Here is a 144,179-nt window from a genome sequence, read left to right on the forward strand (position 1 = left end):
AACATCGCGTCCGGAGCTGACTAGTAAAAAAGCTACAAAATAAAATAGAAATAAAAGACAAGACGTTTGTATTCTAAGTTAAAAAGCCAACACACTACAACATTTTTAAATGTTTCAAATAAAGGATCTCATATCTATGGGTCTATCTTGATAAGATTAGATTATACCCTGACATTACGCCAATAATATCAGTTTATATATTTTTTTCTGCTCAGTAGCGATCGTGTCTTTCTCTTCCACTTGATTTGTGTATAGCATATTTAAGGTAGCAATTCAAATTCAATATAAAGCACTTATGCTCATCTACTGGAACTGTGAATAAATTGAATAAAACAGCAAAATAACAACAATAACATTAAACAAAAAAGAGATTACCTTAGATAAAGTTTGATTAATATGTACATACAGTACGGGTAAAAGTCTGGACCCATTACTATTTTTAATGTTTTTGAAAGAAGTTTCCTATTATGCTCTGCAAGCCTGCATTTATTTGATCAAAAATACAGAAAAAAACAGGAATATTCAGAAAGGATGTGTTAAATAAATAAAAAGTGATAGTGAAGACTTTTTTAAAACAACTTTTTAATAATCAAAAATCCTGAAAAAAGTATCACAGGTTATAAAATAAATATTAAGCACCATTTCTAACATTTGATAATAAATCAGAATATTATAAAGTTTTCTGAAGGATCACGTGACACTAAATTCAGCTTTGCATCACAGAAATATAAAGTATAGTAAAATAGAAAACCATTATTTAAAATTTTAATAATATTTTACTATATTATTTTTCTGTATTTTTGATCAAATAAATCCAGGCTTGATGAGCATAAGAGACTTCTTTCAAAAACATTAAAAATAGTAATGTGTCCAAACTTATGCACTGTGTAAGTAAAAATATACTGCTTTTAAAATTAAATGTTGTATAAATAAAAAGGTTAGGAATCATTTTTGTTTCAAGTGTTTTTTTTTATTGGGGGTGGGGGGGCCTCCAACATGAATTTTGCCTAGGGCCTCCTAATGTCTAGAACCGGCCCTGGCTGCTGTAGACTGTGAGCTCACGACGAGACCGAAGAGAGATCAGGACGAGATACAGACTCACCTCAGACTCATCAGAGTCAAAGAGCTTTACTGACAGGGTTAAAGAACGGCTTTAAATGGCCGAAGCACAGTAACATTAAATATACTGACACACACATTTACACACAAATACACACAGTTAAAAATAAATATCGAGTTCAGTCATGAAACTCTAGATCAGTGGTTCCCCAACAATGTCTCTAATCTGACACAACCATTCCAGGTCTTGGAGTCTCTACTGATGAGCTGATGAGTTGATCAGGGGTTTGATAGGGAGAGTCTCCAGGACCAGGGTTGGATCTAGATCAGGATGATCAGTTCTTTACATGCAGTCTGTAAGCAGTGACATCATTACCTCATGGTAAGCTGATTGGCTTCTGATGATCCTGCAGCCAATGAGATTCCTTGCTCAACGTTTAAATAGTCTGGTTCAGTGTTTGCTGTAGGATAGTTCCTCTGAAATTCAACATCTTAAGATAATTGAACTGTGTTTTATCATTCCACACAAACAATGTATGATAGTCAGTAGCTTTTTATTTTACAGTCCTGTTCCCCATGTACTTACTATTATAGTAATTGAAATAACTGGGTAATAACTAGGTACTAACTAGGGCTGTCACTTTTTATTCGAAAATCGATTGCACAATCGATCAGATCAACCAACAAAAGTTTTGAAAACGAAAATAGGGAATCGATTTTAACCAAATATGTACACCAGCCTTTCTCAAAGTGGGTGCCGCGGCACACTGGGGTGCCCCCTGACTGTGTATATGCAGGGGGGGTATTTTTGGGTATTTTTATTTAAAGGAATTAATTATAAAAGCGATTTAAGGGAATAAAGAAAAAAAAGCGTATTGTATTAGTGAAATAATTGTAACTATTTGCAAATAACATTTTATTTTTAATTATGCATGCATTCTCTCTAAATGAATCAAAGAAATTATAGCATATTTTCAATTCAAAAAGGCTAAATTTAGTAAATAAATAAAAAAAGTTGAGTAATTCGCGTCACCGGATACTGTCGGTAGTTGAACATTTCTATTGTAAAACAGTCAAATATTAAATGTTTTCCACTTACATTTTGCCAGGCATTCGTTCACTTCTTTAATCATTCTGACATTGAAGAGCTAGACCGCTGAACTTTTAGTCATCCTAACACCAAACAGAGCGGTGCGTAATGGAGCGCATCAGAACAGCATCAAGAATATCAAATACATTGCAGTGAATCTTTTATTTGCATCTTAAGTTTATAGGCAATAATAATGACAGGTTTGCGAAAGTGTAGAACTCGGTGAGCTCGCGCAAAACACATCTTCAGGACAGCGACTCATTTAAACGCCTCTGATTGGCCAATGCGTTCAACAGACATGTCAGTGATTGGCTACAATGCTCAACGCTGCCGTACGCCGTGCGTGCGCTACAGTTTCTGTCTCGCATGCGTGCTCGCTCTAGATTCCGGGAGATTTTAACTAATTTGCGCCATAAATAGTGGTCCATCCAGTAGTTAAGAGCCTGAATTGTTTATAGTAATTCTGAAATTTAGTGCACACGAGTGAAAAAAAATACAGCACAGAAGAATGTCTAATTTAGCGTGAGATTTCTTTGTTAAGCGTGAGAGCGTGAGATTGAGGCTGAATGCGTGACTGTCACGCCAGATGCGTGAGAGTTGGCAACCCTGCATTTTACAATAATAAATAAATACATGATTTTCTTCCTTTGACTTTAAAGTGGTACGTGGCCCATCTGCTGAAGTGCCCTCTGTCCAACCTAGCTGGCCCACTACAGATTCCCGAGCCCAGTGAGTATAACATATTTAGCTAACTTTAGGACATGCTGGTGATAACATTTCACTGCAAACAAACATTTCCCGGACAAATAAATCTCTTTCTTTGACTTAAGTGATGGTGGCTCTGCTACGGAGGTGCCTTCTTCTCCATCCAGCTTGCCCACTAGAGAGCCCCAAGCCCAGTCAGTATAAACCCTACATATTTGTAAATTGGGCAAACCCAATTTGATGGAGTAGAAGCTAGTTATTGCAATCACTGCAGACAGTCGTGTCACTAACATATAAATCTGTCCTTTTGAAGCTCTTCTACTCAGGTGCTGTATGCATGAGCCCAATCAAGTGCATCAATTGGAGAGGCCCAAGCTGAAGATTCAGACACCATTTCCAATGAAGGATACACGGAAGGACAGTTTGTCTTAATTAAGTATGAGGGAAAACCATATGTGGGACAAATTGTTGCCATAAGTATGGAGGGGCTGCAGGTGAACTGCATGAAACAACGTGGAGACAAAAATGGTTTTGTCTGGCCAAATAGGCGAGACTGCATTTATTATCAAGATCAGGAAGTTGTTTGTGGCTTATCACAACCTCAGCAAGGCAGTCGGTTTGCTACTCTCTCCAAATTTGACTGGCTTATGTACAATGGAGTCTAGTTGAACTGATTTATTTGTAGATCCACTCAGCTACGCTGTATGTTCACGGTTCATATGATATAAAAAAAATTGTTTTATTGTTAAATATCAAATAAATCAACAACAGTTTTGAATTGAAATGAAATTTGATACACAAACATATGTTCATATGGTTCATACAATATTAAAAAATTTGTTTTAAATATAGTTTGTTTTATCAAATAAATCAATAAAATTTGAATATTGCCTTCCAGCATTTAAGAGTGGTTAAATATTTCCTGCCATATGAGTGATCAGTACTCACCAATAAGTAGGATAATACATGGTTTGCATTGACACATGGCGACATTATCATATGGTGTGACACTATATCATTTGGTGTGACATTCCAAATTGTGAAAATAACATACCTTTATTAATGATAAAACCTGAAAATGTTCATGGAATACATAGAAAATAGTATCAGCAAGAGTCACAAATATTTTTATAATTTTCTAGCAAGGTTTGTCAAAATAAATAGAAAATATGTTGAAAGACCGACGGCATAGGTCTCACATTGAGCAATGTTTTAGAAAATAATACACAAATTTAATTAATTTTCACAAAACTATAATGGATCACAGTTTAGTTATTATAAATGACTTTGATAAAGTGAGTAACTTAAGAAAGGTATAATCCATTTTCAGTTTATATACAATTATTTTCATGTCACACCATATGACGATTGTACGCACTAATACAACAAATTGTCACATAAATTCTGATTCCAATTGAAAAATTTGAAACAACATATGTTTCTATAAAGATGTAACAAAACTCACAAACAAGCAGAAAAAGAAAATAAAGAATTCCGAAAGTGCAGTAGGCGTTGCGAAAGCTAATTTACGCGCCTATAGTTTCAATCGGTTTCAATCACTGCTGCTAGTGTTTTGCAAAGAAAATGGAGGACAACAGCAATCAACCTGTGCAACATGAGAGACGAGTGATAACCCCTAATAACTTGAGGAGTTCGATATGGAAGCACTTCAGGTTTTGGACTGAAGATCAAACTATGAAGAAGGACAAAGTGGCATGCAAACTGTGCGATCGTGAGTTCCCATATCACAGCAGCACTACAACTATGAGGGGGCATATGCAGTTTCATCATCCAGATGAATACAAAGACCTAGACCGGGAAGAGCCACCTGCTAAACAGCCGAGACTGATAAACGTATTTCACCCGTCTGAACCTCTACCTGTTGCACAGAAAGAGGCTATAAACTCGAAGCTCGCAAAGTTCATTTGTAGAGACATGAGGCCAGTTAGCATAGTGGAGGGTGAAGGTTTCATTGATTTTGTTCATGAACAGTGTTGGGGGTAACGAGTTACAAAGTAACGGATTACAGTAACGATATTACTTTTTTGGGTAACGAAATAAAGTAACGCATTACACTAAAAATATCGGTAACTACACTACTTTACTAGACTATAGGAACGCGCTTTCCTGCGTTACCCAAGCCGTGTTTGCCTGAATGTAAAGCTCTGATCTGTTTAAGTGGTGCGCGCGTGCCTGTGTGTGTGTGTGTGTGTGTGTGTGTGCTTGCACCGTTGTCATAGAGATCGATTTGAGTGGCGTAGCTGCTGGTGCGTAGGGGAGCGGGAAATGGAGACGGAGACAGGGGGTTTCGGCCAGTGGCGATATTCACATTTCTTTCAGTTTATTGCTCGAAAGGACAAAAATATTCGCGTGAAATGCACTCTATGCCCAGGCAGCAAGTACTGGCCATCGGTACTACCGGGAGATTCCCAGTGGGCTGACGTGCCTTTTGGGCCGACATCTCATACTTTTTTTCTTTTTCTGTTTTTTTTTTTTTTGTTGTCGCAAGGAATGTGCAGAGAAATAGCGTGAAAAATAGACACAGGCCCTTCAAGCAGACGCTGTAAAATGTGTCAAAGTGTTTTCTGCAGCAGCAGGACCTTCATCAGCTCCAGTGGCTGATGATGAGGATTGTGAGGAGGATCAGGACAGAGATGAGAGAGTGTAGAGCCTGCGGTAAGCAGAACTAACAGTTACTTTCAAAACACTTAGGCCATGTCATGAGTGTAGGATGAGACGTGTTTGTAAACCATGTTTTCCGCCAAAATTAAAGCTCGATGGAGTTTCCGTCAAAATAAAAGATCATGTGCTTATATCTCTTTCAAGTATAGAAATTAGTACAAAACTAATTATGAAAGTTTCCTTTATTTTTCAGTGCATTTGTTTTACAATATATGTCTATTAGTGTGCTATTATTATTATGGCCAAAATGCCAGGGCCGATTTTATTTTTGTCCCAGTCCAGCCCTGATTATGTGTCTACCACCGCGGACATTTGTCCTTTATCCAGTTGTTTGTGGATTTTACAGTGAGGCATATTTCTTTGTGGATATTGTTCTTTCATATGGTTTTACATGCCATTTTGTATAGGCTACATTTATAAACACTATGCGGACAGGCTAAGTGATGATATGATGTTTGTCCGTATCTACAGGGTAAATTAAGAAATGGGAAAGTAAAGTAATAAGTAGTGAAGTTACTTTTCAAATGCAGTAACTAGTAAAGTAATCTCATTACAATTTACAGAAGTAACTAGTAACTAGTAACTAATTACTTTTTTTGAGTAACTACCCCAACACTGTTCATTAACTTGAGCCGAGATACATTATACCTAGCCAAACCACAGTAACTAAGAAAATTGTGAAAATCTATGACACTAGTTTTGAAACCATGCATCAGATTTTGAGTGGCAAAAACGTTGCTCTGACTACCGACGGATGGAGTTCCCTCGCTACAGAGGCATATATCACAGTGACAGCACAAGTCATTTCAGAGACTTGGGAACTGCAAACAAAGCAGCTGAGAGGTGCATCGCGGGCATATTGAGGGATTTCGCAATACAGCCTGATTCAGTTGTTGCATTCACTACCGATAATGCACTTAATTATGTTAATGCAGTGGAGCAGCACCTGGGTGCTGTTAACATACCGTGTCTGGCCCACACAATCAACCTGGCTGTACACAAGGAGTTAGTTGTCAGAGCCATAGACACAACTCTTGCTAGGCTAAGAAAAACTGCCTCTCATTTTCACAGATCCACTACAGACAGCAGCCTCTTGGAGGGTAAGCAGCGCATGCAAGGCCTAAAGCCAGAGAAGCTAATCAATGATTGTGTGACAAGATGGAACTCTACCTATGATATGATTTGTAGGGCATCTGAGCAACAAGCAGCCGTGATATTTGACAAAAAAGAGTCTAATCTAGAACTGACCACAACTGAGTGGCGCCTGGTTGAACAGGTGCGAGAGACACTTAAACCTTTCAAAGTCGCCATCCAAGCGTTGTCCACATGTAAATACCCCACATCCTCAGCTGTACTGCCTTTGCAACATGTTCTTTTGTCTCAAGTTGAAAAAATCAGGTCAGAGTCAGACGAGAGGTCTTGCTTGAGGGAAATGGTCACTAAAATCAAGGCAGATTTGAGCAAACTCTATGACTTTGCTCCGCTTCGCGTCGGGGTCCTGATCAGCCTGTCTGGGTTGTATTCGCTATAACAACCGCCTTGCTCTACATTATCCCTTACATAATAAACGGATCATACACATATAAATACATACATGTTATATTTATAAAAAAGCCAACACAGTAAACCAGTGTCTTGTTGATTCACATTGTTGATGCCATCTGGGCAGTTAGGCTGAGCATCTGCAACATTCTGGCACACTTGTGGTGAGAGTAAGGGCAAGAGACTAATGCAAGATCAAACAGAATTTGGATCTAAAGGCAAAGTGAGACAGCTAGGTGTATAATGTACAGCTAGGTTTTGCCATGTGTGGTTAACAAGTGAAATGTGTACCTGATTATTACTATCTTAGCTGCAAATAGCAGGATGCTCAGATTTGTGTGGATCTGAGTGGCTTTGCTAAAAGAGCGTAAGCCTAGATTTAATAAATTACTTAAGATGGTTCTTATTATTTATCAGAACTTACTGATAGCATACAACAGGGTTGATCTCTGAAGAAATGAAGAAGAGAAAGAAAGAGGAAGAGGAGAACTTTCTGATTAGATTGTGTCTATTAGTGGTGCTCAAGATTATGCCATAGCAATCGTCTAGATTACTTGAGTAGCTGGCTCATAACATTGAAGCAACTGTTGAAAATAAACTAAATCAAGAAGGTGTCACAGTGTCTGGTTTTGTGTATCTCTTGATATGTGTGGGTGTTGCTTGTTTGTTGCTTATGTGGCCGGATAAGTGATTTGGCCAGCCGATTGGTCCTTGTTGAGTGGGGCTTTGATACTCCAATAAGGTGGAAGCAGCCGTAATATTTAAGGACCCGTATTTTGACGGGTGTACGGGTCCTCGTAGGTCTGGGTTCTTCCCTTCCGGGCGTTGTTGTTGTTTCGGTTCTCTGTCCCCTTTAAGGTATGTTGACTCTCTTTCTGGCAGTGTAAATATGCGGATCACTTTAGTAATGTGCTTCATTTATAGTTTATTCATAGCGGGGCTGGTGGTGATGGCATTGTAACAAGTTCCTGGTGGAGTTGCTTTCAGGTACGTGGATCTATACATCTAGAGCTCTATCGCTGGTGTTTGGGGTAATTATTGTGTCACGTTTAGCAGTAAGAACGCGTTGGCTGATGTGGGTGAATGCTGGCCAGTAAACAGAGCCGTAGCACCGGTTGTGAGTAACCATGCAGCGCTGCGTTTGATCGTGATTCTATCCAAACCGTAAGTAACTTCTCCCTTGTTCACATGCGGGGTTCGGGACATTTAGATTGACTTGTGTCTCGTGCTTGTAGGTGAATGGAGAACGTATCATCACGGTCTCTAAGCCATAGTGGAGAAAGCTGCACGGGACGCCGCTGCTGTTTTGCTTCCCGGCAACGTTTCCCTTGTTTAATTTGTTTATTTTTTTCAGTGTGTTTGTGCTGTTGGACTAACGCCTGGTGATTTATATGGCAGGTATTATGGAAGGCTAGTTCTCTAGCTTGGTGTCTGCCTGGCTGCCTACCAGGGTTATGTTGTTTTGTTTATAAGTATAGTTTATTTTCTTTTTGTTTTGTTTTGCCGGGTTGTTTTCTATATTGTTTCTTTTGAATTTTGGTTTTGTCTAACAGTGAGTTTATGTTGTGGTAAATTTTGTCTGGTGTGATTACTTGTGGGCATTTTTCATGTTGTATGTTATAATACAAGTCTGTGAGCGTTTGTTTCTTCCTCATCCCTGGTCCTGTTATTTTTGTGCCACTATTCGCTGATTGTCAGCTCGAGCGGCGGAAGGCACGGTTGGGGGGGCTGGAGTATTATAGTCGCCATATTTGGTAGCTGTATTCGTTTTCTTTTCATTATTTTGTGTACTTTATTTGATTGTTAATGCAAGTCCTTTTTCCTTTCTCTTCAGGAGCCAGTGAAGATTTGGCGTGGAACGGGGAAGGCTAGCTGTTCCATTTGAGTGGTGTGTTACATCGTGTGCTACCCCGTGTGCTGTGTGTCTCTCCTTGGGTACTGACACTTATGGTGTGGGTGTGCTGGGTTGATTTGCGGTGACTTGAGGTGGGTTTGGACGACCTCTGGAACTGCAGCCGGCCTGCCCTGTTCCCGCCAAGCTTGGCTCGGAGGAAGTATTTGTTACGGTGTGAGTCCTGAGAGTTTTATTGGTCCCGATCATTTTACAATAAAGTATTTTTTTGTACTGTCCCTCACGTCTCCTGTTATCTGCCTGCCCAAATGGTAACACTTACCTGTGTGTCTTTCTTGGGAGTTATTTCCCTGGTGCCTCCCCAGGGTGGCGTAGTCGATTAAATTATTAGGGATTAACTGTTCCCTCCACTTGAGTAACCGTCACACTTAGAAGCCAGCTGATCACTTAATCAGTCCACAGCTGCAGCTAGTTAATTCTGTTTGTTAGCTGCCTATATCTAGCGGGAGTGATTATTGCATGTGGTCGGTTCGTTACTCTTGTGTATGCTCTCTTACCCAGCTCCGGTGTTTGAGTTTCCTGATGGAATTGACCTATGGCTAAGCCACGCCCCCAAACGCGATGAGCCAATCACAGTGCGCATAGCTAACCCAATACACTCGGACATTCTGTGCTTCCACGTCCATTGAAATGCATTGCAGTTAGTCAGTTTTCATTCGTTTTTATCTGTTTTTTCTTGTCATTTTAAGTTTAAAATGGTCAAACGGTGTGCATGGAGTACATTCAACTCCAACACTAGGTATCCTGAGAGGCTGGGCGACGGTGTGTATTGTTTACCCTTTCCCAAGCCACATCTCAACCGAGATAATGTCTGCTCTGGATTAATTTGCGATAACTTAGACCACAACACCAGCTAAACGTGGATAAATTAAACAAGGATGTCTACATCTGTTCTAAGGTAAGTCAACAACGTATTTGAACGTTATCTTTAACATCTCTAACGTAACGTAGCCTAACTTAGCTTATAGCTGCGTTGCAGTTTGACAAGAGTACAGTTTGACAAAAGCACAATGTTGTGTTTTACACAAATATAAGTAGGCTAAACACTTTGCAGTTTTAATGATGTCCTGTATGAACAAAATGGAGTATGTTTTTATGTTTCCACTGTTCGATTGCGATCGCGCCCGCGCCTCTCTCTCTCTGACACACACACACACACATTTCAGCATTGCAATCTTGACATCGGCACCCTGTTCATTATGCTGCGTTCACACCAAACGCGAATAGAGCGTCAAATTCGCGCATATCGCGTCTACTTTGACGCTTGAACATTTTGAATCCATTTGCGCGTTTGAAGCGAAATAGCACCAAACTATAACGTTTACACACTGACCTGTAACGTTAAATCTTTGTCTGGAGCTGAAGCTTTTCATCGACCTTCTCAAAATAAAATGATTAATATAACCCTCCAATGCATAGTTAAGGCCCTTTTGGTGACTTAGATGATATATAATCTTTCTGTCTCCAAAAATCACTGTGAAATGTCTCCAACTGTGACAGCTGCCACAGCGCCTGTTACCGAATGTTGTCTGTTTGTCCGACTGAGTGGAGGGGGCGTGGCTTAGCCATAGGTCAATTATTTCCGCGGCTAGGAAGAATGGAATAGGATCGATCTCGTCTGTGTTTCCAGACTTCGGGAGATCGTTGGAGTCCTCCTCTTCCAGTTACCGTTGTCATCCGCTCAAGGACTACTCATATCACTCATCCGCTCCTGTATATCTGCTTCCAGGTCACCCGCCTGCTAATCGTAGTGTTTTGAGTGTTTCCATCAGTTCAACCTGTTTGTCAAACTGCTTGCTTGCAATTGGCTCTACGACTCTCATTGTGACAGAAAGAAAGTATGTCTAGTTACTTTTGCGGTTTTATGGGGAAATAAAACCACACTAGAAACAGAGGGTTAAATGGAAAAAAAAAAATGAATAGCTGACTTCTATTATGATTAAAATTAATAAAAAGACTTAAAGAAGTGATTAAAACAGCAGAATGACCTGGTATTGGGAATAATCAATAGCACTTATGACCAACCTTTAGATTTGCTTTGGACATCATTCTATAGTTGGTCGCAGCTGTTGAGTGTTCAAGACCACACCATGTGTTTGTCCCTCCATATAGTTTAGTCAATGTGCCATTGAAAGTTCCAATAACTATAAAAATTCGTCTCTAGCTAAACAGTTTACATGTAATTAAGTTTAGATTTAATTAACAAAGGAACTGCAAATGTAGCTGAACAGCATTCAGTAAGGAATGCACCAGAAAAGTGCAGGTGAAATTAGATGAGAAAAATGTAAGTTAAGGAAAGGGAAAGTAAGAATTCAGAAACCAGAAATGGGGTTAAAGGAAAATGGTTTAGATCACTTCACACTGCATACACACAAGCTGTAGTTAAAGGCTTTATGTAAATGATGCTAACAACTAACTGTTGACGTTAAGTTATTAGTTAGCTTAGCCTAAGCTGAAGGGCTGCTAGGTTGGTTTAGCTTAGCCACCTAGGCTGGTTTGTTTACAAAATGTCGGAAGGTAACACATGTGCTATCTAGAGTTAGCACTTCCTGTGACAAGTCGTTGTCATGGGAACCAATGCACTTCAGTTTTTCAGTGAGTGAAACACAGTTTTGATCACCAGGTAGCTATGCTTTTTAAATGCACAGATAAAGTTTAGATGAATGACATCAATCTAACTATAATTTGTAAGGCCTTTACACTGTAAAAAGGGGAGCATCACCCAAATCTACATTTATACAACACTGTACTGAGATTTCTTCATCAGAAACAGGTTAAGCAATACTGCAATTGGAATATCTTCAACCAAAGCAGAATAATATTTTTTTTGTCAAAACAGACTTACGTTTTAAAACTGAAATTAGGGTTTCTTCGCTAAAATCATATTAACCTTACACTGATACCATTTGAAAATATGCTTAAATGTGTTAAGACTCTTTCAATTAGAGTAGAGATGTCAATTCAAACCATAATTTATCTGCATTTAAACAAGCCAGCAACTAGTGACCTTAATGCGGTATCGCACGTTGTGTCTTATTCTGACTGGAATGATCAAATACACACTTTTAGATTGACAGTGGTTCAAGCTCATAACCTTTGTTTAATCATGCCCAAATTAATTCTCCACCAATTAAATGTAGCAAATTAGGTCTATGAGTACTCACTTTAGAGTACTGTTTCAGGTTCTAATTAATTCCTGCAGAATTATTTAATAATTCTTTATTAATTACTAATAAGTTCCCTATATTTTCAGTTTCCTTCAGTCGTTGCCTCAAATACATGAATTTACTCAATGGCATTCTATGCTGAGGAATACAGACACACACAGTACTGTATATAACAGATAAAAACTAATCTGAGGTTAATTATGCCCAAGGCTCTTGAGTGGGGTTCCTTTCTGAAGTTACAGAACTACAGAACACACTCACAGAACCACACAGGCAAAAACCTCTTTAACATTTATATGTATTTGTTAAAATTGTATTTTCGTAAAATACTACTTCTATTACAGTTTTTCTTGATTGCTTAAACACTATAACCAGGCTTTTGAACTAAAAATTTAAAACCATAACGCCATTTATCAAAAAGCACATCTGTTTCCCTAAACTATAAACACTGTTCCCCTGTTTTGACACATAAGTCAGATTTGTTGAACTGTCACTGCAAAACTCTACACACAAGCAACATAACTGTTTTGGAGATGTTGTTTTGAATGTATTGCACCAGTGTGTTAGACTATGCTGTAGTGTGTGTGTTTGTGAGGGCTTGTGTGTGATGTCTGAGGGCAAAGTTTGGTTTTTCAGCAAGAGTGAATGGTTTTGAGTGTAGAGCTTCATTTTAACCTGAAAATAGGATGTTTGGGGAATTGGGTGAGACGTTGTGGATTTGTGTTTACAGTTTTGAGAATACGAGACATAGTTTCAAGAAATGTGTTTAAGCAATCGAGAAAAAACTGTAATAACATCAGTAAATAAGGAAGGGCACAACTCAATGTAGTTTTTATGACTGTTCATTAGTTACTTCTTAGTTATTTTTCTTGAACCTTAATTAGTAGATAATTAATGGTAGTTCTACCAGAAAGACTCGGGAGAATAAATACTGTAACAATTAACATTTATTAACAGCCCAACAAGCAATCAAGTTCTTTGGCGTAGCCCCCGTCCGTAGCTCGCAATCCGAGGGTCCGGATCTGCATATCCTGCCTGAAGACGAAGGCAGGGGCGCAGCCGACCCCCTGCGAGGTACAGTATAAGGGACCATCCTGGTGGTGTTGGGGAGGATGGAGGGAAATACTCATCCTGGTGGTGGTGGGGAGGATGGAGGGAAATACTCATCCTGGTGGTGTTGGGGAGGATGGAGGGAAATACTCATCCTGGTGGTGGTGGGGAGGATGGAGGGAAATACTCATCCTGGTGGTGGTGGGGAGGATGGAGGGAAATACTCATCTTGGTGGTGTTGGGGAGGATGGAGGGAAATACTCATCCTGGTGGTGGTGGGGAGGATGGAGGTGAATTGAAGCGTCAGCATCTGCAAACTCAGACGTGTGCAAGTACCAGTCTTTTATACCATAAGAATAGGAATATGATTGGACAGATGAGAAGGTAATAAGTGACGTAACAATTTAGTCTTCCCGGCAGAACTTATGCTAGAGCTTCATTTCTTCAGGAGGAATGACAGAATTCATTAGTTATTGATTAACTAACTGATACTTAACACAATCATAAAATTCTATTACATACTGATTAGTTAACACATCTTCCTTAGTAGTTAACAGTAGTGAAGAAGTAGTTAATGAAGAATAACCCATTAGTCCTTTAGTAATTCCTTATTAGTTATGAAGTAATAAACAGTATTCTGAAGTGTAACCACATTTTCAACACATTTTAGTCCAGTTTAGTAAGAGATACATATAGATTATATGTTTACTTAGTACATCATAATAAATGAATAAAGTGTGTGAAAGGTTTGATATTGTGTAGTTTGTGATCCTCCATCAGCAGCTGCAGTTTCTCTCAGCTGTATCAGTGCAGTCACTGTGACGTCTGACTGACAGAGGTTTTTGTACGACTCTTTATCACTGTGTGAACACACGTTTACTGTTGATATAGTGAAAACTCTGACAGTAATAATCTCCTGTATCTTCAGTCTGGACTCCACTGATGGTCAGAGTAAAATCACTGCCATAGTCAGATCCACTGCCACTGAATCTAGATGGAGTTCCAGACTGAAGGCGTCTTATGTAATAAATCAGGAGTTTAGGAGCTTCTCCAGGTTTCTGCTGATACCAAGACACACAGTCATTACAGCCAGAAATCGGCTGACTGGTTTTACAGCCGATCGTAACAGTTTCTCCTTGTTTGACGGGTTTTATTGCTGGATTCTGAGTCACTGTCACTTGTCCCCAGATCTCTGAAATTAGACAGTTTAGTCATTAATATGATTGTAAATGAGATGTGATTGTTTATTTTGCAAAATTTTTATACAAGATATTTACCCTGAATGCAGAGACTCAGAGTCCAGATGAAGATGTTGATTGTGTTCATTGCTGTAGTTTAGTCTTGTGTGATGATGAAGAGTGTGTTCTGCTCTCAGTCATGAAGTGTTAAACTCACAGCACTATAAACACTCTCAGAGCACTGAAGCATGTGCTGACAATGCAAAGAAGTGGGCAGGATTTACAACAGCTTGTGCTGATAACAAACTCATAAACTCTACATAGAAGATTTTACTTTCAGAATAATGTTATTGAACCATTTAGTGATTAATTGCACATATTTATTAATTGTGAAATATTTGTGTTTATGTTTGTCAGGCTGATAAGACACTAGGTTTTGTCTGGAGAATCATGAATGTAGATCATTTTAAACATATGTCATACGCAGCAGTTTCTCTGAGTTCAGTTCTGTGCTACACCTTTAAAAGCATGTTAACAATGAGAAATCAAGAACTAAATAAATCAGTTTTACTATATTTAGAGTCATAATAAAAAAAGTCCATTATGGTCTTTGGAATCAATCATGTTGACATGTTGCTCTCTGGGAAATATTTTCATGATGTCTATTTTTCCCCATTTTCCAGATGCATGAAGTTCATCAGGACTCATAATCAGGTCATTATATATTAAACAATGTGCATCTGAAATGTTCAGAATTATTGATTCATTTATTTGAAGCTGCAGGTTTTTCTGTGAATCATGATGATTGATCTGCATATGAAGAACAGAAGCATCATTATGAGAAACTCCACAACATCATCCATGATCAAAGAGGTCAAAGGTCACCTCAGAGGTCACAGCTCATCAAATATATTTCTTTAAACAGTGTTATATCAGAAAGCATTTAGTCAAATCTGAATGAGTGAGTGTTGAGAAGAGCTGAGGATCTTCTAATATCAGTGTGTTGAAGTGTTGTTTCTCTCTCTCTGCTGGAGTGTGTGTTCACTCGAGTGGAATAGAGGTTTTTGTACGAGCGTTTCATTAGATTGTATCACTGTGGTGGACTTTCGGTGGAGGAACTAAACTGGTGATCGGTAAGTCTGTCTATTTAATCACCTAATAAAAAAATACAATTTATATTTCAGAAAGTGTTTTACAGTTGAAACAAGAACAACATTTATTAACAATAATGATTATTAGATATTGTGGTAAAACTTTACTTAAAGCCTTTATGTATAATGCATTATATATTTTCATAAATAATTGCAACCAAAGTTAAAATGTATTATAATACTTAAAAATTCCTTGTTACATCTGAAATTGTTTTTTTTATCATGAGTTTTAAAGTATTTTAATTTCTTAAGGCGTAACAATGAAGAGATAATATTAAAATGTGTTAAAACCTTAAGATCATACATGCATTATAATGTGTAAAACAATATATAATAATGTATTAAAAATACTTTTATAATGCAATATGTATAAAGGCTTTAATTAAAGTGTTACTGATATTTTTGTATAATTATTTAATCTAAAACAATGATGTTATTATAGGAAGAGCATTATTCCTTTCAACAACAATATATATATATATATAAATGAAATAAAATTCCAAACATATTTCCACACTGTGTCTCACTATGAGTTTAATCAGTTTATTACAGGTTTGTTTTTCCTTCATTTATTTCTACACTGAGTTCATATTTAGTTCATCTTTTATTGTAGAAATCATACATGGAAAAAAGAGATTTGACATCAGAATGTAAATGTTGCTCCTTTCTGTAGTTCAGTCAATGATACTGAATCTCTTTTGCTCATGTTGTGCTTATAATTCAGTGTTTTGTTCATTCTGTGTGATTCAATTGTGTTTTAACTCTGTTTGAAATTGAGTTACATTTTCAGTTCAGGTGAATATCTCAAAATTTAAGATATTTATGTTCAGAGTGAATAATTGCTGGAATTAAAGCAGTCAGATCGGCCTGATAATAGATAATATGTGTTATAACTGCTGTTACACTTATTGATTAGAACATACATGCATTTTAATGTATATAGCAGTGCATAATTAATGCATTAAACATACTTTTATAATGATTTAATCTAAAACTAGAGCAGCATTACTCCTATGCTGTGAATGTGCAGTGCAGTGTGTGTGTGTGTGTGTGAATGTGTTGTGTTTGTCTCCTGCAGCTGGTCCCACAGTGAAGCCCTCAGTGTCTCTGCTGCCGCCCTCTTCTCTGCAGATCTCTGGAGACTCAGCCGCACTGCTCTGCCTGCTCAGCTCTTACTCTCCACAGGGGGCGCTGGTGAGCTGGACACTGGACGGGTCAGAGGTCACCGAGGGGGTTCTGACCAGCGCAGAGAGCCAGCAGGACGGCCGCTACAGCCGCAGTAGCGTCCTGACCCTCAGCAAAGCACGCTGGGAAGAGGGAGAGCTGTACGTCTGCAGAGTAACACATGATGGAGCTCCTCATGAGGTCTCGTTCCACAAGAGCTCTGAGTGCTGATGTTTCTCTCCTGAAGATGAGCCGTATCTGAGTGTCCTGTGTCAGGCAGGATTCACATGAGTCTAGTGCTGCAGCTGGAGTGATTTACAACTCAATACTGAAACTGAGTGTGTGTGTGTGTGTGTGTGTGTGTGTGATCTTTCAATCTGCTGTGTTTGCTGCAACATTCAATAAAGCTTCTCAACAAGTTCACTTTGTGTCTGACAACATCATTCAACTAACAGATGAAGATGCAGGTGCTTTTCAGAAGGTTGATGTAGCAGTAAATGTCAAATAAAGCTCTTGGGGTTTGAACATGGTCTCTGGAGACAGAGCTGCTCTATTCTGAGAGGATCACAATCACTCCACCCTGACAATGCAAATGGGCTTTTCAGTCTCACTCTTTGATTGGTTACATGATCTGGACTGGAACACTTTCACTTCTGCTTTAGTGAAGCAGCGCAGACAAACTGATCATTACATTTCTTTATGTAATTAATTTATATATTAAAATGGCATCATAAATCATATAAAAACATGATCACAAATCAAGAATGTAAAAGTTTCTGAGGCTCAAATGGAAAGCATCACGTCCAGACAGCAGAAGTGACTGAATGCAGTCTGTTCAGTTTGATTGACAGGATCATATATCACACCTAAAACATGATGATCATATTGAAACATATATACTATAACAAACTAATGATCCGACCTATTTCAGTTCAAAGAACTCCCACCCCCATTCCATCATAATCACTTTTGGGCTGAGACTCATTGCTGAAGTCAAGGGCTGCGTCAACTTTGCATTTAAGGAACACAAATTGTAGTAAAAATAGCTAATGTGAGGACCTGGGCTTTTCATTCAAGACTCTATGGAAATATCTAGAACTGTACAATATCTGTTACCCACACTATGAGGACATTGTTAAACACACACACACTCTAAACTGAAACATACAATATCAGGACGTCATCTGAAACACAGTTCAATCTTTCACAGCCTAAAGCAAAATGAGGACATGACGACTGAACACACACAGAGTCAGCGTTCCTGTCTTCTAAGTTATACTGTTGTAGTAAAAGAAAGCTAAAATCTCCACAGTAATGGACAGGGATCTACTTCCCTAGAAGTTAAACCATGTAAACTGATAAGCAGAAGCTTACATGGGCAATAAATGAGTTTGAAGTAGATAAAAACATTGAATTTTGTGAAAATTAAGATACATTTTAATGTTTTGAGGGGTAGTTAGATCTATCAAATGCTAGGGGTATTTGCAGTTGTAAGTATCAAACACCAGATAAATATCGTTTTGCAGCTCCTCTCTCAGCAGCTCTGCTAAAAACATCTAATTAATCTAATTAATGTTCACGAACCTTTCTTCTGATTTGCCGATTGGAAAGACGCATGAGCAGGGCAGCCACAGGTAAAAGCTGTAGTGTGTGTGCAGTGACTGAAGGAGGAGCTCAGCCGTTTGTGGCGTCACAAAATGCAGGAAGTCAAAACGGCTCGTTTTCAGCCACACCTTCTAAATCTGATCTAAATGCAGGCAGTGTGCGTTTGTCTGACGATCCACAGTGTTGACACTTAGACCGTAAGTACATAGCGCCTAGACCTTCGTTATGATCATAAAAGCCAGGAAATTTCGATTTTGACAATATGTGACCTTTAAGTTATTCACGCCTGCCGGTTGTGTACAGACATTGCAAAGTATTGCAAAGAGCTAGCGACCTACTTCCACATTCAACTAACGCTTGATGTCACCATTACAAATAACAACAGTCGCCATTTTCTTGTGTCCCAATGGAATGACCAAACCAAACAGTTCAATGCTGTTTCTATTTATTTTATTTCTATGATTTTAATCCTAGCTCTCCATTTAGTGTGTGCACTTGTAAAACTAGTGATATAGCCTAGCCTACACAATCCTGGCACAGTAGCCTATAACAGTTAGGACCTACCATTTATTTTAGGAGGAGAGGTGTAGAGCATACAGTGTTGCTTTGGGAGGAGAGGGAGAGATGTAATTTGATTCTCTTTGGAACTGAAATATCAACAACCTTCAAGTTGCAACCTCTTCAATCAGCATCAATATCAGGCGTATCACATAATTCACTATTTTGTACATATGCCCAGAGGAGAGTTAGGGGGCAGGATACATATTATCATCAAGTAGGCCTATACTAAATAATGTAGTCAACATTGGTTCTACATCATTGTTGGCAAAATGATCATGATAGCCTATATATTTCAGCCATATCTGGTTTAGTCTTGTGTAGATTTAGGCTACTTTTGTCATTATAAATTAGTTTTATTTTGACCTTATAGGCTGTATTGTAATATGCTATAATGTTAACAGTGAAATATATGTATCTCAAAGTATCAATAGTTCCCATAAAAGTCATCCGGGGTCCCCCGAACCCCCCCTAGTATTTGGCACAAAAATATACGTTGTGCAGAGTGTTACAAAAACATTATTTCTATAACATAAATTAGCCTAGCCTTTTAAGAGTAGTTTAAATTGTTACTCCAAAGACTTAAGAGAAATGTTTCTCAGATGGTTAATCTGAAAAACATTGACATCTAAATGTATTTACAATTATATTTAAAAATATATATTTGCTTTCCATCTGATGCTAAATTAAGTGGAGATTATTAATTTGTCTATAACATGTAGAATAGATATGATGCAAATGATTGACAACAGGTTCCTAGGTACGTATCAAATATGCACAAACTGGCATTGGGGGAAAACATACGCTATCTCGTCTGCAGTCTGAATGGAAGCGGTGTGATGTGAATTTGCGACAATCAGCATTAAGTGGATATAACTTGGGGTGAACATTTCTGTTTGATGAAAATTATTAATCATTTCAAAGGTTGGACCTCCCTCAGTCGATGATGGTGGATTTCATGATGGAAACTCAACAAGCCCAAATGACTAGGTAATAAATACCAATAGACAACAATAATGAAATAGTAAAACACAAATCATATTAAGAAACTCAAATGTTACTTTTAATTTTATGTTTTTATCAATATGTTTAAATGCTGTGTTATGCACAATGTGATGGTACTAGGAGAACAATACTCTAGCTATTATTAAATGTTTAACTTATTGATGGAATGAGATGCTTTTCTCTCCATTTTCCTTTCGATCTCTAATGACACGACTGATGAATCTTCGGATGCTACGGACTATGATGATGCCAACTATGTTCCAGATTCAAGTGGCAACTCCTCTGACACAAGTTCTAATAGTAGAGATCTAAAAATCATAGACACTCATCTTCCCCACAAAGTGTTAAAGGAATTATCATTGGGGATCGCTACAGCCCACAGTTCGGATAGTACCAACAGTTCCAAGGAGCAGAGAAGTTTTAGTTCCTCAAAGATGAGCGGCGGCCATTGTAGTTCAGTGATAAGTTGCAGTGACAGTTCATCAGAGAAGACATCGCACAGCTCCATAAATGTCACTTCGTTGCCAAACACAGCAAAAAAACGAAGCAAGTACAACAAGAAACAATATTGTCTTTATTGTAATAAGGCCATTTCTAAATTAGCAAGACACCTCGAATCCGCTCACAGTACACAGCCTGATGTTGCAAAGGCTTTCGGTTTTAAGAAAATATCTCGCGAAAGAAAAGATTTGTTACGCTCTCTTAAGAAGAGGGGTAACTTTAACCATAATGCCACTGTGGCAAGCAGTGGTGATGGAGAAATGGTTGCTTGTCGAAGACCCACTAGAGTCAGACAATCTAATGACTTCAGTCACTACAAGTTTTGTCAAGGACTCTATGCAAGAGATAGTCTATGGAGACATGTCAGAAACTGCCCTCAGAAGTCTGTTGAGGTGGAGACTAGAGTTGGGTGAAAACGGATCCACACTGACCTACCAAAAGCTGATACAGTTCATGAAGCTGTTTGGAAGATTGCTTGTGAAATGAACCAGGATGACATTTCTTTAGTTGTAACTTAAAGCTGCCGTCGGCAACTTTTTTTTGATCATATTCAGTGAAATCGACACTATAATCCGACAGAACAACATAAATAAATTGGTTTTAGAAAAAAACCCGAGCTTCTAACTCCACCTGGAGCGTGTTATTTGTTTTGCAAAAATCCACCGCTCCCGTCTCATCGGGTCCAATCAACGCAGGGGGGTGTGAGATCTGACTGTCAATCACAGTTCGTGCACACGCCACAGATCCCCTCTCCCTCACGCAGACGCGCACATTACAATATCACATGCACACGACACGCCTGAAGTTCGCCTGAAGATTGTAGGAAGCGTGATGGCGGAGAGAAAATCTACTAACAAGCTTCCAATTCCTCTGTTATTGCTATCTATGGATAGATTAGCCAGGGCAGCCTACCTCCGAGTCCATGGTGTTGATCGATGCTGAAGAGCCGCGCGCGTTCACAGAAAATCAGGTACACACGCACTGACGATGGGCGGGTGCTCGTTGGTAGTGGGGGAGGGGCATGAGAGTTGTAAACATTCAAAATTTTGGCTAAGTCCACTCAATCTGCCAGACTTGCCGACTGCAGCTTTAAGGAGTGAAAGAGACATCCTTAGTCTTGGCGAGTCAATTTACAATGGCAGGAAACCAAATGAGAAAAGAAATGATTACATACGTCAAAAAAGGAGAGAGATGGCAAGACTCTTGATAACTGCAAGAGCTACAACACCTTTGAAGAGCACTGAAGACCTTGTTATGCCCAGTAATTTCCCCCACGTGATACAAGCAGTGAGATCTGTTGCTGGTTATGACTTGGATAGCAATTCATATAAAATCCCATCATTGGCTTTAAAATTGGGTCACAGTTTGGCTAAGGTTGCAGGCATTGTGCAATGCAATGCCATCAATGCAAATCGCAATGCCGTCGCAGAGTCTGTCAAGCAATTCGCCACTCTGTATGAGAAAAGATGAATCCATTTCAGGAGCTGCACTGGGTACACTTCAACAAGCCAAATGGAATAAACCACATGTTTTGCCCTTTACACAGGATGTGTACCTGCTGCACAAGTTTCTTGCTACTGAGCGTGCTAAGTGCATGAAGGACCTTGAGGAAGAACCCAACATCAAAAGCTTTGGGAATCTTGCACAAGTGACTTTGGTGGTACTATTTAACAGAAGAAGGCAAGGGGAAGTTTAAAAAATGGAACTCCAGGCTTTCACATCCAGAAATCGTACAGAGTTGAATCCTGACATTATGATGGGCCTTACTGAGTTTGAGAGGAAGGTTGTAAAAAAGTACTTTAACAGAGTTGAGATTCGAGGTAAAAGGTCACGAATGGTGCCCGTGCTTCTCACACCTGACATGATCACTGCAATGGACCTCCTCATTAAAAACAGGAATGAGTGTCAAGTCCACACAGAGAATGTGTACTTGTTTGCACGCCCATGTGTGCTTTCCCATTACAGAGGCTCTGACTGATTCCGCAAGTATTCAAAACAATGTGGTGCAAAAAACCCAAAGTCACTCACCTCAACAAGATTGAGGAAACAAGTTGCCACTTTGTCAACAGTACTAAACTTAAAAGAAAATTAAATGGATCAATTTGCTACCTTTCTAGGACATGATATATGGCTCCACAGGGAATTCTAAATGTTAATTCTAAACATTGCTGACCTACATCAACATGAAGGTATGAATGTCAAGTCAAGTTAAGTCAAGTATATTTGTATAGCGCTTTTCACAATACAGATTGTATCAAAGCAGCTTCACAGTATTAAATTAAAATAATACAACAAGGTTTGTTTCTAGTGGAATTTATTGATTGATAAAATTAAATTAAATATCCCCAAAATATCCCCAACTGAGCAAGCCAAAGGCAACAGTGGCAAGTGACCTAATGGTGACCTGAAACTCCATCAGGTGACCTAATGGAGAAAAAAAAAAACCTTGCGAGAACCCAGGCTCAGTCGGGGGCAAGTTCTCCTCTGGTGTTTATGAACTAGAGGCCGGATTGTAGTTTGAACTGTAAGATTAAAAATATTATATGAATGCCTGGCTGAAGAGATGCGTCTTTAATCTAGTTTTAAACTGGGAGAGCGAGTCTGAGCAACGAACAGTATCAGGAAGACTATTTCAGAGTTTTGGAGCTAAATGTGAAAATGCTCTCCCTCCTTTAGTGGATCTGGATATCCTAGGTATGACCAAAAGCCTCGAATTTAGTGATCTTAAAGAGCGCGATGGATTATAGGGCGATAGAAGATCCGTTAAATAGACTGGAGCTAAGCCGTTTAGGGCTTTATAGGTCAGTAGCAATACCTTGTAATTAATACAGAACTTTATAGGTAGCCAATGTAGTGATGATAAAATCGGTGTTATATGATCATATTTTCTTGATCTAGTAAGAACTCTAGCGGCTGCATTTTGGACTAACTGTAGCTTGTTTATTGAGGTTGCAGGAAAACCAGCTAATAAAGCATTACAGTAATCTAGTCTCGAGGTCATGAATGCATGAACTAACTTTTTTGCGTCAGAAACTGATAGCATATTACGTAGCTTAGCAAAGTTTCTAAGGTGGAAAAAGGCTGTTTTTGTAACATATGAAATATGATTTTCAAAAGACAGGTTGCAATCGAGTATAACACCCAGGTATTTTACTGTAGAAGATAAAGTAACAGGACATCCTACTATGTTAAAGTTGTATTGTGAGAGGTTTTGTGGGCGGTTTTTTGAACCGATGATTAGTACCTCTGTCTTGTCTGGATTTAATAAAAGAAAATTACGCATCATCCAGTCTTTTATATCTTTAACACACTCTGTCAATTTGGATAATTTAGCGTTTTCATCCGGCCATGATGAAATATAGATTTGAGTGTCATCAGCATAACAATGGAAACTAATTCCATGTTTCCTTATAATATTTCCAAGTGGCATCATATATATTGAGAATAACAGAGGGCCTAACACAGATCCCTGCGGCACTCCATAGTTTACTGAAGTTATGATTTTTCTCCATTTAAATAGACAAAATGGTAGCGGTCAGATAGGTATGATTTGAACCAGCTTAATGCTTGTCCTTGAACACCAGTATAATTTTGTAGTCGACCTAAGAGTATTGTGTGATCTATAGTATCGAACGCAGCACTTAGATCAAGTAAAACTAGTATTGAGATACAGCCTTGGTCAGAAGCTAAAAGTAAATCATTTGTGATTTTAACGAGCGCAGTTTCAGTGCTATGATGCGGCCTGAATCCAGACTGAAACTTTTCATAGATATCATTTCCTTGCAAGAAAGAGCCCAGTTGAGCGGACACAACTTTTTCTAATATTTTAGACATAAATGGAAGATTTGAAATGGGTCTATAATTTGCTAGGTTATTATGATCTAATTGTGGTTTCTTAATAAATGTGGTTTTATAACTGCCAATTTAAATGTTCTTGGAACATGACCTAAAGATAATGTGCATGAATGTGCCGCATAATCAAGGATTTTTGATTATGCGGCAACAATCACAAAAAAACTCCGCATTTTTCTGGAAGGACTGATTATAGTAAATTAAACCAAAAACTGATGAGGGTGTTGTTTCTATCAAACAAAACTTATGTTTGTTGGAGTAAACCAGGGTTTGTGTAAAATGTAAAACAGCCTTTATAACCTGAGACTTAAAAACGACCTATTTCATCATATTATATATATATTATATATATATATATATATATATATATATATATATATATATATATATATATATATATATATATATATATATCATGAATTTGAATAGACTGCAAATGCAAAGAATGATTAAAAAATTTAATTTTTGCAGGTATTCATAAATCTACCTATGTCTTTCTCATGAGACACACCCAATTCAAGTCTTGCAATCTGTACTAATGAGCTGATAAGTTGAATCAGGTGTGTTATGTGAGGGAGACTTGTGCAGTGGTGAGGGGTCACCAGGACAGGGTTGAGAAACACGGAAGCACAGAAAGTAACATGTTAAAGAAAAGCAGTGGTATGTATTTAGTTTAACTTTTTATGTAACATAACCAATGTAAATAATGTAACATTTTACATTGTAGTGTATAACATAACAATATGTGAACAGGAAGGAAACAAACTTTAAATACTAATAGTGGAAAAGTAGAATAAAACATTTGACTAAACTTTAACACAGGAAAAATATAACAACATATTTATAATGCATTACATTAAAACAGGTATGTGTGTATATGTGTGATATATGTGTCATGTATATTGTGGTGGAGTGTTTAACTTTCCACAAACATCTGTGTGATGTCTTCTAGAGCGGGTTCATTGTCAACGGTCATAGTAAGGACTCTTCGGGTTTCAGTCGTTTTTTTTTATCTTTTGTGGTGTTGGACACTTGTTGTTAGCAGGACGTTTTTGTGGAGTTGTGGGTCAGGAGGAAATGCAGGTGGGTCAGAGGTTGAAGGTTGGTCGTTCCAGGATGTTGTTGACTTGTTAGATTGGTCACTGGTTGTAGTGGACTGGGTTACGTTAGGTTGGTCACTGGTTGTAGTTGACTGGGTTACGTTAGGTTGGTCACTGGCTGTTGCAGGTTGGCTTTGTGGCAATGTAGGGGTTGATTTGGAGGAGAGGTCTTGTTTGGTTTCCGTGAGGTCTGTAATATGTTTTTCAGCAGTATATGTAACTGTCAGAGGCCCGGCAGTCAGTAAATATTCTTAACCCTCTGGAGTCTGAGGGGTTTTTGGGGTCCTTGAGATGTTCTGACATGCCCTGACATTTGTGCTTTTTTCAGTTGCTTATAAACATATTAATGGCAAAGGTGTAAATTCACTCTATTTAGCACAAACAGGGCTACCATAATATGTGAACAACTTGCATGTACATGTTTGTATTTTTGATAGAATAATGTTTATGCATGGTTTTTTAAAAAACAAAAAACTAAAGTTTCTGAAATAAGGCCATAAAACACATTCTAAATATATGTAAATAAGACTTTTGACTAATGGATGTCGTTGCCTAGTATTTTTTCTTCAAAATTATGTGAAAATCGTCCTGCCTAATCATTCCCATAACACAATACATTGATTTAAATCTTGTAAAACACTTTTTGTTTGGAAAGGCCATATGCGGGTGGGCGTGATTCACACCTATGGAGTCAATGGGGCCGCATAATGAGGCTGCATAGGTAATGAGCCTTTCATTCAGGTGTGTGAATGAGCCACAAGAATGCAAGGACAATATATAACTGGTTTGTTGTTTTTTCCACAAATTTTGCTTGAAAATTGTACAATATCCAAGGTAAACATTTCTAGTAATTGTGCAGTTAATTGTTCTCATACTGTATTTTCAGATTTGGAATATATTCTCTTCCCAAATGTGTCACTAATAAAGCATAATAAAATTATTTAAAGATAAGGCTTATAATGAGCTTTTAAGATTTTGTTTACATCTATCCTTATATATATATATATATATAATTTTTTTTTTTAAGGTTATACAATTACAACAACATTTATAATTGTAACAATATTTCCAGTGTAATCTTTCTTTGTATTCGCGATTCATATTAAAACAGTATTTTTGCCAGCTGTAGTAACTCCACAACAGCACGCATCTTTGCGTTCATTCATTCATAGTAACGCGATTCATATTAAAACAGTATTTTTGCCAGCTGTAGTAGCTCCACAACAGCACGCATCTTTGCGTTCATTCATTCATAGTAACGCGATTCATATTTAAACAGTATTTTTGCCAGCTGTAGTAGCTCCACAACAGCACGCATCTTTGCGTTCATTCATTCCGATTAGAACAAAGCAAACAGAACTGACCTAATTCCTCAGCGGGATCCGTTTGCTCCTCGAAATGATACTTCCAGAACTTCTGAGGTAAATTTTTGCAGGATTATTATCAAGACAGTATTATTCCTCACAGCATCGTAAAGTACATAAGTCTGAAAGTGAACTCGCGGTGTGTGTTATCAGCTGATGGGCGTTTTACAGGTTTGTTTGGATCGGCTCACATTTGCGTTTGAATAGCGCGTGCTCTCCGTGGGCGGAGCACATTAAAACTTAATTAGCTGAGATGAGAACGACTGACATCTCTCTCTTTGCATACATATTACATAAACTGTGAATATTTGTTTTTTATAAAAATTACTTCGTTTAAAAGATGAGAATTCAAGCTTCATGCCGGTATGTCTGAATGCCTGTTTGACTGAGTATTCACTGAGTTATGGTTCATTTTCGGACGCGTTTCAGAATGGACTACACTGACAGAGAGGAGGCAGAACTCGCTTCGTGTTTATTTTTCTTTATTTGGCAAAAAGCACAACACTTTGTTTTTATTGTGAGTATACACAAAAATAATACACATTTAACAGAATCGATTGATGTATGAAACTCCAATGGAAAATCAAAGTCAACCGAGTATTTTTGAGTTTCTTTTACACTGCTAAAAAAAAAGCGAGCTGGTATCGCCGGCGATACCGTCGACCTCTGGGGGTTAACATATGAAAGGTCTTCACACCTAACAGTCGTCAGTCCCCTCACACCCAGCAGTGTTTCAGCTGTATATGTCCGTGAAATTTCACGGATTCCTGTATATGTCCGCATATGTGAGGTTTCCGGGTTTATCTGGAAATATACTGTTCCATGTTACTCTGATCCGCTTTTTCCCACATACATCCGGCAAACATCAAATTACACAGGAGTTTACCATGCCCGTATTTTGCCGGATTTGAGTCTTTTCATGCAGTGAATGGTTAAGTTGTGATGAAGTGTTGGGTTGGCCGGTACCACGAGTAGCTCTGTCTTCACAAGGTTTAGTTGAAGGTGATGGTCCTTCATCCAGCCAGAAATGTCTGTCAGGCAGGCTGAGATGCGAGCAGCTACCGTCGGATCATCTGGCTGGAATGAGAGGTAGAGTTGTGTGTCATCAGCGTAGCAGTGATAGGAAAAGCCATGTTTCTGAATCACAGATCCTAATGATGTCATGTTGATGGAGAAGAGAAGTGGTCCAAGCACTGAGCCCTGAGGCACTCCAGTAGCTAGATGCTGGGTATTAGACACCACACCCCTCCACGATACCCTAAAGGACCTACCTGAGAGGTAAGACTTGAACCATTGGAGTGCGGTTACCGATACTGGAGATACCGGTCTGTAATTCTCCAGATGTGCTGGATTTAGAGTGGGTTTCTTAAGCAGTGGGGTTACACGAGCCTGCTTAAATGCTTTGGGAAAGGTACCAGTGTGAAGAGAGGTGTTTATGATGTGTGTGAGTGCGGGTACAACTGAGGATGAAATGGCTTGAAGTAGGTTAGTGGGAATAGGATCAAGCGGACAGGTGGTAGGGCGATTGGAATGGAGGAGTTTGGAGACTTCTGCCTCTGAAAGTAGAGAGAAGGAGGGAAGGAAGTGTGTGTTAGCTGGTAAAACATGTGTGTCAGTTTGTGGATTGGTAAATTGGCCGCTGATGGTGGTTGTTTTATTTATAAAGAATGTAGCAAAATCGTCAGCTGTTAGGGTTGATGAAGGAGGAAGAGGAGGAGGAGGGTTGAGAAGAGAGGAGAATGTTTTGAAAAGCATGCGAGAGTCTGAAGAATTGTTAATTTTGTTGTGAAAGTAAGTCATTTTAGCAGTAGAGATATTAGCAGAGAAGGAAGAGAGGAGGGATTGATAAAGATCAAGGTCAGTAGGATCTTTCAATTTGCACCACTTCCTCTCTGCACCCTTGAGTTTAGAGCGATGTTCACAGAGAACATCAGATAACCGGGGGCAGAGGGTGTGGCGCGGGCTGGCCAGGAGGAAAGGGGGCAGAAGTTGTCCAAGCAGGATGTTAAAGTATCAGTTGCACTGTTAGTATCTAGTGTTGAAAGCTGATCAGGTGGAGGAAGTGTGGATAAGACCAGAGAGGATAGGTGAGAGGGTGAGAGTGAGCGTAGGTTTCACCAAAAGGTGACCTGTGGAGGAGTGTGTGTTGCGTTCTGAGGCAGGTTGATGTTAAAAGTGAGGAGGAAGTGATCTGAGGTGTGCAGTGGAGTGACCAGTGTATGGTTGGTGGAGTAAATATGGTGTGTAAATAAGGTCCAATTTATTACCTGATTTGTGAGTAGCCGCAGTAGATACTTGCTTGAGGTCGAATGAGGCGAGCAGAGTGTGGAAATCAGCAGCCTGAGGTTTTTCTAGGTGGATGTTGAAGTCTCCAAGAACTATGAGAGGAGTACCATCCTCAGGGAAGGATGAGAGTAGCACATCAAGCTCCTCCAAGAAACTGCCGAGCTGCCCTGGGGGACGATAAACAACTACAAAATTGATTTTAATAGGATAAGTGATGGTTATTAAATGTGATTGAAATGAACTGTTGTCACACAGAGGTGGTAAATGATCAAATTTCCAATCATTTGAGATGAGCAGACCAGTACCACCACCCCTACCAGTCAGGTGAGGGGTGTGTGAGAAAGTGAATTTAGTGGAGAGGGCAGCCGGTGTGGCAGTGTCCTCTGGTCTGATCCAGGTCTCAGTCAGGGCCAGTAGGCTGAGACCCGAATGACTAGAAATAGATGTAATGAAATCAGCTTTGTTTACAGCGGACTGGCAATTCCAGAGACCAATAGGAAAAGAGAATATAGTACTAGAAAACACTGGAAAAGTATGCAGGTTGTTAGGATTGTACTGCCTCCGACGTGTGACATTTGATTTACGTATGTTAGTAATAGTAGGGATTTGAAAACACATAGTGTAAGAGGGGTCACAAACAGAAAGAGGGGTCACAAACAGAAAGATCGGATGAAAAGTTGTATAGAAGAGAAAGGAAAAACAAGAAAATCAATACTCAAGTGCCTTGTCGGTGTCCTTGCTCGGTGGAGTCGCACAGGTAGAGTCGTTTGTCTTTACACTCTTCAGTCTTCACACGAAGACCGCGACCGCGATGTGCCGCGGTGCACAAACCTATTTTATACACGCCTAATACCTCGTTATTGAATACAGCAGTAAAAACACAGTAAATAAAACAAAGTTTCCTAGCAACAAAGACTAGGATTGATAGCCTTTTACAAGTACAAACAAGTAAAAGTGAACATCGTTAATTTTAAGTATCCACAATAAACACGCACATTAACCCGATCACTTGTTTAGCGTTCATGTAAACACTACATTCAGATTCATCAGTTGGAATGAATTCAGTCCGAATGAAACACAAGTTGTTCATGTAAATGCATCTGCAGAGTTTCTGTCCAGCTCTTAACACTGAATGAGCTCTTGGATGGTTAGATACATCATGATGGGCTAATGTAGAAAATAAATAACTTAAGGTCATTAAAAATATATTCTAGGATGACTATATTCTAATCCTGCTTTTTTGTCATTAAGGGAAATCATCTCTCAGTTACAGATTTGACTGGTAAATGATAAAGAATGATATTTAGACATGGTAATTTATGACTGGATGTAACTTTTGATACTTTGCAGTAAAAGTGTCTCTCCTATTGACTTCGTCCCATCAGTGTGGCTGTCATGAAAACAATAGTGAAGATCACTGACTTTATTAAACACTTACACATTAAAAACAACTGGTGTTTCTGCTTCACTCCGCATCGCTCTCATACTGTGATCTGAAACACTGACAATAAAACATCCCAGTGCCATATATCAGAAAGCATTTAGTCAAATCTGAATGAGTGAGTGTTGAGAAGAGCTGAGGATCTTCTAATATCAGTGTGTTGAAGTGTTGTTTCTCTCTCTCTGCTGGAGTGTGTGTTCACTCGAGTGGAATAGAGGTTTTTGTACGAGCGTTTCATTAGATTGTATCACTGTGGTGGACTTTCGGTGGTGGAACTAAACTGGTGATCGGTAAGTCTGTCTATTTAATCACCTAATAAAAAAATACAATTTAGATTTCAGAAAGTGTTTTACAGTGGAAACAAGAACAACATTTATTAATAATAATGATTATTATCATTATAAAGGTATCAATAGCGTATGTTATAATGTCATGTATGTTTTCATAAATAATTGTAACCAAAGTTAAAATGTTTTATAATATTTGCTAATGGTTGTTTGTCATGAGTTTTGGTGTATTATAATTTTTTGAAGGTACAGTAGATCATGCCTTATATATTTTCATAAATAATTCTAAGCAAAATTAAAATGTTTAATAATATTTACAAATTCCTTTGTTACATCTATAATTGGTTGTTTGTCATGAGTTTTGGTGTATTATAATTTTTTGAAGGTGTAACAATGAATAATATTATAATGTGTTATAACTGCAGTTATAATTAGTATTCAGTAAGTCTGTCTATTTAATTCTTATAATATTCCTAAACATACAATTTATGTATGTTTTGATAATTATTAATACATATTGTGTTGAAACTTTACTTAAAACCTTTAATGCATTATAAAGTGTTTCATAATGTATGTTATAATGCCTTAAATCTTATCATAAATAACTGTAACCAAATCTAAAATGCATAATTCATTAAAAATGACTTTTATAATGCAATATGTATGAAAGCTTTAAATAAAGTGTTACTGATATTGTTTTTTGTTGTTTTAATTATTGTTAATTATTGTTTTAATCTAAAACGTGTGTGTGTGTGTGTGTGTGTGTGTGTGTGTGTGTGTGTGTGTGTGTGTGTGTGTGTGTGTGTGAATGTGTTGTGTTTGTCTCCTGCAGCTGGTCCCACAGTGAAGCCCTCAGTGTCTCTGCTGCCGCCCTCTTCTCTGCAGATCTCTGGAGACTCAGCCGCACTGCTCTGCCTGCTCAGCTCTTACTCTCCACAGGGGGCGCTGGTGAGCTGGACACTGGACGGGTCAGAGGTCACCGAGGGGGTTCTGACCAGCGCAGAGAGCCAGCAGGACGGCCGCTACAGCCGCAGTAGCGTCCTGACCCTCAGCAAAGCACGCTGGGAAGAGGGAGAGCTGTACGTCTGCAGAGTAACACATGATGGAGCTCCTCATGAGGTCTCGTTCCACAAGAGCTCTGAGTGCTGATGTTTCTCTCCTGAAGATGAGCCGTATCTGAGTGTCCTGTGTCAGGCAGGATTCACATGAGTCTAGTGCTGCAGCTGGAGTGATTTACAACTCAATACTGAAACTGAGTGTGTGTGTGTGTGTGTGTGTGTGTGTGTGTGTGTGTGTGTGTGTGTGTGTGTGTGTGTGTGTGTGTGTGTGTGTGTGTGTGATCTTTCATCTGCTGTGTTTGCTGCAACATTCAATAAAGCTTCTCAACAAGTTCACTTTGTGTCTGACAACATCATTCAACTAACAGATGAAGATGCAGGTGCTTTTCAGAAGGTTGATGTAGCAGTAAATGTCAAATAAAGCTCTTGGGGTTTGAACATGGTCTCTGGAGACAGAGCTGCTCTATTCTGAGAGGATCACAATCACTCCACCCTGACAATGCAAATGGGCTTTTCAGTCTCACTCTCTGATTGGTTACATGATCTGGACTGGAACACTTTCACTTCTGCTTTAGTGAAGCAGCGCAGACAAACTGATCATTTATAGGACATTAAAAAGTTTAGAATATAAAAATCTAAAAAAAAAACAAGAATCAGCCGTTCTGGCACTAATTGTTACATAATTATTACATTTATAGACAATGGTGTAAATATATATGAAAATGTTATGAAAATCATAACTAATACATGATCACAAATGAAGAATCAGTGTGTTGTTAATAAATGTTAATATTATAGTGTATTTGTTCATTGTTCATATACATGTTTATATTAAAGTGTATTTGTTAATTTTATAATAAAAACCCTTGGTTGAATGTGTGTTTCACTGCCAGTTTCTGCCCAGCCGACTCTCAGCCAGATCTGTCTTACAGTGCCTGGGCCAGACCTGGGCCATATCAGTCAATAAGAGTCGCTTTACAGGGTGTGGGCCACATCTGGGCCAGAGGAAGCTCTGTGTGTCCATGTTCAGTGTGTTGGGCCAGTTTTGGGCCGGGGACCCAGCCAGAAGTGGAGGTGGGCCAGGCAAAGTTTGCTCTCTGGCCTGCTGTTATCAACTCAAGAGTGAACCAGAATCATGTTGCTCTAGTGATGGGAGAAACAAAGCTTTTAGAAACCATTGAACCGATTGATTTGCATAATGATTCACTGTATTGAAGCTCTGGAAACGCCACACGCTGGTCAGAACAGCGGAAACTCAGCATAAAAACACCTTTTACACACCAAATGCAAATGTTTTATTTAAAGTCTAATCTATTCAATGCAATTACCAAATCATCTAATACCAGTAAATATGAAATGTCTTTATAATATGTGTTAGTTTATTAAATTGAAGGGCTTGTTTTGTTTGTTTTATGGAGAGCTTGGTAATCAGACCAATTAGACAATTTTAACTACAACTCCTTTTTTATTATAAAACTGTGTCAATAAACATTAATATTTAAAATACTGATCTGAGATCAGGTAAAATGAAATAGACAGTGGATCATGGGTTCACAGAGATCATCGCCCCCTAGTGACGAACCAGTGACATTTGGAAACAGTGATGACATGAAGCCAGTGCTGCCAGATTTGGGCAGTTTTGAGTTTGATTGTTCTGGTAAAAATTGGTTTGGCGGTTTTCAAACACCTACATTTTATAGACTAATTGGTTAATAAACAAAACTCAAGTGTGCATGTAGTCCATAAACTCAGTCATCATGATGTGTAAATACACCGGCCCACTGCAGATCTGATTCAGCCAATCAGAGATCAGCAATCAGACGTGATCATTCATGACTGACGGGTTTTTAGTAAGATCATTTGTAGCTGTATATTCGAGTGATCAGTGTGTCAAAGTGGCATAAATATACAGTTGTATCTACAGTAAAGAGTGTGAGAGTGACCCAACTCTCTAAACGTGGATTACACCTGGTGGGTCTCGAAGGCTCTTTATGAATATAACTGTAACTCTGAGAGCACAGTTGAATGCCTTCATTGAAATGGAGTATGGGACTATGACTCCTGTCCATCATCATGTGCACACTGGCCTGATCAGGACATCTGCAACTTCTAAACCGTCCAGACTGTGCTCTACTCGTCCCGACCGCTGCTGGAAGAGGCTTCAATCATTCATCAGTTTTAGCTGTGCTAATTTCTGTTATGATCTACAATGTGCACTTCAAGAAAGACGTACTCGTTCTGTTTAAAGTTAAAGCGCAACACAAAGCTAAGCTCATTATTATTATTGTAGTTATTTTTCTGAACACGAATGACACTTTTTCAGCTTTTAATGTGTGTGTGGCTTTTAAAGTCTGTTCATTTCTAGAAATGAAGTTCAGCCGCAGGGGAACCGCCTAACTCATCTGCAAACTCGACCGGGAGAAACAAGCGTCTTTTAGAGGAAATGTTCTCTTTTATAGAGATATTATCTTGCTAGAGAATATTCTCCTTTGGAAATAAAGGAAGTGTTGAAGTGCCCAGAGAAACTCTCTTGCTGACAGATAGGGAACTCAGTAATATTAGAGATCTGTCCTCTAGTGGTGAAGGATGGAAGTGCAGTTAAAGTGATTGACTTTCCTACAGTTCGATTACATTGTAGTGGCAAGTTTTACAGGAACAAGCTCCACATTATAGTCCGGTTTAGTAAGAGATACAGACCCTTTCCAAAAAATTTGAATATCATGGAAAAGTTTATTTATTTCCATAATTCCATTCAAAACGTTAAACTTCCATAGATTATAGATTCAGGGCCCACAACTTAAACGATTTCAAGTATTTAGTTGTTTATTTGTACATAATTTGGGCTTCCAGCTCATAAAACCCACGAAAACAGGATTTCAAAAAATTAGAATATTACATGAAATCACTCAGTAATTACACAGTGATACCATGGTCATTGAACCAGGTTTTGGTTCTTTTGGCAGTGTGGGCAGGTGCAAATCCTGCAGTCCCGAGAATTTTAAGTTTCTTTCGCTTCTCCCCCCCACCTACAGAATGGCAGCCTATGGGCACTGGAACAATCCTTCCAAAAAACGCATTAAATTTTCGTTTACAAAGACGTGAAACTCACCGAGTGGTCAGGGGTGTTCACTGATATGCTCACACAAAAATCGCTGCAAAAGACACTTTCCAACAGGTTGTATCGTAGTTTTTGTCAAACACAAAAAAAAAAAAAAAACTTGGACAAAAACTACGATAAAACCTGTTGGAAAGTGTCTTTTGCAGCGATTTTTGTGTGACCTGGCTATCTGACCTGTGCTGGCGACGACATGGGTGTCCTGAAAACCTTCCCACCTCTACTGTGAAGATGTCATTAAGGCTCAACACTGCCCTGCGTCTGCTGCCGGTGAGCGCCTGTTTAGCACTGCTGGCCTCATGTTCAGTCCAAAAACAGCTAGAATAAATTCCAAGAGCTTTGAGAACCAACTTTTGTTGAAGTTGAATACAAACACTGCCCTCCTCTGAGACTGAGAGGTCCATCAACTCAAAGTCAGCTCTGAATATCTGATTTTACTTTTCTTTTATTTGTCCGTTGTACTGTAAAGTCCTTTTAGAAAAAAATTGTGTTCTGTCTTTTTTGAACACTTGAGTTTAACTGAGACTGACTTGTTTGATCCGTGTTTTGTGCTGCCATGTTTAACCCTTTCATGCATGAATTATGATAACCTCAGTCAGGATTTTTTTCCTATGTGTTTTTATTGCTCTTAGGGCATGAAAAACAAGAATTGATTTTTATTTTATTTTTTTACAAATTTTTCAAAGAGATCTTTATATGTCCACTTGAGTGGACAGCATGCGGTTATGGTTTAAACTTAAGATATACTATATTAAATATAAGACAATAATCAGACAGATAAAGTATGTGAATTTAACAAAGTACTAATCAATGCAATTATATCAAATAATGTGAAAACTATAAAATATATACAAAAAATATAAATGCAAAATATTGCAATGGCTTCATACAACTTCATACAAGTTGCACTTCGCGTATCTTTGATATCAGAGCATGAGGATGTGATGTCATCAGAATTTTCTACAGTCTGTCAAAGTACAACTGTGGAAACCACTCAGATGCTCCCTCCAGTGCACCAGAGTATGGAGATTTACCCTTATTAGCTGATAATTCTGATTATGTTCAAGATGGACATGCACATTTCTATCATAGCCCTCCTCTGAGAAAACCTAGCGATACGTTTTTTCAATCTCATCTGAAATGATCAGTTTTGGGGGTAACGCATTACAAGTAACATGCATAACGCATTCAGATTACTTTTTTGATGTTACAAGTAAAGTAATGTGTTACAAGTAACATGCATTACCTAATCAGATTACTTTTTGATATAACAAGTAATTATTAACTACAAGTAATGTGCATTACCTAATCAGATTACTTTTTGATATAACAAGTAATTAACTACAAGTAATGTGCATTACCTAATCAGATTACTTTTTGATGTTATTAGTAAAAAAACGCATTACAATAACATGCATTATAAAATCAGATTACTTTTTGATCTAACAAGTAAAGTAATGCATTACAAGTGTCATACATAATGTAATCACATGACTTTTTTCGATGTCAATGAAAATTACATTCTAATAATACAAATACATTTATTTACAGTAGAAAAAGTCAATGCATATTAAGTTTTTAAGTTTTAAATTTCAAAAACAATATTCACATTATAATTATGAATTGTAGCTGAAATATAGCCATTTCATGCATGACGTCCACTACAGTGGACGTGATTAATCAGAGTTTTCTCTCAATCTAAAATCAAAACTTGGAAAATTTTACTGTGATGTGACTCATTAGATATTGCTTGATGCTGCAGTATTTTTTTTACCTACAAGAGTCTCCTAGGATAGATGCGCGGATGGGCTATTATTTCATCCGCAACCGCATCACAAAACTCATCATCCGTCCGCCATCCATCCGCACCAACGTTTTTGACCAATTTTCAAAACCGCACCCGCCCGCCATCCGCTGATTGCTGTATACATAATATTTTTCATTTGATTGGTTCAACCGCCCGCCACCCGCCCGAATTGAATTAAAATATTATTTTTCGTCACGTCATCCGCCCGATCCACGGTTTATCCGCGGAGTCCGCGGCTGTAACCGCCAACCGCGCATCTCTATCTCCTAGGATAGAAGGAATGGGTGGATATTCTGGAGCAACTTGGCATGTCTGACTGACCCTTGGCCATCTTGGTTTGGAGGGGGAAAGAAATCGAAACACAAAGGCTTGCCACTTGGTTGCAATTTATAGGATGATGCACCAGGGTTCAATGAAGAGGCTGATGTGCAACTATGCCATCAAAACCCGTGCAAATTTAAGAAAATGCTTTTTTAATAGCTGTCCACTGTAGTGACCACTATGCGTGAAAGGGTTAAGAAGCTGTTGTGTTGATCTTGATTTAATGAAATATTGAGGTGTTCAATTTAATTTCTCTTTCAGGAAATAAAACCTCATAAATAAACTGTTTCTTGTTTTTCACTGACATAACTCTTGGTGTTGAGGACTAAAGTGCATCTTTGAGCCTACGTTCATTATGAGTAAAATACTCAAGTACTTTTAAAATCTGATACATTAAGACTTTTACTCGAGTTGTATTGGAATTGGTGACTTGTAACTTGTAATGGAGTAATTTGTACTGTAAGGTATCTGTACTTTTACTCAAGTATGGTTTTTAGGTGCTCTTTACACCTCTGGATTTGGGCATACTGCACTTAATAGTACATTGAAGACAATAGGGAAACATGAGACAGGAAAGTGTGAAAATTGTACTCAAATGAAAACTGTAGAGTATGTTATATTAATAGGTCCTACTTATAGTAATGAAAGAAAAATGTTAATTTACAACCTCAAGAAAATTAAGATGAATTTAGAGCTAACAAAGATCCTACAAAATAAATCATATGAAGATAGTGTTAGATTTCTTATACAATGTCTGAAAAATACAGAATTAAGTAAAAGAATATATATATGTATATAAAAAGGAATAGTATAATGGGTGATGCCATCTTGACCCACACTCCTAACTAGCAGGTGGCGGTAATGCACCTAAAATGTGTATGGCAACTGCCATAAACAAGCAAGAAGAAGAAGAAGACGACGACCACACTTGTCTGGTCTCGTCGTTACTACCTAACGCTAGCTTGACCTGCAGTACCTGTTCTACCTGAGATCTTCTGTCGTCCGTCTCATCTCCTGCTGCATTCCTCTGTGTCTGGTTCTCCAGATTCCTGTTCTCGTTCCACATCTGCAACAGAAAAATCCGTCAAGCTCGGTTATCTGCGAACTCTCAGTCTGCTGTGATCCTCACCAGTGATTCTCTCCTGCTTCTTCTCCGGCAGGGATGGCTCCATACCACAGTTCTGGCTTCGGTACGGTACCACAATCTAATACTGTAGTACCGATATTAAAATAATACCACACAGGTCTGAATATTGGTGCGGGTATTACACATAATTTTACTCGTTCCCGCAGGTTTCGCGTTTATAAAGCGAGAAATTACCGCAAATGTTTAGTAGCAAATTAATCAACACAGATTATCACTTCACATCAGTCATTTGAAAACTTTCTTGTGAGAAGTAATTTCAGTGATAGCCTACAGCGTTTCTCCTCTCTATCTCTCAAAATGAGAGAAACGGGTTATTACTTATAATTTAGGAAATCAGAAGATCACTATGTTCGACGATGGAGGTGGAGGGTAATTGTGTAAAAATCGAGGTAAAAATATCCAAAAAATGAGCTACACGCATCAAAAGAATGAGAAGAAATAAGGGCGATGATGTCATTAAAAAAATGTCAAGTTATAGTGCTGCAGAGATATCAACCTTAATTAGCATTAGCATTACTAGCCACGGCCCGACAGGTGTCGTAATACCAGTTTCGGTCATGGGAGGCGGTATACGGGCAACATAACCACCAGCCAACCTGCAATACACGAATAACTCGCACGGCTTGTGGGTGTACTTGAACCTGATGTCAATCGTGTGGAAAGTTCAGCCCACTACTACATTTCAGTTCAAGGAAGAGAGCGGAAGGATGGCTGAAGCCCTTGGCTAGAGACCCCTACCACCACCACCACCCGCTGCAGGGAAAAAAATGCGCTCTGAAGCACAAATAAAATCAGATAAGAAAAGGAGCCGAACCCGAGTAAACATTGGCACTGCTTTCCATCGCTGGAGACAACTGATGGACATGAAAGAAATGAGGTTCGACTCCGAACTTGCAACATTTCTTTTGGATTGGTAAGTAAGATGCTGTTAGTATTTCGCTAGAAGTTTGTTTTATATGTTTGTGTAGTTTTTTCGGGAAGTTATAACATAGAAATGTATCGAAGGCTGTTCGATAAACGTGCTAATGTTAGCGATGGCTAACCGTAGCTGCGTTTGATAATTAGCTCTAACTTACCCACAGATCCGATCCGGTTTTCACCTGTTATCTACCAGAGCCCGTCTCTACCAAGCTGATGCTAAAATGTAACATTACCTAAGAAGCTTGAAATGTCTTCGATGATAATGAACCCCAAATGGACGCACGCAGGGTCCGAAACTAACACCCGCCAAGCGCCATATGCGGGTAGATTTTCTGTTTGGCGAGTAAATCTCAAAAGGCTATCCGCCACACTGGCGGGTGAACATTCATACCAAAATATGAAATTTTAAGCGCGCACGCGCTCTTCTGCCTCTAAGAACGAGCAGAGAAAGAGAGAGAGAGAGAGAGAGAGCGCCCCGGCCGCGCGCGCACTCACTCACTATATTCAGAGCGAATATGAACATATTCACTGGTAAAGGTGAAGGGGAGTAGCTTGAAGATGTCATGTTTCAAAATCACTTGACATCACCCAACGTTCCTCTGGAGGCAAAACATCCTCTATTAGGCTTCGGCTATGGCTCTAGGGTCGTTGTGAAGGAAGGGGCGGAGCATAGAGACTATGCCATTTCTCGTTTGTTACTCTAGAGTAGACCAATTCACTTTCTGGAGGTATACTGCCCCCATCTGGTATGGAATGTGGAGTATGACTTGATTTTTTTGCCAGACATAACACATGGCACCTTTAAGGTAAGTATATCGAATTTGTATTAATGTTTGCTTAACTGCACAGGCCTTTCCCTTTTTAAAGGTAATCACAATAAAATAAAATAAACAAATAAAAGTAAATTACATCAACACAATGAAAAGAAATAAAAGAACAAATCACTGAGCAAATCACTGTCAGTTTCACACTACAAATACATTTACCATGTTCCCAACAGTAGAATGACAAAAATCTGTTCAGACTCAACCACAACTTTGTAATATCACTCACGCGTCGAGGATCAATCACTGATATCAGTTCCTTCCCATTAGTTTTCCCAGTTCTCAGTCACGTATGGAAAAACACAGTCTCTGTGCAGGAATAATTTTACCTTGAGCAAGAAAAAAAATGAAATCAAGATTCTCTCTTGGTCCTGTAGGATGAATCTTCTTCTTTCTCTTCCAGTGTCCGGTTCGGTTGGCTCGTCATCAACGAAAATGACCCTGACCTGTTTAAAAGACCAGAAATGCACCACCGCATTTAGTCAACAATAGCCGCGTTTCCACTGTCGGCCAGGGCCGGGCCGTGCTAGTGCGTGCCAGGGCCAGTCGCGTTTCCACTGTCACTTCCAGGGCTTGATCGGGGCTTACTCGGGGCTAACGGCCAGGATTTCTGGCCTGTCGAATACCTTGGGCCAAAGCGGGCCAGCTCGGGCTAGAGGAGAGGTTACGAACAGAGGCGGAGTTTACCTGAGTCGGGAGACGGCAGCGCCGGATGATTCTGTCAGCATTAAAGACTTTTAAAATAATTTAACTCGCGTTCATGTTTCAATGCCTTCTGTTTGTGATGCAAAAGACTATGTGCGCTAACCATTACCATAGTAAACATAGTAACGTTAAACGCTTGAAGATACGCATAGTAAAAAAACATAGGCTAGTGAACGCTTGAAGAAATCAGACCAATCATAAAGGCTATCACAGTCATGTTTTTATTTTATCTGTCAGTAGCCTAGCCAACGTCTCGTCTCTTTATAGCCTACCGGACTATCATAAAATAAAGCAACTTTTTTTTTCGGGAGCTTCCTCTGTTTCTCTGACTGAAAATAACTGTATGGGAGTCGAGAGTGCTAAAGCTCCTCAGGTCGTATTTTTGGTGGCTAATTTGGATAGAAATTATTATTCTTTCTAAATGTGATGTAAATATGTCCTGTAACTACCAGATAAACAGAAACAGACGCGACTGAAGAAGTAAGTGTGTCCTCTTTCTTTTGTGAAATAGACCTAACGGTAATTTATTTCTGAGTGACTAATGTGCAATTTTGACATAAATTAATCATTATGATCAATGTATCACTTTTTATTGTAAACCTGTGGTAAAACATTGATGCTCGGGTTTTAAGCGCTGTGGAGATTCTGGCCCGACAGTGGAAACGCAGGCCCGGTGCTATTAGCCCGGCACGGCCCGTTTAAAGCCCTGGCTCGCATTGGCCCGACAGTGGAAACGCGGCTATTGGCATCACATTAGGTAAGAATCTCAACATACCAGTAAATGAACATTTAAACATACAAATTAACATATCAAGTAATCATTTCAATGTTTTACAATATTAAATTGCTAATAAACATATCTATTTTCAGGCATGCGCACGCCACATCGCGTGAAGCAGTTTGACCCCAAGTGAGAACAACTGAACTCACTCAGCGCTATGAAATTGTACAATAACTTCAAAAAATACAACATAAATCATATATTTGGACATAACAAATGAAATGAACTTCAGTTTTTCTCACAAAAGTAGTGTTGTTTTTCTTATATAAACATTAAATTCAGCATGCATACATAAATTAACTCAGCACATCCAGATATTCACTTTCCAGCAACACAACGATATAATTAATCCATCGATCGTCACAGGAGTAAAATGACTATAGAATCCACTCAATATCTTCCTCTTTTGACTAATTTGAAGAGAGTTAAAGACTATTTTCAAAGTTTTATTCAGTTATTTCGATTTTCTTGATCACTAAACTAAACGAATTTCTCTCTGCCTTCTCCATTCTCCGTCTTGCGCAATCTCCTCAGTCAGCAAGTGGGCGGAGCCTATCAACAGAATTCTGATTGGCTGAACCAATAACTCTTTTAAGTATTACAAATATTTTTTTTCTACACAATTATATATGAAAAGTATTTGTTAACATCACCAATCTTTAATTATTTACTTTTTGTGAACCTCATTAATTTATATTAATATATGTTATAATCAGTGTTCGAATTGTGTCAAAGCTCTTGTGGGCTCTGGGGGCTCTTGGGGCTCTGGGTTATTTAAAATAAAAGTTCTTCTTTTGTCAAAATTACATTTCCAGCCTAAACAGTGACTTTACTCCCATCAAACTTAAATTGTCAATGTTTCATTACATCGCTGTTGGAAAACACTCTTATCAGAATATTTTTTTTAGTTTTATAAAGGGCATTTCTTTCCCTAATTTTTACTCTCTATACTCTTTCCCTACTCTCAGGGAACTGAGGTTACGTTAGTAACCGAGTACGTTATTTCTTATTTTATTTTTTTGATATTGAAAATTGTTTTAATCAGGGCATTTGTCCGGTTGGGCAAGTACAATTCTCTTTCACTTGTCCCTTAAAAAACACACGCACGTGTCCCGGACAAGCGTTAATGTTGAAATTCTACACAGATCAGTAAATTACCAAACAATCATAAAAGAAAGAAATATTATCTTACCGTCATCGTGAGGTGAAAATGAGGATCCACTCTGCCAGACTCTCGTGAAAGTGCGTATCTACTGTATAGCACAAAATTTATTTCTCGTACCATTTATTCGCCAAAAATAGTTTTTGATATGATACGCACTTTATGGCGTGTTATACGCACATACTCCACACCCCTAATCCTACCCAAGGGGTTTGCAGTGCGTAGCCTATCATTTACACGCAAAAAAACCCAAACTATTTTTGGCGTATAAATGGCACGATAAATAAAATGTATCTGTTTATAAATTCAACAGTCTGTAAATTCCTTCAGAAAACAGCGTGTGGCGCACTTGAGCGTCTTTTCAGACGCAAATCTAATTTGAATTACTTTCTAATGGGAGCGACAGCGCAATACTTTGATTTAAAAATATATATATACAGGGGCGGATTAAGGTGGTCAGGGGCCCCTAGGCTGCTTTTTGTGTGAGGCCCCCCCTAAAAATTTATGTAGTGCCATACATGGTCAACACGCAACTACGGTGAACTGTCATACACACATTGAGAGAGCCAACACTACAGTGTTTCCTTTACATTCCTTCAAGTGGTGGCCAATTCACATCTACCCAATCACCTGCTTTTTTTAAATTTATTTTTTATGTTTCTTATGGGCCAATTAGAGTCTTTTTTGCAGGCACGGCATTATGGGTGGGCCTGACGGGCCTAGGCCCACCCACTTTTCAACAGGCCCACCCAAAACTTTTCTTAAAAAATAAAATAAATAAAAAAACTTTTAATATATTCTAATTTTGTCACGAATTATACAAAATCGTCAATAAGCTCATAATTTGTGCTAAAATAGTCTAAATGTTTAGTTTTAAGAACAATTTTAAAAAGCTGGTTATGTCTATTTTGATGTTTCTGCGCAAGTTCAGCAGACAGTGAGGTTCGGGTTTGTTCCGATCAGAGCTCGTGAGCGGAGAGCGCATTTCTGAATATTCCGCTCCGCTCGCTCATTCAGCAGAGTCGCTAGCTCAACCCAGAATGGCATGAGCCTGGTTCGAAAATATGTGGAATAAGGGCTGCCTCCGACTAAAGTTTTTTCTAGTCGACTAGTAGTTGTTCATTTAAGCCATTCGTGGACAAATCGACCCTTTATATTAATTTAATTACAGGCTATATGAGCGTTTACATATGAGCCGCATTCAAGCGCACGACCGCACGCATAAAGCTTGCCACAAAGAACCGGTAAAAGTAATGATTATGAATGTGTCTAAAATAGCAAGGAGACATTCAATTATTTATTTAATAATATACTGGTGTTTTCTGTGTCGCTGCAAAGATGAAATTGACGATGCGGACTCGCCATGAACGCCAGAGAGAAATGCACATTTCAGATGACATATTCAGAGAGTAGCCTATTTCTTTTGGTTTTGAATATTTTCGTTTGAAAGTAGACATTTCAAGCTTTCTATAATAGATAGCCTATATTTCTCAAATCTGTGAGGCACAAGATGAGTTTCGGTGCCCTCCAGTTCACGTGCAATGCAAGTGATCGTGTTGGCGCCTTATTACATTGTCTTTGCTTCTTATTTAGTAAATACAGGCAATTGGTTGATAAAACATTGATCAAAATTAAGATACAATTTATACAAAACGAAAATCTTTTAAAAAGAGACTTTCTACAAAACAAGACTCAATGAAGTGGTCAAAATCATGTCTCCAGACATTGCGCATCTCATGATGTATCATATCTTTCTCATGCTGCATGCTCACTTTCATAATCAACATTGATTAAATTAAAAAACATAATGACGTCACATATTTTCCAACCCAGCCCTGTTGCAACCGCCGTTGTTTAGGTAACGCGCACGTACAGTCTCGGAGTCATCGCTGCAACCAGGAGATGAAGAGAGCTGAGATCCACATCACCTAGCACATCTTCGTCTCTGCCACCCCAGGATACTAGCGCGGCTAGTACAGCTAGCGTGACCAGCGCCTCTGCCTCTCAGCGCCTCTGCCTCGTGAGTGGATGATAGCCCTGAAGACGCCTAGCAATGGTATAGCCTACCTTTAGTGGTAGTATACCTTTAGTTAAGATATACCTTATAAGTCTTCGTAGCGCGCTAAGAGACAGCGTTATCGGGAAACGCAGCCCAGGTATGATGCGTAATGGAGATTCCAAAGCGCTCTTCTTTGGTCAGAACCACGGAGAGCGATCGCGGATAGGTCAGTCCTATGCACCGAAACTTTTTACAATGCAACAAAATATTTAAAGAGCATCAAGCTATTAAAATCTATATTATGTATACGCACAGATAATATAACAGTATAGGCCTATTAGTCAGTAATTTTTATTAGGTTAAACAGTGATTGGATAAGGTTTTTAATTTAACGTTTTTAATTTAAGGCCCACCCACAATTGGTCTGGCCCATCCAAAACTGGAATCCTGGCGCCATGCCTTTGCGCTTAAGTAAATTTAAAATAAAATAAAAATTGTCTGGCCAATCCGAGGCCCCTGCACACTTGGGGCCCCTAGGCTGCAGCCTAGGCAAGCCTGTGCATTAATCCGCGCCAGTATATATATATATTACCTAATAAATTATATTTCTATTATTTTAGTTTTAATGAAAAACCATGGGACCCCCTGAGGTAATTTTTTTGGGCCTTATGGGGGGTCCCCTGATGCTTACCCCCCCAGCCCCCCCTCAATTCGAACACTGGTTATAATCCTAAATTAGTCTGGGTTACATGATCAAATTAAAAGGACATCGTGCCTTCACTATAAATGAGCTGTGTGCTGCAATACAACACTTTCGCTTGCGTTTCGGGACAGCTGACGGATATCACTTGCCCACATAATTTTAAACCTTGCCAATTTGAACATCCAAGGGATTTAATATTATGTAATAGTACGTTGGAGCTGTTTTAGAGACGCTTTTGTTTGCTCTCATGCAGCAACGCACACACAAGCCGTCTGTAAAGAGCTTGCGCATTCAACACTGAGTATGTTTTCCTCAAACGGTCAAATACACACACAATTATGTCAAAATGTCCGTCTTGTTGAGTATTCACATAAACGCAGTCGGTTATGTCTTGCGTGAATGTAAATGGTGTAGTGTGCGTCATTGCATGTAGTGTATATCGGATCTGTGACAGCAGCCTAACACATGCTCCTGTCTGTCACTACATCATTTTTCTAACTTTAATTGTAAGGATTTTCCCGTTTAATGTATTAACAGTGAAGACTATCCAGTGTTTTTACATTTGATTACTTTTATTCTGTTAGACCTGCCTAAACTTAAGTGGAAATATTATGAGATATAGACATCTTTGGTTCTAGCGTGTAAAACGCACGCTGTAACATTGTGTAATTTAAACGATATGATCATATGTATGTGCGTTGATCAGTGTTAGAAGAAAATAAATGTCTAAATCAGATCGTTTGAATGATGAACTCACCTGTCGATCTCTTAATGTCTTGTACAAGTCCGGATGGGCAAGTGACAGATGCTTGGCAAGGTTTAATGGTTCTGTATCAGTTTTATAAGCAAAGTATTTCCAGATTTTACTTCTACTGCCCTGTGTATTAAATAGTTTTGGGCATGTTGAGTGAGATTAAACTGCCTTATACATTTTGTTCTATGTTGTCACATTTGCCGGGTTCGGGTCAGTTTGGGAAGCACACTTCAGAACAGCAGCATAAGTACCGAAATGAGCAAAATCATGACATTGTACCGTTTCAAATAATATATATAAATACTGCTATTTTCCCAGTACCGGTACACAGAGCAACCCAATACTTCATTTATTTTTCTAGATTGCCTTTAACCCCTTTTAATCCTTTAAATGTTTCATTCCTTTAAATAAAAAGACCAATAGTCTAACCCAAAAACTGCATTATGAAAACTGCATTACTAGTGTTTCAGTTCTACCTGCAGACAATATGAAATAGTGATCCTCTGTTCTGACGTACGACCCAGAAGCGCTGCGCTGTTACACTCGTGAACTCACTCAGAGAAACACAGAAGAAAATGAAGAGTTGACTAAAGTTATTTTTGTTGTTTTTTGCGCACAAAAAGTATTCTCATCGCTTGATAAACTTAAGGTTGAGCCACTGTAGTCATTTGGACTATTTTAACGATGTCTTTACTAACTTTCTGGGCAGATGCAATTACCTTGAAGCCTATGGAGGAGTGATCCAGCTCTCAGATTTAATAAAAAATATCTTGATTTGTGTTCCGAAGATGAACGAAAGTCTTACGGGGTTGAACAACATGAGGGAGAGTGATTACTGACAGAATTTCCATTTTTGAGTGAACTAAGAGTGCTAAGCTGATTTTTTTTTTTTTTTTGCCATTTAGTGACAAATGTGCATTTAACCCCATTGCATGACTATTCTTCTGCTTGGCTTGACTTGTTTGCATGTAAATGGTTGTAGGTCTACAGTATGTGGGTCACATCAATAAAAAAAAATAAAAAAGGGTCGCTCTTAAAAAAAGTTTGAAACCCACTGGTGTAATGACGTATGACGTGCTGAACGAGCTGTTCTTCCTGTTGAATAAAGTCTCATATAAATGAGTGTCCCGTCATCCTAAAATCCTCCTTTCACTGCGTCACCCAGGTGAAAAGGAAATATATTTAAATTATACTATACTAAGTGCATATTAAATGTATTATTGTGAAAGAACTTCAAGAATATTAAGTGTATTTCAAGTTATGCTTAAGATCAATTTTAAGCTATACACAATATATTTTAATATATTAAATTGTGAATTTAGTGCAATTTAAGTGTATTTCTGTACAGTTCATTTAAAATATACTTTCATATTTTTTAAACTACATTTAGAATATATTTGAAGCTTCATTTTAATGTGCTTCAAGAACATTTCAATAGCATTTAAGTTCATTAAAAATACATTAACATTACACTACTAGCTTATTATAAAGCTGTTTTTTTTAAGTATTCAAAATGGTATTAAAAGTGCAAAAATAATTAATACAAATGTTACACACTTTGAAATAAAAAACAGTTTAATATACTATATTGTTGTGTACATTGCAAAATACATAATTCGTTACATTTATATAGCGCTTTTCTAGGCACTCAAAGCGCTTTACATAGAAGGGGGAATCTCCTCAACCACCACCAATGTGCAGCATCCACTTGGATGATGCGACGGCAGCCATATTGCGCCAGAACGCCCACCACACACCAGCTTACTGGTGGAGAGGAGACAGTGATGAAGCCAATCAGTATATGGGGATGATTAGGAGGCCATGATGGACAGAGGCCAAGGGGCAAATTTGGCCAGGATGCCGGGGTTACACCCCTACTCTTTTCGAAGGACATCCTGGGATTTTTAATGACCACAGAGAGTCAGGACCTCGGTTTAACGTCTCATCCGAAGGACGGTGCTCTTTTGGCAGTATAGTGTCCCCGTCACTACACTGGGGCGTTAGGACCCACACAGACCACAGGGTGAGCGCCCCCTGCTGGCCTCACTAACACCTCTTCCAGCAGCAACCTGGTTTTTCTCAGGAGGTCTCCCATCCAGGTACTAACCAGGCTCAGCCCTGCTTAGCTTCAGTGGGCAACCAGTCTTGGGCTACAGGGTGATATGGCTGCTGGGTACATACCTAGAGTACGTTAAACAAGAACAGCAGCATGTATAATCTTTTGAACAAAATACATGATTGTGAACAACATGAACAAATACATGAAATACATCATTATAATACATGAAAGATCAGTGAAATTCTATGGCAGAGCTATATTTATACATTTCTGTAGAACATTTCTGCTATACTTGTATTACTGAAATGTACACTATGAATATTACATCACTAAATAAATAAGCATCACAAAAGTTACGGAAAAGCAATGTGCAGAAGTGAATAATGCATGATTTACAAACTCAGGCCTACAAACGGAGAAACAGAAGAGTTTGAATATGAGTTAGACTGAACATGAGATTAGAAGAAGCTCAACACAACTTACAGTGAGCAGAGTTCAATCAGAAACTCACTGATATTAGCCTGACTTCGTCATACTCATATTCTAGGCAGAATGAGTCTGATCTGCTCCGTAGGGCTTTGATTATGAGGCGTGTCTTAACCGAACCAGGGAAAAAAAAACTCTGCACTCAATTGGATAGACCTACAACCAATCAGAGCAACGCAGTAAGTGACGTATGTTGAGCGAGGCATAGTTGTCAACAGAGCTCAACTGCACACACGCAGGAAGAAGTTGTAAAGTAATGAGTAAAGTAATAATAAAGCACTCCATGAGTGCCACCAAAGGAGAAACCACAATGACCACAGGGTTTTCACTGCGTCCCATCTTCTTAGCGACCATCGGAGTCAGCTGATAAATTAAACCTTTGCCGAATCCCGTAGGAAGGACGGCAAACACATCTTTCCGATCGACAAATGCCTTGATTGTGGTTCTCTGTTCGTCTTTTAAAATTAATGCGCTGTCGATTTCTTTTATAACAGACGCGATAGCGGAATCTAAACATCTCAATTCTCCTGCTGCAGTCGTCTTTGTTGAAAACCAATTCAACCCAAGCGCTCTTTGGTGACGTGGGTGATTACGTAACCGCAGATCATCTGTCCATCATCGATTAAAGCCCGCCCTGGCAATTTGATTGGCTCGGCCTTCTGGGAGCCGAGCATAATTACTCCTCAACGGATCGAGTCCAGACCGAACTTCCCGACCAAAAAATGTTGTGGGCGGGGTTCAGGCTGGCACCCAGGCTACACTGATATAGTTATTTGCAGCAATAAAGCAACCTGTGAGTGTGAGTATTAGAGGGTATGTTGTATATGTTGTATATGTTGTATATTGATAATTGTGGTTTATTTAAACCTAGGGTATTTCCTATGAACGTGTCTATTGTGTTCACGGTAACATGTTCATCATCTAACATGTATTTTTGACAAGGACTGGGACAAAAAAAAATCGTCCCTTGCATTTTGGCCCAGACCGGCCCACTACATATGATCATAAACACCAACCATCTTTGCACACCCTTGAATATATATACCAACTCCTATTCTAGTAGGAACGAGCGAGGTTTAACAGATGAAATAACAAAACATTTCAAATCATTTATTAAAACAGTTGAACTATAACAAATGGGGTTTTCAGTCTCACTCTTTGATTGGTTACATGATCTGGACTGGAACACTTTCACTTCTGCTTTAATGAAGCAGCGCAGACAAACTGATCATTTCAGTTTTTTATGAGATAATTAATTAATATATTAAAATGGCATCATAAATCATATAAAAACATGATCACAAATTAAGAATGTAAAAGTTTCTGAGGCTCAAATGGAAAGCATCACGTCCAGACAGCAGAAGTGACTGAATGCAGTCTCTTCAATTTGATTGACAGGATCATATATTACACCTAAAACATGATGATCATATTGAAACACTGACTCATTCTCTTCATAAACACAAGATTGATGTTGATTGTAATGATATAGTGTTATTAGTGTTTGAAAATACAATCATAAATCTTTATTCAAACCTGAACTAAACACTAGGGTTGGATCTAGATCAGGATGATCAGTCCTTTACATGCAGTCTGTAAGCAATGACATCATTACCGCATGGCACAAGCTGATTGGCTTCTGATGATCCTGCAGCCAATGAGATTCCTAGCTCAACATTTAAATATTCTGGTTCAGTGTTTGCTGTAGGATAGTTCCTCTGAAATTCAACATCTTAAGATAATTGAACTGTGTTTTATCATTCCACACTATACAATGTTTGATAGTCAGTGGCTTTTTATTTTACAGCCCTGTTCCCCATGTTCTTACTATGTACTTATTATAGGCAGGCTGCATGCAAAATTATTATTAATAAAAAAAAATACCAGTAATAATAATAAAAACAAGCTTAAAATCACATTTTAAAGGGTTTATTGCATGAAAAACCTCCCCTTATGACGACATAGGTCACCTCCCCTTTCTCTTCTTTGCCCGCAAAGAGAATTTGGCTGCCCATGAGAAAATGAGATGCAATGGGAACTTTCCTGAAAAGTTGTGTTTTAAAACATTTAAAACGTTTTAGACTGTGAGTGGGTTTCGCTGTAGACTGTATGAGGCACAAGCTATTGCTCAAAAGAAGTTGGGTAAGTCTAAAACAAAAATGAAACAACTTTTTGATGGTAAGGTTAAGTTGAGGAGTTCCCTTACAAGGGATAAGGCACCAATGCTGGGATTATCTAGTTCGGACCTATCTATCTCAGCCTTCACCTGCCAGATCCAGTGCCTTATCTCAGGGAGAAGCACACGCTGCGGTTTCTTCTCCCCGGGATGAGGCACCAATGCTGCGATTATCCAGTTCTGAGGAATTGGGTGTCGTCAGCATTGATGCAGGGGATTATGAGAGTTCGCCGTTTTATACCTCTGTTGATGAGGAGCTTATGGAGGTTGTGACTCGAGCTGTTGCCTAATTAAATATTGACTGGCCAGCCGAGGAACAAGATCAATATAAGAAGAAAAGTTTACTAGATGAAAGATATTTACCATCTAGGTCACAGCCTCCTCGCCAGGGTTTGCCGTTTTCCCGATCTCCACACTGAAGTGTCGAAATTGTGGAATAAACCGGTTTCATATCGTGTTTTTGATCCTCAAACATGTAATTACAGCAATGTTATGGGTATTAGAGATTATGGTTATATGACGACGCCTCGGGCTGAAGAGACGCTCGCAAGCTATCTCTCTCCCGAGTCAGCGTCGTCATTAAAAGCCCCGGCGTTACCCACCAAGCCATTAAAAGCCACTTCAGCGCTGGTGGGTAAAGCGTATTCGGCAGCGGGTCGGAATCAATAGCCCGATCTATGGCAGCCACGGTGGCCACGGAACGTCATTTATGGTTACATCTAGCTGATCTAAAGGATAGAGACAGGTCTGTTCTTTTGGACACTCCGCTTTCGCCTTCGGGTCTATTCGGCGACGCTCTAAAAACGGTCGTCAATAGATTTCAGAAGGCGAAGAAACAATCAGTGGCGTTCCAAAAGTTTCTTCCTCTGCAATCTAATGGACATCTACGAGCTCCTCGCAGCACAGAGTGCAACAAAAACAAAGCGTCGCCACTCGGGCTCCTCCACAAGATCTGTCAAGACTGAGGACTATCATCTATGGAGTGAACTATGTGCCATAATTAAACAACAAATCCAGCATTTTGCAAACAAACTCAATATACTTCGCAAAGGAAAACTCGACTCGTAAACAAACTCGATCTGCTTTGCAAAGTGTGGCACACCAATGTTGGAGAAAGGAGCCCAGGAGCAAGCTGGGAAAAATCTTCAATTATGAATACTTCCACCTGTTCACCCTTCAAACATGGAACCACTCACAGCTCTAGCCAATAATGGCCCATGGAGGTCACTATAAATCTGGGATCTGTCCTTCACTTAGAAAAGAGATGGTCCTGGGTGCAGGGAGGCCTAGAGTGAGACTGGCTGAAGAGAAAGAAAATACACAGTTAACCTTGTAACCTCTGCTTTACCAAATTTGCCTTTCATTTTTTTCCTGTCTTCCCCCTTCAAGGAGGCCTAGAGTTCAAGCAGTCGGTAGGAACACCGCTGTCACGAGTACCGCAGACCGGGAAGAACCTAAGTTCCAATTTGGATCCCTTTTGGCCATCCTATATATTTTTTGTTAAATAAATGACAGTTTATGTTAACGCTGCCCCCGTCTCTCTTGTGGTTGTGTTTTGTGGCAGCTGAAACCTCTCCTTGCTTTTGGGCGTGTCACAAAAGGAAAACGTACTCGGTTACTAACGTAACCTCGGTTCTCTCTAGAAGAGGGAACGAGTACTGCGTTTTTTGTAAAAACGCTACGGGAAAAGTCTCTTTTCACGAAATACTGAAGCAAAAAATTATCCTTAATTTTCCATATATGTAAAGCGCGTTGCAGCAGTACACAGCTATGGCGAGACAGCTTGCTCGCTCATTGGCTGTTCTGCGGCAACTGCATAAGCCTATCGAGCGAGGCCTGAAGTGACGTCAGGCCAATGAGGGCGCTTCGCGCCCTCCTTGCCACTTCCCGCCGAGACGGGTGTGGCTAACCTCTATAAAAGGAGCTCGAAAAGGCTGATTCACTTGATTTTCATCGCCGAAGCGAACCAGAGTGAACCGTATGCACGGCAGAGAACGCAGTTCTCGTTCCCTCTTCTAGAGAGAACCGAGGTTACGTTCTCTTACGAGAGTCCTCTCGTACTGCGTTTTTTGTAAAAACGCTACGGGAACCCCTTGTAAAACGCTGTGCGTGCTGGGATAAAACACCGATCACTGGAAGCTAACCCAGGTATACAGTGCATAATCACCAGATAGACTCACAGAGAGTCTGGGAATAAGGGGGGGGGGGGACCTTAATTCCCTATATTGTAGCGTCCGCAGACGCAAAACATGACCTCACAGAGAGAGTCTAGAGACAAAAGGGGAATCCCTCCGTCCTTATATGGCCGTGTCAGCAGACGCGAATATGACATCACATAGACAGGGTGGGGAACCTGAACTAATGTGGGAAATGTGGGCCTTACACAATTCTGCCCATAAAACAGTTGGTAGCACGCTGCGCATGCGATTTCAGTGTTCTAGTTAGACAGCTGATTCGACTACACCGATAGTAGCTTAGCCTGCAAGGCGGGAACCTCTAGGTTGTAAAACCTAATAAATGTAGACGGCGAGGCCCAGCCAGCCGCCATACATATGTCCTGTAAGGAAATCCCGCTAGACCAAGCCCACGAAGAGGCGACGCCTCTCGTGGAGTGCGCTCTAACGCCCAACGGGCACTGGAGGCCCTTGACAGTGTAAGCCAGCGCTATGGCGTCAACTATCCATCTGGATAGGCTCTGTTTCGAAACAGCCATTCCCTTGGAACGTCCACTGAACGAGACAAAGAGCTGCTCAGTCTGTCTGAAGACAGCAGAGCGGGACACGTAAGCTCTTAAAGCCCTAATGGGGCAAAGAAAACTTGAGTCCCCTTCCTCACTTGATCCCGGCAGGGCAGACAGGGAGATAACCTGAGCCCGAAACGGCGTGTTGAGGGATTTTGGCACATAACCATGTGAGGGAGTTTGGCACAGAAAACCGACCACTTTGAGGCATAAAACCGCCTAGTCGTCGGTGCTCTAGCCTGAGTGATGGTACTCATCACTCCCTCTGCGAGATCAACGGATATCCGTTGAGCGCCCACACATGAAGGGACCACAACTCCGGGTGTGGGTGCCAAATCGAGCCCCCGGCCTGCGAGAGGAGATCTTTCCTCAATGGCACTGGCCATGGAGCGATGTCTGCTAACTGCATCAGGACTGGAAACCATGCTTGGTTCTTCCAGAGCGGTGCTACAAGCAGTACTGAGCATTTTGTTTCCCTGACCCGCTCTAACACCTGAGGCAGGAGGGAGACGGGGGGAAAAGCGTATAGCGGGCAGCGCGGCCACATCCGGGACAGCGCGCTATCGTTCTTGGAAAAGAACACGGGGCAATGAGCGTTTTCGCGGGACGCGAATAGGTCCACTTCCGCTCTGCCGAATCTCTCCCACAACAGCCGGACTGTTTGTGGGTGTAGAGACCATTCGCCCAGGGCAATGTTGTTCCTGGACAGTCTGTCTGGGCCCAAATTCTGGAGCCCAGGCACATGCACTGCTCTCAGCGAGCGCAAATTGTGCTGAGCCCATGTTAGGAGGCGTTTCGCCAGCCTGTACAGGGATCTGGATCTGAGACCGCCCTGGCGATTTATGTAGGACACCACGGCCGTGTTGTCCGAACGGACTACGACGTGTTGATCCTTGATTTGGGGACAAAAACGCGTCAGCGCGTTGTGCACTGCCAGCATTTCCAGGCAGTTGATATGTTGGAGCTTTTCTCGTTCTGACCACAGGCCGAAGAACGGTCTGCCCTCGAGCAGCGCTCCCCATCCCGAGGTGGATGCGTCTGTCGACACCATCCTCACTCCCGAGGAAGTCCCCAGGCTTACACCTGATCGGTACCAGTCGTCCGCCATCCAAGGTATCAGGGCTGTCACACAGCTCTGATTGACCTTGAGACGTAACCGGCCGGACACCCATGCTCCGCGCGGTACTCGCGCTCTCAACCAGAACTGCAGAGGACGCATGCGGAGCAAGCCCAGCTGAAGAACTGGCGATGCTGAGGCCATGAGACCCAGCATCCTTTGAAACTTCCTGAGCGGGGTAGTCGCGCCGCAGCGGAAGGATCTCGCCGCGCGCTGAATGTGCAGCACGCGCTGTGGCGACAGCCGCGCTGTCATAGACTGTGAGTCCAGAATGGTACCCAGAAACGAAATCGCTTGACTGGGGTTCAGCGAACTCTTTGTCCAATTGACCGTGATACCAAGATTCTCGAGGTGATCGAGTAAAATGGTTCTGTGCTCCACGAGCAGTGATCGTGATTGAGCTAGGATCAGCCAGTCGTCCAAATAGTTCAGCACTCGCATGCCTCTGAGTCTGAGAGGGGCGAGCGCTGCGTCCATGCACTTCGTAAATGTACGAGGTGCCAGGGACAAGCCGAACGGCAGGACTGTATACTGGTATGTCTGACCCTCGAAGGCGAATCTCAAGTATTGCCTGTGATGTGACGCTATCTGTATTTGAAAATACACATCCTTCAGATCTATCGACATAAACCAGTCTCCTAGGCGAATATGCGCGAGGATTTTCCTGGTCGTGAGCATTTTGAAACTGCGTTTCACTAATGCTCTGTTCAGCCGTCTTAGATCCAGTATGGGTCTGATACCACCGTCCTTTTTGGGGACAAGAAAGTATCTGCTGTATAGCCCCCCTTCGCTTTGAGCTTGGGATACATGCTCTATCGCCCCTTTGCTCATCAGTTTTGATATTTCGGCGCGAAGTAGGTGTGCTACTTCTAAAGTCACCGTAGTTTCGACGCGCGCTGTGAAGCGGGGAGGGCGTCGACAAAACTGTAGCATGAAGTCTCTGTTTATAATGTCTAGCACCCAGTCCGAAACCCCTGGAAGCGCTGCCCATGCCTCTGCATGGCTGGCTAAGGGTTGGATGCGAAGCACGCTCTGTTTGCCGTGCAACAGAGGTGCTTCGGGGCGCAATAACATAGGCGTTACGCCTGTGACATTCAAGGCGGGGAGCACGCTTATTACAGCGGGCAGAACGCTCGTCCTCGACCCTACTACAGTGCTTAACTGAGTGAGGGAGGGCTGAGAAAGTCTCGTGGGACTCATGCTGTCTGCGAGTAAATGTGGGTGGGAAACGGGCACATTCACTGCTTTGGACGCGCTGCCTGCCTGAGCAGAGCGAGCGCGCACAGGTCCCGTTTTTACAGAGAGCCTGTGATCTGTGAGACATAGTGTTCGTGGGCACTGGGAAGTGGGCACTTTTACTATGTTGGAAGCGCAATCGACCTGAGTCGATTTTATGTGCGCGAGCCCTAGGGGGAAGCGCGCTGATCACAGTGGACAGAATGCCTGCGCTCGACCCCGCTGCGGTGTTTAACCGAGCAAAGGAGGGCTGGGCGAGTCCCGTAGGACATATAATGGCCGTGAGTAAGTGTGGGCGCGGGAGAGCGGGCACAGTTACTGCAATGAGTGCACTATCTGCCTGAGCAGAGTGAATGCGCACAGGTTTCGTCTTTACAGAAACCACAAGGCATGCAGAACATAGTGTTTGTGGGCACTAGGCAGTGGGCACGTTCACTATGTTGTGTGTGCGTGATCGACCCGAGTCGAATATATGAGCGCGGGCCCTGTGTGAAGGGCTGTGCTAGTGTGTAGGGATGGGCACTAGGCAGTGGGCATCTTCTCTACACATATAGCATCATTGGCCGTGGCCGGGACTACGGTAGAAGTCCGGCCATGTACCACGTGCTCGTGGGCTGCAAAAAACACGTCTGCAGTTGCCTCTCGGGGAACAAACAGAGTGATTTGCATTCGGCGGCATAAATATTTTCTGCCGGCAGACCTGGGATTCGAACTCGGATCCCCTGCGCGAAAACCTAAGAATCTACCACTGGACCATAGTGAAGATACATAGACAAAGTCAGCGCGAGAATTATCCACACTGGCGTTTGCTTGCAGGCATGCAAAAAACACGTCTGCAGTTGCCTCTCGGGGAACAATCAGAGTGATTTGCATTCGGCGGCATAAATATTTTCTGCCGGTAGACCCGGGATTCGAACTCGGATCCCCCGCGCGAAAGCCTAAGAATCTACCACTGGACCACAGTGAAGATACATAGACAAAGTCAGCGCGAGTATTATCCACACTGGCGTTTGCTTGCAGGCATGTACCACGTGCTCGTGGGCAGCAAAAAACACGTCTGCAGTTGCCTCTCGGGGAACAAACAGAGTGATTTGCATTTTCAGATGCCTGCAAAATGCCAGAATGTGAGAAGAGTGGATATCACCCAGCTTCAGCGGGGCTGAAAACACTCCATTCTCCTTTCGCCAGTGACGCATGGGAACCGTAGAAACGGTGTTCGGTTGCAGGCAAGCGGGTACTACGCGCTCGCTGGCTGCAAAATGCATATCTACAGTCGCCTTCAGGGGACTGACAGAGCGAAGCATTGGCGGCATAAATATATATGCCGCTAGACCGGGATTCGAACTCTGGTCTCCCATGTGGAAAACCTATAATTCCACCACTGAGCGACAGGGGGATACAGGCTTTTGAAAGTGGAGTCAAAATGTATTCTTCGGCGTTTGCTGGCAGGCAAGCGTGTTATAACAGACTCACTTGCTGCAATAATATTTCCAGTCGCCGAACAGGGAACTGAGAAATGTGAGAGAAAAGAGGTCAGACCGACCAACGGTGGGACTAAGAACACTCTTTTCTCCTTCGCCGGTGAATGACGCGTGCAGAGGTAGCTTTTCTTGTAACGTAAAGAAAAACTAATCCCGCCCTCCGCTTCCAGGAAGGGCAGCCTCGGAAGGATGCCCGGCGAGTCCTCAGAGTCACCGTAGGCAATTGGCTCGGAGTGAAGGCGTTTCGCCGTCAGCGAGCGCGAGCGCTGCATGAGAAGGCATCTTGAAAAAGACGCAGCTCTTTTAGGGGTGAGTGTTGCAAAGCGAACACACACACACACACATACACAAGAACAAGAATGTAAAGGATATGGCGTCGGAAAGCGCAGCAGGTACGGCGGTAGAAGGCGGCGTTGGCCAGCGGCTTCGAGGGCTCGTCCCGCTGAAGTGCTTGCATCAGACGACGCGTGCTTCCTCGTGATCCAGCGATGCGTGAGCTTCGCTGAAGAGATGAAAAATCAAGTGAATCAGCCTTTTCGAGCTCCTTTTATAGAGGTTAGCCACACCCGTCTCGGCGGGAAGTGGCAAGGAGGGCGTGAAGCGCCCTCATTGGCCTGACGTCACTTCAGGCCAAGCTCGATAGGCTTATGCAGTTGCCGCAGAACAGCCAATGAGCGAGCAAGCTGTCTCGCCATAGCTGACTACTGCTGCAACGCGCTTTACATTTATGGAAAATTAAGGATAATTTTTTGCTTCAGTATTTCGTGAAAAGAGACTTTTCCCGTACCGTTTTTACAAAAAACGCAGTACGAGAGGACTCTCGTAAGAGAACTTGACTCGCAAACAAACTCGATCTGCTTTGCAAAGGAAAACTCGACTCGCAATCAAATAGAAAGCAATGTGCAAGTACAAAGGTCAGTTTGAGTGAAAATGCAGTGGAGAAACAAATATGTATTGTGTTTTACTAATATAAATAAATGAGCCAAGATAATACTTAACAAATAAATACAAACCATCCTACAAATTGCATGTAACCTTTGAACAAATATCAAATATAGTGCATACAAATGCATATCTGTCTGTTATGATTGTGTGACACTTGGCTCTTTATGAGATCTCTCCGCTCGATTTTCTCACAAATGCCTCCAGGCAGATTTTCTCACAAATGTAGTTGAACAACTTCCTCTTCTAGAACAGTAGATGGCGCTAAACTAGGGGATTAATTTAGCGCTAGTCTCCCGGGAGAAGCACTGATTTGAAACTTACATTTGCCTACAGCTGAGGAAAATGACCGGTGAACGGGTGTGTTTCTGTCTTAATTTATCTACAATTAACCTTCTTGAGGTTTTCTTTTGCAAAATGTTTATTACATATCTTGACAGATTAGCACTTAGTAGCAATTCACTCTCTCTATGATATGGGAATAAACTGAAAGCTCTGCCATCATATGTTGCTTTTTGTAAATTTTTTCTACATTGGACGCATCACAGACAATGTTGTCTCCTGCCGGACGAAGAGAAAAACCTTCTAGTCTGACACATCCAGCCTTGACAACACTGTCCCCTTGCTCTTCCTCGTCCTCTTCCTCCTCTCCCTCTCAGGTTGTTTCCATATATTGTTCATATCATCAGTGCACCTGTGTCAGATGTAGACTCTGAACTGGCTCATATTATTATTATATATATTATATCCTTCGGATGAGACGTAAAACTGAGGTCCTGACTCTCTGTGGTCATTAAAAATCCCATGGCATTTCTCGTAAAGAGTAGGGGTGTAACCCCGGTGTCCTGGCCACATTCCACACATTGGCCCTTACCAATCATGGCCTCCTAATAATCCCCTTACATTGAATTGGCTCTATCACTCTCTCTCCTCTCTCCACCTATATCCGGTGTGTGGTGAGCGCACTGGCGCCGTTGTTCTGTGGCTGCCGTCGCATCATCCAAGTGGATGCTACACACTGGTGGTGGTTGAGGAGAGACCCCTGATATGATTGTAAAGCGCTTTGGGTGTACAGTAGTACATATGAAAGCGCTATATAAATGCCTCATTCTATTCTATTCTATTCTATATTATACAGTTGGTTTGATCACATCATTACAAATCTGTGTGAACAATTTTGAAACGTTTGAATTGCAAAAACAGTGCAGGAGATTTGCAAACCGTGTCTAACTGCCTGAACTTGTTTACAGTTTTGCAGAAATAGTGATTTATTCAACATTTTTTTTTAGGCTATTGATAATTTGGTTCAGAGAATGGAGTTTAGTGTTTTAGATATTCAGAAAAACTGTAAAAGGCTTATTCAAGTAGGCTACAGTACAGCAGGATGCAGTTCATATTTTAGTGTTGGTTTAGCTGTACACTATCTATATGTATTGCCTTTAAAAATGTTGTGTGTAAAAATGTCATTCAATTAAATAAGGATAATTATTTTTGTTTGGAGTGTATTTACATCAAGGTGGAAAATGAATTATATCAAACTTATGCAATTTTACCCAGCTGCAGAAATCAGGTTATATCTACTGACAGTTATGCTTCAGTAAAAGCTTGTTTTTCAGGTTGGTTGAATTCAGTTAATCAGTAATCTTACATTAATTATTTCATTTCTACAAAACCAGTTATTGTAGATTTTACCACATGTAATTTTAGATTTATTTATTTTTTCGCGTTGCCGGTTCAGGGCCTTCCATAGAAAGGTGTGCAAAACTCAGTAATAACCTCTGTGAAAGGTTTGATATTGTGTAGTTTGTGATCCTCCATCAGCAGCTGCAGTTTCTCTCAGCTGTATCAGTGCAGTCACTGTGACGTCTGACTGACAGAGGTTTTTGTACGACTCTTTATCACTGTGTGAACACCCATTTACTGTTTGGATAGTGTACACTCTGACAGTAATAATCTCCTGTATCTTCAGTCTGGACTCCACTGATGGTCAGAGTAAAATCACTGCCAGATCCACTGCCACTGAATCTAGATGGAGTTCCAGTATAACGGGTTGTTGCTGCATATATGAGGAGTTTAGGAGCTTCTCCAGGTTTCTGTGAGTACCAGTGTAAGTAATATTGCCAACCACTCCACGCATACACATCACTGCTGGTTTTACAGTTTATTCTGACTTCTTCTCCTGGTTGAACTGCTGTTATTGATGGACTCTGAGTTACAGTGATCTGTCCTCTACACTCTGAAAGAAAACACAAACACAAATGATTAATATATATTTAACATTTTAAGAGAACTAATAATCATTGTAAAATCTGTATTACACAAACCTTGAATAAACAGAGCAATATCCAGATGAAGATGTTGATTGTGTTCATTGCTGTAGTTTAGTCTTGTGTGATGATGAAGAGTGTGTTGTGTTCTGCTCTCAGTCATGAAGTGTTAAACTCACAGCACTATAAACACTCTCAGAGCACTGAAGCATGTGCTGACAATGCAAAGTGACTCTCTCTATTTAAATCATTATCCTGAAGACTGTAGATCAGTCACAAACACATTATCAAACAACTTCCTCATGTTGAGAAATGCTAAGCTATTATACACACATTTCACGAGTCTATTGACAGAATCATACATATTATTGATTCAGTCATTATTAATATTTACATTGCACTTATTTAACAACTGACAAGGAAACTATTGATTTGAAGACATTCACATTCATTCCCTCTGCAAACATTTTGATGGCACATGATAAAAAATTATTCCACATCATTTCTTGGCTCATTTGGGGACATTTTAAAGTCAGAGAGCAATAAAAAAAAAATAATATCACACATCGTTTTCAAAAATGTGAAGAAATCATTAAGTAAACAGGGAAAAACACTTGAAACACATTGATATATTTGATTTGATACAGGCATAGGTTTGTATCATGTCGTGTCATGAACTTGATGTAATGAGATTTCACTTTTTGCACATCACTTTGGGTGTTCCTGTGTGCCCAGAACCCTGAATCTTCCCTTCGTCATTATTTGCCGTTGTGAGGTATTGTCCAAGACATCCTGGAAAAGTACTCCTTATTGCACAACGTTGCAACAAAAAGAAAAACTGAATTTCTGAAAATGCAAAATAAAAAAAACTTCATAAATCCTGCCAAAAGGTTTCTCTACACCTTCATACACACACATATTTGTTATGTACAGTTCATGTCATTTTCTATAAGACTATTAAAGCAAATAATCTTTCCTTCTTCTCACAGCATGTGCTCCTGTGACCATGTGTCAGAAAAGGACTGTGCTTGATAGCGACTCCCAAACCTTATTGGCCTGTTCTTTGATACTCTTTTACCCCTTCTAACTGGTTGCAATCATTTAAAGAAACATGTACTGAACATGATGTACTGAGGGTTTAAGAAAACTTTATATAAAATATATATTTAATGAAACATGTTGAACTCTAAAACTGGTAGAAATTCAAAGCCATAAATCTAAACAAGTTGTTTCCCAAATGTGAGGTTGATATCTCAAAAATCTGCTTTCAGTGAGAGTTAGTTCGGGCACAGTCCTGGATTTGTGATTTGCAGTAGAGTTTTTCTCTCTTAAATATTACAAGCACACACACTCTTACACACTTATTACACACATACAAACCTCACTCTGACATTCATACCAACACACCCACGCAATTATCGCTGCATAATTTATCCAATTGGAGGGAAAAATTTCAGCAAGGGAAATGTTTGGAATAACATGTAGGACTGTGTGCGGCACAGCTTGCCCTTTATATTGTACAACAGACCAATTAAATTAGGCAGAATAACTTTTTATATGGTTGGTTGATTGTGTTTCATTTTGATAATGAGCAGTCTGCGATATGAAGCAACGCCAGAACTGATACTATGTTGTGTGAGAGCGCGATGCGCGAGCGCCATCTCTTGGATTTGTTCCACTGCTGGGAAATAACTTAATACTGTTATTTATAGTCATACAGATAATATGACATCATTCGAAACAGTAAAATGTATTTTTGTATTTGTGTACATTCAAAATGACTGCAAAATATCATGCCACTGAAAAATAAATAAAACAACATGATTGCTTTAGCGCGTCTCGGTCTCTTTAGATCTTTCTGGCGCTCACCAAAAATGAACCAAAATACAGAGAATAGCCTTCTTGGCGCGACTACTTTTGAAAGTCAACATTTAGATTATTTAACGTTAAATGCATTATATGTGCCTGAGTCACTTTGGAATAAATCACAGCGTGTTTCATGATAAAACGTGACAGTCCGGAAAATAGGCTATAGGTTATAGCAAATTCAGACCAACTGCTGGTCTACACAGAGAAAAAGCCCTTTCTAGGCTCTTCTGTTGTGCCGAGCCATTCGTTAGTCTAGTTGTTTGATGAGAAAATTAAATGTAGCCTATAGTTGCAATACACGCGTTAAGTTTTGTAAGCTCCGTGCAACTGCTACAGCGGACTATTATTACTAGAATATTAGAAATCTAATACTCAAGCTGTTTTCTCATTTTTCTACTCTAAATATTAAAGGGCACCTATTATGCCCCTTTTTACAAGATGTAATATTGGTTTTGGGTGTCCCCAGAATGTATTTGTGAAGTTTCAGCACAAAATACCCCACAGATAATTTATTATAATCATTTGAAAATGTCATTTTTGGGGCCTGTTTTAAAAAGAGCTGTTTTGGTGTGTACCACCTTAAAGGGCACCTATTACGGCATTTAAAATGATCCTAATATTGTTTTGGGAGTCCCCAACAACAGTTTTACATGCATGCAATGACAAAAAACACTTGTTGTCTTATAATATGCATTTATTTTTACCTGATTTGCTCACCGACTCCCAAATGATTCATTCAACGACTCATTTATCCAAACCCCTCCTTTGCGTGATGCTAATCTGCGGTGATTGGTCAGATGACCCAGTCAGTTGTGATTACTCTGATGCAAGCATTGTATATTTCGACAATCTCTGCACAATTACATTGTGTTATAATGATGATGTTTCACCGCTTTGTAGTAAAAAATTCAAAATCAGAAGGAATTTGAGTTGATTTATGTTAGTGATCATAGCCCAAAGTTCGTTGGTAAACACCCAATCAGTTATTGTTTGCGTATTAATATGTTAAGCCCAACGCATAAACATATTAATAAAGCAATGCAGTACTAAGTTACAAGGTATTGCTCTATTCTTTATGACAACTCCAATAACAACGACAAAAATTTCACATATTTCTAAAAAATTGACATTGGAGACCTAGAAGCTGCGCTGAGCGTAACTTACACAACACAAACAAATACTTTTTGAGCATGCTACAGAACACATAAAAGCAACAATTATTAATAATACGTACAGGTTGTGATTCGGAGGAGGAAGCTGATCCAAATAAACTTGGTACTGAACCTTCCTTCAGTAGCAACCGGTTCGCGAATCCACGCTTGAAAGCATTTATGTTCGTAAAGCAATCGTCATTAAAATGAAGCGAACACAGCACAAGGTTCGGGCTATACTTGTGTGGTATAGTTGTAAATATAAACTCTAGCCACTGATTCTTCACATGCTCGTCCCTGGGCAGTGAAAAAAAGGTCGCTTTTGATTTGCACTTCAGAACACAGCGTCTTGTTGTCGACATGTTTTCAAGTTTTCCCTGGTGTCTGCGTGCGCAATGAGTGGGCGCAGCCAATTTGATATTTTTCGTTTTGACGTCACAACGAAAAGGAAAATGACTCATTGGAAAAACGATTCATTAAATTGACTCAGAGTCAATGAGAGACAATAACTTTTTTTACGGTGAACTTTCATATATAAAACTTTGCAGGATGTTTTTGTTCACTTAGATCTATGTTACACACTACATGAAAGGTCATTTTCAAAATTCCATAATAGGTGCCCTTTAAATGTAAATGAGCTGCATATCCCCGCCCTGTTTTTGGATGAGGGCGTAACCTATGGCAATAAACAGTCGGTAGAAGCAGAATGGCTGAGAGTGAGAGACCCGCTGTTCTGTATGGCATTCAGCCCTACATGTATGAACCAGAATCAGACCCAGATGATGAAGAGACTCCGGCAGAAGAAACACGAATGAGAATGGACCAGGACGTCTCGGAATGGTTATTTGATACATTTATGTACTTATAGAGTTTTAATCGCATCCCCTTTGCAATTATGGATGTGCAACACACACACACACACACACACACACACACAAACTGTGATAACGTTTGCACACTTTTTTTAAACTACAGTACACACACACAAATACTGTGATATAACGTTTGCTAAGTACAAACAAAATTATATTTATGCGAGGGGTGCTGTTGCGTCATGTTGGCCTTTGTATAAACATAGCAATTTTGATGTCTTGTCTTTACAGAAAACATACACAGTTTTTAATACAATATCTTTAAAAAAATTATATTATAAACGTGTGGTTACACACTATACAAACAAGGTTTAAATTATATACACAGACATCCTACGACGACGACAATAAATAGCTTTAGACGCATTTGTTGTTGAACTGGCTGACATCGACTGAAATGACTATTTGCTCAAAAATCATAAAACACACTTACTTCTTCTGGAGGTGACGTTGGATTGCGAACAGTAGGCAACGATCCACACTTGAGGATTAACTTTGAAGCAAGACCTGCTTTGAATTGACCCTCATTCACAAAACAGTCATTCAGAAAATGATTCGCGCAAACATAAACGTATTTAGGAAGTTTAAATGGCGCCTTTTCTTCATAAATAAAATCCATCCGCTGTGTTTTCAGTGGCTCTGATGTCGGAAGTAAGTGAAGACTACTATGTCCATTCTTACATCCCACAACAGAACACCTACATTTCTTAGGAGACATTACCGGCTGTCGTTGAAACAATGGCGGATGGTGTACAGATCACCGAGGGCGGGGTAACCACAGTGTCAATCAAACCACGTCGGTGGGGCTTGTGCAATTCTACGTCACATTGCATAGAATCTTAGAACAGCTCATTCTGAGACACTGCTTATGATTTATTGAGATTGTAAAAAAAACACTGGGTGGATTTTTATCATTCTAGGGTGATTTTGCTCACACACTGCCAACACACAGTTATGTTCAAACACCATGTAAAAGTGAATTTTGCATAATAGGTGCCCTTTAAATAAAAAAAAAATGACTGAACGAAAGATACACGGATTCTCTTGAACCACCACCGCGTTTGTGGCAGAAAACTACTGCAGTGCAGCCAAAATGCTCTGTTCGACTTTTCTGAGATCCTTTACTCTTCCCTGTGGATGACCTGTGACCTACTTTCTGTAAGATCTGAATTTTCTGTGGTTTGAATTTTAGAAAACTGAATTTGAAGTTCTGAATTTTTTCTTCATCTTGAAAACTTGAATCTGCATTTTTTTTAAACTGAATATTTGCAGTCTAAGAATAAAAAAAAAATAGCTGTTTGAAAAAAACGTCTAAAAATTTCAGCCATGAAAACATTTCAATTCGTTAAATTTCAAATGTTCAATATTCGCTTAAAGAAATCAAATTCAGAACTATTTAAAATACCACATAAAATTAAATTTTGTTAGATTAGATTTTGTTAGATTAGATTTTGTTAGATTTTGTTTATTTAGTAAATAATTCAAATTTACACAATTCAAATTCAAATCATTTTGTCATATTAAATGCTCCATATTTTTCCATTATTTATTTCCTGAACTGTGTGAAACGGCCATTAGGAATCATGCGGCGCAGGATTAAATTTTAAAGTATAAAGACGGTAGCAGTCTGAACTCTGGTGTACTTTGGATGGAGCGGGCGGTCTGACTGACAATAGCCCACTCCCGACATCTTTTGACAGCGCATCCGCACTTCATTCTGACCACCTGTAGGCTACACCTTTGAGGAGCTGTTTGGTACTGAAACCATTGTCAGTCAACAACATTCTTTTTTTGCAAGGATGTTTGAAATAGTTTGGCAGAAAATAGTAGGGCTGGGTATTGACACAAATTTCACAATTCGATTCGATTTCGATTCACAAGCTTGCAATTCGATTCCATTTCGATTACGATTCGATTCGATTCAATATCGATTATTTTGGATATCAGGTACAATACATTGCAAATTTTCTCAAGGTAAACAAATCTCTTCACTATTATTGTAAACTATGGGAGTCAGTTGTAGCCTATAGGCTTCATTAGCCTACTCTGATATTGAAGGTAAAAAATAACTGATTTGATTTGTATACAAACACTTAAAATACACTTATTTATTTTTATAATAATAAAGTTATATGAAATTATATACAAATTTAAATGGTGGTTATCATAAAAAAACTTTCCAGATTTATTCAAACATGCATTAAATATTGAAGAACATTAAAAAATATAATGAATATGTAATATGGTGCATATATGGTACAAAATGCTCCTCTCTAGAGTTAATTTTTCTAGCTGACTAACGAGTTTATGGTCACTGGATATGTTTTTTTCTGAGGTAAATGTGACGTTACATGACATTGTTTACTAACGTCTTTCCACGGTTGAAACACTGATTGAGCGATTCCATGTGACGATACGGACTTCGATAAGTTGTACTCTACCTTTTAACACACTTTCAGACGCTCATTCATGTTTATCTCGCGCTGTAACGGATATTATTAAGGCGGAAGAGAAGGTCATGTGCACTCCGCGCTGCTGCTTCTCTTGAGCTGAGCCAGAGCGATCTCACGCCACAGCGCCAAAACGGTATTTATGTTTTTGAATTTCATAAGAACATGGACGTAATTTGAAATCTGAGACTTTGTTTCATATTAATAATAACAAAGCACAAAGATTATTGCGATTTATTGAATGGGGTGTACGCAACAATGTTCCATTCATTCATCACTGAAAACAGGATGACTAATCGATTCTTGGGATTTAAGAATCGATATTGTTTCGTAAAAATGAGAATCGATTAAAATCGAGAAATCGATATTTTTTACCCAGCCCTAGAAAATAGCCTACTTCATTTGTCAGTAGGGCAATATGGTTTTCGTTTATGTTGTTTAGAAATTTGTCCTATTTAATTTATGTTATTTATATTTCATTAATTTTTTCTGTGACATTTTTTCTCCGCTGACAGTACAATGTTAAAATAATATTTATGTTGACACGAACACAATTTTTGTATAGCATTTATAATTGTTATAGGCTACTTAATCTCTCTCTTTCCGTTAGAGACATTTGAATGTGTCATATTCCATCATATTCCACGATTATAGGCCTACTGCGGGCCCAAACAGACAAAGAAACACCAGAACAACCATTTTTGTAGCAATTTGTAATGTCTTCTTTCGTCTTTCGTCTTTTCTTTTCTTTTCGGAAATAAAGACAATGTTGCTTGACAAAAGATTGGATAGTCTATACTAGGCTAATTCAAAAGAGGGGGTATTGGACGAATAAGACATGTGTGGCAACAGCAGCTTAAGGACCTATGAAAACCACCTTCCCCTTTTATATCTCTGAAAGCTCTCTTCTTTCATTCAGACCCCTTGGGACCCTGGTTCCCAGTCTCTCTATCCAAATAAACTCCTTGAATAATCTCTGGTTCAAGGTCCACTTCGGGTTATGCTCGAGACCCCTTATCATCAATTTCCGCATCCCATGTCGTTGGAAATGCTCCACCAGTGAACGCCTGCTTGTGTTCATGGACCCTTTTCGAATGATATACCTGTGTTGGTATAAACGAGTCTTAATTGAATTCTTGGTCTGACCGACATACTGCTTGCCACACCGACCACACTGGATCGCATAAATACAATTCTTTGCTTCCAGCGGAATATTCGGGAGAAAGAACGCCCTGGGCTCGCCCCAAGCTTTAATGGTTCGAGGTCTCTTTCTTTTCAACGGTCTCGGTTTCTCCCTGTGTTTGCGAAGCCTGCTATGGACTAGCAAATCTCGCAAATTCGTATTCCTCTTGTAGGCTGCCAGGAGCTTAATATCCTGACCCTCCGGGGTGTGTGCCAACGTCTCCGCAAAGCTGCCCCTGATCTCCCTGGTGAGCCTGGCAGCCTCAGGAGTGAACGAAAATATAGCCGGGACCAAGACCCTATCTTCCCTCGAAGGCCCGACCCTTGGATTTGTCTGCAACCGGCAATGCTCTTTATAAATTGCTCTGAGCCGTGACCTAGAATAGCCTCTTGCTCGAAGGGCCCGGAACAGTGTGCACTTGGCTTCCTGAAAGCTTTCCTCCCGTGAACAAATTCTCCTGAACCTCAGGAGCTGAGATAACACTATACCTCTAAACGTGTGTCTCGGATGGTAGCTCCGATTGTGCAAAAGAGCGTGAGTGTCTATTTCTTTAAAGAACATTTTGAAATCCAACTGTCCCGTAGAAAGAAACTCAGGCCCCTTGTACACTATCGTATCAAGGAACTCTATGGCCTGCTCATTTATGACCGCTTTCACCTTAATAGAAGCATGATGCGCATTTAACACCCCTAAAAAGGTCTCGAACTCCTGTCGACTACGGTCCCACACTCCCCAGACATCGTCTAGGAACCTAAAGTAGGACAAAGGGACCTCCTTGCATTTGGGAAAGACCGTCTCCTCCCATTGAGCCATGGATATATTTGCGTAAGCCGGCGCAAACCTTTTTCCAATGGCCGTCCCTTTAATCTGTAGATAGAAGTCACCTTCGAACTCAAAATCATTGCTAGTCAGACTTAACTCCAAAAGTTCCAAAATCGCCTCATCCGGTCGAGAGGCATCGGGAAACCTGGCAAAACAATCTCGTACTGCTCTCAGTCCCAAAGGGGTCTCAATATTGGTATACAGACTTTCCACGTCTAGTGAAAACAAAAACGCGTCCGGCGGCACTCTCAGACTCTTGACCTTCTCCAAAAAGTCATACGTATCCCTGATATAGCTAAAGTGCTTAGTAGATAAGGGATTAAGATAGAAATCGATGAACTCAGCCACTCTATGACTCTCACTCCCAATATCCGAGACAATCGGACGACCCGGAGGCATGAAAGGATTGGACCATTTATCCCGAGGCTTGTGGACTTCAGGAAGTAAATAAAACCGCCTGGGCCTAGGCCTCACCTCCCCCAACAAATAACTCGCCTGTCGCTTACAGATAAAACCCGATCTCAGCAAGGTATTCACCACTCCTTCAATGCGGGGTATCGACTCCATGAAAATGGGAGCCTCTAACTTGGAATAAAAGGACTCGTCCGTTAATTGTCTAAGCCCTTCCTGTACATAGCGTGCCCTGTCCATAATTACCACCGCACTTCACTTGTCTGCGGGTTTAATCACAATGTCACTTCTGCGGGTTAAATCCTCCAATGCTTTGATCTCCTCCGAGAGCAGGTTAGGTACCGGAGCCTGTGCTCCCGATAAAGCCACCTGGACACCTTCCAAGTTCCTCTCGAAAAAGTCCCAAACCTCCCCAGGAAGCCTCTAGGGCGGAGGCACCCACCCGAGCTCTCGCAAAACGGAAGACCCTGGGCCTCACTATCGGCGTTCGGACCGAAATAAACCGCCCTTTTTACCTTATCATGAAACTGACCCAACTCCGCCAGCAACGGGCCTCTGTCAACCTTTTTAACTAAATGAGAAGGGATAAATGATAAACCCCTATCCAGTAAACTAACCTGTGCCGGTGTGAAATGAAAACACTGAGACAAGTTTATGACAGAGCCCATTCTTTTATTGATCTCGTCAACAACATCGTCGTCGAGGGGACCCTGATCGAAAGGCCCCTTCAGAAGTTTAAATGGCTGAGCCAGTGTTGTACCATGGCTCGGCCTGTATCCGCCGTCCAATGAATCTTATCCAGCTCCACTTGGAAACGACCACCCGGCAAGAGGGGAATGCAACACTCGGCCCTAAAAATTACGTCGTTCAGGGCCCGCAAATTCCTCACCTGCTGCTCCGGAAAGGTGGGATCTTAGTTAACCAGCGGAATGTGTAGCACCGCAATTGGAAAAGTTGCGGCCGCCGCCTCCTTCAGCCTCTCGACGCACTTTCTCAGAGCCTGGACGTTGCTCTGACTCCGATCGTTTAGGCCAAAAGACAACACCACATGCCTGACCCCATCCGACACTGGGGTCTTGTATTTAACCCCCTGAGGTCGACGGTATCGCCGGCGATACCAGCTCGCTTTTTTTTTATCAGTGTAAAAGAAACTCATGAATACTCTGTTGACTTTGATTTTCCATAGGAGTTCCATACATCAATCGATTCTGTTAAATGTGTATTATTTTTATGTATACTCACAATAAAAACATAGTGTTGTGCTTTTCGTCAAATAAAGAAAAATAAACAAGAAGCGAGTTCTGCCTTCTCTCTGTCCGTGTAGTCCATTCTGAAACGCGTCCGAAAATGAACCATAACTCAGTGAATACTTCTCACACATACAAGTGATATATGTCTTTATGAAGCTTGAAATCTCTTCTTTTAAATGAAGTAATTTATATAAAAAACAAATATTCTCATCTTGTGAAATCTGTATTAAAAGAGAGCGATTCCAGTCGACCTAATTAGAGCTAATTCAAATGTAATGTGACTCCGCCCACGGAGAGCGCACGCTATTCAAACGCAAATGGCTGAGGTAATCCGCGCAATCCTGTGAACGCCCCCATCAGCTCGAGAAAACCAAAACACAAGTTTATTCAGAACATTACTTGCTTACACCGTCTTGCAGCGCTGTGAGGAATAATGAGGAATACGAGGAATACGAGCTGAGGAATACTAGTAAGTTTTTCCTTCTCGGGTTTCTGTTTATTGACGAATGAACGGCATGCGCTCTGTTTTTTCTCCATTATGGACGCGCAGTAAAGACGCCCTTCAGATGATTCTGGACAGCGAGGAAGAATTCACCTTTTCCTCAGAGGAAGATTGTAATTCAGACGAAGAACGGCAGCATTTTCAAGAGCGAATTGATCCCGCAGAGGATACAAGTTCAGAGTAAGTTGTTTACTGTTATATAATTCCTTTTCTGATAATATAGAACTTTATAATATATTTAATTTCTGAATTTTCAGACTATATTTTCCCTAGTTTTGGCTAGCTTTTGACAACTTACAGGAACGATTGCCTTACAATATCCCTAACATCCGTGGAACTTATATGCTCAAGTGTAAACTTTTTTTTAAATGTGATATTGCTCTTTAAACATATTTGTATATTAAATATATTTCACTCAGTTTTGATTAGCTTATGACACTGATTCATGCTAAAATACTGCATTATGCATAATGTAGATTGTTTGCGAATATCTGCTTATAGGTTATATGTGGTTTAGTGCAACTATAGTATTTCAGCCTCCGGTAAAATATGTGATACTGTCTAAATACATTATATTTTTATATAAATGTTCTGGTTTTGGTTGGCCTATGACAGTATTTATCATGCTGCAGATGTTTTTGAATACAGACTGTGTAATGTTTTAGTGATGTGTCGTTCGCGAACGATCCGTTTATTGCGTGCTTCAATAAATGCGTGCGGTCTATATGGCCCATCAATGGTCCATAACCATCAATTGCTCATCAGTTTACTTTGAATAATGTATGCTAACAGTTTTATTTTAATTTTATTTTTTTAGGAATGTGTCTGCTTCAAGCTCTCCTTCTCCAGCACCCCGCAGAGGGGCACGCAGGTGTCGGTCAGTTCTCAGTGCGATCGAGAATCATACTGAGTAAGTACATATACGTAATATTTTACAGATGAAATGTAGCCTAATTGTGTTTACATCATAATAATATAAAAGTAGCCTATACCTATTCTTGTGTGAAATGACAAAAACCGTTGTCTTTTTTTATCCATGGCCATTAGTGATTGATAATGATAATACAAGTTCTTTTATTGTGTTATCAGCATGCTCATGTGTTTTTTTTTTTGTTTTTGTTTTTTACAGATGTGACAATGAACATGTACAAAGCACCTGTCCCGAAGAGAGCCAAGTCTAACCAGCAGGCAAGCAACAGGCAGTCCACTCTGGCATGGAAAACAGAGACTGATGTTGACATGGTTCCGCAGACTGTGAGCTGGCATCAGATGACAGGGATGCTGCCACAGTTGGTCGCCGCAATTGTGTGCATTGCACAGCAGTGCGCGGTAAAAGACAATTAACACCATGGAAATGCCAGGCATGCAATGTTCACTTATGTCTTCAGTTAAACAGGAACTGTTTTCAGGAGTGGCATAAAGATGTGTGACTGTGTTCAGATGTGTGTGCTCTGCTGACCACCTTCCACTAACCATCAGCCTTCAGAAATCATTCTGATATGATGACTATTTTTTAAAATCAATGTTGGAAACTGTTGTGCTGCTTAATATATATTTTTTATAACCTGTGATAGTTTTTTCAGGATTCTTTATTTTGCTCATTTGATTTACTTGTAGCCCGCATATAAACGGGGCACAGGAATTTACTGTGAGATACCTGCCTTTACTTTTGTTTATCGCTCACAATTGCTCACATTTGATTTGCTTAGAGCAAATTTAGAACATTTAGTTCCTCCACATAGAGGAATTACAATAAAACAGATTGAAAAACAAAACCTTTGAATCTCCTCTTCTTTGTTCAGGCACTTGATGGCCCATTAGTCACTGGAAGAGTGTATGTCACACCCCTGGTCTGAATCTCATTAATATTGATGGGCCATTGGCCCATTAATATTGATGGGCCACCCCTCCCATGCATAAACCTCTTCTGACAAAAAAACTGTTTTAGAAAGTTCAAATCAATGTACTGTTTTATGAGAACGATAAGGCTGGATAATTTTCACATAATTTTGAAGCCAGAACTCAAAGCTACACAATTCATTGGTCAAAAGTCTTATTTACACATATTTAGTATGTGTTTTGTGGTCTTATTTCTGCAACTTTCATTTTTATTTTTTCCAATAACCACGCATAAACATTATTCTCTTAAAAATTCAAACATATACATGCATGTTGATCAGATATTTTGGTAGCCCTGTTTGTGCTATATAGAGTGAATTTACACCTTTGCCATTAATATGTTTATAAATAACTGAAAAAAGCACAAATGTCAGAGCATGTCAGAACACCTCCAGGGCCCAGAAAACAGCTCAGACTCCAGAGGGTTAATAAGACTGAAGGCCTGTGCCAGAGTGGCCCCGGGAAAGCTGTGAACCTCCACAGCTCCATTATTCATCTCCGGGACCCGACTCAGATTAGAGTCTCCGATGATAAGGATAGCTCTTCCCGGGGCCAACCTCCACGAATTATACTTGTCACCGGCTTCTACCTCATGCCTGACGTGGTGGCTTTTCCCTGCCGGTTTTGCAGGAGCTTTCCTAGCCGCTGTACTTTCAAGAACCACTGGCAACTCCCTCGTGACTGCTTCCCCAGTGGTCACTGGCCCTGACTCCTGGGGGACCCCTACTTCTACCTGGCTCCCCCCCAAGAGCCACTCCACGTCCGAATCCAAACTGTCTCCCACCTCCATTGGCTCCTCCGGACCCTGCATCGGAGTCAAAGATGGCAAGACTGGCAAAACTGGTACGACCGGCAAAACTCCCACCGCCCTGCTCCTGCTAGGGCCCAGACCCTTCTTGGCCTTCCCGGGCTTTGGGGGTTCCACCCTAAGGCACACTTGCTCTTGCTCCACCTCCAGACTGTAACCTGGGGAATCTCCCAGGTCTGAAGCCCTCTGTGGAGGATCCCCCTCCCTGGATACAGGACCTGGGGGACCTCGGACCGGCCGGCCTACCCCCGCCGGTTTTGGAGCAGGAACCGGAGCTCCCTGGACCGGTCGAATCTCCACCGCTGTTTTTGGCTTGGGAACGAAAGACCCCTGGGCCGATGGTTTCACCACCGTTGGCTGGGGCCACTTGATTGCCGGCTTACGGACCCTCACTGCCTCAACCACGGCCTGACTCCCCCCTGCCTCTTCCTCCCCAGCCTTAGCCTGTCTTCTAGAAGAAGAAGAAGAAGAAGACGGCCCAGCACGTGATTCCCTGGGTACATACCCTGAGGTCTCCCCCCCGTCATCCCCCTCCTCCCGGGTTAGCAGACGGGTGACCTCGGCAAAAGCTAGACGAACCGTGGACTCCCTCAGAGTCTTGAGCCCCCGGCGGGTCCACTTGACTCCCTCCAACGCACCCTGGAGGCATGGGAGACCGCCTGGCCGGCCTCCTGAAGGGCCCTCTCATGATGATCCGACAGAATATCCAACCCGATGTTTAGCCAATTCTTGGCGTTTCCGAAGATCAGCCATTCAGTGCTGACCCTCAGAAACGCCGGCTGGATCCCTGCCGAGATCTGGTTTGCCATCCTCTGTAACTTGGCCGGTGGCCCCTCCTCGTCCCCGGCCTCCATCATCCCGAGGTGATGGTGGTATGCTTTGAAGTACCTAAATAAGACCCTAATAAGGGCCTTGAACTCACGCTCCTCTCTCTCCTCCCTTTGCCTCTTACTCTCCATAATCTCAAAAAAGGTTCACTCCATTTCACTTTCAATCTGCCTACGAAAAGAAGAAAGAGTCGATTACCACCTAGGGCTTACCTCATCATACACACCCCCATCTAAATCAAACAGAAACGAACCAGGAGCCGTTCAACCGGTCTGGGCCGAACAACTCCCTAAGGGCCTGTGTGGGCCCGTATTCGTACTCCCATCCTGCCCCCTCCCCGACTTCGAAAGCCGAGGAAGGAGCCGGAGGGAGCTCTCCATAAGACCAATCCCCAACAAAAACCATCACGACGACGAAAACTTTTTAGAAAAGGTGAATCTACTCTTAGGACATTACCCTAAATAAAGACAAATAATCACAAATAATCAAGAGCCATGATCCTTGAAACCACGTGAGACACTCTCCCTCCAACAACACAAACCTTTGCACTTTTCAACTAGAAGAACCCAAAGCTGACTCCTCAACCGAACAATATAACTCCCAAAACTGAAAAACAGATCCCGCCTCCAGTATCCAATACCTGGATAATCCCTGGTATGTCAAGTCCGATGGCTCTGGCTGGGTTAGGTTTTTTGTAAATATTACAACACGAGTCCAGAGAAGAAAGGAGACTGAGGAAGGCACGGGCCGACGCATGTTAGACTATACCATGGCTCCTACTTGGAGCACGCTTCTACTTGGAGCTAAAATAAATCAACTTATCTTCCAACTAGGTGTATGACCATAAGGGCTCTCATGTGTAGGGTTAGAGCAGAAGTAGGTACAGACCTAGTTGTATCAACCACAAGGATCCTACGGGTAGGGTTAGAGCAGAAGTTGGTACAGGCCTAGTTAAAGCAAACCACAGGGCTACTGTGGGTAGGTGTTAGAACAGAAATTGGTACAGGCCTAGTTAAAGCAAACCACAGGGCTACTGTGGGTAGGTGTTAGAACAGAAATTGGTGCAGGCCTAGTTAAAGCAAACCACAGGGCTACTGTGGGTTTGGGTTAGGGTTAGGGTTAGGTTTTTTGTAAATATTACAACAGCTCCCCCTTCCCTGGCACGAGTCCAGAGAAGAAAGGAGACTGAGGAAGGCACGGGCCGACGCATGTTAGACTATACCATGGCTCCTACTTGGAGCACGCTCCTACTTGGAGCTAAAAGAAATCAACTTATCTTCCAACTAGGTGTATGACCATAAGGACTCTCATGGGTAGGGTTAGGGTTAGGGTTAGCTCGGAACATGTTGGTCTGTGTCAGGTTTTTGTTCAGTTCAAATTTCAAGTGTATTTTCACCAAACTTGCCTTCGCATTAAAAAAAAACACTAAACAGTGAATATGTCGCAGCTGCACAAAAGTGATCAATTCACCAAAAAGAAAGAATTAGTCGTGAGAGGATTAGAAAAGGAGTTGGCCCACGATTTTTATTTAGTAAAAATAGATAAACGTTGTACATTTGGTGACATGACAGGGAACTGTAACAGCAGAAGAAAAGAAATCAAGGGGTGATATGATAAAAAAAAAGAAATGCTATTAAATATATATAACTACTGTAATACTTATTTGTTGTCATTATTGCCTAATAGTCATTATCGCCCTAGAACAATTAATCCTCCTTGGTTTAGGCATCTTACAATCACCAACACTGCACCAACAGTCCACAGTATTACGCTATACGCATACACAGCATGTTGCACATCGGCACCAATCTGCAATACATTACATCAATACAGTGTTTGAAAAGCTTTGAAACAGCGGTCAAATCAACGGCAAAATAATAAGCCAAAAAAATCAAAAGACCAATTAATTCTCATCTTAATTAAAGCCAGCATGTACTGCAGCACGGCACAGCGGTTCATATGATCATTGTCTCCAAATAATGGAGTTGAGGGTCTACAAGACCAGGGTTGGATCTAGATCTGGATGATCAGTCCTTTACATGCAGTCTGTAAGCAAACACATCATTACCAAATGACACAAGCTGATTGGCTTCTGATGATCCTGTAACCAATGAGATTCCTTGCTCAACATTTAAATAGTCTGGTTCAATGTTTGCTGTAGGATAGTTCCTCTGAAATTCAACATCTTAAGGCTGTCCACACATTTTTATTTGCAGATATTTGGCAGATCAAGGCTTCGTGGAACTTCGTCAAACAGTTGAAGCAAATGTGCCATATTGTGTCGAGGCTTCAAATCAATCCGACCCCCGTCTCCACGATGACCCCCAGTGGTCAGAACAGTGTAAATGCAACAAAAATCCGGGTCAAACATGCATAAAAACACCTTTTACAAATCTATTGCAAATGTTTTATTGAAAGTAAAATATTTCAAATGCAATTATCTAATCATCTAATAAGATTGTCAAGTGTCTATATGTTCTTTTATCGATGGTCAGGCATCAACACTGACATGATTTCTGACTAAAAAGACTGTACCGTTGATGTAGTATGATCTGAAACCACATGTAAAGACCATAGCCTCTGGCTAACTTGTATTGCTTGTGTGTATAAATTTTTGCTATGCTGTATCAATAAAGCTCTTATATTTCATCAACATCTCCCACACAAATGTCTATTTTCATTCCCTAATATGTTCATTCATGTCCTTAGTTAGGCTATACTGTAGCCTATGAAATAAGTTACATGAATAGCCAATACAATATTAGTATATATGGAACATATATTGTTATATCTTAATAATATGAACCATCATTTTATTATAGCCTATATAATAAGGGAGGGGTTAACTCAAATGGTATTGCCCAGGCTGACCAATAGCAGCAAATATATAAGCCAATCACAAATGCTTTCTCAATTTCAAAGTTGTGGTTTCATCCAATAGATACTGTGGCAAATTTGAAGGGGTTTCATTCATATGCTAATCAGAACCATTCACACTTCTGCTGATATCCCCCCCCCCCCCACACCCATCCCAAGGTATGATTCCGACTGTGTCCGTCACCTGCAAACAGAACGTCCCAGGCTGTGAATTGTCAAAAACTGCCAGTGATTAGGTAAGGAATAATTGACGACAGGCCGTTGAATTATTAGAAAAATAATGCACACCCGAGGTGGTAATGCGGTCACGACGCGAAGCGGAGTGGCCGTTCACCTCGGGTGTGCATTATTTTTCTAATAATTCAACGGCCTGAAGTCAATTATTCCGCTTATACTACAGTTACCACACCTCGAAACATTGTTCAGATTATGTATTTCAAGACGTTTGTAAAGTTTTTGTCATTAAAACGCTCTTGTATGTAGGACTAATTTCTTACGCATCTAGTCCAATGCCTCCGTTGCTAATTCCAAAACGTCATTTTAGAGTTAGTAACGGAGGTTTGAGCCACTGATAGCACACTAAAGCTGGGGACACACGACTAGCTGACACATTCTCTGACTGTTTTCATCGACTGCAGCAGATTTTAAACACCGACTTTGAACACAGACTGAACGCGCTGAACGCGCGTTTGGGCATTATCAGTCATAAGTATCAAATTGCATTCATAACCGGCCTTAAAGTGTGTCCCCGGCTTTATGCAGTTATTAATGCAGTTATTAGAGAGAGATGTTGCAATAATGAGACAGAAAAGCATGTGCGTCAGTATTATTAGCCTATTTATTTATTAATTTAATTCGTTTTAATTAATTCGTTCATTCTTTTTTTTTTTTTTTTTTTTTCATTGACAGATGACAGTAGACTATAGCCAAATAAATGAAACACAAAGCCCTTTTAACAAGTGGGCCTATAAATAATTATTTATTTATTATTATCTGCAATAAAAATCTGTACTGCAGGACTATCCATTTATTTAGCCTATATTCAGTTTAATTTTCTATTGATTATAATATAGACAGGACTACTTTATTTATTAAAATTAAACTGCATGTTTCCATTGATTGTGAAGCTAGACATTGAAAATTGCAGATCAAGCGCATGGGGCTAAATGCTTTTTCTTGTTATGAATTGTATCCTATTTTCCGTTATTACCGTTAACTACGCGAAGTGATTTGGAACTGTAATGCGGTCAAGACCTGCCTGGAACTACTTTAGCCGTGCGTTTCCCTGAAAATAATGCACACCTTAGAACGTTCGTCAACCAATCAGATTCAAGCATTCAACGGCCCTGTAGTATAAAGATGTCATCAGGCATCCACAGGGATGACAATTTGGCTTTTCACACTAAAGACAATAGTGTCACAATAACTGGAAACTGTAGGGTTAAATCGCTGGAGGAAGGCTTTAGAAAAAATGAAAGAGCGCTGTGCCTCAGAGGCTCACGTGTGTGGTATGAGGAGGTGGAACTCATTCAAGAAAAAATGACTGGAGAGAGCATTTGAAGTGGGTGACCTTGAGTCGCAAGCTGCAAAAGACAAAGAGAGGGAGAGGAACAGAGAAGTGTTGTCTCGTCTGATTGCCATTACTCGTTTCCTGGCAAGACAGGGCATGTCTTTCAGGGGAGATGATGAGACTCCATCGAGCCAAAATCAATTTCTTAGAGTTAGTGGAGTTGTTCAGCAAGTATGACAGTGTAACTAAATTACACCTTGATGCCGTAAAAGAGAAGCAGGGAACCCCAAAAAAGACCTCTAGTCTCGCTCCTCTCGAACAGAACCCAGAATGACTTAATCAAAGCTTTGGCCATATCAGTAAAACATGTCTTCAGAGAAGAAATTCAAGAGAGCAGAATCTTTTCGATTCTTCTGGATGAAACAACAGAACAGGTTTCATTTGTTATGAGATATGTACACAACATGAAAATAAAGGAGCGATTCATTCAGGTGTGCAATGTGCATTCAACAAGCGGAGATGCTCTTGAAAGTCTTGTGATGGCTCTATTAGAAGAAAAAGACCTGAAAATAGAAAACATCCGTGGTCAAGGTTATGATGGGGCTGCAAACATGAGTGGGAACTATAAGGCAAAATCCAAAGGCTGTGTGTGTGCGATGTCAGGCACACTGCCTTAATCTGGTATTGGTAGTAAGAGCGAAGTTTCAATCTAGTTGAAAAACTTTACACTTTTATGGCCAACTCATCAAAACGACACTTTGCATTTATTGAAATGCAGAAGAGGAAGCACCCGATCAGCATCCACTGGAGCTGAAGAACACTGAAGAAAAAGAGCTGTCAGATACTCGGTGGGCCTGTAAAGAGAGTGCACTTAAAACTCTGGTGAAGGTCCTCACAAGATCCCCCAGACTCCTCAGCTGGTGATGCAATGATCCTTCTAAAAAGCATCAATTTTGAGTTCTTCTTGTGTTTAGAGTTGACCTGTCCAATCTTCCAGGTGACTGCAGCTGCATCTGATGCATTGCAGCAGAAAGACATGGACCTGGCTGCAGTATACAGCATTGTTGAACAGAAGAAGAGTTTGAGAACATTTATCAACAGGCTACAGAGAAGTCTGCATCAGTGGGCCTGGATCCTCCATCTGAGGTCCCTGGTCAAGCTAGGAGGAGGAAAGTGCCAGAGAAGTTCAAGTTTGCTGCCACATCAGCTACGACTGACCATGCTTTCCCAACTTTGCTGGAGTACTACCATGTTAAAGTGTATTAAGTTTTTATGGACACAATGATACAAGAGCCTCAGAGATGCTTTAAAGGAGGAGATAATTCCAAATGGGAAAACTTGGATGCCTTCCATTGCCTGGCAGTCCCAGAGAACTGGAAAACAGCTAGCATCCCAACAGCAGCACTCCAAGCGGTGAAGAAACTGTGCCAGTTCTATAACATTGAAGATGAAGACAAATTGCAGACAGAATTGAAGGTCTTCCATGCATCATACTCATGCCCACCAGCAGTCAGTGTGTCATCTATTCTTTCAGTGGTCAAGGAAAACAATGCACATCTAATTTTCCCCAACATGACTCAGGTGCTGAAGACAAATGGCACACTTCCGGTGAACACAGCAACTGTGGAACGTTCCTTCCCAAAACTGAAGCTGGTGAAAACCAAACTTCGCAGCCTTTGCAAAGAGGAGAGATTGTCCGACCTTCTTCTGTTGGCCATTGAGAAGGACATTCCAATAAATGACAATGATGTCATTAACATTTTTAGGGACACGGTTATAAATGACTACAACCACTCATCCTCCACTTATTGGTAAGATTAAAGGGACATTGTGTAGGATTTTCTCCTATCTAGCGGTGAAATTGTATTTTGCATTCAAATGAATAGTGCTCTACAGCGCCTCGCTTTTTCAAATGCGTGTTGCTTCTACGGTAACTGTTATGTACCAAAAAGCTATGACAGGATGTCTTCTAAATAGCACTTCATCGAGCTTTCCTTTTGGTGAACAGGTTTGTTATTTCAAACAAACTGCAACTTGACACAACAAACAAATGGAAGTTTGATATAATTGAAAGTTTCCAAAGGCAGAGAAGCGACCAAGCAATGAAAAAAGCTTGTTATTTAGACCGTAACATTGACAATGACATTGAGAAGAAAGCAGGCAAGTTCAGCATCTCTTTTGAAAGCTTTCTCCTGCATCAACTCTTTCCACCTGGAAAAAGCTATCCCGACATTAACCCTTGTTTTTTGCAATCTCTGGTCCTGTGGCTCCACATATGGTCCTCCATTATAAATAACCGTGCAGTGCAGCCTTTTAAACTTGCCGGGGCAGTGACAAGCGTCTCTCAAATCTTCTTGTCCGGTTCAGCTGCTTTCAGTCACGTGACGCTGGCTCTGAACGAAAACACGTTGTGGAAACACGTTGGCCTAGTACTTTTTGTACTATTATAGTTTTTCAAGATGGCGGAACGACATGGAAGCCTCCGTGGACCTACCCATCCCATGTATATAAAGATATTAAATTCTTCGTTTACAAGGATAAGTCAGATCATTGGCAGAGGTATTTGTGCACCATTGAGGACATATCTATGAATACAAAATTTTTTTTTAGATAATAAAATACTTAAAAAACTACACATTGTCCCTTTAAGGTCATTAAAAATATATTCTGGGATGAATATATTCTAATCCTGCTTTTTTGTCATTAAGGGAAATCATCTTGTCTCAGTTACAAATTTGACTGGTAAATGATAAAGAATGATATTTATGTGGCAAGGTGGGTGACGTAGTTCAGTTTCATTGGCTCATTGGTACATGATTGTCACCCACCATAGCCTATTGGAGGTGGCACTGATGGTATTTTAAGGCTGGAGTTAGATCGCCTGGTGTGCGTCACGACTGGGACCGCCCATACTGAGCGCGCTGGTGTAGACGGTACGTGGTTTCTCTTGGTTTGTAGCTGTTTGGCTAATAGACGTGAGCATGTGGATTTTAAATGTAGACTTTCTTTTTTCTCAGTGCGTTTTATGCCTGGTTGGGTCATAGGCTGTCCACTGCATGTTAGGTATGTGCGCGATTCTTTTTACCTACTGTTATTTTGGCATCGGGTGATTAATTATCTGTTTAACTCTTAGCCGTGAAATCAGTGAAAAGTCTTCCTGCATGTTAATTCATTATGAGCTGTGAGTGACCATACACCCCGTGTGGCACGAGGAATTGCGTGGGGTAAGTGTGATTTAATCTGCTTCCTCTTTTTCACAAGACCAGTATCTAATTAAGCATTCTTCCTTCTTAGTGCGCTGAGCTGTCTCTTCCATCGCGTTTCTTGAAGGCGGAAGTTTATATCCGTTGTTAAAGGAGGATGCGCTGCTGTTTTTCCTTTCCTGCTGTTTTTGGGGCTGGTTTACATCTAGGGCATTATTAATGTCATCGTTCGTGCCCTGTTAAGTGTTTACGCTCAGGTAACTCTGATTCTGGGACCTGCTTCAGTGATCATTCGAACTGTTGCATTCATTTCATTTTGTGTGTTTATGTCGTTGTTTATTAGTATTTTGTTTTGTATATTTGCAATAGTTCAAGCTTGTTATTGTAATAGTGTTCTTTATAAATGTTTGTGTTTACTTTGATGGAAATATTTCCACTGTATTATTGAACTTAATTTGTTTTGTTTGCTTTGGTGTATTCTAGGCACTGCTGGCTCGAGGCTGGGAGGCTAGCTAGCTAGTTTGGAGTACTACAGGTGGTGGTGCAGTTGTGTGGAGTGCAGTGCTGCTTGGTTTCACCTCTCACTGTGTGTGTGTGTGTGTGCGCGTGTTACACAAATCCACAGATAGGGTCTTCACTCCATCTAGCCTGCCCCAGCCACTGGAAAGCCTGTGTCTTTTATGTCTTTTGTTTATTTTTTTGTTGTGACTATTTTCCAATTGACATCTTTATTTTTGTCCAGTACACAGAGTATCTGATTGCGACAGTGCTTGATGGTGACCAGACATTGATTATCATGGAACATTTTAACTATTTATGATGATTTGAATAAAGTCTTTTTGTACATCTTTTTGTACATTGTTCACACGCCTCTCTCGGATTATTTCAGCCTACGAACCTGTGTCCCTTATTTTGGTCATTTCCCCGTTTCTTTACGGGGTGGCGTAGTCGGATTGTATTTGTTCAAACGTACTTATAACGTTGATTTCCCCCTCCCCCCTTCCTTCAGCATTGCCACATTTAGACATGGTAATTTATGACTGGATGTAACTTTTGATACTTTGCGGTAAAAGTGTCTCTCCTATTGACTTCGTCCCATCAGTGTGGCTGTCATGAAAACAATAGTGAAGACCACTGACTTTATTAAACACTTACACATTAAAAACAACTGGTGTTTCTGCTTCACTCCGCATCGCTCTCATACTGTAATCTGAAACACTAACAATAAAACATCCCAGTGCCATAATCAATATCAGCACTAACTCTTATTTCATATCAAATATATTAATACTGATAAATGTATATTTTTAAAGTCTTTAGAAACTTTGAACTAAACATTGATATTGTGTAGTTTGTGATCCTCCATCAGCAGCTGCAGTTTCTCTCAGCTGTATCAGTGCAGTCACTGTGACGTCTGACTGACAGAGGTTTTTGTACGACTCTTTATCACTGTGTGAACACATCACCACTGCTGTGATAACTCTGACAGTAATAATCTCCTGTATCTTCAGTCTGGACTCCACTGATGGTCAGAGTAAAATCACTGTAAGATCCACTGCCACTCAATCTAGATGGAGTTCCAGTATAACGGGTTGATGTCAGATATATGAGGAGTTTAGGAGCTTCTCCAGGTTTCTGTGAGTACCAGGCTAAGTAATGACCATATGAACTATGATAATACACATTACTGCTGGTTTTACAGTTTATTCTGACTTCTTCTCCTGGTTGAACTGCTGATATTGATGGACTCTGAGTTACAGTGATCTGTCCTCTACACTCTGGAAGAAAAAAGGAAAAAAATAATTTAAATATTTAAAATTTGAAAGGAACTATTAATCATTGTAAAGACTGTATTACACAAACCTTGAATAAACAGTGCAATGGTCCAGATGAAGATGTTGATTGTGTTCATTGCTGTAGTTTAGTCTTGTGTAATGATGAAGATTGTGTTCTGCTCTCAGTCATGAAGTGTTAAACTCACAGCACTATAAACACTCTCAGAGCACTGAAGCATGTGCTGACAATGCAAAGAAGTGGGCAGGATTTACAACAGCTTGTGCTGATAACAAACTAATATACACTAGAGTTACAGAATCATGACTTTATTTAGTATTTTTATTGTGACTCCTGAGACACTGAGGATGTGCAGATGAACGTCCATCTCTGTGTCCATATTCAGTCATGTGACCATCATCACTGCTACACTTCCACTAGATGAAGCGCCATCACTAAAGTAAGATCATGAATCATGAGTCTGTTCAGAAAGTATCAGGACTGATTGTGAATCTCTAATCAGAGTTCATGGTGTCACTCCATCTATCATGAAGCCTCATGTGTGTCTGAAATCATCAAATGGAGAAGAAACAGGCTGTTAAAGATGGAGACATATTAGAGCTTGTTCACGTTTCATGATCTTGTGTGGAGATTCATAACCAGTCCAGATACTTTTAGAACAGACCTTGAATATGAAAACATGCTTGACTGTGGAGAACATGCAAAATACCTTTTATATTTTCATTGTTGACACTTTCTATTGACTTTGGCTCTAATATTCAATAAACTCATTATTTGAAGAGATTTTCACTGAAGATTGAAGTCTGAAGCTGCAGGTTTTTCTGTGAATCAGAACTAAACTGGTGATCGGTAAGTCTGTCTATTTAATCACCTAATAATAATAATAATTAGATTTCAGAAAGTATTGAAACAAGTATTTTTTTTTATAATAATGATTATTAGATATTGCGGTGAAACTGTATTTGAAGCCTTAATGTATAAAGCATTATTTATATTTTCATAAATAACTGTAACCAAAGTTAAAATGTTTTATAATATTTGCTTATGGTTCACGCCTCATACTCACACTCTCATGCCGACTCCGTTACAACAACAGGACCAAATGTGGACCAAATGTGCATCACAATTGTAAAACCTCCACACCTTTGGTTGGGGGATGATGAATTTACACACAGCCACAGCTAAATGCGAGATTGCACAATGCGAGATTGCACAATGCTATTTTCATTATTAAATGCACAATCATTATTACGAGATGTTAAAGCTGCCGTCGGCAAGTCTGGCAGATTGAGTGGACTTAGCCAAAATTTTGAATGTTTACAACTCTCATGCCCCTCCCCACTACCAACGAGCACCCGCCCATCGTCAGTGCGTGTGTACCTGATTTTCTGTGAACGCGTCCGTCTCTTCAGCATCGATCAACACCATGGACTTGGAGGTAGGCTGGCCTGGCTAATCTATCCATAGATAGCAATAACCGAGGAATTGGAAGCTTGTTAGTAGATTTTCTCTCCGCCATCACGCTTCGTACAATCGTCAGGCGAACTTCAGGCGTGTCTTGTGCATGTGATATTGTAATGTGCGCGTCTGCGCGAGGGAGGGGGGATCTGTGGCGTGTGCACGAACTGTGATTGACAGTCAGATCTCACACCCCCCTGCGCTGATTGGACCCGATGAGACGGGAGCGGTGGATTTTTGCAAAACAAATAACACGCTCCAGGTGGCGTTAGAAGCTCGGTTTTTTTTTCTAAAACCACCTTATTTATGTTGTTCTGTCGGATTATAGTGTCAATTTCACTGAATTTGATCAAAAAAATGTTGCCGACGGCAGCTTTAAGACAGTTATGAGAAAGTTTCTCATTATTAAGAGATGTTGAGTCATAGTTACGAGAAAGTTTCTCATTATTACGAGATGTTAAGTCATTATTACGAGAAAGTTTCTCATTATTACGAGATGTTGAGTCATAGTTATGAGAAATGTTCTCATTATTACGAGATGTTAAGTCATTACTACGAGAAAGTTTCTCATTACTATGAGATGTTAAGTCATTATTAAGAGAAAGTTTCTCATTATTATGAGATGTTAAGTCATTATTACGAGAAAGTTTCTCATTATTACGAGATGTTGAGTCATAGTTACGAGAAAGATTCTCATTATTATTAGATGTTAAGTCATTATTACGAGAACGTTTCTCATTATTACGAGATGTTATAAGACAGTTACGAGAAAGCTTCTCATTATTATGACAAGTTAGGTCATTATTACGAGAAAGTTTCTCATTATTACGAGATGTTATAAGACAGTTATGAGAAAGTTTCTCATTATTACGAGATGTTAAGTCATTATTACGAGAAAGTTTCTCATTATTACGAGATGTTAAGACAGTTACGAGAAAGCTTCTCATTAATATCACGTTAGGTCATTATTACGAGAAAGTTTCTCATTATTATAAGATGTTTAGTCATTATTACGAGAAAGTTTCTCATTACTATGAGATGTTAAGTCATTATTAAGAGAAAGTTTCTCATTATTATGAGATGTTAAGTCATTATTACGAGAAAGTTTCTCATTATTACGAGATGTTGAGTCATAGTTATGAGAAATGTTCTCATTATTACGAGATGTTAAGTGATTACTACGAGAAAGTTTCTCATTATTACGAGATGTTGAGTCATAGTTACGAGAAAGATTCTCATTATTACGAGATGTTAAGACAGTTACGAGAAAGTTTCTCATTATTACGAGATGTTGAGTCATAGTTACGAGAAAGATTCTCATTATTATTAGATGTTAAGTCATTATTAAGAGAAAGTTTCTCATTATTACGAGATGTTAAGTCATTATTACGAGAAAGTTTCTCATTATTACGAGATGTTAAGTCATTATTACGAGAAAGTTTCTCATTATTACGAGATGTTGAGTCATTATTACGAGAAAGTTTCTCATTATTATGAGATGTTAAGTCATTATTAAGAGAAAGTTTCTCATTATTACGAGATGTTAAGTCATTATTACGAGAAAGTTTCTCATTATTACGAGATGTTAAGTCATTATTACGAGAAAGTTTCTCATTATTACGAGATGTTGAGTCATAGTTATGAGAAATGTTCTCATTATTACGAGATGTTAAGTCATTACTACGAGAAAGTTTCTCATTATTACGAGATGTTATAAGACAGTTACGAGAAAGTTTCTCATTATTACGAGATGTTAAGTCATTATTACGAGAAAGTTTCTCATTATTACGAGATGTTGAGTCATAGTTACGAGAAAGATTCTCATTATTATTAGATGTTAAGTCATTATTACGAGAAAGTTTCTCATTATTACGAGATGTTATAAGACAGTTACGAGAAAGTTTTTCATTATTACGAGATGTTGAGTCAGTTACGAGAAAGCTTCTCATTATTATGACAAGTTAGGTCATTATTACGAGAAAGTTTCTCATTATTACGAGATGTTATAATACAGTTACGAGAAAGTTTCTCATTATTATAAGATGTTTAGTCATTATTACGAGAAAGTTTCTCATTTTTACGAGATGTTGAGTCAGTTACGAGAAAGTTTCTCATTATTACGAGATGTTAAGTCATTATTAAGAGAAAGTTTCTCATTATTACGAGATGTTGAGTCAGTAACAAGAAAGCTTCTCATTATTATCACATGTTAGGTCATTATTATGAGATGTTAAGTCATTATTATGAGAAACTTTCTCAATATAATGAAATATATTTATCTAAATAAAATTATTATGAATTAAATTTTTTGCTCAACTGTGGCGGAAAGGGGCTTCCATAGTAAAGAATGGGAGAGTGACCCAACTCTCTAAACGTGGATTACACCTGGTGGGACTCGAAGGCTCTTTATGAATATAACTGTAACTCTGAGAGCACAGTTGAATGACTTCATTGAAATGGATTATGGGACTATGACTCCTGTCCATCAGTGCAAATTTCTGTTATGATCTACAATGTGCACTTCAAGAAAGACGTACTCGTTCTGTTTAAAGTTAAAGCGCAACACAAAGGTAACCGCATTATTATTATTGAAGTTATTTTTCTGAACAAGAATGACACATTTTCGGCTTTTAATGTGTGTGAGGCTTTTAAAGTCTGTTAATTTCTAGAAATGAAGTTCACCCGCAGGAGAACCGCCTAACTCAAACTCGACCGGAAGAAACAAGCGTCTTTTAGAGGAAATGTTCTCTTTTATAGAGATATTATCTTGCTAGAGAATATTCTCCTTTGGAAATAAAGGAAGTGTTGAAGTGCCCAGAGAAACTCTCTTGCTGACAGATAGGGAACTCAGAAATATTAAAGATCTGTCCTCTAGTGGTGAAGGATGGAAGTGCAGTTAAAGAGATTGACTTTCCTACAGTTCGATTACATTGTACAATACATATGTTTGAAGTAGATAAAAACATTGAATTTTGTGAAAATTAAGATCATTTTAATGTTTTGAGGGGTAGTTAGATCTATCTAATGCTAGGGGTATTTGCAGTTGTAAGTATCAAACACCAGGTAAATATCGTTTTGCAGCTCCTCTCTCAGCAGCTCTGCTAAAAACATCTAATTAATCTAATTAATGTTCACAAACCTTTCTTCTGATTTGCCGATTGGAAAGCCGCATGAGCAGGGCATCCACAGGTAACAAGCTGCAGTGTGTGTGCAGTGACTGAAGGAGGAGCTCAGCCGTTTGTGGCGTCACAAAATGCATGAAGTCAAAACGGCTCGTTTTCAGCCACATCTTCTAAATCTGATCTAAATGCAGGCAGTGTGTGTTTGTCTGACGATCCACAGTGTTGACACTTAGACGGTAAGTACATAGCGCCTAGACCTTCGTTATGATCATAAAAGCCAGGAAATTTCGATTTTGACAATATGTGACCTTTAAGTTATTCACGCCTGCCGGTTGTGTACAGACATTGTTTTATGCCACTATTATGTATTGAAGTCGTTATTTTCCCCAAAAAAGGGGCAGTGACGAAATTTACAGTTCAGTTCCCGGATGTGCCGGTAGTCCGTATTGCAAAGAGCTAGCGACCTACTTCCACATTCAACTAACGCTTGATGTCACCATTACAAATAACAACAGTCGCCATTTTCTTGTGTACCAATGAATGACCAAACCAAACAGTTCAATGCTGTTTCTATTTATTTTATTTCTATGATTTTAATCCTAGCTCTCCATTTAGTGTGTGCGCTTGTAAAACTAGTGATATAGCCTAGCCTACACAATCCTGGCACAGTAGCCTATAACAGTTAGGACCTAGCATTTATTTTAGGAGGAGAGGTGTAGAACCTACAGTGTTGCTTTGGGAGGAGAGGGAGAGATGTAATTTGATTCTCTTTGGAACTGAAATATCAACAACCTTCAAGTTGCAACCTCTTCAATCAGCATCAATATCAGGCGTATCACATAATTCACTATTTTGTACATATGCCCAGAGGACTGTTAGGGGGCAGGATACATATTATCATCAAGTAGGCCTATACTAAATAATGTAGTCAACATTGGTTCTACATCATTGTTGGCAAAATGATCATGATAGCCTATATATTTCAGCCATATCTGGTTTAGTCTTGTGTAGATTTAGGCTACTTTTGTCATTATAAATTAGTTTTCTTTTGACCTTATAGGCTGTATTGTAATATGCTATAATGTTAACAGTGAAATATATGTATCTCAAAGTATCAATAGTTCCCATAAAAGTCATCCGGGGTCCCCCGAACCCCCCCCTAGTATTTGGCACAAAAATATACGTTGTGCGGAGTGTTACAAAAACATTATTTCTATAACATAAATTAGCCTAGCCTTTTAAGAGTAGTTTAAATTGTTACTCCAAAGACTTAAGAGAAATGTTTCTCAGATGGTTCATCTGAAAAACATTGACATCTAAATGTATTTACAATTATATTTAAAAATATATATTTGCTTTCCATCTGATGCTAAATTAAGTGGAGATTATTAATTTGTCTATAACATGTAGAATAGATATGATGCAAATGATTGACAACAGGTTCCTAGGTACGTATCAAATATGCACAAACTGGCATTGGGGGAAAACATAGGCTATCTCGTCTGCAGTCTGAATGGAAGCGGTGTGATGTGAATTTGCGACAATCAGCATTAAGTGGATATAACTTGGGGTGAACATTTCTGTTTGATGAAAATTATTAATCATTTCAAAGGTTGGACCTTCCTCAGTCGATGATGGTGAACAATAGGAGAACAATACTCTAGCTATTATTAAATGTTTAACTTATTGATGGAATGAGATGCTTTTCTCTCCATTTTCCTTTCGATCTCTAATGACATGACTGATGAATCTTCGGATGCTACGGACTATGATGATGCCAACTATGTTCCAGATTCAAGTGGCAGCTCCTCTGACACAAGTTCTAATAGTAGAGATCTAAAAATCATAGACAATCATCTTCCCCACAAAGTGTTAAAGGAATTATCATTGGGGATTGCTACAGCCCACAGTTTGGATAGTACCAACAGTTCCAAGGAGCAGAGAAGTTTTAGTTCCTCAAAGATGAGCGGCGGCCATTGTAGTTCAGTGATAAGTTGCAGTGACGGTTCATCAGAGAAGACATCGCACAGCTCCATAAATGTCACTTCGTTGCCAAACACAGCAAAAAAACGAAGCAAGTACAACAAGAAACAATATTGTCTTTATTGTAATAAGGCCATTTCTAAATTAGCAAGACACCTCGAATCCGCTCACAGTACACAGCCTGATGTTGCAAAGGCTTTCGGTTTTAAGAAAATATCTCGCGAAAGAGAAGATTTGTTACGCTCTCTTAAGAAGAGGGGAAACTTTAACCATAATGCCACTGTGGCAAGCAGTGGTGATGGAGAAATGGTTGCTTGTCGAAGACCCACTAGAGTCAGACAATCTAATGACTTCAGTCACTACAAGTTTTGTCAAGGACTATGCAAGAGATTGTCTATGGAGACATGTCAGAAACTGCCCTCAGAAGTCTGTTGAGGTGGAGACTAGAGTTGGGTGAAAACGGATCCACACTGACCTGCCAAAAGCTGATACAGTTCATGAAGCTGTTTGGAAGATTGCTTGTGAAATGAACCAGGATGACATTTCTTTAGTTGTAACTTAAGGAGTGAAAGAGACATCCTTAGTCTTGGCGAGTCAATTTACAATGGCAGGAAACCAAATGAGAAAAGAAATGATTACATACGTCAAAACATGAGAGAGATGGCAAGACTCTTGATAACTGCAAGAGCTACAACACCTTTGAAGAGCACTGAAGACCTTGTTATGCCCAGTAATTTCCCCCACGTGATACAAGCAGTGAGATCTGTTGCTGGTTATGACTTGGATAGCAATTCATATAAAATCCCATCATTGGCTTTAAAATTGGGTCACAGTTTGGCTAAGGTTGCAGGCATTGTGCAATGCAATGCCATCAATGCAAATCGCAATGCCGTCGCAGAGTCTGTCAAGCAATTCGCCACTCTGTATGAGAAAAGATGAATCCATTTCAGGAGCTGCACTGGGTACACTTCAACAAGCCACATGGAATAAACCACATGTTTTGCCCTTTACACGGGATGTGTACCTGCTGCACAAGTTTCTTACTACTGAGCGTGCTAAGTGCATGAAGGACCTTGAGGAAGAACCCAACATCAAAAGCTTTGGGAATCTTGCACAAGTGACTTTGATGCAGGTGGAACTATTTAAAAGAAGAAGGCAAGCGGAAGTTTAAAAAATGGAACTCCAGGCTTTCACATCCGTAAATCGTACAGAGTTGAATCCTGACATTATGATGGGCCTTACTGAGTTTGAGAGGAAGGTTGTAAAAAAGTACTTTAACAGAGTTGAGATTCGAGGTAAAAGGTCACGAATGGTGCCCGTGCTTCTCACACCTGACATGATCACTGCAATGGACCTCCTCATTAAAAACAGGAATGAGTGTCAAGTCCACACAGAGAATGTGTACTTGTTTGCACGCCCATGTGTGCTTTCCCATTACAGAGGCTCTGACTGCTTCCGCAAGTATTCAAAACGATGTGGTGCAAAAAACCCAAAGTCACTCACCTCAACAAGATTGAGGAAACAAGTTGCCACTTTGTCAACAGTACTAAACTTAAAAGAAAATGAAATGGATCAACTTGCTACCTTTCTAGGACATGATATACGGGTCCACAGGGAATTCTATCGGCTTCCAGAGAGTACCCTGCAGCTTGCAAAAGTTAGCAATTTGTTGATGGCAATGGACAAAGGAAGTCTGACCTGCAAGGGAAAGGGCTGGATGACATTGAGATCAATCCTGAAGGTGAAATTCAGTTCTAAATGTAGTTTATAAGTACTTCTCATATCACATGTATAAGTTTATTTAGTCTTTGATTTAAATACTTGGTCCAAACTGTTTTTTTTTTTTTACCCAACCAGATGAAGTAGGCACGGGTGATGATGATTCCAGTGAAGAAACCATTGCTGACCTACATCAACATGAAGGTATGAACGTGCATGAATGTGCCGCATAATCAAGGATTTCTGCCCGCAACAATCACAAAAAAACTCAATGATCAATGAGGGTGTTGTTTCTATCAAACAAAACTTCATCTAGCATGTTTGTTGGAGTAAACCAGGGTTTGTGTAAAATGTAAAACAGCCTATATAACCTGAGACTTAAAAACTACCCTTTTCATGATAGGAGAATTTCCCTCCCTCATGCTGCTGAACAAAAGCGGATGGCGGCAGGTGTCTGAAGAACCCCCCCACCATGGATGCTCTGTTATGAAGCACCAGGGCCTCATGTGTGGAAAGGTCACAGGCTGTGCAGTGGAGTGATCGCGGTAAACAGTCCCTACACATCACTACTGCAGCCTTGTGTCCACAATGATGGCAAACCCCCTCCTTGGGCTTCTCAGATGACAACATATTGTTCACCATGAAGGGCCTCATTACTGTCCAATTCTCCAGAGAGGAAGTGTGAGGGGAGAGGTTGTTCAGCACCACTTCCCAAGAGGTCTCGGACATCTTGAAGGGGGCAGTCTGAAAATGAAAATGGAAGAAGGCAATGGTAAATCTGGGCAATTACCACATAACAAATGAGGAAAACAAGTATTAAGGGGAAAAAAACAACTAAATTTTCGATGGTCACAGTTGTAATAGTGGAACTGTTACACAGTGTCTTCAGTTGTGCTGGTAGACGGAGCACAGAAGGGTGTAACACTTGCTGAAGAAACTGCAAAAGTATGAATATCCATTTAGAACTTGCTCAATGAATAATGAATGCAACTACTGATGAAAAAACAAACAAAAAAACAACCAGTAGCTGAATCTCGCTTTCGTTTCTCCCCAGCTCTACATCTTTTTGGCAGAGGTTGACCATCTTCGTCCTCATCAAGCCAGACACACAGCTTTGTGGATTGTTTTGACCCTCCTTCAGTGTGTCCATGCTGATCCACCTAAATAAACAATTGAGCCACAGAATAAACCTCCACCCACCAAAGTTATCGTCACCTACAAACATCTCATTATAAAACCAATGTTATAATAATACATTGTAAAAATTCAGTCTAACGGTTGTGGTCCTGTACTGTACTGACAGATCTAGAAAACCCTTTCTACATTAAAAAAAAAAAGAAAGAAAAGAAAGTGAAACGTTTTGACAGAATTTTGAATTAAACTCTCACTGGCTCTGACGTGTGAACTCAGCTCAGCACTATAGCTTGCATTTGAATAAAGACATTGATCCAGATACTGTATAGTTGCACTTTGTTTGGAGTGTTTTCAGTTTTGCACCTTGATACTTCTTCCCTGCTATACCTCAGAGTCTATTATGGTCTTAGACCTTGTAATTAGCATGTAATTAGTATGCTTTTTCCACCACTGAGATAATGTTATTTACCTTGCACTCATCTAGGAACGCATCAACCAGGAATATGGCATCTTCGGGGTCAATGTGATTCATTTGTTCAGCTTGGTCAAGTTATGATCAGCAAATCAATCTCAGACGCAACGCATGTAGTGGGAGGAGGTTTGATCCGTCAGACGGAGCGAAATCGCAAGGGAGAGTCTTATGTGGAATCTGGGGCCACAGCTATGCTAGGCGATAGCAGCGTCCATAGCAACCAACACGTTTCAGTTTCACATTATTCAGTAAGGTTTCCCGTATCAGGGTAACCCTTCATGAGCAAGTGGGTAGGCCGGATCTCCCAGCAGCATGATGGGCACCTGTGTGCCTTGGATCTCATCTGTGATCTGAGTGAAAATATTAGAAAATGTGTAACTGCAGTCAATTTACAGATCAAAAGTACAGGTCTGCTTCATGAGTCTGCTTACAATTCAGGTCAATGTTTTTAGTATATCGAAGCACATTAACAACAAAATTACATTATGATATCTATAGCATATGAAGATCATGATTCTAAATCCTAATAGCAGAAATGTGAAATGTCATATAAAAATCATAAAAATACTCACGTTGGGAAAGAGCACTCCTCTTTCTGCCTCGTCATAAATGTCAGAGTTCCTTGAGAACTCTGGAGTCATGTACACTTTCAGGCCATCCAACTTTGATGTTTGTGAAACTATTAAGATGAAAAGCCTGTATCATTTCGAGCCTTGTAGTAACTCTTACACATAATGTAAAAACTGCACATAATTCAAGTCATCTTCATTTATATAGCACTTTTAACAATGTAGATTGTTTCAAAGCAGCTTTACAGAGATAAACGTATAATTTAAGGTAACAGAGATTGTTTTGGCTTTATAGCAGTTCTTTAATAAAGTTATTTTCCAGCTAAAGTTAGTTTTGATTGATTCGCTTCCGTCCATTTCGCAGGCATTTTTAAACTGGATTTAGGTTTTTAAAAATGTACTGTAAAGAAATACTAATATTTCTAATACTTTTAAAAGCTAATACAATTATGAAAATATGAAATGTTTTTTGTGAGTTTATAATGTAATGAATTTATCATAATATAAAAATTGTTATTACATTATGAGCTCAATATTGTATAAAATTTTGAGAAAATTACTACATTATGTAGTTTTACTACATTATTAGTAACAGTTTCTTAAAATAATGTAATACTTATTATATTATGTACAGTTATTACATTATTACTTGCTACTAGCCTTTTAAAGCACAGATTATATACCTGGATATGCTATGCTAAGGATGCAATGGAAGTTAGGATGCTTAACAGATGACAATATATTTCAATATATATGACAATATATTGTGCAATTATTTTTTAATTTATGTCCTTTCCAAAATCTGTGGTCCACAACAGCTTGCAAAATCATAGAATGCCATCCCTTCGATTAAAGTAGTCAGTGTTGTGCTCAAATGGAGCGATGACCGGTATGTGGCTCCCATCGATGGCCCCAGCGCAGACATTCCTCTGAATGGTCGTGGAAACAATAGCTGAAACCTATGCACAAGCTGCAATTATGGCCCTTTTCGTCCTCTGCCTCAAAATCATGGGGATGTTAGGCGAAATTCGCATATATCCCAGAGCTACCATCAATTGTGCGTTCGTCCATCTCGGATAGTGTATCGTGAAAGAACGCATGTGCAATGTTTCAGATAGTATGGCTAGTGTAAACACATGAATTGTATATGGGTCACAATTGAAAGAATGTGTAAACGGACGGTCAAAAAAAAAAAGGATATAGGCAACAAATCAGAATTGGGCATCAAGACCTGCAGTGTAAACAAGGCCTTTGACTCGGTTAGAGAGTAAGAGCTTGAAGAGTTCAATCCACAAAACTATTAATGATACGCTGGATTTAAACAGGTCACATCTGTGAGCAGTTGTGTTTGTATGAATGTATGAGTCTGAAACTATGCTTAACTATTCAAATTAGACATAAATATGAACAATCCTTCTGTTAAAGGGGACCTATTATGCAAAATTCACTTTTATAAGGTGTTTGAACACAGTGTGTGTAAAAAAAAACAGCCTATAATGGTAAAAATCCACCCAATACTTTTTTATAATCCCCATATATTATCAATCTCTCAGAACAAGCTGTTTCAGATTTCCTCCTATACTCCTATGTAAGAGTTGGGAAACCGGCCCACGGCTGATGACGATCTGCAGTAGATCTCCTGATTGAGAAGCGGTCCCACATTATAACCGTAAACTAAACCATTCCTGCTCTCTCTCCATGCAGAAAATATGTTCTGGCTCTGTGGGCATCCTAATTCAGTTCACACACAAGCACCTACAGCAGTTTATAGATTAACCCTCTGAGGTCGGCAATCACGCCGGCGTGATCTGCTCGCTTTTTTCCTTATCAGTGCAAAGGAGACTCCAAAATAATCTGTTGATTTTTGATCTTACATACTTGTGTTATACATCAATCAATCGTGTTAGGTGTGTATTATTTTTGTGTATACTCACAATAAAAACAAAGTGTTGTGCTTTTTGCCAAATAAAGAAAAATAAACGTGATGCGAGTTCTGCTTTCTCTCTGTCAGTGTAGTCCATTCTAAAACGCGTCTGAAAATGAACAATAACTCAGCGAATACTCAGTCAAACAGACATACAGACACACAGGCATGAAGCTTGAATTCTCTTCTTTTAAATGAAGTAATTTATATAAAAAACAAATATTCTCAGTTTATCTGAGATCTGTAATTTATCAGTAATCTGTATGAAAAGAGAGAGATGTCAGTCTTTCTCATCTCAGCTCATTATTTTTAATGTGACTCCGCCCACGGAGAGCGCGCGCTATTCAAACGCAAATGGACGGGGTAATCCACGCAAACTGTGAACGCCCTCATATCAGCTCGAGAAAACACATTGTACTTGTTTAACTGTCTCGCAGCGCTGTGAGGAATAATTCTATCGGAATAATAATAATGGAAAATGTACCTCAGAAGTGCTGGTTTTTCGAGGCTAACGCAGCTAACGACATGGAGTCTGATAACACCAAAAAACGACCTGCCTCCAGCACAAAAAAGACTCCAACACAAACTCCAAAAAAATATAAAAAACAAAAAAAAAATGTATCTGCTGAAGCTCGTCAGGCCAAACGTCAATCGGATCAACTCAGGACGAAAACACGGATCAACATTGGCAGAGCGTTTGAATTATGGAGAGACCTCCGCTTTGTTTTAGGTATAAAAACAGACCCTGAGTTGGCTTTCATCCTTTTGTACAGGTAAGCTAACTTCAAAGCATGTTAAATATATTGTGATTTTCTGCTTTAGTTAGCTCAAGTTAGACATCATTAGTTCGCCAGCTAACGCCGACCATTTGCTAACGTTATCTGATGTGAAATACTACAGTTGTAACTTTATTGCTTTTCACATTACATCACCAGCTAAGTGTTGGTTCTGCAAGAAAATATGACTTGGTACAAAACAACGTATTCGTAACGTTAGGTTAGATTTATTGTTGTTATACCGATAGATATTCATGCACACACTTGCACGCCGGAACATGACGTTTGAGCACGCGCACGAGCGCTGTTGTTGCAATCTGAAACATCACCGCTAGAGGCCGCTGGATCCTACATACAGCACCTTTAAATTTGAATCGCGTTTCTGTGTGTGAATGAATTATCCGCTTTTATATTCATTATAATAAAAACGAAAGACCTACGTTACAGACATATGGAAGACAACATTTCGTTGACTAGTTTTGGATAGATTATACATTTTTACTGTAAAATATCTGCCACCTCAGATAAGCTTTTGTTTGCCAATTTTTGCTCATATGTTAAATAAAGTATGTTTTGTCAAAAATAAAGTCATCAAATAATATGTTATTAGTGTTTTTTCCAATGTAGCCTAGGCTATATTCAAAGTAAAGAATCCTTAACTTTGAAATATGTATGATAAAGTGTATACTTTAGTTTTTACAAAGAAAGATTACATTTGAATTGTTGTAATTGTAACCTTTTTAATAAATATATATATTTACAAGTTACAGTCAGAGGTGGGTAGAGTATCCAAAAACTGTACTCAAGTAAAAGTACAAGTACTTATAGAAATATTTACTCTAAGTAAAAGTAAAAGTAATAATCTTAATAGTTACTTGAGTAAGAGTAAAAAAGTATCCAATGAAAAAACTACTCAAGTAGTGAGTAACTAGTTACTTCGGATCATATAGGCCTATATATATATATATATATATATATATATATATATATATATATATATATGAAGACTTCATGATGCAAAAGCCTCTGAGTGCCATCTGAAATCTTCTTCTAAAGCAATCATTATCAAGCTTGTATATTTAAGTTTTTCATCAGTAATTTCACTTTAAAGGGGTCATGAACTGGATTGTTTTATTATTTTATAATGTTGCCTGGGGTGCCCTTATAATGTTAGTATGATTTTTACATAAAAAATTGTCATAATTTATAAATAATAGCCATTTTTCCAAACCTTATTTCTGCCTCAGATTTGAACGCTCTGTTTTAAGGGGCGTGTCTGCTGTGAGACTGCAGTGCAAACGCCCACTGCTGTGATTGGCTGACATGCTTGCAATGAAATAGCTAGTATTACAGGAACTCTCTCGAAAACTTTTACTACGTTTTTACTATTACAGCTATCGAGATTAACAAATCGTGAAAAGTATCGTTTAAAGCATTATATTTAAATCTATTCCATCACATGAAAGGTTGCAGCATGATGAGCACTGAGCAGATGACAAGACAGTCTGTTGATCGTGTGAATAAAGATCTTATCATTGCAACGCAATTTTTGCACTCTCACAAATGCTTACACCAAATCACAATGCAAACACAATGTGAGTACACAGTAAGAGCTTCGTTGTGCAGTGTAACAGTGTCATTATTTCATCACGAGTTTGGTAAGTGTCCAGATAAGCTCTCGCGGCTCGCGCAGTGCTGTTTGATTGACAGCTTGGGCTATTGGAAAGGGATCGTTCTTTGATCGCTTTCTGTAGGCTATATAATTTAATAACAGTTTAAAAAAATATTATTTTCATAATACTACGAGAAATTATGTGAAGTTGATCGTTTAGTCACTGATGCATAAACAGTATTGAACGATTTTAAGAGAAATATCTGAACTTGAATAATTACACAGAAATCACTGATCGCAGATCAGGCATTAGAATACACATGGTTACTTACATGTTGCTGGCAGATCCGTGTCGGGAAATTGTGATTGACTGATTTAATAAAGTTTAACCATGCTGGAATCCGAAGGAAGCTTATGCAGACTGTCTTCTTCCACAAACAGGCACTGCACAATATTCAAATAGTTAACAGCATGTTTATTGCTTGGAAGTAGCTCGATCCGGTTTAGCAATTATCATGTCGTCCTATGTTATTTAGCATGTTTGGGCGAATCGGTGGGCGGGGCTAAACAGGCCGTGTTGAAGTAGGCGTTGATCTTCTTTTGATTTAATAAATCAATTTTGATTTAATAAATCTTTTGTGGAGGCGGTGTTTTATCCTCTTTGACGTCATAGTTCCCCACTTTGAAAAACGAGTTGTTTGCTGAGCCTGATGTCTATAAAAGCTTTTATTGGACTAACAAGGTAGTTTTCAGTTCTGAAACTTACAGGATATGATTATAGTATGATGATCTCTTATATGTCAAAAGCTCAAGGAAACTTTGATTTCTCAGTTCATCACCCCTTTAATGACAATTAATAGGTAGGCTACTTTTCATTGCCATTTAAGTGTGAACATAAACATACAAGCTTGATAAAAATGCTCTTTTAGAAGAAAATTTCAGATGGTACTTAGAGGCTTTTGCCTCTGAAGTCGTCATATATATAAAATGATATTATTTAGATTTTGTTTATTTAAATGACTATTATTATCAGCTATCTTTGCAACAAAAACAGAAGAGAGACGTAAGCATTATTTCTGCCATCTGTAGCTCGAAAATCATTGCCTGTCCTCTGGTTTATAATAGTAGCCTACAATAGTAGTTTATATAACAGTATAATAGTAACTTATACAACTACATTTGGATTATTAGACAATGTCGAAATAAAGTAGGCATGTGCCGGTATCACATTTTCATGCTGCGATTAATTGAGTGAGCTTTTATCACGGTATACGGTATTATCACAATATTTTCACGGGGATTACATACAATGATTACATGATACAATGACTGGTAGGCTACTGTTTGTATTGCTTAACACAAATTTAACGATTTCAATTCAATACTTGGGATTTGATTTAAATCTTGATTCAATATTGACTAATTTTGGATAAATATTAGGAAGGCTACAGTAGATAGCCCACATGTTATTTTTTTCTCATGAAAAAAAAAAATCTCACATAATGCTATGTAACCATATAGAGCCCTATCAGCTGGTATTATTAAAGGTTACAAATAACTAATTAAATCAAATATAATGTGGTTTTCATTATAATAACAATTATGTAATGACACAAGTAAAAATATAATAAATATGTAAAAAAGTGCAGTGAAAATATTCAGCAAAATACTCCTCTTTATCAATTTGTTTTAGTCATCTAACATGCTGCTAGTCATTAAATGGTTTAAATGTAACTTTCTGTGACACAATTGTTCTCCTGTTTCATATCAAAAGTAACCTGCTCTGTCTTGTTTGACGGTCTTCGTGTCCTCTTTGCTCCGCGATTTTTCTCTGCGTGAGAAAAGAAAACAGATGTGTGGCGTGAGCGTGTGGAGTCTCGCGCTGAATGCGTCGAGTTGGCAGCTCTGCTTTTAGAAGCGGGATGGATCCGGATAGATCGGCGGCGGCCATAGACTGTAGGCGGCGGCGTTCCTCCTTCCACCATGCTGCTTCTCCATGTGAGGACTGTTTACATTAGACTAGAAGTGCGCACCGGCCGCATGCTTATACACGTGGCGATTGTTTACATCAGAGTGCGCACGTGTTTCGCGCAGCATATACGCAGTGTTTGTTTAAGCGGTTGATGGAAAATAAGCTATAATGCGCGTTCTAAAAATCTAAATTCAGATCTATTATTTTTCACGGTATTTTGAAGTGCCCGCGATAACAATATCGTGCATATTCATTACCGCGATTTATCGCATTACCGAATACCGGCACATGTCTAAAATAAAGTGAATCTGCAGAGTGTTGCATTCAAAGGCATGAGTTAAAACTCTTCACATGTGCTCGCGCTCATGACTGCTACTGAACATCTGAACACACAAAAACAAATAAAAGTACATCGACGGATCTTCTTCTGACTGTTCTCCAAAATATAATCAAATGTATATTTCTGCAAGCATGTTTAAACTGGTTAACTGTGTCTACGGCAGGCAAAGGCATTCGTTTTCAAGTCGAGTTCGCACGCCACTGCGCAACAATACACACAATACCACGGGCGGGTGCCATATGGCGGGTGTTCATAAACTGTGAACAATGGTAGCTTTATTTAATGTAAATTAATGTATATGTCCAAAAAACGGGTAATGTCATACTTTCTAGTATCGTGGCGTAATAATCTGTTTGGTTGTAAAATGTATTACCTGAGTGAAATTAAATCGAATATCGTCCTGACTCCTGTGGAATCATTCATTCACAGACAGCTTACGAAGATGTTCAAGTTCAACTAGTAAAGATCTTCATCGCTGGCAAAAATATGATGCATTTGAATATTTGCTCTCACTTGACTGTACTGTAGGTCCACTGCCACTTTATCTAACGCTCTTGATGTGCTTAAATCTTCCTGTTACGACTCCGAGTCGAGTGTGAATTGAAATCGCTTCAGATGATTCAGTGCGTGCAGGAACTGAACAGATCATTCAAACTGATTCGCGAACCGATTTAGACAGATCTGCCAACTTGTTTGATGAAGACTTTGAACAAAATTGACTCAAAAGAGTCATTCATTTGTGAATTGAGCATCGCTCAAGTCCAGAAAAAAGATACAGCGCGCTTGGAATAAACTACGCATTTAACAACAAATATTGCATTAAAATAAAGTAACGAGAGGAACGTCGCCCAATGTAACGAAGTAAAAGTAAAAATTTTTCATTAGAAATGTACTCGAGTAAAAGTAAAAAGTACCCACATTCAAATCTACTCTCAAAAGTACAATTTTTCTAAAAAAGTACTCAAGTAAATGTAACAAAGTAAATGTACTTCGTTACTACCCACCTCTGGGTACAGTATATGTAAACAAACTATTAAAAGGTAAATATAAGCCTTTTCTTTAAATATTTTTTATTGTGTTTTATTAGTGACACACTTGGGGAGAGGATACATATTCTAAAACTGAAAATACAGTATGAGAATTAACCCAGTCAATATAGTGTACCACTATATGGAAAAATAGCAAAAATAGCGAACAGAAAAGTAACACTCGTCTCTTTCGTGGAGGTTGAAAAACAAGTTCTTTGTGACGTCCAAGATTTATTGTATTAAAATTTAAATGCAAAAGAAAAGGCATGAGAGTTGGCTGTTTTTGTCAATTTTAAGTTTTAATTTAAAATGTTTGCGATTTTAATATAACTACATGGAAAAATGTTTTACCACTTGCTTATAAATCTAGATAGAAGTAGTGCATTGACTAATATGTTGTTTAAATTGTGCTTAAAAGTGAATTACGTCTATTGAAGAGTGTATATGTGTACAAAGAGAATCACAATGCTGACAAAACTGTTTTAAAAAAAAATAAAAGTATTTGATAACTTCTGGATTTGAAATAAAAATAGTGAGTATGTATTTGTGGTACAGCCGTGGATCAGTTACGCACTGCAAACGCAGCATATGTGAAAGCACTATAGCGCGTGCTGCTCCTTCACCGCATACACTGCACATGGAGTGTGTGTGAAAGCACTATAGCGCGTGTTGCTCCTGCACCGCATACACTGCACATGGAGTGTGTGTGAAACGGTCGTCAGACTTAACTTTGTTTGTTGTCGTTTATGCTAACTCACCGCAGCTGCATCTTCTAAATAATGCCGCGAGTGGGGCTTGTAGTCCAGGCGTTTTAGGAAAAAAGGGTGAACAAATTGCAACAGAAGCAAACTCAACTGATTTTGTATCCTCCATATGTCCTGAGTAAGGGAAAAAAAAGCCCCGAAGAATCCCATTAGGGGAAAGTTTAGAAAAAGACCCAAATATAGCCTATTCATACGTGAATAGGGTAAACAATTTAACCTTTAGATATCACCATGAAAATAACTGAGTTGATTACTTATATCAAGACAAACAAAAAATGTATTACAAGTTTTTTTAAATTGTTTGTTAACATGGACAAACGGTGCATAATCTAATTACAGATGTGCTGATTTGCATAAATACCACAACAGATCTAAACATTGGGTATAGTTAGGTGAAAATGTCTTGTTGAATTCTGTTTACATATAACAGTAAAATACTTAATAATATTAAGGTCTGAATGGAACCCATTTAGGCTACCCATGAAACATGAAAGAATGAATAGGCGTATGTATAGACTATATTTGGGTCTTTTTCTAAACTTTCCCCTAATGGGATTCTTCGGGGCTTTTTTTTTCCTTACTCAGGACATATGGAGGATACAAAATCAGTTGAGTTTGATTCTGTTGCAATTTGTTCACGGTTGACCCCCATTTTGGCTTAAAACGCCTGGACTATTGAGGAAGTGACGTCGCCTGCATCTGTGCAGTGCGACCTGATGCAGCCCCTGAAGTGAGACACGGGAAACAGAAATACTGCAAAATAATAATAATAATGCGACTAAAAGAGACAAAATAACTTCATAACATTTCGTCTCGTCTCGTTTTGGTCAACGAAAATGAAGAGACATTTTAGCATAGTTTTTATTTTGTAAACCACATTTAGTCTCGTTTTTATTCATTAACAATATCGCATTATACATTTAATTATAGTTATCGTCACATGACCAGCATTTACGTTGCGTCTCGTCTCGTTTTCATCACGTGATAAAGGTTCGTTGACAATGATATTTAGTCATAATTTTCGTTGACGAAAGCAACACTAGTGAAAGGTTTGATATTGTGTAGTTTGTGATCCTCCATCAGCAGCTGCAGTTTCTCTCAGCTGTATCAGTGCAGTCACTGTGACGTCTGACTGACAGAGGTTTTTGTACGACTCTTTATCACTGTGTGAACACATACTGACTGTTTGGATAGTGGAAACTCTGACAGTAATAATCTCCTGTATCTTCAGTCTGGACTCCACTGATGGTCAGAGTAAAATCTCGTCCAGTACTTGCTGTTCCACTGCCACTGAATCTAGATGGAGTTCCAGTATAACGGCTGTTTATATAATAAATCAGGAGTTTAGGAGCTTCTCCAGGTTTCTGCTGATACCAGTATAAGTGGCTGCCGTATATTCCTACATCTATATTACACTCTATTGTTGCTGTTTGACTCTGTTGGACAGTTTTAACTTCAGGTTGAGTCAGAGTCACTCCTCTGGATTCTGAAGAAGAGAAAAGATAAACTATTAGTGTTTAAAACTATTATCATCATGTACTTTTACAAAAACAGTCAGTTTTTACATCTTACCTTGAGTAAACAGTGCAATGGTCCAGATGAAGATGCTGATTGTGTTCATTGCTGTAGTTTAGTCTTGTGTGATGATGAAGAGTGTGTTCTGTTCTGCTCTCAGTCATGAAGTGTTAAACTCACAGCACTATAAACACTCTCAGAGCACTGAAGCATGTGCTGACAATGCAAAGAAGTGGGCAGGATTTACAACAGCTTGTGCTGATAACAAACTGATATACACTAGAGTTACAGAATCATGACTTTATTTAGTATTTGTTCAAAATACCTTTTATATTTTCATTGTTGACACTTTCTATTGACTTTGGCTCTAATATTCAATAAACTCATTATTTGAAGAGATTTTCACTGAAGATTGAAGTCTGAAGCTGCAGGTTTTTCTGTGAATCATGATGATTGATCTGCATATGAAGAACAGAAGCATCATTATGAGAAACTCCACAACATCATCCATGATCAAAGAGGTCAAAGGTCACCTCAGAGGTCACAGCTCATCAAATATATTTCTTTAAACAGTGTTATATCAGAAAGCATTTAGTCAAATCTGAATGAGTGAGTGTTGAGAAGAGCTGAGGATCTTCTAATATCAGTGTGTTGAAGTGTTGTTTCTCTCTCTCTGCTGGAGTGTGTGTTCACTCGAGTGGAATAGAGGTTTTTGTACGAGCGTTTCATTAGATTGTATCACTGTGGTGGACTTTCGGTGGAGGAACTAAACTGGTGATCGGTAAGTCTGTCTATTTAATCACCTAATTAAAAAAATACAATTTAGATTTCAGAAAGTGTTTTACAGTGGAAACAAGAACAACATTTATTAATAATAATGATTATTAGATATTGTGGCAAACTTTACTTGAAGCCTTTATGTATAATGCATTATTAAGCTATAAATAATGTAGATAATAATGCTTTATATATTTTTCATAAATTATTGTAACCAAAGTTAATTTAGTCTGAAATTGGTTGTTTGTCATGAGTTTTAGTGTATTATAATTTCTAAAGGTGTAACAATGAATAGATAATATTACAATGTATTCATTAGATCATACATGCATAGACTTTTATAATGCAATATGTATAAAGGCGTTTAATAAAGTGTTACTGATATTGTTGTATACTAATTTAATCTAAAACAATGATATTGTTATAAGAATTGCATTATTATTGCAGGACCGGATGGCTGCTTGCCTGTGCTGGGTTACCTCCATCCCCCACTCCCCTCCCCTGTTGCAAGTCTTGTGTGTTCATGTTGTAGAGTGTACTGATTATGTGCTAATGTTGCTGAGGTGTTCTTTTCTTACAGGAGCATAGTCTGGGGGTTGCCTTTTTTTCTCCTCACCTTTCCTCATGTCATGCTGTATTTTTTTCCTCAATCCTCTGTCTTCCTGTCCTGTCTACTCCCTTGTCATATTGTATGTATGTTTGTATGGACAGGTTGATGGCTAATTTCGCTGGTACTTGTGACTAAGTGACAATAAAGGCTACTACTACTACTACTACTACTACTACTACTAAAGATCCCCCAGACTCCTCAGCTGGTGATGCAATGATCCTTCTAAAAAGCATCAATTTTGAGTTCTTCTTGTGTCTGGAGATGACCTGTCCAATCTTCCAGGTGACTGCAGTTGCATCTGATGCATTGCAGCAGAAAGACATGGACCTGGCTGCAGCATACAGCATTGTTGAATTGAGTTTTAAAGAGGCTTGCCTACAGAAGAACAGGAGAAGAGTTTGAGAACATTTATAAACAGGCTACAGAGAAGTCTGCATCAGTGGGCCTGGATCCTCCATCTGAGGTCCCTGGTCAAGCTAGGAGGAGGAAAGTGCCAGAGAAGTTCAAGTTTGCTGCCACATCAGCTACGACTGACCATGCTTTCCCAACTTTGCTGGAGTACTACCGTGTTAAAGTGTATTATGTTTTTGTGGACACAATGATACAGGAGCTTCACAGACGCTTTAAAGGAGGAGATCATTCCAAATGGGAAAACTTGCATGCCTTCCATTGCCTGGCAGTCCCAGAGAACTGGAAAACAGCTAGCATCCCAACAGCAGCACTCCAGGCTGTGAAGAAACTGTGCCAGTTCTATAACATTGAAGATGAAGACAAATTGCAGACAGAATTGAAGGTCTTCCATACGTCATACTCATGCCCACCACCAGTCAGTGTGTCATCTATTCTTTCAGTGGTCAAGGAAAACAATGCACATCTAGTTTTCCCCAACATGACTCAGCTGCTGAAGACATATGGCACACTTCCGGTGAACACAGCAACTGTGGAACGTTCCTTCCCAAAACTGAAGCTGGTGAAAACCAAACTTCGTAGCCTTTGCAAAGAGGAGAGATTGTCCGACCTTCTTCTGTTGGCCATTGAGAAGGACATTCCAATAAATGACAATGACGTCATTAACATTTTTAGGGACACGGTTATAAATGACTACAACCACTCATCCTCCACTTATTGGTAAGATTAATGCTACACTGTGATTTTTAGTAGGTGCCAACAGAATGAACACACACACATTTTAGTTTCTTTATTTATATTTTTGATTAGACATAATCAAAATCCAACTACATCTCAGAGCCACAATGCAATTGTAAATCATGATCACATTATTGTGTACTGTAGACACACAAGCACACACACCTCTGTCTATATAGATTTCTTTGTCACACTTTTACCCCTGCCATGGCCACCATCGTCCTATCCCCCATTAATGTTTTTTTAATGTTTTTTTTTTTTTTTTTTTTTTTCAGATAATTTTACTTTTTTGAGTCTGGTATCTTATTTCCTCTACCTGCAGCTCTTGGTGTGCAACAGCCTCTGTGAGCATCTCCCTCTTATTTTCTTGGAGCAGTCAACCTGGGCAGAAGCTGCAGCTTTACAGCAGGTCAGTGAACTAGTGAGCCAGTTCCAACACTGTCAGCAATCTTTACGTCTTGTCATGGTCACGTACAATTATTTAATCAGCTAATACTGTATATCTCCTATATGTTAGTTGTTTTAATGTCTACAGTCTCTCAGATCGAATCCAAAGGTTCACACTAAACCTGCGACTGTTCATCTATAAACCAGCAGAGGGCAACAAACCACACTGTTTGTAAACCAGGGTCTTTGGTTTGTTTGTCACACAAAAATGGTGGATATCTGCATTATGAGATGTCAATCAAATTCCGGCGAAAGGTCTCACCACTGAGCTCTTAAATTAATTTTTTAACCTTTACAAAAGGATTGGAAAGCATAGTTGCAGTCATACGTTTACCTATTGTACATCTTTCAGAATCTACAAGGTAATGCTCAAGAGTGCAACCCGATGCATTAAGAGCCGGGGTAAACTTTGAGCCAGATGATGGGGATCTGTACATTTTTCTTATTTTGTTTTACATGCTAATATGGAGGCTTATTTAGCCTCTGAAGGGCAGGACTAAATTAATGAATGGATTTTTAATCAAAATTAGAACAATTTACACAAATGATCCAGTTCAAAAGTTTACACCCCCTGGCTCTTATCGGATGCTTCCTTCTTGAGCATCACTGAATGTTTACAGGGTTTGTAATAGTTGTGTATGAGTCCCAGTGTGAAAAGATGGATCTCAAAATCATACAATCACTGCTAGAAAGCAGTCAAATATGCAGAAGATTCTGGAAAAGCAAAGAATGTGCAGAAGCTGGAGGATTTATATGAACCATTGGGTTCAGGACAAACAAAGGACTCATGAATAACCATTAAAAAAAACAAACATTTGTGGATACTTCAGTTAAGGACACACACTATTAAAAATCAAGCCTATGTAATGTGTCTTGAATTTTGTCTTGTGGACTAGGCTATTAAACATCTGTTATGTGAAAAAGCTTTTTCAGGGCAGTACTAAATAGAAACAATGTTTTTATGATCCTTCTTATTAATAAATAAATAGAAATAACATTTTGGAGGTTCTGCAAGGGTATTATAAACTTATGACTAAAGTGTAAATGTAACAAAAATCATAACATTATTAGACGGCAATATGTTGCTATGGTTACTATGTCGATCATCGCAATTTCATGACTCACAGGACTCAAATTTAGCGGATTAACTCCCACATTTAAATTCAGTTATCACTCTTTATAATTTACAATGTGAACGTAACCACTGGTCCTCTAGAAGTATGAAAAATAAAACTATGATTAAGATTGCCAATAGCGCTCCCTTTAAGCCATCACTTACTTACCGTGTTCTGCACTCTCACTAAAACTCTCGTCATAAACACTGAAGTTGTCCGCATCTGCACAGTGAATCTCTTATTTACATCGCGTCTAGACTTTGATGTATATGAGGGGATTTGCGAAAGGATAAAGCTTGCGCTGATTCTAAACATACATTTTGAGTGAATACTCCGCATGGTGACTCTAAACGCCTCTGATTGGCCACTGCGTTCATGCGCTTAATTTACATGTCTGTGATTGGCTACAATGCTCAATGCTGAAACAACACAAATCCAAATTTTCAAACTAAACTCACAAAACCATTGACTCTTCTCAAAAAGTCAAACAATTGCTGTCCTCAAAATCACACTTGAGTCAATAAAATAAGCACTACAGATCATCCATCAGACACAACATCAAAACATGGAGAAAACAGCATCCAGAACGTTACAGAAAGTAATAATATTGTATACAGTAAACAGTGGCGGAACTAGAGTTTTATACATGGGGTGGCCACTGCTACTTGCGGGGGTACACAGTACACACACACACACACACACACACACACACACACACACACACACACACACACAGACAGACAGTGGAAAAGCTTATGGAAGGAATTGGGTCACTCTGTTTGTGTCTATAAGTGTTGAACATCCAAAATATTTGCAGAAAACAAAGCTGAAGCACCAAGGAGATAAGATACCGTAGCATGTGTCTGTTATGAACTGCTGCATTTATTTACAAAAAAAACTCACATTTACAACAACAAAAAAAAAAAATTATTAGATATAGCAGGCATCAAGCAGACATGTACTTGAAAAATTTAAACAATTTTATTGCCCATCAATATAAAATCTTATCCTATGAAGATTTAATACAACATAATTCTTTCATTATAATAATTTATAATTATTCTTTCTAATTATAATTATTTAATTTATAATTATTTTTTTGTGTTCATTTTTTGGTGAACTATCCTTTTAATCTGGCAAAATCTTCTCAACTTAAATTCCTGAATTGGGTATGTGATTGACTGCCTGTGTCTGGTAGATGCTCTGAGCTGTTGCTGGTCCTGAAGTCTGACCACACTGACTCTGACTAGCCAGTGGTGATGCAAGGGCTGTGGTCTGTTTGCATCTGATCTGCCTGTTAGTCCTAGCCTGGGTTTCCCCATACTGCCTTGCTCGCAGCGCGATTTTATTCACGCTGCTAGGCAGTCTGGACACCATGGACCAAATTTTCCCCTGAAAGAGGGAACCAATCACAGAACGGGGAGGGAGCAGCAAGACGATGACGACACCGAAGCAGTTTGTTTATATCTATGGATCCAACATGGCATCAGACTCAACGTTACCTTCTACCCTCATGTTTATCTTGCACAAACGGTAATATTCGCTAAACGCCATCGTGTACAAATTAATCTTTGACCCATCGTCTTTTTCCTTGTCGAATTTCTGTCACTCTACATACGTCATCTGGTATAATTGAAGCGATTGGCTATGAGCTACGTACAGGCGCATTTGATAGACATTCATAGCGGCCAATAAACGGCTCTGGGCATTCGTAAACCACGCCTCAAATACGAGAAAATGAACACGTGGTTCCTCAAATGAGACTTGGTCTGACGTTAGCCAGGCTATGTTAGTCCAGTCATTTTAAGACAAAATGGGGGTCAACCTTGAATAAATTGCAACAGAAGCAAACTCAACTGATTTTGTATCCTCAATATGTCCTAAGTAAGGAAAAACAAGCCCCGAAGAATCCCATTAGGGGAACGTTTCGAAAAAGACCCAAATATAGCCTATTCATTCTTTCTCTCACATGTATAGGGTAAAAATTGTAACCTTTAGATATCACCATGAAAATTACTGAGTTGATTACTTACATCAAGACAAACAAAAAATGTATTACAAGTTTTTTTAAATTGTTTGTTAACATGGACAAATGGTGAATAATCTAATTATGTATGTGCTAATTTGCATAAATACCACAACAGATCTAAACATTGGGTCTAGCCAGGTGAAAATGTCTTGTTGAATCTTGTTGACATATAACTGTAGTTTTCAAAACTTTTCCCTAATGGGATTCTTCTGGACTTTTTTCCTTACTCAGGACATATTGAGGATACAAAGTTATTTGAGTTTGCTTCTGTTGCAATTTGTTAAACCTTTTTTCATAAAATGACTGGACTATGTTTGTGCACTTTCTTTTTAATTGACCCTGTTCAAAAATATGCCAAATTTAAAATATGATTCCAATCATATTCATATTCTAATCATCATCCAATTACCAACATTTTTATCTTAACTCTTTCCAGTATAAAAAAAAATTGTGTTTTTGGTAATTTTCACAATTTCATGGCACCCCAGAATATTTTGTTGTATGAATATCTTAACATATCAAAAGAAAGAACAGACCCTTTAAAAAAAAAAAAAAAAAAAATCTGTTTTATTCTAGCTTCGTGCATCTTTTTAATCAACACTTGAATGTTGGCAAGTTTCATAAAAAGCAACATGAGCAAAAAGCTGAGAAAATCGCCTTTTTATCAAAGACTACATCTAGATCAGATACATAATGATGATCAAAACACAGTAGATCGAGTCCATCAACACCCTACACCCATAAAGCTTCATAGTCCTATAGTGATCGCATTATGATATCGCTTGTTTCTGCTCTTCTTTGCCTGCGTTTTTATCTCCTATCCTCACATTAGCTAGAACATTTGTATACTGTAACGTACACACGGCAAGGTGGCCTACTGTATGCATGTATTAGGCCGAATGTATTCGGAGCAAACCCCCCTGATGCTAAACCTTAAAAACTTACTTCAAATATGATGTTTTCTTATTCAGTGAAGTTTGGTATCTTGCAACTATCTCTCGTCCTCTGCTCGTCCGTTTGAAAACTGCGCCGCGCTGCCGGCGAACGTAATTATTTATTTTTTTAAATCAGCATCAGCAACTGCCAGTAGCAAATACAATTTTGGGGTGGCACCCGGGGTGGCCAATCGCATGTCAGGGGTGTCCAGTGCCACCCCGGACCCCCCTCTGGCTCCGCCACTGGTGATTGGCTCATCGCGTTGGGTGTGGCTTAGCCATAGGTCAATTGACAGCGCTACTCTTCAGCACAATGGCAACCACAGAGTTCAATAACAGAAACTCCTCTAAATGTCCAACCAGGAGCGGACTGAACATCTGGCAGACATGGCATTTCTCCGCTGGGCTGATGTGCTTTTTGGGCCGATACATCTCACACTTTTGTTTCATTTTTTTCGTCTAAACGGCCCATAAAACTCGTACATCGGCGGCCCATTATTATAGTTGTGCTTAATTGTCGGCGCTGGGGTCTCTATGCTGGTGTAACGCCTGTCAAAAAAAGTCAGCGTAGGATTATTATTATTATTTTAGGACCGACGCAGAGAAATTGTGTGTAAAAAGAAACAGGCCCTTCAGTGATACAGTGTAAAACACATAAATTAACACTTAATAGCTTAATTGACTCTCCTAATGCAGTCCCTTGCAAAGCATGCTGGGAACTCCAGGTCCACGGCCCAGGGCTGCGTTTAGCATCATAAGCCTGAAGTAGGTCGTAGAGCACACGGGGAAAGATGTTGGCAGTTTATGTTAATGTCTAATGGTCAGTTCTGTTGGACATTTCGAGTTGTTTCTGTTATTGAATGTTGTGTTTGTGCTGAAGAGTAGCGCTTGTGCTCAGACTGTGGACTCTCAGTGTTTTATACTCACTGACATCTGACTTTATATAGTGATTCATTATATACAGTGTGCATAATGATGAACAACACTGTTAATCCAACTAAACTGAGTTATTTTGAAGAAACTCGATTAAGTTGTATAGATAATATTGTAGTGGTAAGTTTTACAGGGACAAGCAACACTCACATTTTTCCACATTTTAGTCCAGTTTAGTAAGAGATATTATATTATATTATTATATTACATGTTTACTTACATCATAATAAATAAATAAAGTCTGTGAAAGGTTTGATATTGTGTAGTTTGTGATCCTCCATCAGCAGCTGCAGTTTCTCTCAGCTGTATCAGTGCAGTCACTGTGACGTCTGACTGACAGAGGTTTTTGTACGACTCTTTATCACTGTGTGAACACCCAGCTACTGATATAGTGATAACTCTGACAGTAATAATCTCCTGTATCTTCAGTCTGGACTCCACTGATGGTCAGAGTAAAATCACTGCCAGATCCACTGCCACTGAATCTAGATGGAGTTCCAGTATAACGGGTTGTTGCAGTATATATGAGGAGTTTAGGAGCTTCTCCAGGTTTCTGTGAGTACCAGGCTAAGTCATCACCACCATTCACTCTACTGCTGGTTTTACAGTTTATTCTGACTTCTTCTCCTGGTTGAACTGCTGTTATTGATGGACTCTGAGTTACAGTGATCTGTCCTCTACACTCTGAAAGAAAACACAAACAAAAATTAAAATGATATATATTTCACGTTTTAAGAGAATTAATAATCATTGTAAAAACTGTATTACACAAACCTTGACTAAACAGTGCAATGGTCCAGATGAAGATGTTGATTGTGTTCATTGCTGTAGTTTAGTCTTGTGTGATGATGAAGAGTGTGTTCTGCTCTCAGTCATGAAGTGTTAAACTCACAGCACTATAAACACTCTCAGAGCACTGAAGCATGTGCTGACAATGCAAAGAAGTGGGCAGGATTTACAACAGCTTGTGCTGAGAACAAACTCATATACACTAGAGTTACAGAATCATGACTTTATTTAGTATTTTTATTGTGACTCCTGAGACACTGAGGATGTGCAGATGAACGTCCATCTCTGTGTCCATATTCAGTCATGTGACCATCATCACTGCTACACTTCCACTAGATGAAGCGCCATCACTAAAGTAAGATCATGAATCATGAGTCTGTTCAGAAAGTATCAGGACTGATTGTGAATCTCTAATCAGAGTTCATGGTGTCACTCCATCTATCATGAAGCCTCATGTGTGTCTGAAATCATCAAATGGAGAAGAAACAGGCTGTTAAAGATGGAGACATATTAGAGCTTGTTCACGTTTCATGATCTTGTGTGGAGATTCATAACCAGTCCAGATACTTTTAGAACAGACCTTGAATATGAAAACATGCTTGACTGTGGAGAACATGCAAAATACCTTTTATATTTTCATTGTTGACACTTTCTATTGACTTTGGCTCTAATATTCAATAAACTCATTATTTGAAGAGATTTTCACTGAAGATTGAAGTCTGAAGCTGCAGGTTTTTCTGTGAATCATGATGATTGATCTGCATATGAAGAACAGAAGCATCATTATGAGAAACTCCACAACATCATCCATGATCAAAGAGGTCAAAGGTCACCTCAGAGGTCACAGCTCATCAAATATATTTCTTTAAACAGTGTTATATCAGAAAGCATTTAGTCAAATCTGAATGAGAATGTGTTCACTCGAGTGGAATAGAGGTTTTTGTACGAGCGTTTCATTAGATTGTATCACTGTGGTGCACATTCGGTGGAGGAACTAAACTGGTGATCGGTAAGTCTGTCTATTTAATCACCTAATAAAAAAATACAATTTAGATTTCAGAAAGTGTTTTACAGTTGAAACAAGAACAACATTTATTAATAATAATGATTATTAGATATTGTGGTGAAACTTTACTTGAAGCCTTTATGTTTAATGCATTATAAAGCTTTCAATAATGTAGATAATAACGCTTTATATATTTTTCATAAATTATTGTAACCAAAGTTAAAATGCATTATAATATTTACAATTCCTTGTTACATCTAGAATTGGTTGTTTGTCATGAGTTTTAATGTATTATAATTTCTAAAGGTGTAACAAAGAATAGATAATATTACAATGTATTCATTACATCATACATGCATAGATTTTTATAATGCAATATGTATGAAGGCTTTTAATAAAGTGTTACTGATATTGTTGTATAATTATTTAATCTAAAACAATGATATTATTATAAGAATAACATTAACCCTTTCAACAAAAAAGGAATTCTAAACATATTTCCACACTGTGTCTCACTATGAGTCTAATCAGTTTATTACAGGTTTGTCTTTCCTTCATTTATTTCTACACTGAGTTCATATTTAGTTCATCTTTTATTGTAGAAATCATACATGGAAAAAAGAGATTTGACATCAGAATGTAAATGTTGCTCCTTTCTGTAGTTCAGTCAATGATACTGAATCTCTTTTGCTCATGTTGTGCTTATAATTCAGTGTTTTGTTTATTCTGTGTGATTCAATTGTGTTTTAACTCTGTTTGAAATTGAGTTACATTTTCAGTTCAGGTGAATATCTCAAAATGTAAGATATTTATGTTCAGAGTGAATAATTGCTGGAATTAAAGCAGTCAGATCGGCCTGATAATAGATAATATGTGTTATAACTGCTGTTACACTCATTGATTAGATCATACATGCATTTTAATGTATATAGCAGTGCATAATTAATGCATTAAAAATACTTTACTATACAGTGCAGTGTGTTGTGTGTTGTGTGTGTGTGTGTGAATGTGTTGTGTTTGTCTCCTGCAGCTGGTCCCACAGTGAAGCCCTCAGTGTCTCTGCTGCCGCCCTCTTCTCTGCAGATCTCTGGAGACTCAGCCGCACTGCTCTGCCTGCTCAGCTCTTACTCTCCACAGGGGGCGCTGGTGAGCTGGACACTGGACGGGTCAGAGGTCACCGAGGGGGTTCTGACCAGCGCAGAGAGCCAGCAGGACGGCTGCTACAGCCGCAGTAGCGTCCTGACCCTCAGCAAAGCACGCTGGGAAGAGGGAGAGCTGTACGTCTGCAGAGTAACACATGATGGAGCTCCTCATGAGGTCTCGTTCCACAAGAGCTCTGAGTGCTGATGTTTCTCTCCTGAAGATGAGCCGTATCTGAGTGTCCTGTGTCAGGCAGGATTCACATGAGTCTAGTGCTGCAGCTGGAGTGATTTACAACTCAATACTGAAAGAGTGTGTGTGTGTGTGTGTGTGTGTGATCTTTCAATCTGCTGTGTTTGCTGCAACATTCAATAAAGCTTCTCAACAAGTTCACTTTGTGTCTGACAACATCATTCAACTAACAGATGAAGATGCAGGTGCTTTTCAGAAGGTTGATGTAGCAGTAAATGTCAAATAAAGCTCTTGGGGTTTGAACATGGTCTCTGGAGACAGAGCTGCTCTATTCTGAGAGGATCACAATCACTCCACCCTGACAATGCAAATGGGGTTTTCAGTCTCACTCTTTGATTGGTTACAGGATCTGGACTGGAACACTTTCACTTCTGCTTTAGTGAAGCAGCGCAGACAAACTGATCATTTAATTTTTTTTATGAGATAATTAACTTATATATTTAAAATGGCATCATAAATCATATAAAAACATGATCACAAATCAAGAATGTAAAAGTTTGTGTGTCTCAAATGGAAAGCATCACGTCCAGACAGCAGAAGTGACTGAATGCAGTCTGTTCAGTTTGATTGACAGGATCATATATTACACCTAAAACATGATGATCATATTTTGTGTGCAAAAATCTAAATTTGAAAAGTAACTAAAGCTGTCAGATGAATGTAGTGGAGTAAAAAGTACAATATTTCTCTCTGAAATGTAGCGAAGTAGAAAGTGGCATGAAAAGAAAAGACTCAAGTAAAGCACAAGTACCTCAACATTTGTAAGTACAGTACTTGAGTAAGAGTACTTAGTTACAGTCCACCACTGGTCATCACACAAGTATTAGCACTTTGTTATAGCAAGTAACAAGTTATAGCAACAAATAGTGAAACAGAAATAAAGGTTTATTTAAATGGGTCTATCTTTTCAGGTTTATTGAAATGTATCATATAAAATAAATATTTGATTGTGTCAGCTTCGAGATCTATACAATATTATGTCAGTATACACTAATAAAAATCCCATCCCTTATACAGTACATGTAATGAAAGTTACAAATAATATAATAATTACCAACAGCATTGTGCAGCAGGAGCCCAGAGCACTGTAGCCTCTGCCATTAGTTGAGTTCCACAGCCGTCTTTATATTGCTCCCGTTGTCAGTCGTTATAGTCACCTGATGCTCTGGACACAACCCCATGAATCCAGGGCATCCCTTAGGCCAGCGGAGATGTTTTGTCCCGTGTGGTCCTCGGGGAAGTAGGAAGTCTGAAGGCATTTGCTGACGAGTTTGTACTCGGTGTAATATAGTGCACAGTGAGACTTATGTCATAAAGATATCATAAAATGAAATATCATAAAGATCAAGATCAAGAATCAGCCGTTCTGACACTAATTGTTACATAATCATTACATTTATAGACAATGGTGTAAATATATATGAAAATGTTCTGAAAATCATAACTAATATATAAAACTAATATTAAAGTGTATTTGTTAATTGTATAATAAAAACCCTTGGTTGAGTTTGTGTTTCACTGCCAGTTTCTGCCCAGCCGACTCTCAGCCAGATCTGTCTTACAGTGCCTGGGCCAGACCTGGGCCATATCAGTCAATAAGAGTCGCTTTACAGGGTGTGGGCCACATCTGGGCCAGAGGAAGCTCTGTGTGTCCATGTTCAGTGTGTTGGGCCAGTTTTGGGCCGGGGACCCAGCCAGAAGTGGAGGTGGGCCAGGCAAAGTTTGCTCTCTGGCCTGCTGTTATCAACTCAAGAGTGAACCAGAATCATGTTGCTCTAGTGATGGGAGAAACAAAGCTTTTAGAAACCATTGAACCGATTGATTTGCATAATGATTCACTGTATTGAAGCTCTGGAAACGCCACACGCTGGTCAGAACAGCGGAAACGTACTCGGTTACTAACGTAACCTCGGTTCTCTCTAGAAGAGGGAACGAGTACTGCGTTCGTAGAACGCTGCGGGAAAAGGTCTCTTTTCACGAAACACTGAAGCAAAATTATCCTTAATTTTCATAAATGTAAAACGCATTGCAGCAGTGCACAGCTATGGCGAGACGGCTCGCTCGCTCATAGGCTGTTCTGCGGCAACTGCATTAGCCTATCGAGCGAGGGCTGATGCAATGTCAGACCAATGAGAGCGCTTCGCGCGCTCCTCGCCACATCCCGCCGAAACGGGTGTGGCAGTCCCCTATAAAAGGAGCTCGAGTAGGCTGATTCAACTGGTTTTCATCGCCGAAGCGAACCAGAGCGAACCGCGCGCACGGCAGGGAACGCAGTACTCGTTCCCTCTTCTAGAGAGAACCGAGGTTACGTTAGTAACCGAGTACGTTCTCTTACGAGAGTTCTCTCGTACTGCGTTCGTAGAACGCTGCGGGAACCACTTGTAAGACGCCGTGCGTGCTGGGATAAGACACCGATCACTGGAAGCCAGTCCAGATATACAGTGCATAATCACCAGGTAGACCCAGAGAGTCTGGAGATAAAAAAGGGGGGGGGGACATCCGCCCTTAAAGGTTGCGTCCTCAGACGCGATATAACGTCACATAGGCAGGGGAAGGCCTGGCTAATGTGGGAAATGTGGGTCTTACACAATTCTGCCCAGAAATTTTTCGGGGCGCTGTGCGCCTGCGAAATCAGTGTCCGGGCTAGACAGCTGACTCGACTATACCGAAAGCAGCTTTGCCTGCAAGGCGGGAACCTCTAGGTTGTAAAACCTTATGAATGTAGACGGTGAGGCCCAGCCTGCCGCCATACATATTTCCTGTAAGGAAATCCCGCTAGACCAGGCCCACGATGAGGCGACGCCCCTCGTGGAGTGCGCTCTCACGCCCAATGGGCACTGAAGGCCCTTGGTGGTGTAAGCCAGCGCTATGGCGTCAACTACCCATCTGGATAGACTCTGTTTCGAAACAGCTGCTCCCTTGGAACGACCGCTGAACGAGACAAAGAGCTGCTCAGTCTGTCTGAAGACAGCAGAGCGGGACACATAAGCTCTTAAAGCCCTAACGGGGCAAAGACAGCTCGAGTCCCCTTCCTCACTCGGTAGGGCGGACAGGGAGATAACCTGAGCCCTAAACGGTGTGTTGAGGGATTTTGGCACGTAACCGTGTCTAGGTTTGAGTATAACCTTGGAGTCATTAGGCCCAAACTCTAAGCACGCTGGGCTCACAGAGAGCGCGTGCAGATCGCCTATGCGCTTCACTGAAGCTAGGGCCAGCAAAAACACTGTTTTGAACGACAGATGTTTGAGGCTGACAGTTTGAATAGGCTCAAAAGGGGGACCTTTCATGGCCGCCAAGACCGTAGAAAGGTCCCACATCGGGACTGAAGGAGGTCTGGGGGGATTCAGCCTCCTAGCTCCTCTGAGGAAGCGGATGACTAAATCGTTCCTTCCTAGTGACTGGCTTAGCGTTGCTGTCGAGAACGCTGCAATAGCCGCCACATAGACTTTGAGCGTGGAGGGGGACCTGCCCTTATCCAACAGCTCTTGTAGGAAGGAGAGAACCTCCGTCACCTCACAATCGAGGGGTGACAGGCCCCGAGCAGCACACCAGCTGGAGAAAACCGACCACTTCGAGGCATAAAGCCGCCTGGTCGACGGTGCTCTAGCCTGAGTGATGGTATTCAGCACTCCCTCCGTGAGGCTAACGGATACCCGTTGAGCGCCCACGCGTGAAGGGACCACAACTCCGGATGTGGGTGCCAAATCGCGCCCTTGGCCTGCGAGAGGAGATCTCTCCTCGAAGGTATCGGCCACGGGGCGGAGTCTGCTAACTGCATCAGGGCTGGAAACCAGGCATGGCTGGGCCAGAACGGTGCTACAAGCAGTACTGGGCATTTCACTTCCCTGACTCGCTCCAATACCTGAGGCAGGAGGGAGACTGGGGGAAACGCGTATAGCGGGCAGTGCGGCCACATGTGAGACAGCGCGCTGTCGTTCTTCGAAAAGAACACGGGGCAATGAGCGTTTTCTGGGGACGCGAATAGGTCCACCTCCGCCCTGCCGAATCTCTGCCACAACAGCTGGACTGTTTGTGGGTGTAGAGACCATTCGCCCGTGGGAACGTTGTTCCTGGACAGTCTGTCTGGACCCAGGTTGTGGACCCCAGGCACATGCACTGCTCTCAGCGAGCGCAAGTTGCGCTGAGCCCATGTCAGGAGGCGCTTGGCCAGCCTGTACAGAGTATTGGATCTGAGACCGCCCTGGCGATTTATGTAGGACACCACGGCCGTGTTGTCCGAGCGGACTACGACGTGCTGGTCCTTGATTTGGGGACAAAAGCGCGTCAGCGCGTTGTGAACTGCTAGCATTTCTAAGCAGTTGATGTGATGGAGCTTCTCTCGTTCTGACCACTGGCCAAAGAACGGTCTGCCCTCGAGCAGCGCTCCCCATCCCGAGGTGGATGCGTCCGTAGACACCACTTTCACCCTCGAGGGAGTCCCCAGGCTTACACCCGAACGGTACCAATCGCTCGCCGCCCAAGGTCTCAGGGCTGCCACGCAGTCCCGATCGACTCTGAGGCGTAATCGGCCAAGTGCCCACGCTCTGCGAGGCACTCGCGCTTTTAGCCAGAACTGCAGAGGGCGCATGCGAAGCAAGCCCAACTGGAGAACCGATGCTGCTGAGGCCATAAGACCCAGCAACCTCTGAAACTTTTTGAGCGTGGTAGTCGCACCGCAGCGAAAGGCTTTCGCTGTGTGCTGAATGTGCAGCGCGCGCTGTGTTGACAGCCGCGCCGTCATGGACTGCGAGTCCAGAACGACACCCAGAAACGAGATAGTTTGACTGGGGTTCAGGGAGCTCTTTGTCCAATTGATCATAATACCAAGATTCTCGAGGTGATCGAGTAACATGGTTCTGTGCTCCACGAGCTGTGATCGCGATTGAGCTATGATCAGCCAGTCGTCCAAATAGTTCAGCACTCGCATGCCTCTGAGTTTGAGGGGGGCGAGCGCTGCGTCCATGCATTTCGTAAACGTACGAGGTGCCAGGGACAAGCCGAAAGGCAGGACTGTGTACTGGTATGCCCGACCCTCGAAGGCGAATCTCAAGAATCGCCTGTGACGTGACGCTATCTGTATCTGGAAATACGCGTCTTTCAGATCTATCGACATAAACCAGTCTTCTCGGCGAATATGCGCGAGGATTTTTCTGGTCGTGAGCATTTTGAAACTGCGTTTCACTAAAGCTCTGTTTAGTTGTCTTAGATCCAGAATGGGTCTGATACCTCCGTCCTTTTCCGGGACTAGAAAGTATCTGCTGTATAGCCCCCTTTCGCTTTGAGCTGGGGGTACAAGCTGTACCGCCCCTTTGCTCAACAGTTTTGATATTTCGGCGCGAAGCAGGTGTGCTGCTTCTGAATTCACCGTGGTTTCGACGCGCGCTGTGAAGCGGGGAGGGCGTCGGCAAAACTGTAGCGAGAAGCCTCTCTTTATAATGTCTAGCACCCAGTCTGAAACCCCTGGAAGCGCGGCCCACGCATCTGCATGGCCGGCCAGGGGCTGAATGCGAAGCTCGCTCTGTCCGCAGTGCGGCAGTGGTGCTTCGGGGTGCGATAACATAGGCGTTACGCCTGTGACATATGAGGCGGGGAGCGCGCTTAATACAGCGGGCATAGCGCTCATCCTCGACCGCGTTACAGTGCTTAACTGAGCGAGGGAGGTCTGAGAAGGTCGCATGGGACTCATGTAGCCTGCAGGTGGACGTGGGCGGGGACCGGGCACGTTCACTGCTTTGGTCGCGCTGTCTGTGTGAGCAGCGCGGGCGCGCACAGATCCCGCTTTTACGGGGAGACTGTGATCTGCCAGACATAGTGTTTGTGGGCACTGGGAAGTGGGCACTTTGACTATGTTTAGAGCGCGATCGACCTGAGTCGATCTTATGAGCGCGGGCCCCGTGTGCGGGGCTGTGCTTTTGTGTAGGGATGGGCACAAAGGAGTGGGCATCAGCACTACGTTTATAGCACCATCGGCCGTGGCCGGGACACCAGAAAATACACTCTTTTCGGGATTTATCTGGGTAGCCGTAAAAACGGCTTTTGTGTGCAGGCAAGCGGGCAGCTGTGCGGGCTTGTGTACTGCAGAAAACACTGAAGCAGTCGCAAATCTTGGGACTGAGACAGCGGTGCGCTTTGGTGAGGGCCCGGCCGCAACGGGGCTTACACACCTGCGCTTTCCTAGGCGTGCTAGGACTTCTTTGGGGCTTCCGGCTTCAAAGCGATCCTCGGCCGCGGCCCGCGTCGTGTGGGGCGGCGGCTGGTAGAGCGAGAGCGGGGCTGAGAGCTGCGCTGCTGTCGCTGTGAAGAGGATGCAGAAGGCGGGGGCTGAGGCTGAGAGCTCCGTGAGGCCGGTTTTTCACGGGCCGCTGTAGAGCTGGAGCGCTTCGGTAAGAAGTGCTTAAAAGCCTGAGACGCTTTCTGGGCTTCGGAAAATCTCTCCACGAACTCGGAGAGAGAAGATCCGAAGAGGCCAGCGGGGGAAAGCGGGGCGTCGAGGAACGCGCTGCGCTCTGAGTCACCCATTTCCGTGAGCGTCAGCCAGAGATGCCTTTCTGCTACGGTAGCGGAAGCCATACACCGTCCCACGGCCTGTGCTGCAGCCTTTGTAGCGCGGAGGGAGAGATCCGACGCGCTTCTCAGGTCCGCGATGCAGACATCCTCAGGTCCTATCTCGTCCAGTCGACGGAGGAGATCGCCCTGAAAGATCTGTAGCGTGGCCATGGTGTGTAGAGCCGATGCAGCCTGCCCAGCGGCGGAGAAGATCCGCGCGAGCAGCGTCGACGTAGTTCGACAGGCTTTAGATGGCAACACCGGTTTAGTCCGCCGTCCAGCAGAGGGCGGACAAAGGTGGGTCGCTATCGCCTGTTCCACCGGCGGAAGAGAGAGGTAGCCTCGGTCCTGAGCACCATCCACGGAAGCGAAAGCCGGCGAAACCGAGGATCGTGTCCGTGCGGAAAACGGAGCGTTCCAGGCCTTAGCCACTTCTTCGTGAAGCTCAGGAAGAAAGGGTGCGGGCTTAGACTCCGGAGAAGTACGCTCGCCAGGGAGGAAGCTACCATCCAGCCGGGTGCGAGAGGGGAGCTTCGGTGCAGACCACTCGAGGCCGAGGCTCGCCGCGGCCAGCGCGAGTACCCGCATGAGCTCCCTCTCGATGCTAGCTCTAGCCGAGGGCTTACAAGCAGGAGGCGTGAGATCCGCAGAGCTCGCCCAATCCTCACTGCCCGATGCTAGCAGAGAGCAGGAATCTTTCTCCACCGACTCAGCTTCAGAAGCGGCTCCCTCAGATGAAGCGGCGGCAGACTGCGGTCGCTGTGTACTGGGAAGTGCTTCGGGGGAAGCTGGCGAAGCAGGCGGGCGAACCGGCGAGCTTTGTCGGGAAGAGACTGGTTCAGGGGCCCGTTGCGAGCGGCGCTTTTTACGGCGCGGCATCGCGGCAGGGCGTGCAGGCTCGGAGAAGTGCGCGAGGCGAGTCCTCAGAGTCACCATCGGCAGAAGCTCGCAGTGAGGGCAGCCGCCGTCAGCGAGCGCGAGCGCTGCGTGAGCCTCACCCAGGCAGGAGACGCAGATGACATGGCGGTCTCCCTCGGAGAGTGGGGCTCGGCACGAACCACAGGATGGCATCTTGAAAAAGACGCGGCTCTTTTAGAGGGTGAGTGTTCGGAGAACACAATACACACACACACAAACAGAGCAGAAAAGGATATGTAGCGCCGGAAAGCGCAGCAGGTACGGCTTGTAGAAGGCGGCGAAGGCCAGCAGCTTCAAGGGCTCGTCCCGCTGAGATGCTTGTTCTCGACGGCGTTAGCTTCTTCGTGATCCAGCGATGCGTGCGCTTCGCTGAAGAGATGAAAATCAGTTGAATCAGCCTACTCGAGCTCCTTTTATAGGGGACTGCCACACCCGTTTCGGCGGGATGTGGCGAGGAGCGCGCGAAGCGCTCTCATTGGTCTGACATTGCATCAGCCCTCGCTCGATAGGCTAATGCAGTTGCCGCAGAACAGCCTATGAGCGAGCGAGCCGTCTCGCCATAGCTGTGCACTGCTGCAATGCGTTTTACATTTATGAAAATTAAGGATAATTTTGCTTCAGTGTTTCGTGAAAAGAGACCTTTTCCCGCAGCGTTCTACGAACGCAGTACGAGAGAACTCTCGTAAGAGAACTCAGTATAAAAACACCTTTTACACACCAAATGCAAATGTTTTAATGTAAAGTCTAATCTATTCAATGCAATTACCAAATCATCTAATACCAGTGAATATGAAATGTGTTTATAATGTGTGTTAGTTTATTAAATTAGGGCTTGTTTTTGTTTTGTTTTATGGAGAGCTTGCACACTAAAAACAGCTGGGTTCTTTCATCTACCCAACCGCTGGGTTAAATGTTTTTATGGGTTATTTATATGGAATTTGGGTTATTTTGTTCAACTCATGCGTTGAGTCAAAATCCACCAACCCAACATACATCGGTTGACCCAGCACGTGGGTTGTTTATCAGCAGAGTCCACACACCGAGCGCTCGTCACAGCAGAGAACCTGACTGGTCATCCAGCGAGGCAAATAAATAATAAAAGGTTTGTGTACACTACATGTCTAATTCACACTATCTGTGTTGCGTTACCTATTAAAGTAGTATCTTTATATTGTCACGGCTAGTTGGTTGGTTTGGCTAACAACGTAGCTAATGTTAGCCATTTATGGCCATTCAACATTTAATTTAACCACTGCCCTGGTTACAACCTCCAGCAACTCCTCAATAACGGGAATATGGGGTGGCGAATCTCCATATCCACGTGATTCGGTGTTGAGAATATCTAGCTCCTCGGAGCCAGATAAATCAAAGGCCGGGTCTTTAACACGGTCGGAAGAAGCCGCAGCGCGAGACCAGTGGAGCTGGTTAATAAACACTGAGAAAGGGTCGCAACCATCTCAGTATTATATGCCAGCCCCACGTGCGAATCCCATGCATACAAGCGGAGCGATGCCTCGACAGACGCGGGACCTGATGCACTGGGAACGCGAGCCTGATCTAATTGATCGAACAGACTCAAACGGGAGCGGAGCTTTTTCATAGGTAACTGAAAACAGTTTGCATAGACAGCGCCCTCGAGCACTGCCCGTGCATGCTCCACTCATCATCAAATTACGGAGGCCTCGATTACGTAATCGTTCAAAGGCGCAATAAAAAAAAAAATCATCACCGTAATACTTGGCTAGGTCAATTGACTTGGCTAGGTCAAATTTTGACCTTACTTGGCTAGGTCAAATAGGCTTCCTGCCTATCTTGGACGCCATCTTGAAAATTACACCTTTCTAGTGGTCAAACTTTGGTAAACTTTTAGTATGTTATTAAGGACACCTACTACTACAAAAAACAGCTGAGAAACCTTTTGTTAGAATTTTTTTGGGGTTAGGTGTTTTTTTTTCTTCATATATGCAGCCGCCTAAATAGGCCACACAGAGACAACGGCCACTAGGCCACACTGAATCAAGGCTGCTGAAGGGACACGAGGCCACAACTGCCATTTTTTACATACAGGACAAGGCAACGATATCACAAAGTGACCACTGCAGATCTCAAGGCTAAGCTGAATGCTAAAAAGTCCATGTCTCCCAAAATGCTTAACAGCGATGGGACTAAAAAGCATGTTCACTTCTTAGAGGAGTGACTTACTCTAGTGAATCTGAAACATTTAGTTCAGAAAATGCACTATTACGGTGTTGCATCACCTTAAGAACTGAAACAGACACACTTTCTTGGACAGTTGCACATGCAGAGTCATGTACCAGAACACATGGTGTACAAGTATTAGAGAGACGCGAAAACCCTCAAACTCCAGGAGAACGTAGCAAACATCCCTATGGTAAAGAAAGCAGGTTTTGCAGTTCCTGTCAGACAATAGGCCATACAGAGGAAAAATGCTGGTCTCTGGGAAGGGGCAGACCTCCTTATATTCAGAAAAATACAAAACCACTTTCTAAGGGCAAAAATCAGCGATCTGCACATACAGGTAAAACTCTTAGTGAGTTAACGACATTGTTCATGCAAGGCCTTCAGCTTTTAACTTCACTTGCTAGTGGGTTAGCAGCCCTATAGCAACACGTTTAATAGTTAAACATACAAATTGCAATGATCCTGTTTGTATTTTCAAATTTGTAATTGTGCGTAACACATTGTGCTCATAGAACACACTTCATAGTTGTTTGTGCTACTACATGTGCACATAGGCTAATTAAGTTTATTCTTTAAAACACATGATTGCTTTACTGTAAGTGTTGTATGAAACACTTAGGTTAAAGGTTGTAGATGCTATGCATTCTAGGCCATGTATCTTGTGTAAACTGGAATAATTGTACTGGAATTGCATAACAATTTCAAGTTGCATGTGTGACTATGGTGAATTTGTTTGTCTCCTTAGTGGAAAACTCTGCTATTTCCCATATAGCTGCAGTAAAACCATTTACAGGAGCATAGAATCGCCATGTGGTCACAATGTCAATCACAATTGCATTAACCATGAAAATGCTTTCTTCTCAACAGGATTGAGTAACTCTGAACTTTGCACTTTCCTCATGCTCCTTAACTGAAACATTGGTGTTGAGAGATTTTGAGGCAGATCACGCCTCATACTCACACTCTCATGCTGGCTCTGTTACAACAACAGGACCAAATGTGCATCACAATTGTAAAACCTCCTCACCTTTGGTTGGGGGATGATGAATTTACACACAGCCACTGCTAAATCAGCCACATCATCTGATCTTCACACACAGTCAAATCTGCATCTGTCTGATTCTGCCTCACAAAATATAATGCAATTTTAATTAAGTCTTTACATCTAGACTGAATTATAACTGTGAATTGCATCCGGTAATTGTTTGTTTTGTTTTTCTTTGGATTTACTTTATCACTTAAGTTATCATTTGTCTCACTACATTCAAGATGGCGCCGCATATGGCAGCCACGGTCGGATGGTGCGTCTTATGTTGTTTTGTGGTGTTTGTTAACTCAGTGTCTTGTCAAGATCTTCGGCGCTCTCTCATAAGAGAAGCACTTTTAAACATCAGGCATTCGACTCCAGTGGATTTATTCCCCATTTTCCTGCTTCCAATGGCAGAATTAGTGGGTATTCTAGCCACAGCTAGGCTCGGCTGTGTACAAGCAAGAAAACGCCGGCGTAAAAGGGGAAAGCGAGCGGGGGCTCTTGTGCGGCTACGCGGACGTGGAAAACGCCCTGTGCTACCAAGCATCTTCCTCTCGAACGTTCGTTCATTGTGCAACAAAATGGATGAGCTCCAGCTGCTGATGGTGAAAAACAGAGACTTTCTAACAGCGTCTGTCCTATGTTTCTCGGAGACTTGGCTGGGCGATCTGATTACGGATTCTTCGTTACAACTGGCCGGCTTTAGGTTGCTGAGAGCGGATCGGGTTACGGCTCTTTCTGGAAGGACGAAAGGCGGAGGTATTTGTTTTTATATTAACAGTAGCTGGTGTGTTGATATTACAGTGATTCAGCAATATTGTTCCTCAGACTTGGAATCTTTTTTTATAAACTGTAAACCTTTTTATTCGCCTCGCGAGTTTGCGTCATTCATTTTGGTTGGTGTTTATATAGCACCGAGTGCCAACGTTAATGAAGCTCAGCGCGTACTCGCTGAGCAGATACTCAGCGTGGAGCGAACTAACCCGGATTCCTTAGTTATTGTAGTAGGTGATTTTAATAAAGGTAATCTCAGTCATGATCTCCCCAAATATAGTCAATTTATTAAATGCCCTACAAGAGGAGATAACACTCTGGATCATTGCTACACTACAGTCAGTAAAGCCTACCATGCAGTCCCACGAGCAGCACTGGGTCACTCTGACCATGCCATGGTTCACCTGATTCCTGCTTACAGGCCGAAATTAAAACTCTGTAAACCTGCTGTAATAACATCAAAATGGTGGACCAGTGAGGCCTTAGAATTCCTGCAGGCGTGCTTGGACTCTACTGACTGGGACATGTTTAGGGCTATTACCAACAGCCTGGATGAGCATACAGAGGCAGTAACGTCGTACATCAGCTTCTGCGAAGACTGCTGTATTCCAACACGCACCAGGGTGATTTTTAATAATGATAAGCCCTGGTTCTCAAGTAAACTCAGAAGGTTGAGGGTGGAGAAAGAAGAAGCGTTTAGGAGTGGGGACAGAGTCATTTTTAGAGAGTCGAAAAACAGGTTCGAAAAAGCTGTGAAGGAGGCTAAGCGACTGTACTCAGAGAGGCTTCAACAACAGTTCTCTGCTGACGACTCGGCTTCTGTCTGGAGGGGGCTTAAACAGATTACCAACTAAAAGCCCAGAGCCCCCCGCACCATTAACGACTCTCGCTTGGCCAACGACCTGAATGAGTTTTACTGTAGATTTGAAAGACAACTGGACTGTCCTGGTCTACATTCACCCTCACCAGATCCACCCCTCACCACAGTGTCGGCTCTCTCCACTCAAGAGAGTGAAGTGAATAGACTCTTTAAGAGGCAGAACCCACGGAAATCAGCTGGGCCTGACTCCATTTCTCCAGCTACTCTTAAGTACTGTGCGGACCAGCTTTCTCCTGTATTCACTACCATCTTTAACACCTCCCTGGAAACATGCCATGTACCAGTCTGTCTCAAGTCTTCCATCATCATCCCTGTGCCCAAAAAGCCAAGGCCTACAGCACACAACGACTACAGACCCGTCGCACTGACCTCTGTGGTAATGAAGTCCTTCGAGCGTCTGGTGCTGGCCCATCTTAAATCAATCACTGACCCTCTCTTAGATCCTCTGCAGTTTGCCTACAGAGCAAATAGGTCTGTGGAAGACGTAGTCAACGTGGCTCTACATTTCACCCTCCAGCACCTGGACTCTTCGGCTACTTACACAAGGATCTTGTTCGTAGACTTCAGCTCTGCTTTTAATAACATCATCCCTGCCCTGCTTCAGGATAAACTTTTACAGCTTAATGTACCGGTTTTCACCTGTAGGTGGATTACAGATTTTCTTTCTGACAGAAAGCAGTGTGTTAAGCTGGGGTCACATGTGTCGGACCTCCGTACCATCAGCACTGGCTCTCCACAGGGCTGCGTTCTCTCTCCTATGCTTTTCTCCCTATACACCAACAGCTGCACCTCCAGTCACCCGTCCGTCAAAGTCTTGAAGTTTGCGGATGATACCACCATCATTGGGCTCATCTCTAACGGGGATGAGACTGACTATAGGTGGGAAGTTGACAACATGGTGTCCTGGTGTAGCCAGAACAACTTAGAGCTAAATGCTCTAAAGACAGTGGAGATGGTTGTGGATTTTAGAAGGAACACACCCCCACTTACTTCCATCAATTTGAGCGGCTCCCAAGTAACCATTGTGGAATCCTTCTGCCTCCTGGGCACTACCCTGTCCCAGAACCTTAAGTGGGAGCTGAACACCAGCATACTAGCCAAGAAAGCCCTCCAGCGTATGTATTTTCTCCGTCAACTGAAGAAATTCAATCTCACGAAGACAGTGATGGTGCACTTCTATACAGCCATCATTGAGTCCATTCTCACTTCCTCCATCACCATCTGGTATGCTGCTTGCACGGCCAAGGATAAGAGCAGGCTGCAGCGTATCATCCGCTCTGCGGAGAGGGTGATTGGTTGCAATCTGCCCTCCCTTGGGGACTTGTACTCCTCTAGGGTGCTGAGGCGTGTGAGAAAGATTGTGGCTGATCCCTCCCACCCTGGTAATTCCCTATTCCAGCTACTCCCCTCTGGCAGAAGGCTGAGGGCCGTTAGGACAAGCACCTCACGTCATAAGAACAGTTTTTTCCCTTCTGCCACTGGCCTTTTCAATAAGGCACGGATCCCTCATTGACACTGACCTTAAATGTTGCACTGACTTAAATTAAAAATTTTTTGACTCAATGCTACAGTTTGCACTTGCATATTGCATTGATGCCTTAAAAGGTATTTCTTGGTGCTCCTTTGTGCTCCTATATTTTGTATTTTATGGTATATGTTGTATGTTATATGTATGCACCCTCCTGCCAAAGTAAATTCCTTGTCTGTATAAACATTCAGGGCGAATAAATGATTTCTGATTCTGATTCTGATTCTGACTAAGTTAAATTTTAAAATGTATGTCAGTATTTCTCATTTTTACCTAAGTACAAAAAATTGTGTTATCATTAATGCACCCTCTGGGGTCTGAGGGGGTTTTGGGGCCCTGGAGAAGTTTTGTCATGCCTTGATATTTCTTCTTTTTTCAGTTGCTTTAAAACATATTAATGGCTAATGTCTGATTACACTGTATTCAGCACAAACAGGGCTACAATAAGCAGAGGAATCTTCTACCAGGCAGGTGAATATCCAGGTACGTATACCTTCTTACGACGCGGAGCGGGACAGGGCCTTGTGGTCGAGAGGGTCTTCCTTTGGACAGACAGGTGAGTATCCAGGTAAGTAGAGCGGGACAGGGTCTCGTGGTCAAGAGGGTCTTTCCTTGGACAGACAGGTAAGTATCCAGGTACGTCGAACCGTCGACAATCGGGGCAGGGCCAGTAGGAGAGTCTTCTACCAGGCAGGTGGGTATTCAGGTACGTACACCTTCTTAAGATGCAGAGCAGGACGGGGGGGGGGGGGTTGGGAACGAGCCACGGCCCAGCGGATAACGTAAATGCTTCCAATGTGAGTCTCTTCTTCCAGCAGACATCCACCGGAGGGGCTTTGGCGGGGATTCTTCTGCGAAACAGACAAGTAAGTAACTCAAGCACGTGCGTGCTTCTCTTCAGTACAGAGACAAGAGCTTACGGCTGGGGTGTGCTTCGGTAGAGCAGACGGAAGAATGTCCAATGTGCGTCTCTCCTTCAGGCAGGCATCACATAAGGGGACATTTGCAGAGGACTTCTCTATTTAACAGACAAAGTAAGTTATACGAGCACATGCATACTTTTCCCCAGTACAGAGACAAGAGCTTACGGCTGGGGTGTGTTTCTGTGAAGCAGACGGAGGTATGTCCAATGTGTGTCTCTCCTTCAGGCAGGCATCACATAAGGGGACATTTGCAGAGGGCTTCTCTATTGAACAGACAGAGTAAGTTATACAAGTGCATTTATACTTTTTCCTCAATGCAGAGACAAGAGCTTACGGCTGGGGTGTGCTTCCGTCAAACAGACGAGGGAGTATTTCCAATGTGAGTCTCTCCTTCAAGCAGATATCACGTAAAGGGCATCAGCGGAGGAATGCTTCGGTTAAACAGACAGAGTAGGCAATGCAAGTACGTAACTGTTTCTCTTCAGTGCGGAGGCAAGGACTTACAACTGGAGTGTACTTCTAATAAGCAGACAAAAGCATGTCCAATGGGTGTCTCTCCTTCAGGCAGACATCACGTAAGGGGACATTAGCAGAGGAATTCTCTATTAAACAAGCAGAGTAAGTTATACAAGTGCATGCATGCTTTTCCTCAATGCAGAAACAAGAGCTTACGGCTGGGGTGTGCTTCTGTAAAACAGACAGGGGTATGTCCAATGTGTGTCTCTCCTTCAGGCAGACATTACATACAGAGATGTTGACGGAGGGATTCTTCTATTGAGCAGACAGAGTAAGTTATACAAGTACGTGCATTCTTTCCACACATGCAAAGATGAAATATTCACACTCCACACCTGAAGTCCCTCTTCAGTGACAGCGGATGAAAATAAGAAATGGGGAGCACACGGCGGTCAGTATATATAATCCCCACACACTGCAACCTCACTTCAAGCCAATACTGTGTGACACATCAATTCAGGCACTGCATATCCACTCTCTCTCTCAGTGCAATAAGGCCAGCACTCATCCAATAATCGATCCTTCCACTGTCATACTGAATCAGTTCTCATCGAATAGCAAGGAGATTCGGGCGCCTCTTTACTGGCACGGTGGACAAAGCTTCCTCGACACTCGCTCACACTCAGAAGAAGAGAAACAAGAGTTCAATGATAACTCAGTCCAACCACTCTCAAGTGACAATTACACTCGTGACCAATACACTTCACAACTTCATATCCAGCTCGGTGCAGGTGCATGCATTCAATAAGATCCAATATCATACTACTTATCTCCCTTCCAATGATGATGGCGTTCTCCAGTCTTCACTCAATCTCCATAACTCACTCGCTTTCCAGCCTTTGACGTCTTCAGCTCGTGTTCACGCAATCGCCTTTGCACCCTTAATACAGCCGAGCCCTCACAACACTCTTCAGATGCCTCCGCGAATCAGCAACACCACCAAAGAAACAACTTCTCTCGGGGGAGAACCACACCAACTGTTTCTTCACGTTTCTTTTATACACTCCATTTGTCTACCCGACCTCAGCGTAAATCCCCCACACCTGATGCGCATCTATCATTATCCCCGTCGTTATGGTGACCGATGCATAACCGGAACCGTCCTGGTGTTCCCATGCCGCCGTCCCGGGGGGAACACAACTCCAGCGGGACTGAGTTCCGCATCCATTTGGTCACCTTGTGACAATATCATACACCTGCGCTTAGTTTACATTTACATTTAGTAATTTAGCAGACGCTTTTGTCCAAAGCAACTTACAAATTAGGACTAAATTAAGCGAGTCATCGTGAATAGGCAAAAAAACAACGCAAGAAGTGCTCAAAATACAAAGTTCAGGCATTGTTCAGAGTAGCATAAGCCCGATAAGTGAGGATTAAAGGAAAAGGAATTTTTTTTTTTTATTTTTTTTTTTTTATGAGGTTAAGTGCTCACGGAAGAGATGGGTTTTCAGCTGTCTTTTGAATGTTGCCAGGGATTCTGCATCCCGGATGAGGGTGGAAGATCATTCCACCAGCGGGGAACTGTGAATGAGAATGTTCTGGAAAGTGATTTTGTGGCTCTCTGTGATGGAACCACGAGACGTCGCTCATTGACCGATCGTAGGCTTCTATGTATTAGTTTATTAATTCCCCTCCACTTTTTGTTGGATATATAAAGGATGGGTTGTGGCCACTTGGCATGTGTCTTGGTATCGCCCTTGTGACGTCATCCGTGGTTGCCGCAGGTATGTGATTGTTTGGGGTGAACCCGTGCTTCTCGTGCTGTGCAAGCGGTTGATGTGAATTTCTTTCGTTGTCAGGCTTAGACTGTAAGCTGGCTTCCTCGTCTGCTGTGTGTTAGCTGCCCACGCCTCACAGGTATGAGTAGCCGTTTTTATATAACAAGAAGAAATTGACCGCAGTTGGTTATTTACAATTTGTTTTGTTTTCGGTGGCATTGATAGCATGTGTTCCTGACTGAGCTGCTGTACTGCAATATGGTGCCTGACTGCGAAGCGGTTTGTGTGCCGTGATCATCCTGCGGTATGTAGAATTATAGTTTCTGGCGTCTCTAGTTGAGAGTATGGTAAACACCCCTCAACATTCTCTACTCTCTCATACCGCAACGCTACATTAAGTCACTGAAATAAGGCCATATAACACATATAACACTAGCTGAAATTCTCCTTGGCAAGACTAAGGATTTGGCATTTATTCCAAAAATATTAAAAATAATAATTTCCATGACAGAATGCTATTAAACACAACAAAACATTTGAGATGTGATGGAAATGACACTGTGGTGATGATTTGCTTCATCAGCAAAATGACATAATTGTTAATGTTCTATGAAAAGGAGATGAATGTCAGTAATTCTGTAGTCTTCTACAGAAACATTAGACTTTATTTGATGGTTTGTGTGACGGCCTGAGTGGTGGCCGCACAAGAGCGGTAATGTGGATGCCCACACATGCACACACATGCACACACGCCAATATGCATACATTTAGGATATACATTTAAGAATACTCTTTATTTAAACTTATTTTGTCATTCATATTCATTTGTTTCAGGATAATGATGGATTATAATAAATCACACAAAACAAACAATATTAATTATTTCTTTATTGTTAGGTTTTCATATGTTTACATTTACAGCACATTTTATATACATTGTTACTGATTTGAAGTGCACACAAATTAGTTACGTTGTATATGTTATTTATATTTGTTTCTATTTTGAGTTTAAGTTTACCGTGATGAACTTCAGACATGGTCCGCTGCAGCCGCATCCTGGCGTAACAAGGATTAGAGTCCGGGCAGGAACAGAGAATTTAAGTGTTACTGGTTCCGCCCGAACATACCATTTGCTGAAATTGCCCGGGGGAGGAAGGAATGTTAATGTCTTTATCAATTGATTTATTTAGTTGTACATTTATGATATTTGATTACATTTTGCTTTCCTTATCTTTATTTATTGTATACCTTTGTTTGATTTGATTTTGATTTACTTATGGTTATATGTTGAATGTAAAGTTGAATTGTTTCCCCTCTTAATTGGTAATGGGCCCATCCTTTCCTTTATAAGCTGTTGCTTTGTTCAATTGAGCAGGTTGCCAACCGCCATTAAACACAAGAAGAAGAAGAAGAAGAATTGAGCAGGTCAGTAGTTTTAGTTGTTTGTTTGTTTTTTTTGTCTAATTGTTTTGATCTCATTTTCTGTTTGTTTATTTTTGTTGTAAGAAGTTTATGAGTTTGTAAAGTTATGGTTTTTTTGGGGCTCAAATAAAGACCCATTTTCTTTTGCAAAGCTTGTGTTCCTTGTTCTTGCCTCTTGGTCCCTCACAGTTTGTAACCCCAGTATATCTCCAGAAACTAGAGAAGTAGTGTATTCCAGTAACATGAAGCTCCTGTGAGGACGCTGAACATCTGCTGATGGAGCTGCTCTATTCTGAGAGGAACACAATCACCCTGATGATGCAAATATGAGTTTCACTGTCCGACACTTTATTATTATTCATTAATAGCTATTAATTATTGGGTAAGCTTGTGTGGAAAGAGAATTTAGGTGAAAGTAAATGTTTTAATTGACTGTATATTGTGTGAAAACAGCACAAATTGTGTTAATGGACACAACAGACGGATGTTGTGCTAATTGTGTTTAGAGTTTGAAAATGTGACAGATTGGACAAAAGTATGTTAGTAATAGTAAAAACTGTAACAGTAACTCCAGCCACCATCGTCTGGTTGAGCCAGGCAGAATTACTAAAGACACAAGATTGATTATAAAAGACAGGGAACAGTGGATAAAGCTTTTAACAAGACCGACCGAAGCTTGAATGTCCTGATCTCATTCTTTTCCCTATTGCCATTGAATATCAGCTCTGAGAGGTGTTAATTTTACATATAAGTGCAAAGTGAAAATAAAGTTATATAATAAACCTATAATTGAAATTGCATTAATTAAACAGGCTGGCACATTGAACACAGTGATTATTAACCACCGTAGGGTTCGGGACAGATGTAGGATTGAACTATAGGGATTGGGACAAGTACAGTCCCAATAAGACAGCATCCATTTATGACTTTAATTAATCATATGCACTGAATGTGTTGTTATGCTAGGCCTACATACTGTTTCATAAAGTACTGTTTTATAAGATAATTATACAATATTTACACCATGTATAAATAGCATCTGTAACACACACTCATGTGTGTACTGTACACTAATCTAGCATCTGACTACTATTTACACTTAGTGCTTAGAATTATTTTCAACTAATGCTATATTTACTGAATGAAAATAGACACTACCATATTTATATTAGGGTTAAATGCCCTTGCTGAAGTTGTCTTTAAATGTGTGAAGGTGTTGTGCTGTTTTTTCTTTCCTCCTGCCACATTTAAGCAGTGTCACATGATCAAGAGTGCAGTTATACTGAATATCAGCACACCTGTGATTCTACCATAGACATGAAGAGCAGCACGACTGTGAAGGTGATATTACTTTATATAACAGCTCTATAAGCAATAACTTTCTAACTTTCCTTTCAGACCAAATCTGATTAGTTAGTATGTATATTATTTCCACGACCACTGATGAAATAAACCACTGAGATCAATCCTGGAGTGAGAGAAAACACATTAAAAACAACTGGTGTTTCTGCTTCACTCCGCATCGCTCTCATACTGTGATCTGAAACACTGACAATAAAACATCCCAGTGCCATAATCAATATCAGCACTAACTCTTATTTCATATCAAATATATTACTACAGATAAATGTATATTTACTCAATGAATTCATTATTTTTTTAAGTCTTTAGAAACTTTGGTAAACATTGATATTGTGTAGTTTGTGATCCTCCATCAGCAGCTGCAGTTTCTCTCAGCTGTATCAGTGCAGTCACTGTGACGTCTGACTGACAGAGGTTTTTGTACGACTCTTTATCACTGTGTGAACACATAGCTACCACTGATATAGTGTTGACTCTGACAGTAATAATCTCCTGTATCTTCAGTCTGGACTCCACTGATGGTCAGAGTAAAATCACTGCCAGATCCACTGCCACTGAATCTAGATGGAGTTCCAGTATTACGGGTTGATGCTGTATATATGAGGAGTTTAGGAGCTTCTCCAGGTTTCTGTGAGTACCAGGCTAAGTAATTATTACCATACACATTACTGCTGGTTTTACAGTTTATTCTGACTTCTTCTCCTGGTTGAACTGCTGTTATTGATGGACTCTGAGTTACAGTGATCTGTCCTCTACACTCTGGAAGAAAAAAAACACAAACAAAAATGAAAATTATATATATGATGATATACAGTATATGATATATATATATATATATATTTCACATTTTAAGAGAACTAATAATTATTGTGAAAACTGTATTACACAAACCTTGAATAAACAGTGCAATGGTCCAGATGAAGATGTTGATTGTGTTCATTGCTGTAGTTTAGTCTTGTGTGATGATGAAGAGTGTGTTCTGTTCTGCTCTCAGTCATGAAGTGTTAAACTCACAGCACTATAAACACTCTCAGAGCACTGAAGCATGTGCTGACAATGCAAAGAAGTGGGCAGGATTTACAACAGCTTGTGCTGATAACAAACTCATATACACTAGAGTTACAGAATCATGACTTTATTTAGTATTTTTATTGTGACTCCTGAGACACTGAGGATGTGCAGATGAACGTCCATCTCTGTGTCCATATTCAGTCATGTGACCATCATCACTGCTACACTTCCACTAGATGAACCGCCATCACTAAAGTAAGATCATGAATCATGAGTCTGTTCAGAAAGTATCAGGACTGATTGTGAATCTCTAATCAGAGTTCATGGTGTCACTCCATCTATCATGAAGCCTCATGTGTGTCTGAAATCATCAAATGGAGAAGAAACAGGCTGTTAAAGATGGAGACATATTAGAGCTTGTTCACGTTTCATGATCTTGTGTGGAGATTCATAACCAGTCCAGATACTTTTAGAACAGACCTTGAATATGAAAACATGCTTGACTGTGTAGAACATGCAAAATACCTTTTATATTTTCATTGTTGACACTTTCTATTGACTTTGGCTCTAATATTCAATAAACTCATTATTTGAAGAGATTTTCACTGAAGATTGAAGTCTGAAGCTGCAGGTTTTTCTGTGAATCATGATGATTGATCTGCATATGAAGAACAGAAGCATCATTATGAGAAACTCCACAACATCATCCATGATCAAAGAGGTCAAAGGTCACCTCAGAGGTCACAGCTCATCAAATATATTTCTTTAAACAGTGTTATATCAGAAAGCATTTAGTCAAATCTGAATGAGTGAGTGTTGAGAAGAGCTGAGGATCTTCTAATATCAGTGTGTTGAAGTGTTGTTTCTCTCTCTCTGCTGGAGTGTGTGTTCACTCGAGTGGAATAGAGGTTTTTGTACGAGCGTTTCATTAGATTGTATCACTGTGGTGGACTTTCGGTGGAGGAACTAAACTGGTGATCGGTAAGTCTGTCTATTTAATCACCTAATAAAAAAATACAATTTAGATTTCAGAAAGTGTTTTACAGTTGAAACGAGAACAACATTTATTAATAATAATGATTATTAGATATTGTGGTGACACTTTACTTAAAGCCTTTATGTATAATGCATTATAAAGGTATCAATAGCGTATGTTATAATGTCATGTATGTTTTCATAAATAACTGTAACCAAAGTTAAAATGTTTTATAATATTTGCAAATTCCTTGTTACATCTAGAATTGGTTGTTTGTCATGAGTTTTGGTGTATTATAATTTTTGGAGGTGTAACAATGAATAGATAATATTATAATGTGTTAAAACCTTGGTTACAATTATTGATGAGATCATACATGCATCATAATGTGTAAAACAATATATAATTAATGCATTAAACGTTATAATGCAATATGTATAAAGGCTTTAATTAAAGTGTTACTGATACTTTTTTATAATTATTTAATCTAAAACAATGATATTATTATAAGAATAACATTATTCCTTTCAACAACAAATATATGTATAAAATAAATAAAATTCTAAACATATTTCCACACTGTGTCTCACTATGAGTTTAATCAGTTTATTACAGGTTTGTTTTTCCTTCATTTATTTCTACACTGAGTTCATATTTAGTTCATATTTTATTGTAGAAATCATACATGGAAAAAAGAGATTTGACATCAGAATGTAAATGTTGCTGCTTTCTGTAGTTCAGTCAATGATACTGAATCTCTTTTGCTCATGTTGTGCTTATAATTCAGTGTTTTGTTCATTCTGTGTGATTCAATTGTGTTTTAACTCTGTTTGAAATTGAGTTACATTTTCAGTTCAGGTGAATATCTCAAAATTTAAGATATTAATGTTCAGAGTGAATAATTGCTGGAATTAAAGCAGTCAGATCGGCCTGGTAATAGATAATATGTGTTATAACTGCTGTTACACTTATTGATTAGATCATACATGCATTTTAATGTATATAGCACTGCATAATTAATGCATTAAACATACTTTTATAATGCAATATGTATGAAAGCTTTAAATAAAGTGTTACTGATATTGTTTTATAATGATTGAATCTAAAACTAGAGCAGCATTATTCCTATGCTGTGAATGTGCAGTGCAGTGTGTGTGTGTGTGTGTGTGTGTGTGTGTGAATGTGTTGTGTTTGTCTCCTGCAGCTGGTCCCACAGTGAAGCCCTCAGTGTCTCTGCTGCCGCCCTCTTCTCTGCAGATCTCTGGAGACTCAGCCGCACTGCTCTGCCTGCTCAGCTCTTACTCTCCACAGGGGGCGCTGGTGAGCTGGACACTGGACGGGTCAGAGGTCACCGAGGGGGTTCTGACCAGCGCAGAGAGCCAGCAGGACGGCCGCTACAGCCGCAGTAGCGTCCTGACCCTCAGCAAAGCACGCTGGGAAGAGGGAGAGCTGTACGTCTGCAGAGTAACACATGATGGAGCTCCTCATGAGGTCTCGTTCCACAAGAGCTCTGAGTGCTGATGTTTCTCTCCTGAAGATGAGCCGTATCTGAGTGTCCTGTGTCAGGCAGGATTCACATGAGTCTAGTGCTGCAGCTGGAGTGATTTACAACTCAATACTGAAAGAGTGTGTGTGTGTGTGTGATCTTTCAATCTGCTGTGTTTGCTGCAACATTCAATAAAGCTTCTCAACAAGTTCACTTTGTGTCTGACAACATCATTCAACTAACAGATGAAGATGCAGGTGCTTTTCAGAAGGTTGATGTAGCAGTAAATGTCAAATAAAGGAACAATTTTTTTTTTTTCGTTTTTCTGCAAGCCTGACCCCCCAGAGTTGTTTCATTTAGGCTAAAAACACCCCAGAAAAAAAATTGGGCAAAATTATTAATATTTAGAGGTAGCTCAAGCACATTAAAGTTCGCTGTTTTTGTAGGCAATTCAACAAGTCAGCAAAATTCTTCATTCTAAAATGTTTAGCATTGAGCATTGTATTCAATGCATACTATACACAGTTTGCAGAAAGCATCAAATCACGTAGCCTATTACTTGATCACAGTTCAATGTGAGTACAATATTTATTATTTAACCAAATATATCTTACACAACATACATTTGACTATTGTAAGATAACTGATGATATGCATCTTTTCACAGTTTGCACAGTTCAAAGTCAATAGTTCAGAGTTTCTTAACACCAAGCAGCGTTGATTTCTTGGCATCTGGAAATTTTATTCGGTTTTGCTCAATGACTTGCAGAGCATACTGCAGCTGTTCTTCACACCTAAAGCGCCCGGATTGTGACGCATCTTGGATGAGCGCAACACCACGTTCTGCGTGGTCGTTTGTTACCGCCAGACTATTGATTATTGCCTCCGCAGCTTTGAAATCATCCCTACTGTTCCATGATTCGGGATCTTCAGACAGGAATGCATCAGGTATACCCAGCATTGAAAACAGGTTTCTGCTGGACTTCGAGACAAAGTTATCGAGCGTTTTCTGTTTTATAGTCAGCATGTCCACTTGAACACGTTTCGGCGGATCCTTCTCACCGACCCGCTCTTCTTGTTACAATCACGCCAGACTCCACCCTCACTCAATCACGGCGCACTTCCTCTCCTGAATACTAATCACACACACCTGCACGTCATCAGCTCATCAGTCACTCATTGCATTTAAACCCCGCTCTCACCATCACTCACTGTCCGGTATCGTTTGCATCAAGACACTAAACTTATGCTTACAGATGGTGGTCAACCAGAATGCCTATTACCGCCGCGCCAGCCGCCGCGGCGAAATTACCGCGGCGAAAATAAACCAGCCGCATTTCAAAGTCGTTCCCGAAATGACCGCCAGGTGGCGCAAAGGGACATTGTGCAAAACAGCAGCAATTGCCGTATTTTAAAATGTAAGTGGGTTAAATAATAGGCATATTTTTCATATATATAAATAGGCCTATTAGGCTACAACAGAATAGAACCAAAGATAGAATCAATTTTACAGCTGAAAAAATAGAATCAAAAGTTAAAAATAGAGACGATGTTAGGAGCAATGACGCTGAATATTTTTACTATTCTATTGAGGAATTAGATAAATGAAGAGCTCTCGTGAGCGATACAATTGCACAGTAATTTATAGTGATTTCAAAAGCAGTCCTTAAAAAAAAAAAAAAAATTACATGGAGTAGTGTGGCATAATTTTTGAGAGATTACGCGGAACACGTTTTAGTTCAGATCCTGGTTTCAATGCCCTTAATGTATATAGGCTAGGCTTTAAAAAAAATTCACAACGCGTTTTGAGATTGTTTTGAATTAAACATTGAAGTTTAAAATGTAGTGTTTTGGCACACCAGGCCGAGTGGCGTTACGCATTGTTCAAAAATCAGGTTTTATTCTGGCATGTTGAATTGGCGTTAATATTTTTTATTTTTATTTATTAGATTTAGATTTTAGGTTTTGTTAGATTTATTTTTCTCATAACAGCTAAAATAACTTAATATATGCCTTGTCTTCATATGATTTTTATCAATGAACTAGTGTTTTCTGACAGTGTCGACTGCAAAGATGAAGTTGACGATCGCCATATTTGTAGTGAACGCACCTAGAGAGAAATGCACAAAGACATAATCAGAGAGTAGCCTTTTTCTTTTTCGTTTTGAATTATTTCGTTTGAAGACATTTCAAGCTTTGTGTATTTGATGTATTTATCATGTCTGTGTGAGGCATACGCTGAGTTTCGTCGTTAAATTAGGAGGATGAGATGCGCTCCAGCTGACGTGCAATGCAAGTGACCTCACGGGCGCCTCTATGATTAGTGTCTGTTTGCTTCTCTTACTTATTGAATCCAGACAATTGGGTGATGAAAAAATGATTAAAATTAAGATACAATTTATAGAAAACGAAATTCACTTTAAAAAAAGGTTTCTACTAAACAAAACTTAATGAAGTGGTCAAAATCATGTCTGACCCACTCCATATCCATTTCTCGATATAATGCATCTTATCTTACTCATGCTGTTCACTTTTCATATTCAACATAGATGGAAAAAACAACATTATAATATTTTAACAAATATGATACTAAATGAGATTATTTAATGTCTACAACAGTATAGTAGGCCTATAGACTCTATTTGTACAAATTGCTGCACGTTAATGTAATTAAATGAAACCTTGTAACTAATTCACACTGTAGACTGTGTACAGTTGAGACACCTTAAATAACTTGCGTTCGCAGCAAGCACAAGTTGTGATTTTTGCTGTGCACTTGCATATAAGTGTCAGCTGGGAAGGAAATATAGAGACCAGACCTCTTGGAACTTTAATTGAATACATAGCGTTGGTAAAGCATACTGAAATTACATCCCTACAAATGTATTAGGCCCTACTGAAAATAAATGTATCGAATTTAAGCAAAGTAGCCTAAATGTTAAGACTGTAAGCCCTTTACTTTTTTACGTAGCCTAAAGGACTCTTATAGCCGACTTTGGGTTAATTTAATTTGTAGAGGATTTTTTAACTCAAACATTAACACTGAAATAAATTAAACTAAATTATTGTAATTTTTTGGCACACCACGACGAGTGGCACTATGCATTGTTCTAAAGCCAGGTTTTATTCTGGCATGTTGAATTAGTGTTCGACAAACGCGGCGGCGCGTTCATTTGAATGAAGAGCGCTTCTCGCTCGTGTGAGCGAACACACACTGGAACGTTAGGCCGTATCGCAACGAGTGAATAGTGGCCGAGTGGTTGAACGTACGTTACGATCATTTAGATGACACGGGTTCGAATCCAGAACTAACTTGGACTATTGGTGTTTTTATATTAGCCTATTAATGCATTTTATAGTCTATTGTTGATGCAGAGAGATTTGTCTTCTAAAACATTTTTTTTTTGCCTATTTACAAAATAAAATCGCCATGCATTTCCATTTTACACTAAGGAACAAATATTATACAATGACTTTACTTCTGTAGCCTATAATAATTCATATATATGACGTTTAAACGACAAACAATAAAATCAGAACCAGTATTCTGTTGCGTTCATGGTTCCAGTGGCAGTAATGCATCCACGGCTTTTCAAAATGTCACAAAGCGTTTTGAGATTGTTTTGAATTAAATATTGAAGTTTATAATTTGTTTGGCACGACGAGTGGCAAACTCTTTGTTTTGTTTTGCAAACTCAGCTAGCCTGTGGGGGGTTTGGAGAAGGCAATACTTTGCTTTATCGTGGGGGTGCAGGACAGAGGTGTTAATGTTCCGTCTTTCATATGGAGAGTGTCGGAGCCAGCCTGATGAGCAGGCAAAGGCAAAATTCTTTTAAGGATTAATCTCAAAATCTCCAAAAGTCCATAGCCTATGTACAGTAGGCCCTATATCTTATTAAATTATATATTGTAGTTTTATTGATTGTATAGGTTTTCCACAAACAATTTAAATTTAGCAGATACAGAGCTCTTTTATTCGCGACCCATTTTATTGTAAGGTGAATTCAGCAAGGCATGTTGTATCTTTGAAGGAACAAAAGCTATTTGTTACAGTTTTTTCTTTCGTGATTTGTGTGGCTGACACACAGCGACATATACTGTATTATCAGCTGTATGGTGTTTTTTTACGCTGAAATGCTTAATTTCGAGAGAGACCCGCCGCGCGCAGTGAGGGAGACCAAACTTACTAAAAAAATATCCATCGCGAGAGAGGCAAAGAAAAACGCCTGTTCTTAATTTATGTTGCTTTGAACTTTTTCCGTTTTGTACCGTTTTAATTTTTTAATTTAGCTGAAATTTCTTTGACAATAGAAATTTAAAATGTTGCAAGAATAGGCCTAAGATTCTGTGTTTCTTTGCATCACAAAGGGAATAAACTCTATCGATGCAACCCTGTTTAAATAAATAAACTGTCCCGACACTTTATTCATATCTTAAAATGTGCGATGGGTTTTCAAACTTAATTAATTTTATTTTTCTTTTACATTTTCATTGTTTATTTTTTTATTGAAAGCAATACTGTATTGAAAGTATTTTTCTGATTTGTTCGATCTGTTTTGAAAAATGTCTTCCGTTGCTATGGCCGGGTATTACTGTCAGTCATCTCAATCTCGTGAATGATTCACACACACAAAAAAAAATAATTTAGCAGATTAAAGACGAGCTTCATCATCTTCATTTTCTGGTGCAATCGGCTGACAGTCTTCCTTCATCAGATGTGTCGTCTTTGCAGCGGGAATGTAGCAAATTTATGTTGTAATGTACAATTGATAATTAAACAAGATGATTGACTTTAATAAACAGATACATATTTAAGCATCAACAACACTGTCGGCTACACTGAGATTCGATCTCAGATCGTTTGAAGCTCCGAGAGGCTCTTGTTAATGCTTTGACCACAGAGCTACCGTCTGAATCGCCAACGTCTACTATTTTCTCTGTTTTAAAAGTTTGTAACATGTAAGGCTATATTTAGTTCTGAATATAACAAAGAATGCTTAAACCGACTACATCGGTTAGGAGCTGCAAGTCCTGAAAATGTTTTAATTTCACGGTAAATTATTTTAATTTATTTCACTGTTATGTTTCAGTTAATAAATCTACAAACACATTAAAATAACACGAAGAAAATGACAAGTAACCTATTGACATAGCCGTTCTAAATTATAGAAAAACTGGGCACACAATGTTAACGTGTGTCTACTTTGTTTAAATTTAATGAATTTGAATTCGTTTAACCACAATAATTATCTTGAATTTATCTGTGACCTCAGCTCAAATTACTGCCGCGGCAGATTACGTCATAAAGAGAATAAACTGACACTTTTCAAAGTCTGTGATTACAGCGCCACTCAGCGGTAAAAGGCAGCAAATACACATCCCAATTCTGCC

This window comes from Scardinius erythrophthalmus (genome assembly GCF_964197995.2).
Source record: "Scardinius erythrophthalmus genome assembly, chromosome: 24".
NCBI classification, from domain to species: Eukaryota; Metazoa; Chordata; class Actinopteri; order Cypriniformes; family Leuciscidae; genus Scardinius; species Scardinius erythrophthalmus.